Source organism: Archocentrus centrarchus, chromosome 18, assembly GCF_007364275.1.
Source record: "Archocentrus centrarchus isolate MPI-CPG fArcCen1 chromosome 18, fArcCen1, whole genome shotgun sequence".
In the NCBI taxonomy this organism is placed as follows: domain Eukaryota; kingdom Metazoa; phylum Chordata; class Actinopteri; order Cichliformes; family Cichlidae; genus Archocentrus; species Archocentrus centrarchus.
In genome coordinates this window covers 15,710,472-15,815,109 of record NC_044363.1, presented here as the reverse complement: position 1 = coordinate 15,815,109, position 104,638 = coordinate 15,710,472, and the positions used below count along the sequence as shown (strand labels likewise).

Genomic DNA, 104,638 nt, shown 5'->3' with positions numbered 1-104,638 from the left:
AGCAGTATATTCATTACAATTAATGCCATTTTGTTGTAGTTGTGTTTAATGTTTTGGTTGCTGAAAACAGGAGGTTCTCAACACTAGTGATTTTAAAATAAAATGCACACACAGGTCTCACTGTAGAACACTTATAACTCAAATTCTTTGCCCCCAGAGTTTAAGCTTTTGCCTCAAAAAGATGACAAAGCCAGATGTAGCCAAAACCGTGATCTAAGTAATATGACTTACACGCTGTGAAGCCACCAGCTTGTCTCATTAAAAACCGTTCTCACAGACTGACAGGATTCCTCTTTCTGTGTGCGACATTTTCCTTGTTACCTTTTTGGCCCAGTTTCCCATACAGGGATTATGTCTAATCCTGGAATAAATACTTTGTCCTATTTTGGTCTTCATTGACTTCTTCCTTTTAGTCTAGGACCATGCTTAATCCACGACTGGGAAATCGGCTGTTTAGGTTTAAGGTGCTAAAATGTTCATTTTTCCTGCAGCACGAGCTGTTAACGTGTCGCCACCAGCTTTTTTCTTTCAGAGACAAACACAGCTGTTAATTAATGTCCATTTTGTCATGAAAGTCTTACTGTGCAAATGCAAGAGAATGTGATGGAGGAAAGAACAACAGGAAAACTCATTTAACAGTTTCATTGTCAAGTATAAAACACACAAATGCAAGAATAAATTTATTTACAAAATAAACCTTTGGATTTACACAGTGCCCCCCCCCCCCCATCCCTAAAAAAGTCAGCACACAATCAAAGAAACTTTATAAATAACACATTTCAGACCTTTGAATAATAAAAACAACTTTAACAACATTTGAAGTAAAGAGTAACTAAAACTCTCTCTCACACACACACACACACACACACACACACACACACACACCCCCCTGAGAGAAACTGAAGCATCATTTAGTCACACTAAAGGTCTCATTTGGTTTACCACTGCTTGTGCAAATGGACACACAGCTAAAAACACAAACTGTGACACACACAGCGTGTGCGGTACAATCTTCTGTCATTATTTTGCTTCAATCTGTCCGTCCTCTCCGAACCCCTTCCACCCCCATAAAAGTAAAATTCACAGCGAGGTCCTCACTCAGACTTCTTGCTGGTGTTGTAAATGGATCCGTTGCTGCTGCGCAGGTTTCCGTTGTTGTTCACGGACTTCCCGCTGGACAGAGGGGTGACGGGCGCCTCCTCGGGCTTCAGGTACTCCTTGGTCACTTTCTGATAGGTCGGGTGGGTCGTCAGCACGCGCAGCAGAGCTTCTGTGGAAACAAAGCCAAAATAGGGTTGGTTTATAAGTGGTTTGTCACCTATAATCACCAGCACACAAGGGAATAAAAACAAGGAAAATGCAAAGATTGTGGCTTTAAAATAAATAAATAAAAGGCCACAGAAAAAAAAAATCCACCCCCCAGGCTGGACTTTAAATTCCCTTCACAGCACGCAAGGAACTGAACTCGCCTTGAGGCGACAGTTTGTTGTGATTTGGCGCTATATAAATAAAATTGAATTGAATTGAATTGAATTGAATTGAACTCGATCGGGGAAAATACATCAATAATTACAATACACAAATCACATTTCAATAAGCCAGCGTGTTCAGCTCTTAAATAAAGGTATCTCTGCTTGGATATTTATCTACAGAGACAAAAAAAAAAGGCAAATGAACTTCCACCATGTGTGGCAGTTCCATCATTTCTGCCACAGCTCCACGTGTTTGCTCTTTTTGATTTTTTTTCCCCAGTAACTGTCGTTGACTGTGCACGCAAGTGTGAGCTATCTTTTACTTTACCAAGCAGAACGTAAAATGCTCTGCACCTGCAGCACCTGAAGGGCATTCACTCCAATACACAACAGCAGCCGGTTAACCCTGTGGTGTAACGGGCATTCACGGACCACCCTGCTTTACATGATGTTACAGGAGCTTAGTGACTTATTTCTTTCACAGGTTATCTTGTTATCGTGTTTAGCAGCCTGTATGAGCCGAGTCTGGGAAGTGAATATTCAGAGTTGAGAACTTCTGTTGAGATCAGTGCGTCTCACCTTCAGTGAGTCGGCTCTGACTGGAGGAGGCGGCGTAGAGTTCAGCAGTGCTGTGCTGTGGAAGACCCAGCAGCGCCCCCATGAGGTCCGACAGTTCCCTTTCATTCAGGCTGCCTCCCCCCTCTCTGGCAAACATCTGGAAAACAAAAAGATTGAATTTTTAAAAAACAAGCAGCAGGTGTTCTTGGCAAGACAACAGCAGGTACAACAAGGCTGCTCCTGAAGATGTCAGCTGTGTTTTTTGCAAGCATTTATTTGCCTAACAAGCGAAAGATCCCAGGTTTGATTCCAGGACGACACAAATCCCACATGGGTTGTGACAGGAAGGGCATCTGCTGTAAAAAATCTGCCAAATTAAAACATGCGAAGCTACCTGTTGTGGCAACCCCTTGTGAATAAGAGAGCAGCCGAAAGCATCTTTATATTTCCCGGATTTCGAATGACATGTTTGGCATTCTGCTGGAGTAAATTTCTTATTACAAGGTTTGGATGCATTTGCATTATACTGAAAATACATCCTTAAGGTGCATCATGTTTCTAAATGCAGTCACTGGAACGTGGAGAAAGGCTATAAAGAGACAAAAATGTGGCTGTCAGACAAAAAAAAAAAAAGAAAGAAGAATGTGGATAAATCCACAGGACTTACAGGGAACGCAGAGTGCAGCAGCGACTTCAGGTCAACATATCCAGTGAGGGGTGCAACATTAAAATAGATGTATCTGAGGTCCACCGTGTCATCCTAAAACACAACACAGAGTCAGAGATTTCATCAGCCCCTTTTCCCTCCCCTGCTCTTTGTAATTGCTGCAAAACTTAAAATAAAAAAGGCACAGATTTGTTATTATACTGACTCATTTATGAATAACTAAAAAACTAATTCACTATACACTCCTTAGGGCGTATGATGAAGAGATCTGTTCGCTCTGAATGAAAAGCTGTTCAAGCATCTCGAGATCATATTGACGAACGATGGGAAAGTGAAGCGTGAGGCAGACCTGCAATGTGTAATGCGGGTGTTGTACTCGATTGTCACGGTGAAGAGTGAGTTGAGCCAGGGACCCAAGCTTTTGTGTTCCAACCCACACCTCTGCTCAGATCTATGCAGTGGCCCAAAGAATAAGATTGCAGGTGTCAGGGCTCAGCTTCAGTGATACGGTGAGAAACTCAGACATCTCAGAGTAGAGGTGCTGCTCTTTCACTTCAACTGGTGCATCTAATTAGGAATATGTTGGAGGAGACCCTGGGATACACTTAGAACTTGCTGGAGAGTTTACATGTGGCCCAGAAATGCCTCGTGCTACCCCTGCAAACGGGAAAAGCACACCTGTAATGCTCTGTTTAACCTGCTCCCACCACACCACTAGAAAGTATGAGATACAGATGGACGGCAGGGTCGTTTGCCCAAAGAACAGTGCATAACCCATAGATGTTCCTGCAAGCAAAGCAAGCAACAACTTGTTTTGAACTAGAAGAACATAAAGACAGCAACCTTCCACCAAAGCCAATGCCCTAACTACACCTGTCTGTTACAGTCTCCTCCTTTGCTAATGCCCTTGTCAGTAATGGGCTGCCTGAAAATCTGCTCGATAGTTTCTGCGTAATCAGCAACGGAGAAACATGCCGAAACCTTTGTTGCGCCTTCCCTTAAGAAACAGTTCATTTACAGCGGCTGAATTATTTATTTTGATACAGCAATTAATCAGCTTTCAAGATCTGACCGTAGTTTACTCAGCTGGAGCAAGCTCTTGTGAAAAACAAATATTTGGTGCACACAGAGGCACTCGGGCAGTCTTTCAAAGCCATGAAACCTCAGAGGACACAGTCAGGCCTCGGCTGCACCTGTTCTTGCCGGTGTTCTCTGACGTCAGTTTTACGATTACACCTGACTGTACCTTAGAGTAGAGGCCACAGATGTGGACAGCTGTCTGCTTGTCACTCAGCCCAAGGACGGAGGCGAGCTCCTCTGCGCTGACCTTCGTGCCCTGAGCTTCTGAGCGACACCTGTCAATCATTCTGTCCAGCGCTGCTTCTACTTCATGTGCTCCCAGACTGATGGAGAGGAGGACAAAGAAAAATGAGGTAAGCTGTTGTATGACATTGATTAAAGCCATTAAAGTTTAGTAAAAACACAACTGGGAGTCATTTCTCACCCGTTTTTGTGCAGCAGCGTCAGCGTTTCTCTGGCGGGAGACTCCAGCGGGAGAGAGAGACCACCCAGTTTACTGGCAGGAACCCCACCCTCCATCACATAGTCTGTAGCGGGGACTCCAAGGGCCCTAATGCACAGGAAAAACAACTACATTACAACACCTGACAGGCACACAAATCACTCACAAATGTAAAGTTTTTATTTTTTTCCTGTCTGCCTTTTAACATGGCAGTGCTTTTATTTGGATTAACGGATTTTATTGCTAGAAGTTCCATTTCTGTGGAGAAATATAGGTACATAAGATCCAACTTAAAACTAAATTAAATACAATTTCCTATGACAGCTCAAACTGACTTTCTTCATGTGGTTTAAAACAAGTAGTGAGTCATGTGCAGGAACTCGATTCAGAAAATCGCAGCTTGTTTCAGGCTCTAAACTGAACAGTTTCCTGACTGAAGTTGGACATTTTAAACAAGTGCAGCTCAGGAGAGCTGAAAGACTCCCATGTTTAAATGTCCATCTTTACAGCATTATAAAACATGTTTACAGGCTGGTCCAACAAACTGTTTTGGACTGTATGGATAGTTCCCAGTGAGGTAAGAAGGACACTATAAATGATGGACGCAGCTTCCTGGCTGTGTAAAGTGAAGCCAATGCAGAAGTGCTTTAAAGCTGCATTCTGTCTGGAGGCCACCAGATGGTAATAGCTGTTGCAAAATGAGTGAGGTTTTGCAGAGATGTGACCACTGACCACATGATGTTAACTTGTCTGCTATTTTGGACGTGTGACAGTGCAGGATCAAGTGAATAATGTGCCAGTCACACGGGCCTAGAAACTGGTCAGCAACCATCTGGCAACCACCTGTTGCTAGAGGAAAACGTGTATTTGCAACTGGTTGCTAGCATATTGCTGTGCCTGTAGTTTGAATGGAAATGAGGGACCTGTCTACAAACACTGTCCAGCTGCTCTCTGAGCTGAAGTGAAACCATGAAAAGTGTGACACAAACCGGAAATGGAGACAGCTTTCCTTCAAAGTAAAAGTCACACCTTTCGAAAAATGTTGGCAATGTGCACACAACGTCACACGAGAAATGTCTGTGTGAAAACCGCTTTCTGACTCAACCTCTGCTCAATCACTCGTTTCGGGTCGTGCTGAATTAAAAACCTTGGTCATACCATGTTTCATAAGGTTTATTGGACTATGAAACTTCCAATCACACGCCACATCCAGTTTCGAGATGAGGAAAACCCTCATCTTGAAGCTTCGAAACAGGACTTTAGAAACCAGCTGGCGATGTCACTGTAGCTACATCCACCTTTTATAGTGACTCCAGTCTTGACAGATGCAGCTGGAGCTACTCAGTGTCTGCCAGGCCTCATCCACTACTCAGAGTGATTAAAGTGCATGTGCTTATTAGATTATCTGACTAACATTTTAGCTTGCTGTGTGGTACAGATCATCCAGCAGGTTTGTGCTTCAGTTTTGTTGGTTACACTAATTAGTCGATAACTACATTTGTGTAGTTTGCAACGCCAGAAACCAGTCATTGACGTCACAGCGGCTCTGTTTATGACAGGGGTGGCCAACTCCAGGCCTTGAGAGCTCGTGTCCTGCAGGTTTTAGATGTGTCCCTGATCCACCATACCTGAATCAAATGGTTGAATTACCTCCTCAGTATGCAGTCAAGTTCTCCAGAGTCCTGCTAATGACTTCTATATGTGATTTAGGTGTGTTGCATCAGGAACACATCTAAAACCTGCAGGACACCGGCTCTCTAGGCCTGGAGTTGGCCACCCCGGGTTTATGATTTTTAACACACTCACTTTTGGAGCCAGCCTCAAGTGGCCATTAGAGGTACTGCAATTTTTGGCACTTCACTGTTGGCTTTCCTGTTCTTTGGTTTTGCTGCTTGGACACGGGAATTACAGGAATGTTCTTCCATTGTAAAGTATGTCTAGTGCAGCATGAAAAAAAACAGTTCCCCAAAACAGGGAGAACCAGTAACTGGAATCATTTAAATGCCAGAAAACACAAAACAAAAACAGTCTTGCTGACATGTCATAAAAAAAGTAAAAAATGCTCTTCTCACTTGGCCATGAGTCTCTGAACGTTGTCTGCGTACAGGTCAGGGTTCTTCTGCTCCTCTTCAGAAGGCTCGTAAACTGGCAGGAACTGCAGCACAACAAAAAAGATAAACACTGTTTTGTGCAGTCACAGCACAGCTCAATAGAGAGACCACACACACACACACACACACACACAGATATAGGATTTCTTCCACAGACAGACTGCAGATTTATTAAATCAAACTGACTGTCACACCTGCGCTCACGCCCTCTGTTACTGATCAACAGTCATGGCTTTAACTTGTCACTACAATGAACAATAATGCCAAACACACACCCAAGTCACACACCCACATCACTGAGGTGTGGGTGTTTAACAAAACAATAAGTGGTAAATTTACACTGTTTGATTTACAAGCAGAGTGACCAGCTCTTACCTCAACAGTCATGTTGGTGTACGGCTGGGAAACTGTGTGCCACAGCGCCTCGGTCCTAACAGACGGGGAGGGGAAAATTATATTTCATTTGGAAAACTCATTACAGTCACTGAGAATGTGAGGCAAATTTAGAAAATAAATAGATCAGTGAAGCTAAAAATTGGGGGATCTGCACATGATTTTTTTGTCTTGATGAGGTCCCAGTTTAGGAAGGATCACATGTGGAGGGGTGAAACACAGGGTTTTGCTAGTGTCAGTTAATGGGTCATACACTGCTTTTGTCTGAGGTTAAAACTGGTATTCTCATTGTCATCGCACCTGTTTTGGTCCTGTTTGGCCCTGAGTAATTTCTGGAGTGATATATGTGGCACGTTTTCCCAAACAGTGTGGTGCGGCTTTTCATCAGGACTGTAATTTGGCCATATTTGGCTGCTCTGATGAGACCAGATCACTCCAGCATCACCTCCCTGTTTTAAAAGTGGCCTAATGAGATGTTTTCTGCTAACCGTGAAAGCATTTGGTGTGCTAAAGGCAGCGCTTACATCAACTTTCAGGACACCTGGAACCCTTTCTTGAAATTGCTGGATGGATCATCGTCTCTGGGGCTGCTTTATGCTGCTGTGTGGTATTTGTTTATTTGCATAGGTCGTATTTTCCACTGGCTACCTTTGGTTTACCCCACACACACACACACACACACACACACCAATTGTTTGTTCTTTGTTTTCTTGTTTGTGTTTTGATAGAAAATGTTGCAAAAAAAGTTACATAAAATAATAACAATAAAAAAAACTGGCATACTCTATTTCAGTGTTGTATATTTGTGTAAAATCTATAAAAATGTAACATAACCACTTTTATTTATTTTTTTGTTCCCCTAAGGCACAACCTGTCGCAAAGTGTACAGGTGCAGTCATTATTATTATTATTATTATTATACAGCAACTTGAGGCGACTGTCTGCTGTGATCTGTTGCTATATAAATAAAATGGATCTGAACTGAATTATTGTTGCCTGCAAACAAACATGTTTCCTTAAAAAGTCCAAAGTCCGGGAAGCTCCAGGCTCACTTACCATCCTGTCAGCGTCATGCTTTACAAAGGCCTCCATGCAGCTCCGAATGTCATTAAACACTTCCTGGGAGGGGGGGTCTTTCTCCACTGATACCACATCAAAGGTCTCAATATGGATTTTCATTTGAAACCTGCTCCATTTTATTTTAAACTGCCAATCAGACTGAATTGCTTATTATCTGAAGGTACTCACTCTAACCGTGCTTCCATCACACTGGGTTTCAAAGAACAATATTACACTTCTTTCTTCACTACATTTAGTTTTTATTACTTTCTAAAATATTTTTGTTACTGTTGTGTTGATATTTAGAGATGTTGGGCTGTTGCTTGGACAAATCAGCACTAGGATGGAGTTACTTCGGCTGACATGGATCACTCCTGTGGTTTTCTATGACGGATTTTTTTTTCTGCTAAAGTCTTTTTCTCAACACGATCTACGTTCCTCTATACCGTCTACATTATTACATTTCATTAAATTTTATTTCATTTGATTTTTCATTATTGTTACCAATTTTCCCATTATCGAGATGTTGTGTTAAAAAAAAAGCCAAAAATATTTTTACACCAGCCCATTTAATCGTGCCGTACAAAGAGATCTGGTTTAGGATGGTGGACAGTATTTTCGGTAATGAATGGCTTTCATATTTTTCATAAATGGACAATTGCTAAACCTTTCCTTTCTTGAAATGAATCTCAACCATAACCCAGCCATCGTAAGCGGTGCACGTGCAGAATGGTGAACAGGTTTGTTGAACTGCATATGTCAAGAACGTGGACGTCTGGGATTTTATCTCGCTCGCTTTCTGTAGCAATCTTCCCTCAGCATCTCAGGTGAAATGTGTTGAGCTGACTCTCTTGACTACAATAGGCTGGCCATGTTTCACTCCCATATAACAAAACAGAGAGAACAGGGGCCTCATAGATCCTGACCTTTGTACTTAATAAAATAGATTTGAGATTTAACAACAAACATCCTAACCATACCTTCTGCACGTAAACCTGGGCAAACTATTAAAGAGAGCATGCTTGCTGTAGGTCGAGGACTCCTCTTTAGTCCTGTAGAATCGACGGTAGAGGCAAGGGGTGACCAAGATGTCCAGCAAGTACCACAGGATGTAGATTTTCTGTTAGGGTTTACTCCCTTAGCCTTACTCCTACAAGGCAGTGTGGGGACATGATGGCCCTCGCCTCGGATGAGCTCATCTGCCCTTTGTCAGGTCCTGTTTTTATTCCTGGTGGGTGTCATGTAACCCTACTCACCAGCAAAAAAGCTGGTGGGGGAGCGGTTTAGACACCAACCACCGAGGAAGGCAGGTAATACTGGGTTACATGTTACCAGTAGCAGGAAAGAAACCTGATCCGACTAGGGGCTTATCCAGGTAACCCCCCAGTGGAGGCGGTTCACTTCTAATTGGGGTACATCGCCATGGCAACCTGTGCTGGTCTGCAGCAGGTTACGTTTGAGATTAGAAATCGACAGGTATGAAATCGCTGCTTACTGACCAATCAATTCTCTGGAAAACAGCATCACCATTCCTGGAAGATCCCTCACACCTCTGTGTACAGAAAGGAGGAGGGCCTCGAGTTTTTGTCTTTCCCTGATCAGGGGTGGACAATTAATTTTCCCAAGCGGCCACATGAGAAACTGGGACTGCTGTGGAGGGCCACACCAATAAGATGAACTCAGTTCTGCTCAATATTAATGTTATCTCTTTATAAGCTTATTAGTCTTTTTGCCTGCTTTTCTTCCAGGCTTCAAAAAAAAAAAAAAAATAAAATAAATCAGTTGCTCTGCTGGCAGTACACATACACAATTTTGTGATTGGTCAGATACCGCCAGCGCCACCTTTTTCATGTGAACGTGCTCACAGTTAGATTTACTGAGTGGATAACCACATTCGTACGACTGCTTATCCTGACTGTAGATGTTAGGGTAAGTGAAGCCAGCAAAGATAGACATCCTAGGTATGCTGAACATGCTTCGTATTACTGGAACCTGCTGACCTTTTGGTCACAGGCGACAGCGATCTGCACTGATCAGAGCTTAAATTGCTCTAGGAAGGCAATTTATCGAACACCCCATGATACGATATTATTGCGATTTTTAATATTTTGCGATATGTTGAGTATTGCAATAACACACAGTTGTGCTCAAAAGTCTACAAACCCCGGCTATGTAAATGGTTTCACCCAATAAACGGGTGAAACCGTTTATTGATAAACACCCAACCACTAAGCACGAGTGGAAAAGATGTTTTTGTGTTATCATTGATAATCTCTGAAAAAAGGCCAAGAAAGCAAAAATTCTGCCGGGTTATGTAAACGTTTGAGCACAACTGTATATTGTGATTTATCACTTTTTAAACTGCAAATTATGCCCTCAAAGTTAAACTGTGTCAGTGCCAGACAAAGTTATCTCATCAAGATCATCAAGCATGCCAACACCGTCACTAAAACCTGCCATACAGTAAGTGCTGCTGTACGACTAGTCAGTCTGCCGTCAGTCTATGACTGAATGGGGTCAACACAAGTTGCAATTGGTCGCTGGATGATAAATATATATATATATATATATATATATATTTTTTTTTTTTTTTTTTTTTTTTTGATAAAAATCACCAGACAGTCACCAATTTGTTTTTGTAAATACAAGGAGGATGCTGTCCTATTTTTACTGGTGTGGATGAGCCATGAGCTCTGAATTAGGAGGCCACTTTGTGAGTGTTGGATGGTTTAAGTTTGCTTCACTAATGTCCTCTCAGGATGGTGGTGCATGAGATGAGCCCACTCGTTCAGGGTATTCCCAAAGTATTTTAATTTATTTAACAAAACATTGTGTCCATGTGTCGATACAATATCCTCCCAAAATCTGACAGTACTATGCTGTAGCGAATTTTTCACCCACCTCTAATAAATATTTTAAGTCTGAAATTATTACTTGAAGCCAAATACTGTGCAGACCTTAACCCTTAGTTGCAACATATTTTTTATTTATTTTGGGGGTGACGCCTAAAAAAAAAAAAAGAAAAAAAAAGTGCAGATTTGCCCCCTCCACCCTCTAAATAAAAGCCTGGCATTAAACAGGTTTGACAGATGTGCAGATAAAGAAATGAAGGAACTCACCAGGCTGTGCCTTTGTATGTCCAACGAACAGTATCCTGAGGAAGAGACAGAACAGATTTAAGTAAACAACACACACACACACACTAAAAATTTTCTCATGTTGCTTCTGCCTGTTATTAAAGTGGGAGGCTTTTACTTTTTTCTCTTTTTAAACAGCATATATGATTCCAGTCAGGCATAACACACCTTGACAGGACACAGTATGCAAACACTGTAATATTTGCTCAGAAACCCAACCCCAACTGATTAAAATACAGGACAGTGTGCGCAAACACACAAACACATATAGATCCACGGCCGAGGAAGTGACGGGGAACACGTGACCAAAATGACGGACAGTAAATACTGTCGCACAAAGTAAGTGTTAAACAAGCCGAGCTACGCTGCCTATACAGGCTATGCAACTTTGCGAAAACATCAAAAATATCAGAAATTTACTAGTGCAGCATTCACTTAAATGTGTTTTTTTTTTCTTATTTTCCTGATTAGATGAAGCTCTTTTAGAGCAACAGAAGGCATTATTTGTCTGATTTCATTAGGTGTTTCCATTAATTTGTTTCCATTTTCACTTGTAACACCCGTGTGAGCCTCCTGAACATTTGCAAGGACAAATCAGTAGACAAGTTGTGCAAAAACAGCCGGTGCAGCTCTCTGATATCTGCACTGGACACACTATCATGTAAATTAAATGTAAAACCACATCATGAATGATTAGCTCCCCTTTCAGTGTTTTCCTCCCTCCTCCTTCCTGAGACTGCTGCACTTTAATTGTCAACAATTGGAATGTCAGGTTTGGTTGTGAACAAACCTGCTGCTTTCACGGATATTTGGAATAATGTTTGAGGGCCATGTACCCAAATACCACCTCCCTGGCACTGATCTCTGTGTGGATGAACAGGTGCGTCAAGTGTGTCATAAAACTAAGGTGGAGCTGTGATCCCAGAATTCCTATTTGCATAAAAATGCCACATCATAGCCACACAGCAGCCTCTGGGCCTGAAAAGTGAAGCCACTGTAGAAGTACCTTAAACTTGTCTCCTCGGCTTGCTCGGCCTGTGACCTCAGCTTACTTTTTTTCTGAGGATTTCATTGGCTCAATAGCTACTTTCATGTCATAGCGATAGAAAGGAGACATATCCAGGGTATGCCCATCAGACAACAACTTGTCAATCACAACTCACACTGGCTACATCCAGCTTCTGTACTGCAGTGGTCATAGCAAGCAAAGCATCTCAGCTGGCAGGTTTTAAGAAGAGTGCCTACTATTTTTAGCAGACAAAAATGCTCTGATGGACAAAACACCTCCCCTAACAGTCAAACTTCTGCTTCTACTGGACCTATAATTGATAGAGTCTGGTCTCACATGTACGTGTGCCTGAATAAGCCCCAAGGAAACATAAATGTAACCGCCCCATGACTCTAAACCCATCCCTTTAAGAGCCAATACAGGCTGCTGACATATGAGGTAAGCCCTGTATTAAAGGCGTCTGCTGTCATCAACAACACATCTATGGTTTTACTCACCAGCTTGTTGGGGTAACGCAGCAACACAGGTTGTACAGGAACTCCTGCCAGGAATGCACCTGATGACAGAGATGGAGACAGAGTGGAGGAAGAGGGAGAAGTTAATCACTCAGCAGCAAAACAATGTGCAGCTACACCCTTCACACTCATGCTGTTCATTCCCAAGAGATTTGCTCAAACAGCTGGAAAAAAAAAAGCACTATGCTCTGTTCCAGACATTTGAGAAAAAAAAAATGGGCTAGAGTGACGCATTTGTTTCTATTTGTTTGTTCTATTTGTTTCTTACTCACCTGGTTTGAATTTGATGAGAGCACAGCCGTTAGTCGTGGTCCCCTCGGGAAACATCAGCATCTAGGCAGAAATTTAAGAGAAGCAGCGAGTTGAGGCTTGCAGAAAGTGAGCTTCAGCCTTCATGAAACTATTTAAAGGGCTGCTAAAACAACCTTAAAAGCACAATCTGCTTGCTGTAGGCCTTTAACACGCTCTGTACTTTTCCAGAGAAATCTGCACCATGTCTGTGCCGCCCCTCCTGCTGTTGTCTTGGAGACAGTTTTACTGGGTGACAATGGCAGTGTTGCCAGCTCACACCGATCAGACTGTGGTGAGGAACAGCTTAAGGCTGTTTTCCCTTTTCCCCTGCCATGAACTCTCTTTGGTGTTTGTGTTTTGTTAGTTCACTTTTAAATAAACCACCTTCTATTTAAGCACCTTGTGGACAATCTCCTTGAGCCCGTTTGCCACAAAGGTGTGGTCGTCCTGAGGTCTCTTGCCCTCCCGCTCTCCTCATTCCTAACACAAGACCTTTTTAGTTACACTTTTATTTAACTTTTCTGTTAATAATGCAGCATCCCTCCTTTTGTAGCAGCCATAACAACTGACCTGAGGTGACTTTTGCAGTGTTTAAACTGTCATTAAGGACGCAAATGTAAATAAATGTATTCCCGTGAGGCGGAAAAGTGAATCATTTCCCTCTTCTTCCATCAAGTCCACTTCTCACACGTTTGCTTGTGCCAAAATAGAGATTTTTTTAAAAACCACCTCAAACAGTCAAAACCAGATGGACCATTTACAATTAAAGATCATCTTTAATAGGTTTTGCATTCCTCTAATCTCTAATGTCTGACCGGACAATTTGGTAGCCTCACCTGAGGCCAGTAGCCATTGGAGGTCAGTCTCTCGTTGAGCTGAGCGACGGCCCTTTTCCTCGACTCCGGATCTTTCCTGCTCACCAGCACAGACTGGTTGAACTCCAGCAGAGCTGAAACACAATTTATAAAAAAAAAAAAAAAAAAAAAAAAAAAAAAAAAGAATGAGTGTCAGGACCAGAAAGCAAGACAGCCTGACAGGAAGCACCAGAGCAGATTAGGAGCCAGTGGTGTGGGCCACTTGTTTATCTTTGGACTTCCTTACATGCCTTTACTCCCCTCTAACTGCTCAATTTCAAATATTGCTCTGGATTGCTTGTATGATAGGTGGGGGAACCCTGAGAGAGAATGCCTGCCTTTATCAGCACGTTGCACTGTGAATACCTCCAAAGCACAGAAAAATATTATGCCATCCAGGCACGTGAGACGAACAAGTGGCTAAATCCTGCCTGGCTGCAGCCGTCAGTGCTAAGTTTTGTCAGAGGCATAAGAGTGAGAGACACAGCACTGCAAGTATCCTGAACTCAAATCTATGGGAGAAACAGCAACGTACAACATCCAGGGGAGAGAAAAGCTTTCTTAAAACCTTATTTTGGGTGCAAAGTCAGCAAACCTTTTACATGTTCATCAGATTTAATTGGTTGTTCTATATGTGCAGTTTTTTTAACCAGCAAAATTGAAGTGAATTTAGATAATGCTTCAAAATAAAGGCAAAATAAGAGCTAAGAGCTCCAAGAGGTTTCATGAAATCATGGTTTCAGGACTTTGGTTTTGTCAGGGGGAATGCTCCAGTGGTCATTTTTTCAAAGCATGTTTTGATTTTTTTCCTCCCAACTCTAGGAAATAATTCAGATATATGGAAAGTAGGACGAGACACTTAAAAAAAAAAAAAAAAAAAAAGAAAAGAAAAAGGATAAAGATGTAGCAATCTTTAGCTCTGATGCTCATGCAGGCTGTATGCAAACACTGTGGATTAACCAGCCAAAGATTTTACCTTTGATAAAATGCCATCTGGATAAACGGGTAACTGGATTTGTAAACAAGCAAGTTCACGCTTAAAGCCCTCATGTTTAATGATATCATCATGAGTCGGCAGAAAAGCTGGCATTGGCATCAATTCAATTTTGTTTATGTAGTGGAAATCACAACAGTCGCCTCAAGGCGTTTTTTAATGTAAGGTAGAGACCCTCAAATAATTACAGATAAAACCCAACAGTCAAAATGACCCCTATGAGCAGCACTTAGTGACAGTGGGAAGGAAAAACTCCCTTTTAACAGGAAGAAACCTCCAGCAGAACCAGGCTCAGGGAGGGGCAGTCATCAGCCACTCCTCTTTACCTCCTATGACTGGCAGGCTGGTGTTCTCAGACCTCGACACCACCGTCGCCAGCTGGGTTGGGCACAAAACCAGCATGTCCAGAAAGCCACTGTGGGGGGCCACCACCAGCACAGGTGCCTCCTTCAGGTCCGCCCTGCGACCTTTGACCTTAACCCAAAAGAAACCCAGGGAGAAGAACACAGCTCGGCTCAGCAGCCAGATGATCGGGTGGAAAAACCAGCGCCGCCAGCCTTCTACGGGTTTGGAGCGCTCCTCCTTGGACAGGCCGGCCAGCCGTAGCCGGGCAATAGGCCACATTATGAGGAAGCAAAGAACTGCCAAGGTGACGCGTATAGGGAAGAGGATGCTGCCAAGGATGATACCCTGTGGGATAGGAAGATAAACAAAATGCACAATCACACATTAAATCACACAATAAATCTCATACTGCTCTAAAACTGGACTTTGCGTGATTTTAATCATTAAATAACAAACTTTAGCTGATTTACAAATTTCCAGCACCCACCAAAGAGGTTTTAGACAACACAAAGGGAAAATCAACAGCACGGTGATAATTATAATTTAATTTGTGAATCCCAGTGAACATTTTTGCTTAAAAAAGTTACAAATGGAAGTAAAATGCACAGATTTCTGTCAAATGATGTCACAGACTAGGTGCCTCCTCTGTGCATGGACGAATCTTGTTTACATTCATAGTCAAACCACTAAAACACCCATTTTGTGCCAGGAAAACCCCTGATTTAGCAGACCCTGGGAATAAATCAGTACCACCTTTTCTTTGGTGGTTTTACAATTTTTGTCTGAAGTTACTAAATAAAACTAAGATTACAGCTCTTCACCTGTGAACACGTTTGTCCTGTGTATGAAGGGAACACTCAAATGCCTTCACCATTAGTAATGAGCAGATTAGCATGCAACTTTGCACACGTTTGGCATAACCGGATCCACTTACTAATAAAAATCATATTTCATGTTGCCCAACCCCATTGATAAGTCTGCCAGAGTTGAGCAACTCTATGGTATGTTGTTCCCATCATGAGCCTCGCCTGACTGTGCTGGAAGCATTTATGGCTCATTTGCTTACAGATCTCAGAGCAGCTGGGAACTGAGACAGACTAAACTGTTCTTTTATGGATGCTGGTGTCGGAAGTACGGGCCAATATGAGAAAAATGGAGGAAATTTTAGGAAAACTACAGGGAAAGGGAGATCAGAGGAGCCCCAGAAAGGAAGTGTTGTTACCAAACACTTTGTAAACACTGAAACCTTTTTGGTAACTCACTCCTCTGTTCAGCCTAGATAAGTCACCATATGCTGTAAGCAGTCAATGTTTTAACGAATGAGGTCCAGTAAAATAAAACCTTTTACATGCGTCTTTCTGCTTTATTTTTAATGTTAAATCGATATATTTGAACGTTACCCGGATCCTCTGCGCCCTGGTCAGCTTCACTTTGTGAACGAATGGATGTGGATACTCCTGCGTTGCCAAGTAACCGTCGTCAATCCTTTCCATGGCGACGAAGCAAACTGGAAAAGTTTATTTTTTAAGAAAAAAAAAAAACTACTTTTAAAACTTGAAAAGTAATTTATACTCCTCTGTCGCTGAGGGGTTAAAGATAAAAAAAAAAAAAAAAAAACAAAAAAAAAAAAAACAGAGCTACAGACAGCTGTCAGTTCCCCGGGTTTATTTTTCACTTTAAATAAAAAGTCCGTTAACGTGCCTCGCGCCTTTAAAGAATGGGGAGAAAGGACACGCTCGCGTGAGCTCTTTTGACGCAGCAAAAACAAAAATGCCAATCATCTGAAAACCAACTTCTCCGGTTGCTCTCCTCCACATGGCGAAACGCACACACACGCCACGCAGCCCCATTTGAAGCCTCTCCTCTTCTCACCCGTCCCGCCCCTCCGGACGCTCGCAGCCCGGCCCACCCAACGCGACTACAGCCGCAGGGTCAGACAGGACCAGCAGGTCCGAAAGTATGTGTGGAAGCCCGATTGTGCCCGGAGGGAGAGAGACAGAGGGAGAGAGAGAGAGACAGAGAGAGAGAAAATGTGACAAATGAAGCGTTAGCTTACAATGGTTTAAAAAAAGAGAAGAAAAAAGTCATCTAAGTCAGAATTGTGAGCTGCTGGTGATTTGTGTGCTTTCACTCAGCAGAGTCCTTGAGAAGTCTTTCCACTAGGCAGCCATCTTGGCACTTATGTCAAAAGTTATTTTGAAACATCTAAATTAACTTTAATAAACACAACCATAAAAACTGCACGTATATAACCACCACTCAGATCAGGATACTGTCTCTTCTTAGTATCTTATCATTTCCAATTTCCAGATTTTTACCAGTCTTTCTTTTTATCATTTGTTGTGTTTAACATGTAAACAAACAACATCAATTTGTTAACTTTTAACTAAAAGCAACAAACAGTCTATACCAGTGTGAAGGAGAGCCGGTTGCCTACCAATCTACTGACGCTTAATTTGGAGCGTGTAAATGTTAAAGTGGCCATTTAGACACAGAATAAGAGGATTGTGAGATCGGGTGAAAGAAGTTGGTAGTAAAAAATGCAAAGAGGAGTAGAAGTAGAAATGCTGTACAAGTATCAGTCCGTCTTGTAAATAACATTTACAATCACGCTGCCTGTTTCAAACCTCTAAAGACATCAGAAGTAAATTAGTTTCTCAGGAGGATGAGGCGAGCAGGAGTTCAGTCCTGATCTTATTCTACAGATGGGTGGTGGAGAGCATGCTGTGCTCCTGCATCCCTGTGTGGCACGGCAGCAGCTCCGTGGCAGAGTAGAAGGCTCTGCTGAGGGGGTGAGAGCTGCACAGGGGATTGTTGGCAGCAAAGGGCCTCCTGTGTCCTACCCACCCACACGCACTGTTTGCCCCCCTCAGCCAGGAGGCTGCGGAGCATCCACACCAGAACCACCAGCCCTGCTGAACTCCGGTGGTTCTCTGCTGTAAACAAACATGAGAAAGCACTCGTGTCTTTGCACTCTCCAGCGCACACTTTTTTTGAACATTTTATTTATACTGACACTATAAATATGTTTTTATGCTTGTGTATTCTCATTCCTGCTGGCTTTTAAACAGGATCTGAGTGCAAAATCTCACTTCACCTCATGTGATTACATGTGTTGGAATGTCAATAAAGGGTAAGGAAACCTATGATTAACTAAATGTTATATATTTCTTGTTTTTTGAACAAAGCTTTCATATTCATTTACCTAAGACTACCAGAAGCTGTCAGTCTTCCTCACGAGCTCTCGGGTTTCTGTCACACCTGACTGATATTGTTCTCTTCTGGGTGTTCCTGCTGATACTAACCTCCCGCTGTGGAATAAATCCACACCCACACGTAGAAACTCATGGAATGGAAAAGTTTGGAGAGAGGCAGAAGTTCAAATTCAGTTTCAGCTCACCTGAAGTGAAAGCTCTCAAACGAGCCAAGAAGATGCCAGTAAACGGGGCGTCACACGAGGAAAGCTGGACAGGGCTGCAGAACGACTTCAACCCAGCAGCGGGACCAGTATCTGCTCCCATCAGTGGTTTCATTTGCACCAAAGCAGGTGAAATGGATTTGCAGTGGTTTCTGCTTCCTAACCGGACACAGGCTGATATCCCTGAAGTTTAACTTTGTGTTATCCTGTTTGGTTTTTTTGATCAGTGCATACTAAAGGAATATCTTTGTTAGCTCTGTCCATTCAGTTCATTTGTTAGCAGGATGACTGAAAACATTAATAACAGATTTCTGTGAAAATTTGACCAAAGTGGCCCAACTTACAAGCCATTAACATTTGTAGTAGCTCCGGATATAAAACCAGGAAATTTTAGAGCTATTCTTTACATTTTGCATTGCGATAAGGAGACTTTTTGATTTCAGATATCACAAACTAAACCAGATTCACAGCTTTGGACTCGGATCAGATCACAGATGGCATGGAGTAAATTTCCAGCCTTTGATGGAGGTGTGCAGTCAACAGTCACATGAGCCACGCCTTCAAATGTGTATTATCCTCTTGCTCAACCCTACACACAGTGTGTAATCATATCACTTTGAGATAGTACACCTAACTCTTGTGGTTATGGCTGAAAACTGATAACTGACTAAACAAATTTCACCATGTTGCCCAAGAAGCTCTAGAGTGGCACGGTTTCCATTTCTTCACACCTAATTTAAGGTTTCTGTTTAACGCCACTGAACATCTTCATGAAACTCAGCTTACCAGCAAACCTCTGCAAAAATAATCACACACTGAAAATTCATCTGAACTCAACCAATAAGGCTTTATTTCATAGAACATTTACAAAGGGGAAAAAAAAAAAATCTGCATAAATTAAACAGACCTATAAATTAAAACAGGTCAGTAAATGCTGCTGTGTAGCAATGTTGAATTCATGCTGAGAAAATTAAGCGTGCACAACAAACTGAATGACAGATGGGGGGGGGGGGGGGGGGGGGGAGTATTCTACTGAACAGAAACTTCATCAGAAATGCTTCACAAGTTTCAGGAATTATAGATAATGTTCTGCTTTTAGTGATGATTACCCTGCAAAAAACAAACAAACAAAAAAAAAAACCTCACAAATAACCTTGTATTGTGAACACGTGAAGTTAATTTCATGTGGAAATATAATTACAGTAGTACAACAGTAGTAAATATGATGATCCGCTGGCTTTGAAGATGTTATGAAGAGACTTTAAGAAAAGAACAGCAGCAGAGGTGATGACAAACACAAGCAGAGCAGCTGGCGGAAGTAACATTTCTCTGATAAAAGGCAAATTATAAGTGTGTGTGTGTGTGTGTGTGTGTGTGTGCGTATGTGTGTGTAATAAAACCCTGGCGTAGCTGTTTTAACTGCTGCGGTGGAGTCTGGATCTGCTGAGGACAGGAAAAAGCCAGCTGGCTGGATTTTCTTCCATCTCAGCTGTGACGGGCGGCCTCGGTGGAGTATGTACAGTATCTAACCTCTGAAGGTCAACAGCTCAATCCTTTGCGTGCACACGTGGTCCTCTTCACAACACCATCCCTCCTCCCATGATCTCCATCCGCTGTTGAGGAGACAAACATGGGTACATTGAGCAGGAGTAACTGCGGCAGAGGAAACACACAGCAACGCTGCTCGCCTTGCTGGTCAGAACCAACTACTGCAGAAAAATACTATTCAGTTAAACTAATTACCCATGTTTACTTAATTTACAATGGCAGTTAACTGCTGCTTTTAAGCTCTTACGCAGCTGGCAGCGCATTGCTCTCTGTGACAGGAACCAAAACAAGCCTGCAGTATTCTGAGCTAGAAAATGAGTGGATACATGTAGGCTGACAGAGCTTTTTAAAATCAGTGGTGTATTGGTACCCACAATATTTCTGTGGGCAATATTTCGCCTTAGTTAAATTAGGACCAATTTTGACTGTTTTCTAACTTGTATACAAGTTAACTTGTCTGCCAAGGCCTCAGTTACACAAGCCTGGAGACTGGTTAGCAACCGTCTGGCATCCTCGGATTACTAATGATAAATGTGCATTCCCCAACTGGTTGGGGGGGTGGCTGCTGAAGGCTGCTCGCTGACCAGGTGAAACTGGTCACAGTAAGCTACTTTCAGCTGCTCCTTTATACATGGGTGGAGATTTCCAAAAGCTGCTTTGATATGGACCCCTGCTGGCAAGTAAAAGAGGGCGGACCTGAGACCACCGGGTGGAGGACAGTGATGTAGAGATGAATTTTCATGGGTTGTAGAAAGAGCTCAAGCCTAAGACTGCTTCAGGACAGCCATATGTCGCACCAGGGACAGTTACCCGCCAATGAGAGCAAAGGACGCTGCTGACTGACATACGACAGGGTGGGAAATATACGTGAGGTTTACCTGGGCAACCCGGAGTCTGTCATTCAGCAACAACCATCATCTACAACATGGTGTGCGGTGAACTTCCCCCTTTAATACACTTTCAGTGGCATTTAAAAAAAACCCGATTTATTAATGGATGTGATTGATGGTTTAAAATGGCTCGTAAATACACACACAGCATTTTTAATGTCTGTGTTTAAACTCATCAGTTGCACAGTGGTCAGTTTTGACAGTTTTCTTTTAAGAACAAAAAAAAGAAAAAGAAAAAAAAAGAAAATTGAGCTTAACTCCACTGCATGCAAACAGCTTTTATGTATAAAAGAACTTTTTTCTTTATCAAAACAGCAGAAAATGGGAAAATTGCTATAAGGTAAGAGACTCATTATTTTCTGTTCCTGCTATATGCAAGTTAAAAAGAGATAAACTCAACTGCAAATGCAAGGTTACTTCCATGACCAAGCTAAGCAAATCCTGCCCCCTACTGAGCTGGAAACAGTAGTTCAGCAGTCAAAAACATTTAAAGGATGCTAGAGAGAAGCCAAAAACCCAGAAAACACAAAAAGCTTCACTCACTTAATCACTCACCCATCAAGATGGACAGTGTAACATTAAATACACTCAGACACACCCTCACCTGTGATCTGTTAAAAGATTCACAGCAAATAAGATAAGATAAGATAAAACTTTAATGATCCCACGACGGGGAAATTTGTGCATTACAGCAGCCCAATACAGAGAAAAAATGAAAAGGATGAGTAAGAACAAGTAACTAAACTAAAAACTAAAATAGAATAGAATAAAATAAAATAGCAAAAATCTATACACATATACATAAGCACTATATACATAAATATATATATCAGTGTCAATGATATCACTGCTCTGCTTCACCTATAGACCTAATATAACCCCCTAAATTACTCACATTACACAGACAGCTTTTATAAACAGCGTTTGAAACAATGAAACCTGCCAAACTGGCAACTGACTGCTGATATTTAAAAAAAAAAAAAAAAAAAAAAAAAAAAAAAAAAGGAGATTTCAGCTGCTAGCAGCTGGTTAATGAGCTGCGGACTCTCCAGAGTTTGAGCTGCTCCGCGTGAATAATACATTTTTGATATCTAACATCTAAGGGAACCAGTGCACAGATAAAACTACTTCAACAGCAAGCAGCATCTGTTCATGTTTATCTGCTAAACGTGCAGGAGGAGGACAGCATAATCTTTGAACCTTTTGCTGCATTCTTGTCCTAATCAGGAAATAATAGTCAAACAATGAGGAGTTTTTACTGTTAGCATTCTATCAAAGAAGAGAAAATCCTGTTTTTTCCACCATAAACAAATCATTAAATTACAGCTTTCCTAATAAAAAGAATATTTTTCTGTGAATGAACAGAAATATTCTTTTTTTTTTTTTAATGATGGGACAAATTCTGGGTAATGAGCTGCAGAAACCTTCATGTAATTTAATGAGGTTCAAGTCCAAGGATCGGTCTTTGTGGACAAACTGAGACGTACTGTTCTGAAGACATCTCAGGCTACTCAGCATCAGTTTTATAAATGGGAATGTACTTAAATTTACACTAAAAGAAAGAGGAACAGTTATCATCATCATCATGCAACAGTTTTAACAGTCCAGCCCTCTCAGGATCAAACTGGGCTGTGTATGATCCAGGAAGTAAAATAAGGTCGACTCTCCAGTGTTGCTATGTCATGAAACAACTGAATTCCTTCTCCTGTGTGCCAGCATAGCCTCATTATCTTTTTGTTCATACACAGAAGATAATGAGGCTATGCTCCCATGAAGCTCCCAGCTCGCTGTTTATGTGTGAATGAGTTTTAAGTAGCCAAAATATGAAGAACCATTTGTGAATGCTGCACATTTATGACCTTACCTGCGGTGGATCTATGAATGCCAGCCAATCAGACGAGTGTGTTGGGAGCAGGCCCATCGACTGACACTTGTAGATGGCCAACGCCGAGCCCAGAAGGTTTCCGATCAGGTAGACGAGTCCCTGGAGCCACTGCTGGCTGGAGCTCTCCAGCAGCTTGAAGGCTGAGAAGGAGAGGACAAGAGGAAGAAAGAAGCAGTTGGCGTCCTGTCAGGAACATAAAGGTAAACATGTCGGAATGCTGGTACTTACTGGCAGACATGGACATGAGAGCCTGGATGGGCCTCCAGGCCATCATGCACACCATCATGATGGGGAAGATGGAGATGGTGTTGCCCGACATGTACATGATGAACAGGTTCATGGGGATCTGTTTCAAGGGCCCGAGCGCCACGTCCCAGCAGCGCTGCATGACAGGAAGGACAAAGGACGAGGCTGAGACCGAGCAGCACATCTGGGCACATTTTTTTTGTTTTTGCCAACTAGAAAGAATTCTGACAGCATATTTAAAATAGAATAGAATAGAATAGAATAAAAAATAAAACGTATGCTTTGATTTGGCTGGGAAATAAACTCCCCAGTGTCTCGTTTATCACCCCATGTGAGTGCAGAGATGCACCTAAACCCCACAACTGTCCACGCCCATGAGCATCACAGCTGAATGGAGGCTGAAATCACAGAGTGTTGTTTAAGTGCACTGTTTAATACAGAGACGTGTTTTCTCATATTTCAGATGAATGTGTTCTTGAAAAATGAAAAAAAACAAACAAACTGGTAACTGAATACATGACAGAATTAACTATGTCAGCTTTTTTGTTTTACTAATTTTCACTCAAATGTCTTTTAATGAGGCAACTTCTCTATAACATTCACAGCACATCCTTTTTTCTTTCTTTTGTTCAGTTGTGTGATTGATTCCATGCGGAAGTGGCTTAAAAATGCATTTTACAGTTTCTCCTTATGTGTCTACTGTATACAAAACAATTCAGCAAAAGTGGCTGAGTGTGGAAGCTTATTTCCTCCACTGGAAAACAACATTTACCAAAAATCAGTCAAAAATTCAGGTTATTATCTCAAAATTTCAACTTAACTAGCAGGTTCTCATCATTTTCTCACAAGTTTGAGTTAGTACGCCAAAATTTTGAGATAATAACCAAAAAGTTTGACTTGTTTTTGGCAAAATAACTCAGTTTTTCAGTGGTGGAAAGCGAGCCTCCAAAGAGGACTACTCCGCTGTAGGATGCAAGATGAATAGAAATCTTAACCAGTGCCATTTAAACATGGAGACATATGCATGTATCTGAAACTTTCCTCACCTTCTCCACCAGGTTCTTGTCCGTCTCCTGGATGCTGGTGTCGGGGACAGGTTTCTCAGAATAGCCGATGGGGTAAACCACGTCTCCCTGACCGCCCTGCCGGTCACTGCGACTCCTGCAGTGGGAAAAGTAACAAACAGATTAAAAAGCTGTGCCAATTAATGTATTTCAGTGTTACAAACCACTGAAGGCAAGAGTGTAAAGCCCACATACTCGTACTTTCCAGAATTCGAGATAACCAAAGTGAAACTGGATTTGCTCTGAGTTCTTCCTCACAAGCAGCACGCACTCAATCTCAATCCCAAAAATGATCTGTTTCATTTAACAAGAATGTGGGTGGCTCCAAATAAAAGGTTGATTGTTTGATTCCAGCCGCACACACAAATCCCCTTTGGAGTTATGCCAGGAAGAGGATCCAGAGCTACCTGCTGTGGTCACACCTATGCCTCTTTTCCACTAGCAACAGCTCGGCTCGACTTGGTTTTCGGGATTTTCCATTAGGCGGTCGTACCTGGTAACAGGCACTTTTAATGCCTACTTGGCCAGGACGCGAGCCTAAATCGATCCGAAAATGTGATGTCAGCAGAATGCATGCCACTGATTGGCCAGGGAGTGGCGTCACCAGAGTCATGAGAGCAACTCCTTCACAAAAACTCAAACCTGCTGTTTTTGAAACTTGGCAATGAGGGAAATGGCTACACACTAACCAACAGAGACGCTTTTATGCTTGGTGGCTGACGACAGAATCTAGACGGAGCGACCATTCTTGTTTGTGTAGCTTACAGACGATGTCACAGGACCTCTGGGCCACCTTTCTATAACGACTCCATTCACATTGAGGCAGTACTCAATTGTAATTGAAAATGACTGAAACCAAGTAGAGTAGACTAGAATTGAGCAAGTACTAGTGGAAGAGGCAAAATTATTTTGATCAATACTGATATCATGATTACATAACACTTATATAGTAAATTGAATGGATCTCCTTCAACTTTAATTATAGTTCAACTATATACAGCAGTCACGTTAGTGATGGAGGCAAAAATATAGGAAAAGATTGTGGTAAGAAGTGAAACATGGGGAAAAGAACTGGTAGAAGCCAAAATTGTACCTGAAATGTAAATTTACTTAATGGCACAGACCCGTTACCTGCACTATTCTGGACTGGACACCACTGAGTTTTTCACAGCTCCTCCAGGTGATGGGTGCAAATGTTCAGGGCACCTGTGTGAACACTAAGTTTCCTTTTACCTGGTGTTGCCCAAGTTCAGCTCCAGAGCCCACTTCATCCTCCTGGCGCTGCTTCCGCCTCTCATTGACAGAGCTCCTCCTCCTTGTCCCCCTGGAGACGCCATGGCAACCAACTGCACTGCTGGACCTCAGAGACAGAAAGCACCAAAGCACCTGTACAGATAGGAAACACAAATAACTGCAGATCAGCGTCTGTGCAAAGACTTGTGTGATTTTGGCCCATATTCACATCATAGCATCACACAGCTGCTGCAGGTGTGTTAGATGTGAATCTCCTGTTCCACCACATCCCAAAGGCGCTCTACTGGATAGACATCTGATGACTGTGGAGGCCGCTGGAGTACAGTAAACACATTGTCATGTTCAAGAAATCAGTGTGAGATTATTTGAGCTTTTTGACATGTTGTGTTAGAGGATGGGTACACTGTGGTCATAAAAGAATGGACATCATGGTCAGCAACAATACTCAGGTAGGCTGTGGTGCTCAGTTGGTACTAAGGGGCCAAAGAGTGCCAAGAAAATACCCCCCATACCATTACACGACCAGCAGCACCAGCCTGAACCACTGATACAAGACAGGATGGATCCATGCTTTCATGCTGTTTACTCTAAATTTTGAGACTTCATGTGAATGCTGCAGCACAAATCAAGACTCAGCAGATCAGACAACATTTTTCCAACCTTCTGTTGTCCAGTTTTGAATTGTATGCTCTTCTGCATACTTTGGTTATAATGAGTGATTATCTGACTTCCTATCAGCTTGAAGCAGTCTGGCCATTCTCCTCTGACATCAACAAGGTATTTTCACCCAGAGAACTGCTGCTCACTAGATATTCTCTCCTCTTCAGACCACACTCTGTAAACCCTACAGATGTTTGTGTAGGAAAATCCCAGCAGATCTGAAATACTCAGACCAGCCCATCTGGCAACAACAACCATGCCACCTTCAAAGTCACTTAAATCACATTTCTACATGGCTACATACACCGAGCTGATATCATGTGAATGTGTTAATGTGCAACTAAAGAGGTGTACCTAATAAAGTAGCCGGTGTGTAAGTGGAACTGACACGATCGTTCATGTTGGGTTTTTTTGTTTGTTTGTTGTTTTTTTAAGCTGTCGAACTAGCAGCAATGCAGAGAACACATTATTCTGCAAACTCAGACCTCTGCAAATGCTGGGAGAGAAATCGTCCTAAAACAACATAAAGTCCTAATTTTTCCAGTTTCTGTGACAGATCAGTCTCATATCCTGGTCCTGAGATAGCTGCCAGTTCTCTCTTCTTTTTTTCTGTGGCTGAAATGACAAAATAAAATCACCCAGGTAAAATGTCGGAACCGCTTGGCTGTCTCTGCACCTGCAGTCAGGGATCGCAGCAGCGGTTCCCTCCGTTATTACTGCCGCCAAAACCTTTAGCACCGTCTCCTGCTGTGTGGCCGACAGCTCACACTAACGGTTTAGGCGATTCTCGTCCAGATAACGTGCTAGCTGTACGTCTGCAAACACAAACGAGCCAACAGGAAGACCAGGAGGACCTCACCGCCGCCTCACAACGCCGTCGCTAAGCAGCTCGGATAGCATGTTATATGTGAATGAGCGGAAATGCCGTTATTTTAAAATATCTTACCTTATAGAAACATCCAAAACCCCGCTGAGTTTCTTTAATCGGTATCTGTTTAACGAGCCAAGCCAAAATTAGCCTACAATCCACCTCCTTGACACTTTCCCGCAGGTTCCAGGGCCCCAAATGATGACGCAGTTCGCCGATGCGGATATTGCGTCATGCATCCGCTAAAATAAAATAAAATAAAATAAAATAAAATAAAATAAAATAAAATAAAATAAAATAAAATAAAATAAACACATTATTTATGCTGAAAGGGAAAATATAATTAATTATATTCAATTTAAAGAAACCAATCAATGTGCAAATTTTGACAATGAAAATGCCCTAAACATTAAACTAAACTTGTCCAGTCCCAGATTTTTTTGTTTCTAATTTAATTAGATTTTGAATATTTAAAAATTAGAAAAATAGAATAAAATTCCTATCTCCTTTTGTTGCGTCTTTATGGTTATCATCCTCCTAAAATAATGGCCTAAGTCATTTTTTTTTTAATGTAAATTTTATTTTTGCCTAAATCATGGGTGGGCAAAATACGGTCCGCAGGCCACACCCGCCCTGTAATGCCTGGCGTTCCACCAGGTGGCGCATTAGGCGCACTTGCAAGCATACTCCAAACTACCTTGGAGTATGCTTGCCAACGTTACCGTGTTTTCTGAAAACCTGAAAAAAAAATGTCATGTAATTTACACACATTTTCTGATGCAGATATTATTTTGCAATGCGCTGGTAATATATAGTTTAAACATTGTAATAAAAACGGTTCTAAAAGTTAATATTTTAGTTTAAATAAGACATTAAAAAAAAGGTTTCTGGCATTGTTTATTTAGTCCCTAAATAATTTAACAAAAAATAAATTCATGTCAGTGGCTAAAATTTACTCTCAACTGTTTTTAATGGATCGTTTGTGTACTTATATGTTAGATGCACATCCTTTGAACCAGACATTATTTTTTATGTGGCTGCCAAATGAGCTGGTATATCTTATTCTCTATGTATTTACGTTATTTAAAATAAAATGTTTCAGTTTATTTGGAAAACTCAATATTCTGTCTTTTAAACTGTTGATTTTTTCTAAATAACAAATAAGAAATTCATGCCAGCAGCAAAATTCTACTGAGAAATGTTTATTTTTATGTATGTTTAAGTCTTTTTTTTTTTTTCATTTATAGTGTATAGAGCACATGCGCATTGTTTAATTAATTTTGTTGTCAAGGGATGTGGTGCAGCTGAATGCTTGTAAACTGTTAAAAATAAAATTATATTTAATATTTCTTGCTGTAGTAAAGATAAAAAGACAACAAAAGGGTATCAAATTTTTTAATCTCATTGCTTGTAGCTGGATTATATTAAAGAACCCATAAGCAATCCAAAAGTTTAAACATCAATGTGCAATCTGTGCTGTCAGTTACAGAAAATGCTGTTATATACACATAAACTGACATGTAAATAAAGCAGCGCAAACTGAGCTGTGTACACGTGTTGCATGTTACAGGCACAGTGGTTTTATTCAGTGTGAGAGCATCACTAAGGCACAGGTGAGCTTACCAGCAAGTTGGTAAGTGTACAAAGCTCTTAATCTAAAAATAAGGCTCTTTGTTCAACAGGCACAGTACAGGTGTGCAGGTATGGCTGTGAATTCAGCTGATTGTTGTGTCTGATTTTTGTCTGGACGGACTGTGGCTTATACTCAGACTCTGGTAACATGTTTTCCTTTACTGAACACCATTTTATAAATGCGTTTAAAGTGCATTGTTTTTGCAGACAAACTAACTCCTGCTACACAGAAAATGTGAACATTGAGTCTGGGCCATGAATCTGTAATTGTCTGCTATTTAAGCTGTTTTAAACAGCAGTAATTAAAAAACTCCAATAACAGAATGACCCTTACCCAGCTTAAATTTGGCTGTTCCACATTAAATAAAATGAACCTCAGGGCTGTTATTAGCACAGCTGCTATTTTAGACCTGCCAGTAGATGATGCTGCGGGGAGCCAAGACTGGAGAGTGATCCCAGTGATGAGCAAAGTTTGTGTTTGCGTTACAAAAAAAACCCTCCTGGGTTTTTATTTTTTTATTCGAGGCCAGTCTTTATGTCTAACAGCATTCAGAGACATAGAAATTCAGCACAGAGAAAAGAAACTGCATTACAAACCACATTCCTGCCTCACTGGGAACCAAACTCTCAGGGTTCTGACTCCACGTCACAGGATGGAGTAATAAAAAAAAAAAAAATACCAGTCAAGGTAAAAATAAGGCAGAGTTCATCTAATTCCTGATATTCTGGAGTGCAATATTTTATGCTGGCAGATATACGAGACAGAGAACCTGAGGACAAGGCATTTCAGTTCATGTGTTTGTGCTGAGTCTCCAGTTCACTTGTACAGGCTGAGCTCAGGGCTGTGATACAGGCACATGTATGAGTCGCAGAGCAGGCGGCGAGTTGCCTCCCGCAAGGAGGCGGGGTCCACTCTGCTCAGCTCCTCCTCCGACAAGCTGAGGTAGCGGCCCACCTCGGGACACGCCTTCACTTGGGGGATATTGAAGCCATTCTCTCCACCTGTATGAAAGCGCACGGAGAAACATGAGTGCGTGACCCTTGTTGGCTGAATTTATGATTCAGTTATTGTGATTAATTTTCACCTTCCCGGTCCGCCATACTGTCGAAAAACAGCCAATCGGTGTTGAGGGGCCCGTGCTTCACGAAGCTCACGTAATGGCTGGTCTCGATACACGTCACGGCGAAGAGAGACATTCGCTGGCGGGTGCAGTGCAGAGGGCCTGTCCACTGTCCCCCAGGGACACCTATCTGCACTGGGCTGTGGGACGCCCGTTTCCTGTGACTGTGAACCTGATGATCAAAATCAGTGTGTAAAAACCACAGACTGTATATAAAAGATGGAAGCGGCCACCATGAGGTGAATCATTTGATCGCCCTTGATGAAAGGGCGGTGTGCAGTTGGCAAGCTGCAGCCATCAACAATGAGTACGTCACACCAATACAGATATCTGCTATTCAGTGCAAAAAAAAAAAAGACACTCAAAATACTAGTGGCTTAGTGGGCACCCAACTTTCACCACAAGGTACAATATTAATTATGTAGAACGTTAAGCCTGAACACAATTTACGTAGGCATGTATTGCTGGGTAATACTGGAATGCTGCTCCTCCAGGAGTGCAGAAGAGTGCACTGAGAGGGGACCTAAATTAGCTGTGCACGCGTCTTACTCATGGTTCTCATCATATGACTACATTAATACAAGACAATCACTAATAATCCATAACACACTCTCTCAGGGCCCGGTCATGCAGGCCTGGAGACCACTCAGGCCTCTTTCCCATCAACAGAGTTCCGGTGCCTTAATTTGAACCGTTAGGTGGGTTTTCCACCGCGGAAGCACTCGGTGCTCGGCCTAAAAACGGGTTCAACTCTGGCCACGCAAACTAGCTGGTCTCAAACCAAGAACACGTGACGAAAGTGGCAGAAGGGCGTGACTCTGCCGTCTCAACATCAAGTTTTCTACCATATTACATGTGTATTACATGAGAAAAGCGAAGCGATTTTCACGGCTGTGAATTAGGTTGGGCTCTAATCAGTTCATATCACAGATAAAAGGACACAAAGTGCGTACTTGTCGTCTTGCTCTAATCGCTGTCTGTGTTTACCTCTGTGCTGCACGCAGATGCTGCAGTAGTTTGGTTTGGACCGTAAAATGTATTTGCAGCACAAGCAAGGAGAGCGTGTTCACCCACGTTTGTGCGCTTCGGCTTCCGTGTCCAGACGAGGACCCGCCCACACTCATACGTAAAGGAGCAGTTCTCAGAAACGCGGTGGGAATGCGGGCCCGTTCTTAAGCGTTTCGCCGGTTCATTGGGAACAGCATGAGCACGGGCACGCGAACCGGCTCCTCGGCGGTGGGAAAGTAGCATCAGTGACCCCGTAGCAACTGCAGGTCATTAGGGAAGCGTGTACACTGGTCATAGGGTGAGTTGTTGGTGGGAAGTTGCTGGCAGTATCTAGGTGATTTGGTCAAAGAGCTAAAAGGTGCAGCAACAAAAAAAACCCCAAAAAACCCTCTTTCTGATTGCCATGATCGTCCGTAGTTTGCATGGAAGACGCCGAGTTGTCTGCAAACACTTGCTAACCAACAACTGAGTTGTAGTGAAACTGTGAAAAGTGTGACACAGACCGGAAATGGAGAATGTTCGCCTTCAAAGTAAAAGCTGCACCTTCTGAAACGTGTTTGTTTCACCGGTAAGGCAAAACTTTTACATCTCGATAATTAATGTTAGCAAGTGTTTGCAGACAAGTTGCCATTTCCATGACAAGTGAATGAGCACGGCAACCTGCTAGAGACCAAAGCAATTATAAAGAGGAGTTTGGGGCAGCACCCTCTTTGTGACCAATTTTGCCCAGCGACAAGCAACCACTTGCCAGCTGGCATTGAATGAGCTGAATTTAGCTCATCTTTAAACTTGTCTCTAAAAATGATAAACTGGCACCTAAATGACTAAATACCTGAATGTTGCAGGTCTGGCAGTACTGTTTCAGATGTCCAGGAGTGATGTCTGGGTCATCGTAACACTGTAGACACTCCCACTCGGCTACAGCCTGACAGATGCTGCACTGTCTCAGAGCTACAAAGAGACATGGATGGAGAGGCAACAAAAACTGAAATTCCATCTCATACTAAATGAACAGGAACAAACTAAATTACTGCTAGAATCTCAATGGCTCCCTATGATTTTCCTCACTGTCGTCCAGCAGGTCTGTGATGTCCAGGCTGAGTGTGGGCAAGATAGCGTCGAACATTTTGAAGTCTTTCCCGAACCTCGGCATGAGCAGCAAGAGGCAGGAGGGAGCCTGGTGGGGAAATTGATCCACACACAACAAATGTAGTGACTCCTTTTTACCTTTATTGATGTGAAATCTCAGGCTTATTTCTGTCACCTCGACAAACTTGAGGCCGGAGTGGAGGAACGAGGACTCCAGCAGGGTCTGGACGCTGGCGACCCTCATGGATGATGCTGAGGAGAGGGGGATCGGGGAGTTGACCGGGGAGAGAGACTGAGGTGAGGTGGGAGAGGTGGGAAGGGGAGGCGGGAAGAGCTGATAGAGGTGACACTCCTGCGGCTGCTGAGACATTGATCTGAAAGAGAGGAGAGGGAGGAGGAGCTCCACATTTCAGACAGAAAAAAGGTGCAGATGAATAACATCAACATACTGGAGTTAAGTGCTGACCAGTTGCTACACCTCATCTCCACTAACTGGAGCTCTCCACTTTGTTTCTGCCTTTCATAAAAACATTTTAAGGACACCAGGGTGGCTCAGAGGTTGAGCAGGCCGTATCTCTCCTCCCAATTTCCTGTCACTCTCCACTGTTAATAAAGCCGCTGTGGCCAAAAAAACAAAACAAAACAAAACATTTTAATACATTATTAGCCAATTTATAAAAAACATTATATAACTCCAGTGTGTTATTAGTCTGTTACTGGGTGTACACGTGTTGCATGTGTAGAGCTTATGAATGCAGCTTGCTAACCAACCTTGCAACCATTAGCAGTCCACGTTTTCCTTTAATTCAAGTGGTTTAATGCGAGCATTGCACTAACTGTTTAGGAACTGCAGCTGTTTTTATGTCTATCCCTCTATTTGGAGATTAAGTCAGTAAAGAAACTAACTTAATTTTTAATATAATGATTGTTTTTAACCCTTGAAATCACCAAATGCTGCACTGCCTCCTTTGAGATGCTCTGCCAGGCCAACACCTGGGTGGCTACCATTCGTGATGAGGTGTTGCCATTCGTATGAATGCACTAAATGTATGATAGTGGACTCTTTAGCCATCAGGCTGCCCTTTGAGCGCCTTTGAGTCACTGAAATACACATAAGGCAGGTGAAATATGTCACGGAGTTTCTGACAGTGCCCTCAGCAAATAACAAAATGGAAAAGCATGAAAACATTGCGCCCAGTCTTCAAAGGGATACTACAGACATGACAGAGAAGTCAAATACAGTCATCCAGTCTGCACATCCAGCTCATCGTCATCACCTTCATCGCCATCAGTACTGCACAGCTACATAGTTCATCATCTTCATCATTCAAGTTGTAGTAAGAGTGGGAAAGGTTTATGGGAGTGTGGGAAGGGTTTATAAACCTATCCTGGGGGTTTCTGGAATGTAACCCCCGGGATAGGTGTGGGATCTCTGTAGTTTTACAAGGAACCACATGACTTTCCTTCTGCTGCCCAGTCTATAAACTGCCTGACCTCCAGGCTGAAAATTACTTGTCCTTTGATTAGATTTAGGCGGTGTGAACTTAAACAACAAAACAACCAGATAAAACTTTCCGTGACCTTTGAACCAAAGCGAACCGGTTGCATTCTTACAGAGGAATGCATGAAATGGAGGAGAGCAGCTGTGATGACAAGACGTCATCCAAATTCAACTTCCAATCACTGCAACAGCAGAACAAATTGGTGACACAGCTAACCCAGGGGTGCGTGCGTGTGTGTGTGTGTGTGTGTGTGTGTGTGTGTGTGTGTGTGTGTGTGTGTGTGACTGTGCACATGTAAAAAAAATAAATAAATAAATTTGTGAGCCAAGGTCCCAGGAGAAGCTGTCCTCCCTTATGGTTAAAAAAAAAAAAGACAGATAGAGAAACTGACAGCAAGACTACCTGATCTTGAGAAGCGGTTCAACTCGGAGAAGCTGGAAAAGCTTGTTGAGGAACTCTTCGGGATCTGACAGAAACAACAAGAGCAGCATGACTGCATTCCTCAGAGTCTTTAACGCTGTTTGCTGCAATGCACCAGGTGGAGGAAGACACTTCTGCTTACATACCTTTCTCCTGGTTGGTGAAGCCAGTGTCGCTGTTTGCTGCTTCCAGAAGTCGTCTCAATGCCATGGTCTTACTGGCACACACGTAGCCATATCTTTAAAAACAGACATACACACACAACCACACACACACACACACACACACGCTTCAGAAGCATCTCACAGATTTACAACATGCCAACATGTTGCACAAAAACTAGGACTGACTGGCTGGACCACGTTTGTTGTGGCTTCAGCCGGGTTTTAGTCGACAGATGAAGCAGAGGTGCGTCGATAACTACCAAAAGGTCTCCACACACAGCACATTTGATGGGACCACTGAAAAATTTGAACATGGGAGTCCATGGCTACGTTCACACTCCAGTCTGAAGTGACCCAATTCAGATTTTTTTGTGACATCCGATTTTTTTTTTTTTTGCGTGTTCACATTTTCAAATATATGCAACTCGTATGTGATCTGTGTGTGAACTGCAAACAAACCTAAAACTGTCCCACATGCACAGTAGAGGACGTGATAACGTCACACGTAGTGAGCGAGCTCAGTGTTTGAGGACGTAAGTTTGTTTTTCTTCCTGCGTAGCGGGACGCAGAATAGTGACGTTTGTCGAGTACTAATGACGTGCAGGTCGGATGAATGCGACCTGGCTGTACAGACACAGGTCACATTTGAAAAGATCGGATACGTATCGGATTTATGACCACATATTCATGTGGCCTGGGTCGCATTTGGAAAAAAAAAAGAGAAAAAAAAAAAAAAAAAAAAAAAAAAAAAATCAGATCTGGGTCACTTCAGGCCACAGTGTGAACGTAGCCTATGAGGATTGACTCTATTTTTAAAGCCAGTCTCAAGTGGCCACTCGAGGAATTGCAGTTTCTGGCATGGGTTTTTTTTTGGTGTTTTTCAGACACTGAAAACAGCTGGGTTAAACATAGACATTGATATAGTTAAGCCACGAAATGGGTGCTAAAATGTTTTCCATCAGACCTCACAATTCATTTAAACCAACAATCAACATAACACTGACAGCAGCACAGACCTTCGCAGTGGGTTGACGATATCGCACCGCAGAAGATCCTGAGCCTGACTGGAGCTCTGGTCAGTTTCAGGGTCAGTGGGCCAGAACAACACACAGTCTGCTGAGCTGCAGCAGGAGAACAGACTGGAGAGAGCGAAACAGACAGACGGCTCATAAAATAAACAGATTGATTTGTTGTGGGTCCATTCTGCTTATTATAAATTAAAGGGAGTCTATTGTGCTCACATTCAGCTCCCTGTTTTCATGATTTGCATGATTCATATTCATATGATATGAAGACAAAATAAGCAAAAGCCTAAACCCCCATAACCATATTCACTATCAGCCTTTTTTTTTAAATATAAATTAGAATCAGAATCAGAATCAGAAGGTTTTTATTGCCATATGGGTGAACAGGTTCACAGCATTAGGAAATTGCTGCGGTACTTCGTGCTTACAGAAAAAAAAAACAAATAAGTATAAAAACTATAAGACAATATACAAGTATACAAATTGCAAATATACAGAGATATTAGAGCTATAACTATAGCACTAGCTGAAAGATTTGGCATGCATCCTTTAAAAACCAGCTCTGCTAAAACAGAATGCCCAGATATTTACACCAGCAGTCTTCTTTCTTGGTGCAGATTTCACACTCTTTCTCAAACATTTTACCTGAACAGCGTAGCATCCAGGTAACAGGAGTTGAGGTGTCCCTGGATGCCTTTTTTCCAGCCCCGGTAGAGCTCCCGGGCTTCGTCACCCTCGACAGGAGGAGTGTGGTCCTCCACACGCTCGCTGCCCCACTCTGCAAAGGCTGCCAGCCACAGACACACAGAATGGTGTTAGAAATAAATAATAAATTCTGCTTTAACAGCATACATCAGCAATGTCTGCAAAAATGAAACAGAGGGGTGGAGGAGCCTTGACTGCAGGAGGCGTGGCCTCCAGTGTTAATTTTCTTGACAAAATATTGTCGTCATAGTTTTCGTCAACAACCCTTTTTTTCCATGATGAAAACGAGACGATAACTAAAAAAAAAACTACCAAAAAGGATAAAAACGATGACAAAATTGACACTTTCATCAACGAATGAAAATGAGACGAAAATGCTTGGCAGGGACATCATCCAATCAGAACTGATTTAATTTTGTGACAGGGCGGAACAAGTTAGGGAAACATCCAATCAAACGCACAGTTGCACAAATTTGCGCTAAACCCGGGAAGACCAAACTAGCCTGTGATTTGTCTTTAGTTCTGATAGAACTAAGTTATGTAAACAATGTCAGCAGGGAGAAAGAGAAGAGCCGACGTGAGGACACATTTGTCCTTTGACGTTGTGACAAACAGAATGATGTGTAAAACATGTGGGGCGACTCTCTCGGGTAAAAACACAACAAATCTTAAATAACATCTGCAAACCAGTCACCCAGATCTCCATGCAAAGGTAAGCATTTTAATGTCATGCAGGGTAAAGTGTTTTTCCCAGTTTAGCGTTTGTGTTTAGAGAAAATCTCCACACCGTGGTGGATCAGCCTTTCCTAATCTTAGTCCTGAACACTGCCCTGTACCTTTCAGAGCGTGTCCTGCTGTAAAACACTCGTATTATCTCAATAAGGTGGTGTTAATGATCAGGTGTGTGGGAAGCAGGTGAAACGCTAATGTTAATATTATTCATAATATTCCATAAGTTTTAATAAATGTTTAATTTTGTGTGTGAATAATGACTAATTCAAGGGAACTGAAGAAAAAGCATTTACATTTTACACCCTTTATATTTTAGTCACTAAATCGACTGTAGATTTAGTCGACTATATTCTTACAATAATTTCATCAACCAAAACTAGACTAAAACTAAAACTATTCAGGTGACTAAATTATGACTAAAACTAAATCAAAATTTGCTGTCAAAATTAACACTGGTGGTCTCATGGTTTTCTGGAATAATCCAAGCTTCACCCTACAGTTGGTGTCAGACTACAACCACGTTTCTCTACCTATAGAGTTGCATCGTTCCACTTGATTGACAGGCATCTCAGGGGCGGGGAATCTGGAGTCACGTCTACAGTTGCGAAGCTTTACGAAGAGACCCTTGTTGGCGGGGCAACGAAAGTGACGCTCGCCAAGGTAACTGCCGTCTGTTCCAGCAGACAGCTCCTGGTCCTGAGAAACACACACACACACACACACACACACACACACACACACACACACACACACACACACACACACACACACAGATCTGGCTTTATTACCGTAATGTTCAGTGTGACAAAATGCATTTATAATGCAAAGAGCCTGAGAAAAGGTCATTAAATTAATGAAGCGAAGCCTGCGAGCTATTTCGGGCAGGCAACCCAAGCTGCACTGTGTCCTGCGCACTAACCTGCCTCATTCTCCTAAGCTCATATCTCAAACACACCCTCTCTATCTGCGGGTCAAACTATGCTGCAGAATCTCATGTCAGTGCTGCAGCTGCTTTGCATCACTGCTGTTTCAAACCCTCCACCACCCCAGCATCCACCAAGCTACATATCGCTCCCCAATCTTATATGTATAATATCTGCGGGGAGTGACGAGCACATACACCACACTAACTTTACTCTGCTGCTGTAAAATCATTTCATACCCAAGTTATCATATCGAACTGCTGGTGGTAAAAATGAATCCACTAACACAGTAAACTGAAAGAAATCTATTTATGTTACTGATGCTCAGAATAATCTACATGTTGCTATAGATTATTTTTTCAGTTTTCAACTGTAATATAAATCCATAGTAGCTCACTCACAAACCAACTAATGCACACCATGGCAGCACAATGTCAGCTAAACAGACTGTAAAAAAATAAATTAATAGAAAAGCAGCCAAGCAGCAGCCTCTGGAGCTGAAAAGTGAAGCCAAGGCAGAAGTGCCAAAAACTCAAGTTTCTCTAATGCCCACCTGGGGTTGGCTCACAGAGTGAGTCAGTCTCTCTACAGGTTCCTACATCAACATATCTAACTCCAGAGCATTAAACTACATCCACACTAGGAGCGATTTGCAGTGATGTGGTGACCAGAGACCACAGAAGGTGGTCTGCAACTACAGGTGAAATAAGCGACGGGAAGTGGGCACGTCCCAAGGTAAACTTTCCTCTACTGCCAGGAGAGCGACTTAAGCAACCACCAGAGTGAAGAATAACATTTATTGACAAACGACCTGTTAGTAAATACATTAGAAGGTTAACTAGGCAACCAGAACCTATAATGTACGCGCCTCTGTGGATAGTTTCCTCCTTCATAACAACTCTACTGCATATAACTCATCCACCTGTATACTGGAGTTAGAGGCGTGGCCTCTTTGACAGGTGTTCCAGCACAAGGAGCTATAACCAATCGTTGCCTGCTAGGACTCACCTCCACTAATTTGATTCACTGACAAAAAAAACAAAAAAAAAATGATGGCTTGCTATGCAGTACAGACTTGAATGAAGGTCTAGTGTTTTATTCGTCCATTGATTAGCAGTAATTAGCTGATATGTGCATCTATGCACTGCACCTGTTTATGGATGCAGGAGACTAACTAAGCAAGCTATCATTAGCTGACAACTTAGTACTCCACCCTTTCATCCAAATAAGGTAACTACTGTCTTTAAAATATATGGATAACAACAACAACAACAACTACTACTAAGCAGTAGTTACAGCTACTGAGGTGCCATACGTTTGTTTGACAAGTCCTGTTTTGAAATCTAGAGTTCAGCATCGCTTCAATGGAGTCTTGCCTTTTTTACTCCCAATGGGGGGATAATTTACAAAATGATGATCATGTTGTATTAAGGGGGCAGCCCGGTGGCATGGTGGTTAGCACTGTTGCCTCACAGTGCTAACAACGTCTGGGTTTGACATTTGGGTTCGACTCCACCTTGGCCCGGGCCTTTCTGTGTGGAGTTTGCATGTTCTCCCCGTGTTTGTGTGGCTCTTCTCCAGATACTCTGGTCTCCTCCCACAGTCCAAAGACATGTGGGTTAGGTTAATTGGTGATTCTAAATTGCCCATAGGTGTGAATGTAAGTGTGAATGGTTGTTTCACTCTCTGTTAGCCCTGCAACAGACTAGCGACCTGTACAGGGTGTACCCTGCCTCTCGCCCTATGACAGCTGGGATAGGCTCCAGCCCCTGTGTGACCCTGAACAGGATATGCGGAAGAAGATGGATGGATGTTATATTAATGAGGCCATAAACATGTTGGGAAAACGGTCACTGAAGTCATGACTCAAGTGAGAAGTAGAATCATTTTCCTACAGAACTCAGTACAATGTGTTTATGCAACGAGGAGCCGCCCTGTCCCCGGAGTGCAATTTTCTCTCATGCTGGACACAAGAAAAAAACAAGTTAACAAAACAAACAAAAATGCAGCGTTAAAGCTCTTCTGCAGAAGCTTCACTTTTCAGACCGCCTGCAGCCACCATACTGCTGCAACACTTTATAAGGATTAAATCCACAAGAACCAATTAAAAGCTAACATTTTTAATAATAATGTAAACAAGACTTTAACAGCATAAGAAAACACTGATTTTGTTATAACTAGTACTTGTTTTCAATTGATCAGTGAAATAAAAGAATAATTTGAGTTTGTCCCACTGCAATTTAAACTGAGACCATCAGACTAGTAGAAAACTCTATAATCTGTTTTTATACCCAAAGTTGTAAAAAAAAGGGGCAGAAAGTGCCCTTACCAGTTCAATTCCTGCCACTGGCTCTGAAATCCCTTTTATCCATCCAATCCACCGGATAACCCCAAACAATGGCGGGTCGTTCACTTCAACCATCGACCCCACCTCGAGGTTGCTGCCCGGTCCTGCCTCTCCGTTCTCAGCTGCGTTATCACCGTGATCTGTAACCCTCAGCGGTGAGGCAGGTCCGTGTGTGCCGTTGGTGTGCTGCGGCTGGGTGGCCACTGTCGGTGTCGTTTGTGGTTTGGGAGGTGGTAGCGGGGCAGGAAGAACAGATTTCTGGGTGGGTTTTGGTGGAGGCAGAGGGGGAGATTTAAGTGCTGGTTTGATAGGAGGCATCAGGGCGATCTTGGGAGCAGAGGCAGGTGGTGAGATGGGGACCGATTTAGTGACCGGGGGCAGCGCTGGTTTCAGCACGGCTTTGGAAATTTTGTGAGTGAGGTTCTGATGATGGGACTTTGGTTCTGAGGATGCAGAAGGGAAGAAGTTAGATGTTTCTCCGCATGTTTACCACTATAGTTATGCTGCTGTGATTTTGCTGTTTGCTATGCTGTTTTTATCCCCCCCCCCATCTTCTTTTTCCATCTAGAAGGCAATTTCTTTTAAGGTGACTGTTTAAAATCTAAACTGCAGATGTTACAGTTGTTGAAAGAGTCATTAAAAAGAGGCTTAAACTATTTAACTAAGGCCTGAACTGAGTATAAACAGTTGCTTTACCTAAGGAAACCTTGTTGGCTGAAAGCAGGGCTCCATAGAGGTTTGAAGGAACATGGCAGAGCTTCTCTCCGTTGTAATTCCCGTCCCAGTTACCATCAGGAGTGTCCTAATGTACATACCACAGAGTCAAACACAAAACTGCAGACAGAACAACTTCATCAAGAGGACAAATTATATTACACAAGTTCTTCAGAGGGTTGGCAAATATTTTTTGCTAACAGTTAAAAAAAAGTCTTACTTTGTATGTCAAACAATTAAAAGAAAAACTTCTCTCTCTCGTGGGTCGTACTGACCAGAATGACTCCGACATACATTCCTGATGGGCCCCGGCCCGGCAGGGGCCCAAAGTAGGCCACCTCCCCTGTGGAGACTCTGTCGTTCTGGTGGCAACACACACGCTGGCCTAAACGGAATGGCGGGGGTGACGCGGGGCCTTGGACCTGGTTGTGAGCCGTGATGGGTGCTGACTCTGCAGTTCGTGAGAGGACACTAAACGGGGATAGCTGAGAAGAACTGTTGGGATGATTCTGGCGGAAACTAATGTGACGGCTGTGCTGCTGTTGATGTTGTTGTTGTTGTTGTTGCTGCAGTGGTGGCTGAAAATGATGATTCAGGCGGCCATTGCTGCTGTGGTGGCCATTGCTGGTGCGATGGTGCTCTCGTTCGCGAGCTCGCTCATGTCCGTCTGAGTTGCTGGACCACTGGCGGGGCCTGATGTGACTGGCTGGGACGAAGAGGGCGCAGGCGTCGGGGCAGGTGAACAACCTCTGGCCTTTGTAAGTGCCATTGCTTTGTCCTTTACCCACCGCTGAGCCCTGGAAGACAATCGGAGAGGGAGAAAGGTTTTTAAACGAGCAGTTACAGGTGTCTGCATCTAGCACAGTGTGATCACACACACATAGTTGTCGCTGACAGCTGCAGCTGATATAACAACTCAGTTACAAAGTCTATATTTTGTATATAAAACTATGATTTGATTTTCAGGGATAGTTTGGGGGCGTTGAACTATTAGCCAAAACACTGATCATTTTATGTTGGGAAACCTTGGGTTCAAGTATTCATGCTGACTGTGCCACCCACTAAATGTTGTTGGCAATGGCACTCCCTGATGGCAGCAGCCTCCCCATCAAGATAATAACAGCAGACAAAACTTAATAAGTGTATGTGTGAAAGCCTCCTCGTGCAGGCTGAAACAATTAGTCAAACTGATTAAGGCCAAATTGGGAGACCTTTCCTGCACATTGTTTTATTTCAGTGAGTCTAAGTCTAGTTTTCATTTTTAATTTGGCTAACTATAAAACTAAATATGACAAAAACATTAGTTAACTACAAGTCAAAAGTCAGAAGGTTAGACATATGCAAACTTCTGTACTGATCAATATTAAACAAAAGTTATGTAAACACTGAACTGCTGCACACATCAGCAGCAGTTAAAAAGGAAGCAATTTGGAGGATATGTGTGTTAACTGTTTGTGTACACAAACAGTTGTGGGAGTGTGTGTCTGTAGTGCATGACTGTGTGTATTTAAGGAGAGTGCACAATCTTGACTGCTTGTGGGAAGAAGCTCTTGTAGAACTCGACAGTCTTACACTGCATGCTGCAAAAGCATTTGCCAGATGACTGAGCTCCAGATTCCCCAGATCCCACTCTGATCGAGCATCCACCCGAAGCAGCCCTTTCCACGGAGGTCTCACCCAACAACATATAGGTTGCTAAGCATCAGCTGCCAATGGCATGCTACCAGAAGGTATTGGTCAGCCTATAGGTCTTTGTCCCAATGGTTCACAGGTACAAGGCAGCACTAGGGCAAATCTAGCAACAAAGTCGCTAAGTTGGCAATACTGAATTCCTGGGAATTTTTAATAGGAACCCCAAATTTGTCATTTGTGCTCCTCTTTTCCACTTCTTCCCCCTCACTTTCAAGCTGTTGCCATTTTGCTCTCTGTAATCATGCGAAATCAAGCGTGAACAGGACTGTTGCGAGATCATGTGTGCACATGTCTGTGAATGAAACTGGCTGCCCCCCCGGTGGTAGATTGCAAGTTGCGGTAAAATAATACTACAAAGCAGCGATCTAGCGTCAGAACAGAAATCTGTCTGGTATCAGCGATGGGGTGGGGTGCGTGCCCGATTGCTAATTGCAGTGATAGCGAAGAGTTCCAAGAGTGAACTGGTGAAATTCTCAGCCCGGGAAAGACGACCTCAGCATGGTGCAGCTCCGGGTGATCAACCGCTGGCTAGAACCCTGCTATCAAGCATGGTGGTGGCAACATCATGCTCTGGAGCTGTTTTGCTGACAGTGGTCCTGGTAGATTACACAAAGTGACTAGAATAATGAAGGAGGACTACCTTTAAATTCACCTCAAATCAACAGCTAGATGGTTGGAACTTGGACACAGTTGGGTGTTCAAACAGGACAACACATCAGAACTGGTTTTGGAATGGATAAAGCGGCTAACATTAAGCATCTGGAGTAGTCTTCCCAAAGCCCTGATCTCAACCCTCTTGAAAATTTGTAGACTATGTCTAAAAGTCAGGTCAATGCCAGGAAGACATCCAATTTAAATGAACTCTACCAATTCTGCCAAAAAAGAGCAGTCACATATCCAGACAGAATTATGCCAAAAACTTGTTAACGGCTACCAAAAGCATCTGGTTGAGGTGCAGCTTGCTAAGGGATTTTAACCAAACATTAGTGGGGACATGTGTATACATTTGACCCTGTATGTGTACTTTTGACCCTGTGTGGATTAGAGAAAATCCTAAATAAATTAGAACTTGTGCACCCAACTCCTGTTTTTTTAAGTCATTAAAAATGTAATCTGTACACTCATTCCACCCTGGAAAAAGAACAATTCAAAGAAATCATTAAAAGCCCAAAATTACTGTGACATTCATGCCTGTGATGAGTGGGTACAAACTTCTGACCACAACTGTAACTGTTTGCTGTGGAGGGTGGTTTTAATGCAGTAGCTGACTAGTGCACAGCTAGCACCCACAGAGCAACATCAGTATTGATCTAGTGATATTTCTGGGTACTGTGTCAATGTAAGAACTCAGGAAGTCTTTTAGTCATTTTATTGTCTGCTCATGTGTTTGATGCTGAACAGGTAAATATAGAGGGGGCTTTATCCTTTAAGCTACAACTACCTGCAACAAGCAGAAAGTCACTGTAAAGCTCCACAGAGCAGGCTCAACACGATCAACTACCCCATGTAACACACACAAGTAGTTCAAACTGCTGATTAAAGCTACTTTAAACATTTGAAAATGCAAATAATCCAATTTTAAAAGCCAACCTTGAGTTGCACCCCAAAATACACGGCACTGCTCCCTCTGGTCAGCGGTCCGATGTACTTGAGCTCTGCCTCTGCCAGATCATCCTGCTGACCTATTTTGACCCACAGCGGGGAGTCAGATGGCAGAGAAGCCAACTGCTGCAACTTCCCAGGCTGGTCTAGAAAACACAGAACAATAAAACACACAAACAGCAGAGGATTGCTAATTACATTTGATTTACAACCTCTGGGCCAGTCCTTGGTCACATTTCAGGCCATAAATGTACTTATAATAGAGAAAAACTTCAGTGTGCTCTACAATTACTGTGATAAAACAGCCATTACAGTGTCCTTGGCTGCTTGGGAGTAAAGACAGGGCAGCTTATGAGTAACTGGTGAAGTAATGTGGCAGTACTTAAACAACACAAATCTGCTCAGAAACATTTAGCTTCATAAAGATCAGATTTTTCACACTAGAACAAGCTTCAGGCGCATTTTTAAACAAGCAACTGTAAAAATTTCCAGCATTTGCTTCTTACTTAGAAGTTTCAGTCGAGCCTCTGGATCTGATACAGCCTCCAGCAAGCCAGTGAGGTCAGATGGGACATCAACTAACAATCTCCTGTCTATTTTTCCCATGAAGTCATTGTCCAACACCTGCAGGAGAACAGCAGAAGCACATGTGGGAGAAAGAGATGTGGAACGAAGGGATTGAAGCAAAACTAAGCACAAAAGAGGAAAGTTTATTGTAAATATTTCCACCGTTTCAAAAGAGGCACTGGGCAGCAATACTGGATGCTCCCATCCCAATACAGTGCCTAGGACAGGAGGAACATTTTAGGAGGACTACTCAAGCAATGCCTGTTACGTATAATTAAGGGAGATTACACAAAAACATCACTTTTCAAGTCTTCTCTAAATCCTATGGTAAATACGCCCCTAATGTTAATCGATGGTAATAATTATACATCTATAAAACTTAAAAAACGTAATTTTAATTAGTAAAGCTGATGAATGGTAGCATCTTTCATATCGACTATACAGCTCCTTGCTCCACGCGTCAAACCACTTGTCAATCTGTGACTGTAAAGCTCTGTTAATACCTTAACCCAAGGGTTGTCCCCTCTTCTACCCGGATCCTGTTCCTGGCAGATGAACCCCCGATAGAGCGGAATGGTACCTTCCAGCTGGTCCCGGAGGTTTACGTCGGTAGAGATCAAGAACGTTTTGGGGGGGCGGCGCTTCCTGATCTGCTCATGGGCCCCTGACATCTTAGAAATGTGAGTGTGGCTGGTTCACAGTGGAATCAACTCCTTCATTTTTCTATGAAAAGAAAAAAAAAAGAGAAAAAAAAAAGAGATAATTAAAGGGCGCATTAAAGGGGTTAAAAAAGAAGAAGAAGAAGAAGAAAAAAAATGCCTGCCTGTACATGCCAAATAGCATAGCAGCGTCAGGTAAAGTTTAAACTTTCCTCACGGGCGTTCTAATTGGACGTTTGTCAAAACATCGTTAAAACAGTAAAAAACTAAGTTCCCGCCATTTTCAGACCGACAGAAACACAGTTAGTTTTGTTAATGATCGCAAGCGCCTATCTGAAACTCACCAAATTCACGAAGCTCCACCGTCAACATTTCCCCTCACATTTAAAGGAGCTCCGCTTCAATAACAAACTGCACCGTGAAGCAGGAAGCGGGTTGACTGACAGCAGCGGGGCCAATAGAAAGTTAAAAGTCATAAACGAGGGAGGAGTCTAGACCAATCGGAGGGTTTCTGGGCGTTACCGTGTTGGGCAAAGGGGGAAATTCCAGAGTTACTAATAATGCGCGTAGGAAGCTGACACACACACACACACACACAAGGCAGAGACACATCAGTATTTTTTCTTAGTTTATAAATACAGTAAATTCCTCCATTCACACAGTAATATACATCCAAATAATAATAAAAAAGAAATAACCTGTGCACAATCAACATAGGATTGCAATAAAGAACTCCATTCAAAACATACAATAAATCACTTTAAAGTGCAAAATTTCCAAATGTGCATCTTGTGACTCTCTGGCACCACTGCACTGATATACAGATGTTTTTACATAGCTAATGACAGTTATCAGCCACAGTGGATAAATAAATCATGTTTCAGATGTACTGTTGCATCAAATCCCTCTGGTTCCAGCAGTGAGGACATTTTTAGGATTTTGCAATAAAAGCTCAGGTTAGAAAATAATAAAAATCACAAAAATAAATAAATTTTACACAAATATATTCTTTCCCGTCACATGCAACATCTTGTGACCCCATCAGGTTGAAGCGAAGTATCAAACCTGTTTCCCGCTGCACATAAATAACCCCTTCACAGACACAGCTAAAGTTATGAGCGATGCCAGTGTTTTTACTTCAATAACAAGCCAACATATGTGCAGTCATTACCTTAAAAAAGACTGAAGGCAGCAATATAGTTAAACAAATGTGAAAAACAAAGAAATCGTCTCTAAAACCTAAACATATGTAGTGAAACACAAATAATCTAAAATAAAATCCTGTAAATGTAAAGTCTAAGTGATCCTTCATATAACAGTAGTAATCTTTGGTACCTTATAACTATATACATGCATATTGTGTGAGTCATCCATGATAAATGTACACACACACACACACACACACACAAAAACATGCTTCATTTAATGTTTTCATAATAAAGTGTAAAGTGTCTGCAGCAGTTTCACATGGTAACACAGATACAGTACAGAAACAGTAAACACACACAGGTGGAAAGCTGTCGGCTCTCAGCTGCAAGCTGAGGTCCCACGTCGTCCTTTGACCAGTCTCATCCAGAAAAACAAAGGCGGCTCTTTGGTGGATGTGAATGACAGCCAGGTGTTGACCTGTGCTGTTATATCACACAGAGTCCGTGCAGGTGTTTGTAATGACTGCGAGCCTGGCTGAACATACAGTGGCGTTCTATTTTAAGTCCTTCCCGCTGATGTTTTTTTTTTTTTTTCCCCCCACGTGGAGAAACAAAGAATGAGTCATGCAAGTGCAAGTTTAGCTGCTACGGACAAACAGCGAGCACCTGTAGCTCCCGTCTGGGCCCTGGCCTGCGGCATAAGGTTGATCAGAACTGAGAAAACGACTGATCTGTGTTAACAAAGTAGGTGGTGAGCTCCCCTTTCCCCTTCACGTTCACTTTTCCTCTGAGAGTGACGCTGTATCCCAAGGCCTGGACTATCTGGGACGTCTCCTCAGTCACCTGGGAGCCAAAGGATGACAGTAGAAAAGAGTTAATCTGCTGTGCCAAAAAGCCCTGAAAAGCTACTGAAAACAAAGTGATGGGGAATAAGCTGCCAAGAGATGGTGCAGTGCTGGAGTCACAATCAGATGAGCCCTGAAACCAATTACTTTGAATATATGAATCATACTGTGGCCTGTCTGAGCATCATATCGACACTGAGCATGTCCAACCTCAGAGGAGGGGTGGAGACATCAATACCTTACTGTAACGAGAACCTAAAGGTCATTCTTTTGTTTAATACAACTGACTGATGGTTTATGGACTTTTTACATGAACTAACCTTAGAATGAGCTGATGGTAGAACACTAATGAGGATTCTTCAAGACAGCTTTTACATATATGTTGTATAATACTAAAAAACGTAATGTATGAGATATATTGTACACATGCACACTACGTTTTGTATTTTGCCCGACTTGCAGTAGATGCTTTCTATTTGATAGCATCATGTTCTCCCCAGCTTTTAAAATGTATTTAACTAACTTAAAAAATGTGCATAAGTCTTGAGCCAACTCTCATTTCTTTATATTTTGCTTGAAAGCAGCCAGACTTGAGCAATAGTTCTTTCAGAGTTTTTCTTTGAACATTGGCTGCTTTTTCACTCATTTTCAGTCCTTGTACCTGATCATTTTCAGGGGAAGGTTATTTGTTTGTTCAGCCACTTGACTCTGACCTATGAATCATTCAAGCAGTTGAATCTATGAAAATACCAACAACACAGCTTGACAGACATAAAATAGTACTTTTGTACCACAAAGGAGATTCCAAAAGAACTGATAAACATGGCATATCTCAGCAGTGTGTCCTTTAAAAAATGTGAGGAAACTGGACAGATGGAGGACAAAAGAAGAGGTGGCAGCCTTAAAAAAATACTGTTGGCCTCCAGCGCTACCCTTCAGCCTCTTGGCAGTAGACTCTTTAGTTGGCACAAATCCTCTGGAAGCACAAGTTCTAGAGCACATAATTACCAGGTCTCAGTAGATCTTAATGGGGTGCATATGAGCGTCAATAACTTTATTCACCATATCAATTCAAAAACACATGGCTAAGTAAGAACCAGGAATAGGAAATGCTAAAATCACAATAAATATAAACCACTGAGCAAACTGTCACTTTCTGTGATTGGCAACATTATGGTAAGAACAAAGTCGTCTGGAATTTTTAGTAGATATGATCCTGGGGTTTGACCCAGGCTTTTGTGTTTTTGACTTTCTTCAATTTTTTTTTTTTTTTTGTTGTTTTTCTCCATGTATTATATTTCTATGTCCCCATAAGTCTGTCTAAGTGTCTGTGTTTGTATTCCTTCTGTGTTCCTCATGCTTTCCTGTGTCTGGTGTCAAGTCTGTGTTTCTGTTTCCTCGTCTTCACACTTCCTGTTTTATTTTGCCAGTCTCCTGTTCTGTGTGTGTTGTGTTTAGCTTTGCTTCCTTTGTCTCATTAGTGTAATTCTGTCCACCTGTTCTCCCCAGATGTTCCACTTCCTGTGTGTATATTGTCTGTGTTTTGTTCAGTTCTTTGCAGTTTAAACACATTTAAACCACTTCAACTCAGAATTACTTTCTAAAAATACTGTTTCCTATTTTCTTTATTTATTATTAAATCATATTAATCATATCAAGCTTATAAGGGTGTAGCAATTCTCCAAAACCTTGGTGTAGTAGGTTTATAACTCAGTTTGTGTGTGTGTGTGTGTGTGTGTGTACTTGCATGCGTTCTTTTTACATGTTTGGTTGCTTGATCACGAACAAAACTAATCTTATTAATTATATTAATTATTCTGATGTGTTTCCAGTTCATTGTAATGTATTGAACTTTTAGTTAATTAAAATTATTTTTTACAATTTTGTAATTTTTGTAATTTTATTACATAATAATTGTTAAATATCACAACTTTCACCAGCCTAGCATCATGTCATGGTGTTAATGCCTTTACAAACATCAATGAAGTGCCATATGATATTGTATTATCACATTATAGGCTTCTTAAAGCCCTTCCAGCAAATATTGGTCACAAAAACATGTTCTTTATGAGATTACTGCTTTGAGCTGTTGAAGGATTTTTAAAATGTATGAGGCCCTTCTTCCCATCATTTCTGACCTGGATCTTGCCCAGCACTCCTGTGCTGTCCATCCTGCTGGCCACGTTAACAGAGTTCCCCCAGATATCATACTGAGGTTTATGGGCTCCGATAACTCCTGCAATCACCGGGCCTTGGTTGATCCCTGAAGGTGAGCAGCAGACAGGAATTATTTCACGTTTACACAGACAGACCACAAAAGTCTGGGGAGGTCAGATCACAGCCCTCCACACACCCATTTCATCTCCAACTACCTTTAAGTTGTTTATAAAAAACATAAACTTGCAACATGCACCTGCAACTGAGGATTAGACTCTATAAATAAGATCTGAGTGCTTTGGCAAATAAAATAATAATGAGAAAGAAACTCCTAGTAGAACATTTCCATATTTCTATTTTCTCATATTTCCATTTGATTTAGTGGCAGCAGGTATCAAAGGCTTATTTAAAGGTTCATTATTCTTCTGCAGAGACTCACCAATCCTGAGTTTGAAGCTGTTAAAAGAGTGTGTGTTGATAACCTCCAGTTTGTTCATCAAAGCGATGGCAAAATCCACCATGGAGCGCACGTTGGTGTAGGACATCTCCTGGTTCTGTAGGGGGAGCCAGAGGTCACACTATTCAGAGGACGCATTTGACATTTATTATGCCAGTCAACCTGGGTGAAACCTGAGGATAATGACCGACTCAATAGGATGATAACCTATTGTGTGAAAAATTACTACTACTACTAATAAAAACTTTTTGTTTGAATCAGCTTTAAGGTCACAAACCTTTCTTTCATTACATTCACGTGAGACTGTCAGCCCTGCAGCGGCCATGTAGGTGCTGCCGATGGTCTTAATCTTCACCACCGAGGAGAACTTGGGCTTTGAAAGAAGCTGTGTGAAAGAGACACAAAGATGAAGAGAGAGCAAGAAAAGACAAAGTGTTGCAGCACTCTGGCGCTGACATTAACAGTACTTCACAGGGTCGTCTTCCTCATACCTCGTCAAAGTCTGATATGATTTCGTTGAGGAAGCGCAAACACTCCAGGCCGTCTTTGTTGGCGCTGCTCTCATGGTAAAACTCTTTGAACTCAGGCATCGATGCAAACATCACGCCCACGCAGTCGAACGACTCACTGTACAGATCCTGAGAAAGAGGAAAAATAAAATAACAATTAAAAAACTACAACAGAAATTCCAGGATAACATACTTTATATCTTATTTGCATCCAGAAGCCAACAAAAGTCAAATAGCTTTATTATTTATTTTATTTTTTTTATGACTGTTCACAAATATGGTTGGCTGATGACTGAAATTCTATATGTTTAAATACAGCACCTAAGATGTATGTTGTGCAATCATTCCACCCTGGAAAAATAACAGTTCAAATTATCCTGACATTCATGCTTATGAGGAGTGTCTGTAAACCTCTGACCATAACTGTAAATCAGTATTTCCTGCCACATATGTGCTGTTAAAGTAGTGGATTTTCATATTAAACATGACCTTCTATTTGGAAAGAGGAAAACTGGCTTGAAGGCAGAGCAGGTAAAGCAGCTTGTTTCCGGTAGGACGAACTGAGGGGCTGCACTAAAGCCTGGCAAAAGATAAATTCACGGGTGTGCAACTAGCTACATTTCAATTTTAATTTTGACTTCCAATGACGAGGAAAAAACAAGATAACTGAGATAAAACCATCAGTGTGTTGCATTTTGATTTGCTCCAGGATTCTTGTTTTGTCCAAAACCAGCCACAGCCCCAGGAATATCAGGCTCATTGGGAAAATCAAACTGATGTGCATTTTACTTACCTGGTTATTAATGGTTTTACCGATGAAGAAAGAGGCGACATGAAGCGGCATGAGGTTCTGCAGGAGGAGCCTGTTGACGTTCTCCATGGTTTCCATCTCTTCTTTTTCCGTCTGGAAACAACGATCCAGCAGGAAATCTACACGGCAGCTCAGCTCATCCTGAGAAAGAAACAAAGAAATGTTTAAATCTGGATGTGAACATGCTCATTTTTGCACATCACATCATTTGACACACATTCCCCTTTGCTTCATTAAAGGAACTTTTGTACACACACACGCACCTGTCTGGCAAGTATGATGCATACAATGTAAAAAATGGTCAGCCAAATCCCAGCCATGATTTGAGGATCCTTCAGCACTCCAGGTCTGTGGAAAAGCACATGCATGTTATTATATTTGGCGCTGTGCTGACGCCGTGCAGACTTCTAACTTATTTCTATTACATATCTGCTCAAAGAAGAGTGCCTTGTATCACGCGCAGTCAATGGGGCCCGTACCCCTGGGCCTAACACTATAGAAAGCTGATGAATAAGTGATGCTGATGTGAAACTCCAAACAAGGATTCACAATCTGGGCTCTCAGAAGCAGACAAAAGATAGGAAATCTAATACTTTAGCTGGCCAAAACACACTATGGCCCAGTTCCAACCTGTCTCCTACATCCTCTCCCTGCACACTTTTACACTGTTGGTGTCTTCCTGTAGAGGTTCATCCACATTCAGTGCTATTCTAAACCAGGTAGCTTAAAGTGGAAGTGGATAATTAAGCCCTCCATTAATAAATAACAGCACCTGTTTTGTGTCTGATCAGTAATAAACAAAAGTCAAAGGCTTATTGTGGTGACTCTTTTTTTCTTTTCAAAGGCCATAGCACTCAGCTGGAAAAGGGTGGAGTGCCCACTCTGGGTCGTCGCCCCAAGTGGAGGATAAATATCTTGAGGTCTTGTTCATGAGTAAGGGGAGAATGAAATGGGAGATTAAGAGACGGTGCAGCATCAGCAGTGAAGCGGACACTGTACTGGTCTGTTGTGGCGATGAGAGCACTGAGTGTGAGAGTGAAGCTGTCAATTTAACAGTCAGCCTGTGCTCCTATTCTCACCTATGGTCACGAGCTCCGGGTAGTGACCGAAAGAACGAGATTACGGACATAAGTGGTGGTAATGAGCTTCCTCTGAAGGTTGGCTGAGCTCAGGCTTAGAGATAGAGCGTTGAGCTTGGTTATTCCAGTGGGGCTCAGAGTAGAGCCACTACTACACATCGAAAAGACCTAGCTGAAGTGGTTCAGGCATCTGGGTAGGACACCTCCTGTGTGCCTTGTGGGTGAGATGCTATGATTATGTGCAATCAGGAGGCAGCACTGGGGTAAATCCAAGAAATGGTGGAGAAATTAGATCTCTCAGCCAGCTCGGGAACACCTTGGTGTCACCCCAGAAGGACCGAAGAAGGTGGCTGGGGAGAGGGAGGTCTAAGTTTCTCTGCTTAGACAGTTTCCATTAAAAGTGATTCTATTTTTCTTTATGTTTTTGTAAATGTTCATAATAAAGAGCAAGAAAGAAGAAAAGAGATACGTGGGAGAGTTTCAGAAATAATGTAAATATAACTGAAACCCAGACTTCCCTTTCCCCCAGCCACCTCCTCCAGGTCATCCAGGGGGCCAGCGAGGCGTTCCCAGGGTCACCCCCCAGTAGGGCTTGCCATGAACACCTCACACAGGAGGTTAGTTAGATACCCAACAGAGGACAGTAACTCATTAATCAATCATTTAAGCAGAAATGTTGAACGTGCAGGTTCTTGAATTTAAATTGCAGCTTTAGGTTCGGTTATCATAGAAAGTTTAACACAAAATGAAAAACACCATAAAATCAGGTTTACAACTTAAACTTAGTTTCCAACATTTAAAAAGGTTTGGGGATCCTCACTGAAACATATGCAAAGTTAACCAGAGTTGAACCTGGGCTTTTTTTTTTTTAACAGTTTTTTTATAAGTTGGGTGGCATGGTGGTGTAGTGGTTAGCACTGTTGCCTCACAGCTAGAAGATCTGGGATCAAATCCACCTTGGCCCGGGCCTTTCTGTGTGGAGTTTGCATGTTCTCACCGTATCTGCGTGGGTTTCCTCCAAACACATGCAGTTACTGGGGTTAGGTTAACTTTTGATTCTAAATTAAACCTAAATTAATAGGTGTGAATGTGAGTGTGAGTGGTTGTCTGTCTCTCTGTGTTGGCCCTGTGACAGGCTGGCGACCTGTACAGGTGTACCCTGCCTCTTGCCCTACGACAGCTGGGATAGGCTCCAGCCCCCCTGCGACCCTGAACAGGATAAGCGGTAGAGAATGGATGGATGGATTTTATAAGTTGATGAAAAGCTCTTTGTTGTGATGTGAATCTGGGCATTTTGTTTGCTGGGATGTGGGTTGTTGTGTGGGGGATGAGAAGAGGAGTTTGTTTTGACTGTCTTCATTAGTATTTTGGTGTTGGCTTGTTTATGTTTGAGAAACGTGTTGAAGGTGTTACTCACTGAGTTCCATTATAAAGTAGTTTGATGAGGCAGGAGGATCTCGGAGCGTAAACATAGAGGAAGAGGGCGAGGTAAACCACGACAGCCAGCGTGAGCAGCAGTGTTTTCACAGACATGCATGTCCTGGTGAACACAATCACTCCCAGCATGGCCAGAAGGCAGCAGTACAGGTAGTACTGCATGTTTGAACAGAGGCGGGTGAGAGGAGAAGTATGTGAGTACAACAGGTTAGGTGTGATGTGCAAAGCGTCAAGTCAAATGTTCTAATAATTTTACGCAGCTATGTTGCTCTGTTGGCCAAACCCATAAATAATGCTGTTATGCAGACATCCAAAGACATTATACTGCCCCCCCCCCCCAAATGGTAAAAATACATGATTTAACATGTGAAAAAAAAAGCACAGTAAACTGTTTATTAACTCACAGGCACAGTGTAGAGTCTGAGACCCTCTAACTCTGTTTTGTTGATCATGGTGCAATTTTTTTCAGGGAGAAAGACCTGCAAGAAACATTAAAAACAGTAAAAAAACATTAGGTAAAACTAAGTAAAGAGTATTGACAAAAAGATCAATAATCATTTATTATTATTATTATTATTATTATTATTATTATTATTATTATTAATAATAATAATAATAATAATAATAATAATGATGATAAATGTATTTGTAAGCAGCTTTCAAGACACCCAAGGACACTTTACAGAGACAACAATAGATAAAAAATAAAACTAATCAAATCACAGGTAATACACAAAAGCACAGAATAAGAAACTCAATGGCCAAGGAACTAAAGTGAGTCTGCTTTCTTGATCAGATAAGTTTTGAGTCATGATTTGAAGACAGAAAGAGAGTCAATATTGTGAATGTCTGGTGAATGACCAGCACAGAGGGTGCAGCAGGAGGAGAAGAAGAAGAAGAAGAAGAAACAGCCTTTATTGTCCCACAGAGGGGAAATTTGGGTGTAACAGCAGCCGCAGTTATTATAAATATAAATAAAAATATAATAATTTACACTATTAAGAAAAGAATATATATATATATATAAAATCAACAAACAATATTAACCTTAATACTACTAATAATAACACTATATACAATGTACATGATGTGCCTGTGTGTTGAACCTTAACAGGCCGGACTATTTACAGTATATTATATATTATCCTACATTGTGTAGGCTATTGGAGGAAGAGGAGGGAAGAGGTTTGGCTAGGTAAAGAGGGGCAAGGTTGTGGATGGCCTTGAATGTGTACAGGAGGATTTTTAAATGAATTCTGAATTTAACTGGAAGCCAGTGGAGGTGCTGTAGCACTTGAGTAATGTGGTGAAATGAAGGGGCTTTGGTAATAGTGTGAGCAGTTCAGTTTTGAACTATTTGAAGCTTCTGGAGGGATTTGTGAAGGAGGCCAAATAGAAGAGAATTATAGTAATCAATATGGGAGGTAACAAGACTGTGAACAAGAATGGAGGTGATATGCAGGGGGCAGAGATTAGGGTTGGGCAATATGGACCAAAAATAACATCTTGATATTTTTTAGCTGAATGGCAATATACGATATATATATCTCAATATTATTTCTTCCCAAGGATATAAACAAAAAGGCTCATCTGAGTCAAAGCTACATGTCCCAAATGTCACACAGGCACTTTTATTAACATTCAGCTATAGATGTACATGAGAAACTGCTCAAAAATAAACTATTGGCATATTTAAATAATAATGCTCCTCACATAAATTAATGCTTTTTTCTTCCATAACAAATGACTCACAGCTGTGCTATTAAAATGTAAACAGAAAGGATCCAGAGCATAAACAACAAAAGGCTGACTTATTCTTTAAAAAGCTAGTCTCCAGTGAAGTAGTCTTCACCAACATGCTTCCTCCTGTGTGTACTCCTGTACATCTAGTAATCTGTGCAAATAACAAAACATGTGAACAGACTGAATGAACAAAATTAAATCCTTCAGTCAACAGGGTTCTAGCCATCTCAGTAAATCCATAGACATATGGGCTGACGTATCACAGCAACGGGCCCACCCACTCAATGCGGCGTCTACGTATCTGCCGGCTGCATCACGAGGACACGAAAAAGACCCACTTCCGCTATTAAGGTCCCGTGACTTATGGTACAACCCAACTTCTGCTATAGAATTGCAGTATGGTGGCACCCTCTTGCCTGCAGCCAGGTTATTCTTGGGGGTCCAGGCAATGCCAAAGCGTACGAATGGACGCAGTATGAAGGCTGTATGTAGACAAAACATCGCGTTAGAGGAAGATTTCAGGTTTCCAAAACTCTCCAAAAGTCACAGAAAAAAGTGGCTAAATTTGTGGCTAGTCGCTTTATGGGGAAAAAAAAAAAGTCACTGGGGGGTCTGAAAAGCTGCTAAATCTAGTGACAAAGTTGCTAAGTTGGCAACACTGCCATGCTTCCTGCATGATTTATGGGTGAAGCGGTGAGGGAGAGAGGCGGGGCACTGTGAAGTTGTGCAGAGACAAATTGGGAGAAGAGAAAAGTGAGGAGGCGATTTATGTTTCATACATGAAAATATGCAGACCGGGTAATATTATTGATATGGGAGTGAAAAGATGACACCCAGACTCTTAACCTGAGGGAAGGGGAAAACTGAGGTGCTGTCAATTATGAGGGTGAACTTGTCAACTTTGGATAGGGTGGTTTTTTGTTCTAAAAAAGGGGAACTCAGTTTTGTCGCTGTTTAATTTAAGAAAACCTGAGGCGAACCAAGATTTGATTTCAGATAAGCAGGTGGTGAGGGAGGAGGGTGGGAGGGAAGAGTTAGGTTTGGTGGATATGTAGTGGGTGTCATCCACAAAGCAATGGACATGGATGCTGAATTTGCAGAAGATATTGCCAAGGGGAAGGAGGTAAGTAGTGAAGAGGAGGGGCCCCAGGACAGAGCCTTGAGGCACACCTGAAGTGACAGGAGAGCGGTGGGATTTGAAAAACTTAAGCTGGATGAACTGAGTGTGGCCTGTGAGAGAAGAGCGAAAGCAGTCAAGAGGGGTGTGGGTGATGCCAATAGAAGATAATCTATTAAGGAGGATATTGTCAAAGGCCACACTCAGATCAAGGAGGATAGAGTTGGAAATTACATGCATTCATCAATCCATCCATGATAATACAGCAATTAACTGTGATAAATCAGCAAAAATCACATAGCTGACATCTATACACAGAAATTTACATTAACTACTTACATTCATAGTCCAACCAGAATCTCATAGATAAGAAACAGAAATTCCTCCACAAATAGTGATGTAGTTGCTGCAGGACAGCAATTTAACCACAGAATAACATAGGTGCTAAAAAAAAAACCTTGCTTTTATATAGTAATATAACCAGAATACAACCAGTTGAGTCAAGTCACCTATTGCAAAGAAATGCATTGAAGACTGAAATAGACTGCAACATGTTGGCAATCTGTCAGTGTTTATAAATTAGACAGCAATTATTTGCTGATTGCCCAGAGGTTGAGGGTGTTGGATGCTCAATCAGCTGGTCACCACAACTATGTGCAATTGGTTAATGAGTGAAAAAAATATTCAGTTCAATTTCCTAGGTGCAAGGAAGTTGCCATCCTGTTTTGACTCTCATGTGACTGAGCCATTAATGGCAAAATGACTGATAAAGGAACTTACAAAGTTCAGAATGGCCATCAGCAAAGTGATGAGCACACAGATAGTGACCACAAACAGCCTCAGCACTGCCCTGGTGGAGACGCCGCGGGACAACCCAGATATCCACCGGACACTCAGCGGCATCTTGGGCCCCCATTTCTGTGAAAAAACAAAACACACTGAATATCAGCATCTGACAATATCAGCATGACAGTGCCAACAGTAACTCATTACCTCACCTATTTTATTAAATTCATTTAATTCTTTTTTGCTCAGTTCAGAATTAGGGGGAAGATGATAAACACATTAATACTTGATAACACTCTGTAAAACTGAAGCGATAACCCCAGTGCAAAAATGGACTGAGGACATGGCAAGAGGTGCCGCATTTGTCCTACAAACGATGTGGAAAACTAAATAATAGTATCAGACTATGGGTCTCGTGGAGGGCTCCGTACATAGACTGCAAACTCTGTTAACTGTTCTTAGGGATGGACACAAAGTGCTTTTATTATAAAGAAATATTTTCACAACCAGATATTCTGGGGATGTTGCACCTTGGTGTAAGGTAGGGGGTGTGCATGGTTTGTTATTTATTGCCTTCTTTATTTTGTTCTCCTGTATTAAAAATAACAAAATCTAATTATAGCTGGCTGGAGGTAGGAAAAAATGTGTAACTTTTCAAAACATGTGACTAAATGTGCAAAATGTGTTATCCTGGAGTCATCAATCAACCCTTAACCTAGACTATTCATACTATAGCTGCATGTATGCTTGTTTTCTCTTCATTTGGTGAACCACTGATACTGAACCCCGGACTGTCAATAACAGCTGGATCACCAGTTGATATATATATATAAAATACAGCCCGCCTGGGTCTGTTTACCTCCACGTAGCCAGTGAAAACAATGAACCAGAACACCACCATCACTGGAAAGGCCACACCGTAGGACACCGCCATTGGAAAGTTCCTGTGGAGGAGTGAAAATTCTTAGTTCACATTACTTTACTACTAATAAAGGAAACAGAAGCAAGCTTGTCAAGCTGTTAAGCTTGTAACATTCAAATAAAATTTCTCATGACTGACGTGTTACTCACTTGTCAGAGACCAGCATCTGGACAGTGAAAAGAGTGATGAAAACTAGAGCTAAGCAGCTCATTGAGTGGTGCAAACCATTCATCTCTGAAAAGCGGAACTGGAAAAAAAAAGGTTTATATAGGTTGAGAATAATACAGAATATAAAACCTTAACTATGTTCTTGCTCATTTGTGTAATTATAAGCTTGATGATCTCATCTGAGACCTGAGAATGAATCTACCTGTTTCTCTAAGTTGATGTCGTTAAACAGCAGAGTTAAACAGTTGAGTTTCTTTCCCCTCTTCCTGAATGAAAGGAGGAGAAATCACAGAAGTCAGGAAAATTCAATAAATCTAATTTACAAATGAGTTTTAACAGATTATAGCCATGGAGTCCTGTGAAAAAAACTAAGCACATTCTTACTGCTTCCATAAGAATTACGAGGGTAAATAGCAACCAGGTACTGCTAATCAAATGCAGCTGATTAACTGATCATCAGGAAGTGTGAGCACCTCTATAAAAGTAGGAGTTTTGGTAGTTTGCTGGTCTGGAGCATTCAGGTTTGTGTTAATGCAATAACGCATTCTCATAGCAAAGTCACCCCAAGGTCAGACCGTGCACTGATCAGAGAAACCCCAAAAACCCCAAAAGCTACATCTCAGACTATACGGGTCTCAGTTAGCATGTTAAATGTTTAAGTTCATGACAGTACAATTAGAAAAAGACTTTAAGAGGGACGTGCATAAATGAATGCCTGCAAACCTCAATGAACTGAAGCACCATTGTAAAGAAGAGTGGGCCAAAATCCCACCACAAAGATGCGAGAGACTGATAAAGTCACACAGAAAATTATTATTTCAAGTTATTACAACTAAAGGTGGTTCTACTAGCTGCTCAATCATGGTTTTTTTTTTAAACAGTTTTTTTTTTTTTACCAGACTGTAAATGTTTTAACACTGAAGGAGCACAATAACAATAAATCTTACCTCTTAATGTCCAGCGTGTCCAGTGATCCCCTCACACTGTTATCAACAACCAAACTGGGACAAAAACAAGAACACATTGAACACATACATGGACTGAAGGACAGGTTTGTCCCAGTTATTTCTATTATACTTGGATAAATAACAATCGTTAATTTTGCATGTTTTCCCTCATGTTGGTTGGTGGATTTTTGGTACTAACCAGTCGTCTTGAGAAGGCGGTCGTTCCTGAATCAAACAAACATACACAGTAAGAAACAGGCTGGGTGAACTAAAGTCACTTTGCCTAAATACAAAACAGAGTTAATGATGAAACGCTGGTTAAAGACAAAGCAAAGACCCAGAGTTGGTGTGAAACTGCATTTCTGAGGGAGAAACTAAGCTACAACAGCACAACAGCACAGATACGTACAGTGGGTAACTTCCTGGTGTGTCTGGCCTCAGGGTTGCTTAGGCCTTCGAAGGGGTTGACACTCTTCCAGGACTGGAGGTACTGAGACATCCGGAGTGACGCACGCTGCCTGTTCTCCCCTGGTGTGAGATGGCTTGGCTGAAATTAAGGCAGAAAATTATAATGTAATCCTCCCCCATTAAACTTTTCAAATTTAACCACCTTTGCTGCTACACTTCTTTCATATGGTTTGATTTTTGGAAAAAATACCTGACCTGTTTCTCGCAGACAGGCAGACACCTACCTTTACAGCCCTCCTAGGAACACGGTCTGGCTTCTTGGGGTCAATCACCAGGTATGTTTTTCTGCCTGTCAGAAAAGAGTCACGAGTCTCCCCGTTCCCTTCCTCCACTTTGTACGCTCCATTCAAGTGTTGCAGTGTCTCCTCTGTGATGTGGACCCGCCTATTGATGAAAACAGTAATAATAAAATACCCACCAGCTCAGATTTTCATTACATTTAAACAGATTTTAAGACTCTCACCCGGGGAGACCTCCGGACTCCATGTGGTTGGCTAAAGTGACATCATCTGACCACACGTCGTACTGCCACTTCTGCAAGCCAATCACACCGCAGAGCACGTTGCCCGTGTGAACGCCTACCCGCATGTTGACGTTCACCCCCGTCGCCTCTCGCAGGTCACTACAGGGAGACAAACGTGTGAATTAAATCAGAAAAGTTCAGCCCTGATCATTTCTGCCACTCCTTGTTGTTTCATCTGTAGCACTAAAAAGATAAGAACGAGTAATGAAAGAAGAATATACAACTGTGACAGAAGTTACAATTTGCCTTTTTAATTTGGTGCAACTGTCACATTATTACTTCAGTTCATTTCAAATTTATTGTTACAGCGCCAAATCACAACAAAGAGTTGCCTCAAGGCCCTTTATATTGTAAGGTAACGACCCTACAATAATTACAAAGAAAACCCAACAGTCAAAATGACCCCCTATGAGCAGCACTTGGTGACAGTGGGAAGGAAAAACTCCCTTTTAACAGGAAGAAACCTCTGGCAGAACCAGGCTCAGGGAGGGGCAGTCATCTGCCGCGACCGGTTGGGGGTTGGGGGAGAGAGACAGACCAAAAGACATGTGGAAGAGAGCCAGAGATTAATAATAACTAATGATTAAATGCAAAGTGGGGTATAAACAGAGTGAAAAGAGGTGAATGAAAAGAAACACTCAGTTCATCATAGGAACCCCCAGCAGCCTAGGCCTATTGCAGCATAACTAAGGGGTGGTTCAGGGTTACCTCATCCAGACCTAACTATAAGCTTGATCAAAAAGGAACTTTTTAAGCCTGTTCTTATAAATAGAGAGGGTGTCTGTGTCCTGAATCCAAGCTGGGAGCTGGTTCCACAGAAGAGGGGCCTGAAAGCTGAAGGCTTTGCCTCCCATTCTACTCTTAAGTATCCTAGGAACCACAAGTAAGCCAGCAGTCTGAGAGCGAAGTGTTCTATTGGGGTGATATGGGACTATAAGGTCTTTAAGATAAGATGGGGCCTGATTAAATTCTATTCTAGATTTAACAGGGAGCCAATGAAGAGAAGTCAATATGGGAGAAATATGCTCTCTAGTCCCTGTCAGTACTCTAGCTGCAGCATTTTGGATCAGCTGAAGGCTTTTCAGTGCTGAAAGCAGCTGAACATGAAGATATGCGCATCATCACATGAGCCAAGGTGTGAAAAATGGCGTGGGTCATTACCATCAGGGGTTTCAGGTGAAACAACTATGTGACCTTGCTCCACCCTATCAAGTGACCTACTGAGGTCACCTGAAGTAAGGTGTGAGTGGGGGATTGAGGCATCTGGGAAGGGATCTCAAGACTGCACTGTAGGTGGCTGACAGCTGGTGTTGTAAGCCACCACATCTGTCTAGATGGATGGACAGACGGTATGACAACAGTATCCTCCTGCCTGATATAAAATGGGAGGATTAAAAAAAAAAAAAACACACAGAAGGAACTATGAAACTATGAAAGAAGTTCAACACAGCCACGCTTTATTGGCATTAGCTGGTTCGACAAAACCTAAAACCCCAATTAGAGATAACGGGTATCACAACTTTTTCTGTTAAGCCAGGTGTTCTGCTTTGGGCTCTGAACGCTGATGTAAAAAGGACAAGAGATGAATAGTGCGAAAAATTGCAAATGGTGATAACTAACTGGTGATTTGGAACTCAGAGCAGTAAAATAAATATTTTAATTCAAGTTACTTCTTTTACAGTTGAGTGCGCTCTCAGTGCTGCTGTTTATTTCTAAGGCAACAGCTGCATATTAGAGTTCTGAAACTTTAAACTGGATCCATTTGATTGAAGAGGTTAATTCATGGTGTGTGTTCTGTCATCTAGCAGCTGCAATTCCAGCAGAGTAAAAGAGACTTAGCAGCAAGTATTAATGCATCACCAAATGAATACAAGCATTCCTGTGAGAATTTTACATACAGTCTGAGCTTCACTCATGAACACAGCAAGGTACAGCTTAACAACTTGTCCCAGCTGAGAATCTATACTGTGCTTAAAACATGCCGCAATTAAAAGAATTTGCGAAAATGCGGTGCTTCCAGATGCTTTTAAAATCAAAACTCTGAACATAACCTGCTCCCAGCCAGGTTATGTGTTCAGCATCAGTTATCCAGGTAAAAAGACAGAAAAGTCTGACTTTAAGCTCAACACAGCTCACTAACCCATTAATCTCGCTTTGTAGTACACCACTCAGGAGATTACAGAAGCATAAGAGGCACCTCAAGAAAGGACAGAGAAGCCAACGTTTACCCAGAGGAGCACAGGTGAGTGCAGGGAAACCAGAAGCAGGCCACTTTAGTTCACTTGCAGGTAAAATAGCAAGTAAACAAAAGACAAATAACACTGAGTCAAGAAGCATAACACCCAAAAGATGACCACAACAGAGAAACCCGGAGACAGAAGAAAAGAAAACACAAGAAATTCCAAACTGTAACAAGAACTCAACAAAAATAAAAAAAACTTGCATATTAAAACCCAGGGCCATGACAGAAAAAAATACATTTTTAAATGCAATTTTTAATTTTTTTTTTTGATAAAATGAGATTCAAATTTCCATTGTTGTCATTCAAACACCAATAACTGCAACACCTGTGCTTGTGTCGCTCAACAGAAAGACTGAGGAACTTTCCAAAGAAGACGAAATAATACCAAAACAGGTCCAGTAGTCCTGCTACCTCAGTGAAACAAGTGGTTTGGTTTTGTGAGGTTTGATGTGGGCTGCATGATGACACAGGGTGCAGGAGCATTTAAAAAAAAAAAAATCCACATTGATGGTAAAAGCTGCTTTTGTAAAAAAATGTGTTTTTTTTTTTAAACCGTGCCTTAGAGGGGAGCTCAAAAATGTAAGACAAACATTAACGTCAATCATAAGCTTCACATGCCACTGTGACATAAGAGTTATACACTTTCATCCACATGTGAGCAATCTGTGCAAATATTTCTATACTTCATCCACATTGTGCTACAAAATAACACAAGACCTCACTGAAGTGAGCAGTTTGAGAGTATTATGGACTATTAATATATTTTGGTGCTTCCACATTTTGCACCTGTGTATACAGCAGTGGTATACAGTGGGCTCTCAGGTGTAGATTTCAAACAGAGTGTCACAAGCATGAAGAGGAAGTTAAACAGGGTACATCACATGCAAATTCAGAGAACTGACGTGGGTTTTTTTCTTCCTGATAACCTGTCCTGTTCGACAGCTTTTGCAGTCAGAATCATGATTTGAATGCTGTGCCAAACACATTTGCTTTTCCAAGATGGGCTCTATAAACTCTCTATAGGCTCCTCTTGTTAGTGTTTTTCTTTTATTTATTTATTCATGTTTATTATTATTCACATGTATACATGTGCAACATAGCAACACCCGAGCTGACAGGTAGGGGGGGGGGGGGGGGGGGGGGGGGGGGGGGGGGGGGGGACAGAAAGAGACAAAGAGGAAAAAAAAAGGGGGGAGAAAATACTAGAAAAGACAAGTCCATATGATCAACTGCAGCACTTACAAGAAAACATACAAAAAACAAACAGAACCTGATAAAAACAAAACAAAAACAAAAACAAAGAGGACACAAAAACCAACAATCTTGTTACTGTGTTAGTGTGTGTGTGTGTGTCTGTGTGTGTGTGTGAGCAAGTGAGAGACTGTGAATGTCTGTGTCTCTGTCACAAAACATACTTGATTATATGAGCGAGAAGCTGCAAAAATGCACCCTGGGAGGCAGAGGCAGACAGAGAAAGACCCAGGAGACCTGGGCTGTCTGCAGCCCAACAGGACCACTGAAGACCCGAGGCCACACATCGTGATGCCAACCGTGTGCGCATCCCATAAGAGGGAGGCTCTAGATCGCGACCCCACGACCAAACGGGCAAGAGCCCCAGAGAACCAGAGGCAATGGGCAGCCCACCCCACCAGAGGCCAGCCATCCTGGCACGAGCTGAGAAAAGTGCCGTAGGGCTCCAGGCAACCAAGAACCTCCTGACACCCAGACCGCACTTCTGAACAGCCATACGAGACCATATAGCATGCATACATGTCTCAGCAAAGTTGCCTGTGCAGTGGGTGCATATGTTTGAGTGTGTAAGGCCCATTTGGAACATATTTTGTCCTGTATAGTGCATTCTGTGGAGAGTTTTGTATTGTATAAGTTTAAGTTGTGGCTTTCAGTCATTCTGAAGGTCTTCATATCTTCATATCTGTGTCCAGCAGTTTTGATCTGGGTTGATGGAAAGATCTCACTCCCATTTTGTGGTTGTGAGCGAAATCGAATCATCAATAATTTTTTTTTTTCTTCCTTCAGGCTTCATATGTGCATAACAAAATCTTAAATAACTTAAGATAAACTGACCTGATGGCAGTGCACATGTCCAGCCCCATCTGAACACAGTTCTTGGCATGGGTGGGAATGGGGTCAGGCAGACCAGACACACAATAGTAGCAGTCCCCCAGGATCTTAATGCGAAGACACCCATTCTTCTACATATAGAAAGAAAGGGAGAGAGAGAGAGTCAGGGAGGTCAGCACTGACGGCACTGAAAACGAGTCTTTGGGTTATTTTGGGATGGACGTGCTGGGATTTTCACCTTGGCAATCTCGTCGAATCTGCCGAAGAGCTTGTTGAGCGTAACGACCAGCTCTTCGGGCGTGCAGGTGCTCGCTAGCTTTGTGAAGCCCACGATGTCAGCATACAGGATGCTACATGAACCCACACAGACAAACCCACATATTAGATATATTCAAGTAGCTTACAGTGACTGAATAAACATAGGAAATATAATACTGTACACATACAGTGCTTTACAAAGTAATCAGACCAACCAATCATAAAAACAAGAAAAGACAAATATTTTAGAAATCTGATCAATCAACCAAATCAAGCAAAACATTCAAACACCAAAACTAATGTTTCTGTTCAGTAATGCAAAATAAATAAATAACTGTAATTTGGCTGTCATGGTCTCTTGGTCTAGGACCCAGAGTTTGAGTTTTATGTCCTATTATAGCTTTTCCTGGTTTGTTTCATTATATTATTTTTGTTCACAGGTTTTAATTCTGTTCACAGGTTCGATTTATATCATAGCTCCTGAGTCGCTTATGTTTCTGTGTCTGCTTTAGGCCCTCTTAGTTTTAGTTATCTGGGTTCTGTTCTTGGTTATAGGTTGTTGTATTCTATCCCTCGCTTAGATATCATGTTCCCGTGCCTTGTCAAGTTAGTGACTGTGAGTTTAGTTACTCCCTGTTTTATTTTGTTAATCTTTTGTCTTGCGTGCACTGTTTAGTTTTGCTCCCTTTGCCTTGTTTTTCCCAGTGGGTTCAGATGTGTTCCTGGTGTCCCAGCCTCATCTGCATTTTGTCCTTTACCTTTCCATGTTCTCCTGCCAAGTTCTTCTGTTCTCCCCTATGTCACGTTAACCTTTGTTTCCCATTCAGTTGTGTCTTCCTGTTTAATTGTGATAACTGTTGTTTTCTGTGGCTTGTGTTATGTTTATTTTCCCCGCCTCATTATGTCTATAGTTTCTAGCTGTGCGTCCCACCTGTTACCTGCCCTCCTGTTATCCCGTGAGTGTTTATATTGTCTCTGTCTCCTGCTGTTCTTTGTCTCGTCGTCCCTCATCCCTCATGCTGTGTGCTCCCTTGTTCCGTAGTCTTCCCTTTGACTTAGAGTTTTGTATTCCCGACTCCGGTCCTGCCTAGGTTTTGTATTTTGTAAGTTTCAGAAGAAACTTCAGCATTAAAGCTGCTTTTTGAGTTTCATAATCAGTTGCAGTTTAAGTAATTATTCTGTCATTCAAATGTATTTTACAACACAGCTCACTAACCCATTAATCTTGGTGGGTATTAAAAAATTACATCACATATACCAAACTAAAGTGTATACAAGGATTACATTGGAACACTGAAATAGAAAAGATTACACTCATTTGAATACACATGTATTCAAAATAAACAGCAAGGTAAAATGAAAGTTGCTGAGTTTAAACCTCAAATGTGAGAATTTCCTCTGAGATGCAGCTCAGTGTTTCACTCATTCATTCATACTCATCCATTCATATAGCATCTTATACTGTGCCTTTAAGGCCTTCTAACCATCACATGCCACCCTCACATGGATGCACTGGGCTCAGTTTGGGGTCCACTATCTCCCTCAAAAACACTTCTGTTTTCCAATTGGCTGGACAACCTGCTCTCCCTCCTGCTTTGAAGTAGTTCCAGGTACTAGATCAGGAGTAATTTTTATTCCTAAACCAATTGTTGTTAAACTAATTCCTGGTGCCTAATGAGCAAGCCTTCTACATCATCACCTGGAGGGTTTCCACAAGTTTACTGCAAGGCTGTGATGCCCAGCAACCAAAATCAGGATTTTTAGATGTTTTATAAGGCATTAGATACAACTGCCAACATATCTTACCAACTGTTCTTACACACCTAAAAATAGCCTGGAAGCCTTAAAGGTGCAGCCTAACTGTGTGATCTAAATATGCAAACACCACAAACACATTAAAAACAAAGGTCATAATTTATTAATTTTGCAACATTACCAACCTAGCAGTAATGTGAAAGAAAATATGGATATGATGGAATATCAAAGTTGGGATTATGCTGTTACATTATAAATGTAATGTTTTTATAACATAAATGTAACATATTCACAGCATTGTGCCGTAATGTTTTTAGGAACGGGCCCTGGTGTGTTTTCTTAGGTCAGCATTATGTAATTTGAGCAGACATAAGACCAGAGGTGGCAAAAGTACTGACATTCTCTACTTAAGTAGAAGTACAAGTACTTATGTTAAAAAATACTTTAGTAAAAGTCGAAGTACTGGTTCAACTTCTCTACTTAAGTAAAAGTAAAAAAGTACAGGCTCTGAAATGTACTCAAAGTAAGAAAGTAAAAGTAGTTCTTTGGAGGATGTTTCTACAAGCTATTTTTGTGTAAAGCTAACTGAACCTCATTATATATTATTGTAATAATATAAAATAATATTACATGAGAATACAAACGTTATTCCAATCTAAATTTTAATTCTAATGAATGCACTCAGCTTGAATCTGTTCTGTAGGACACAAACTGTGAAAGGGAATTTAAACACAGCTCTAGTCTCTGTGTCCTCCATAGTAGAGGGTGACTGTGCCTCCACCTAAACACCAACATGAGGATAATCAGGGGTTACAGTGGGATTCAGAAGGTGGAGGAACGCTAAGATCAGCTGTAGTGGCTCTGCATGGGGAGAAGAATCACAGCTTTCTATTGTGAGCTGCAGTAAATGATGTTGGTGTGCAGGCTGTGATCAGCTGACCTGCTGCTGCTGCTCTGAGGTTTACTGCTCTGTGTGGATGAAGTGAACTCACAAAGATGTAACCCAGTATTTCACAGCTATCTGTGCTGATCTCCATCCCCTACACTGACAGCATACAGGCTGCATAAATGTTGGACTCAGTGAATGAATCTCAGCATCAGCAGCTTTGATTCAAACTCATCTCTGCTGCACTGATGTAACCTGTAACTCTGACCATGAACACAAACACTGTGCTCCAGTCCAACACAGAGCTTTACTGTAAATACAGTACAACAAGCTAACCTAAACTGCAGTATTTTCATAGAATCTTTGAATTACACAACGTCAGCATACTTCAGTTTATTTTCCAGTCCTTACCTTTAATTCTAACCTCTCTTCTTCCTCTCCTGTCCTCTTTCTCCATCTCTGAGTGAACTTCTCTCTCTTTGCTCTCCCTGAAATACAGCAGCTCTTCTTTTAGCTAGCTGTGTAACAAACTGCACACACTTTGTGTGTTTGCTGATATTTGTTGAGCATTTAGAAACGCTGCATTTACCTGCCACACGTTACTCCCTTCATGCTCGCTCCTCTTCAGTGTTGCTCTTCTGGAGCAACACTGAAGAAGCACTAGCTAAGCTGTTTATGTGCCGCAGCGCAACTTACGGACTCGGTCCGGCCCGCTGTAACCCCTGATTATAGCGCTATAAATGATACATTAATTATATGGGTTTGCGTATTTAATCCCTTTGTACGAGATAAGCCCCGATGATGGAGGATACGCAGTACGATTGTCTCTTATGTGTTATTATTCCTCCGTTTAGGCTCAGATCGTTTGATGTTTGACGGCGCACTGACCGGAAATGCAAACTTCTCTCTGACGTGTTAAAAAGTAACGAGTCTGTTTGAAAATGTAAGAAGTAGAAAGTACAGATACTTGTATAAAAATGTAGGGAGTAAAAGTAAAAAGTAGTCAGAAAAATAAATACTTAAGTAAAGTACAGATACCTGAAAAATCTACTTAAGTACAGTAACGAAGTATTTGTACTTCGTTACTTCCCACCTCTGCATAAGACACAAATAGATGATGTTACTGCTACATTTGTTTGTGGAGGAGGGGAGTGTAAATAGCAGGACTGTATGCTGGAACTTTTTATTGTGACGTGACTAAAAGTATTCAACACCCATCCACAAATATATTTGACACAAATTAATGCTTTTGAAGTCCTTATTTGGTGCCTTATTGTGTATTCAGCAGGTGAGTTCACCCCCAATAACTTGCTTGAAGATGCTATCTGCTATCTCTTACTCTGACGTCGCTTACTATCTGTTTTGACACTGAGGGACATTTGAAGACTTTTGACGGACATTTAGAAACCCTTGGGGAGAAGAAGTGTTTGTTTTTGGTGGTCTGTTTGACCCTTTGTGTACTTCTTGAGGTAGTCAAGAAAACCGAACAAGAAAACTATTAACCACATCAAAAATCCACAGAAGACCACAAAAATGTAGAAGACAGTGAGGTGAAGTTACAGTAAGGACAGGCAGCAGCTTCTCCCTGCGCTCCTCACCTGACATTGCTGTGCTTGCGCACATATAGGCTGTGAAAGTTGTGGGGATTTGATTGATTCTCGTCATTGCTCTTGTGCTTCGAGAGTTTGTTTATCACCTCCGTCTTCAGCTCCATAGCGATGTACCGTGGCAACACGGACAGCAGGAGCTGCTCCTGTTGCCAAGGAAACAGACAGGATGGGGGTTACATGTATGCGTGTGTGTGTGTGTGTGTGTGTTTGTGGAGAAGGTGGGTGATGAGTTCACAAAGGCTGTAAGAGAAAGAGGAGGCCATCAAAAGCCTCCTTGAAGCGCTGCCATGTTTACTCACTGGATCAAGTTTCATCTATTTGTTTACTTGCTGCAAATGGTTTCCATTCAGGTTTGCCTATTATATACGCTCCTGGACTTCAGACAAGTGAATGATTAATCTATTGGCCTAATAGCAAGAAAAGCATACAGTATCCATGTAAAGAGGCCTTTAATGAGAGTGATTACACATAATGATTTTAAATTCAGAGTCAATGAGACAAGCTGCCCACAAGAGAAACGGAAAAGAGAGTAATTAATCGCACTCTCTTATAAAGTTGGGAATTTATTTTAATACTGTAGCTGCAGGATTATATTTGGATTAAAACACACCCTTGTATCTTTATTTCTGAAATCTGCAGCTAGAAAGAAGAAAATTAACTTCCTGAATTGTCCATTTGGCAGAGAATAAAATACCCCGAGTCAAAATCAATAAAGGGTGGGGTAATATACTTTTAGATTTATGTCATTCATGTGAGCAAATAACTGCAATGCACTAAACAAAGGTAAGGAGAGTAAATGAATACTCCATCCACACAATAACTCAGGTCTGGAATTTTTCAGGGCTGATGTGAGTCACTTCTGTTTGATAAGCTGACCTGCTGATATTTCCTTATTTTCTTCTTGGAGCGTATGCTGCTGTACTCTTCTCTCTTGTGATTGGATAGCCGTAGGTCTTTCTCAGTCATCCACAGGTGAAAAATCCCCACGCCATTCACGCATGCAAACAGCACAGCGTTCGCGACCAGCTGAGAAAAAACAGTCAGAGAGAAGGAGTTGATTTATACATTGTTAACCATCCTCTCATATACACTGTTATATGCCAATTAGTGACACAGAGCTACCTGAAAACTACACAGCTGTTTACAAAGACAAATATAGTTGTGGACATAAGTTTACATCCACATCCACTCATGGGCAATAATGTCATAGTAATTTTGGGCTTTTAATGATTTCCTTGAACTGTTCCTTTTCCAGGATGGAATGATTGTGCAGCATACATCTTTAACGACTTTAGAAAACAAGAATTGAGTGCACAAATTTGAATTTATTTTGGTTTTTCTGTAATCCACACAGAGTCAAAACTGTATGTACAGACTCAAACACACACACACACACACACACACACACACACACACACACACACACACACACACACACACACACACACACACACACACTTAAATCATTTAATAAGTGAGACTGAAGGTTCTACAATGTCTTTTACTGACAAAGTTAAGGCCTATTAACTTCTCATTAGTGAACATGACTGACTTCAGCTGGTAGTTTCTCCTTGACAGCATAAAAAAGGATTTATTGATAGCACTCATTGGATTGACCAGTACTCAGAACAACGGGAAAGTCCGAGGAACTTATAGATTTATAAAATTGTGACGGTCTCTTGGAGACATTTCTAAACAACTGCAGAGTCCAAGATCATCAGTTCAAACAAGTTATTATTTTGAAGTGTCGCCGTTTTGCCATGGTCTGGCAGAAGACACAAACTGTCACCTTGAGATGGCAGGAAATTGGTTAGGATGTTCAGGAACGACCCAGGAACACCAAGACTCAAGACAGCCATGAACTAGAAACTACTGGAACGCCAGCATTACTGTCCACAGTGAAGTGAGTTTTACATCACTGTGGACTGAGAGGATGCCCACCAAGAAAGAAGCCCCTGCTTAAAAACTGACACCTTCAAGTTCAACTGAATTTTGTAGTTGCCCACACGGACAAGCCAAATGGAGAAAAGTTTTATGGTCAGCTGAGACAAAGACTGAGCTATGAGGCCAATGACAAAAGGTTTGTTTGGAGGAGTAAAGGTGAGGCTTTCAAAAGTAAGAACACTGTACCAGCTGTCAAGCATGGTGGTGTTAACATCATGCTCTGGGGCTGTTTTACTGCCAGTGGTACTGGTACACTGCACAAAGTGGATGGAATAATGAAGAAGGAGGACTACCTCCAAATTCTTGATCTTCATCTCAAATCAACATCTAGTAAACCAACCAATTTAAATGAACTCTACCAATTCTGCCAAGGAAAGCAGTCAAATATCCATCCAGAATTATGGCAGAAGCTTGTTGATGGCTACCAAAAGCATCTGGTTGAGGTACAACTGGCTAATGGACATTTATATACATATATTATTATTTACATGCATTTATTTGAGCCTGTATGTATTTTTTTGACCCTGTGTGGATTCAAGAAAATCCAAAATAAATTCAAAGCCTAAAATTACCATGGCATTCATACCCTTGATGAGTGGATGTAAACTGATCACAACTGTAACTGCATGTGTTTATGACGAGGTTTATGACTTCTCTAAAGATAACAACAGGTGATTTACATTTTTCCAAATGCAACTGAATCCAGCTGATGGAAAACTACAGCATTCCACTGTATCACATGCCACCAGCTTTGTGTAACATTTGAATTTGAGTTGGTTTTTTTTTTTTTTTTTTGGCTCATGCACAAAACTGACACATCTCTCTCGACGTGAATATTATTTGCAAACATTTGCCAACATTTACACCTGAGCTTCCGTAACAGATACCAATAATAAATTCTGCACAACCAAACCCTTGTTAATAGAAAGAAAGAGGGATAAATAGTCAAAGTCAAAACTGCAACAGTACCATGACACTTGTGCAGTAACAAACTGGTTTAAACATATTCAAATATAATGAGTGTGTGAACCTGCACAGCCAGGTCTGATGTCTTTTGGCTGGTGACAGAAACGTAGACGCTGATGATGATGATGTGTGAAACACTGGTCCCTATCCCGACCATGAGGGCCCAGGCCCAGGAAAGAGGCAGCACTGTGTACACGCTGAGAGAGAGGAAGAGAAAGAACGCGACCTAAGAAGAAAGAAACATGCCAGCAAGTTAGACGAGCACTCTTTTACTACAGCCATCCATTTTCTTCCATGTAGCTTCTTCAGGGTTGCTGAAGCCCGACCCCAGCTGCCATGGTGGTCTTCTACTTTCTCAAAGAGCTGCCACAGTGGATGGCTCTGTATGCTGATTTGGCACAGATTTTATACCGGTTGCCTTTCCAACCCAACCCTCCCATTTATCTAGGCTTGGGACCATCACAGGGAGGGTGACCCCCCCCCCGCCCCGAAGCTTGGTTTATGTCTTCTCCCAGCCTCAAACCACATGTAGCATGTTAACCACATTGTGTTTGCCTTGTTCCTTTTGAAGCTCATTTATTTGCTTCCCTCTCACCTGTTCCCATGCAGTGACAGGTCCGCCTGTGAAGACAAAGACCATGGCGGTGATGTATAGGATCGCCCAAACGAAGAGGGCCAGCGCTCCTTGACATCGCCTCACTGTGGCCAACCAGGGCAGGCAGACGAGCAGGGTCGTGGTCAGGCAAAGAACAATACTAACAATGGCCAGAGCGGCCACATGGAATTTAACATCCTGTGAAGAGACAGAAACAGGAAATCAGTCCTTTAATGACAGGAACATTTCAGCTGGTTGAAAGCTTTAAAAAAATGTTGTAAAAGGAGACAAATTTCTCTACTCCTGCACAGATGCTTTATCTAAAGATAAACGGCATTAAGAGACACTGGCAGGAAAAGGAGCACTTCCTATTAATATGGATTTGGAAGAGCTTACTTTGCTGTTTACTATATCCAAAAAAACACCTGTCCACTCAACACAAAGGAGCAAAATTAAAATGCTTTTATTCATCAGACATGAAAGCCGGGCTCAGCTTCAAACAGGTGGTGGCATGTTTTTAATCTGCTTCAGCCATGGGATGTAAAAGTATTTTAATTTTCACAATGAGATGGAGGATCAGGGTTATTTTTAAAATGGAAATATTAGTTCTGACTAAATGTTAGCCTCATCTATCTACTTTAAAAGTGGCGGTCTATTTATGAATTAAATGGGAGGGAGCTTAGCACGATAGTTTGGTAATGAATATCCAGCAAATGTTAGGACTAAATACTGCCATGCAAACACAAGACTTTATTCTGACTCAAATGTAGGTGTATGTATGTTAGACAATATGATGAGGACTGAAACTCACAAGTACAAGTAAAAAAAAAGTGTTTTCTGATTCTTGTGTTAAAGGAACTACATTGCTTAGCTGGGCCATAAATAAGAAGTTAAATTTAATTTAATGTCTCTTTTTAAACATCTTTTTGACCTCCAAAAAGGAAATTGGTGTGTGGAAAATGTGAACTGTTGAATAACTGAAATTAGGTTGAGCCTAAAGCCTTTGTTCCAGCTTCAAAATTGTTAAAAAAGATATTTTGCCATTTTTATGTTGTATTTTTTGATACAATACACACATTTTTCCCCAGCTCACTTAAGTCCATTTTTAACATCGTAAATAAGTAATTTAAACAATGACTTGCAAGAGTAAGAAGTCATGTGGTCTAACTGAAGCTCAACAGGAATGTTGCAGCGCTTTTGAAGAACAGGTTTAATCCTCCATTTTCATGGCGCCACTGGCCGTGAGATTTCTCTAGCAAGGTGCTCGTGCTGATAATCTTAAATGTGGTGCAACAGAGAGAGAGACAGAGGGTGACCAAAGCAATCACAAGGAGGTTTTTAGTGCAGCACCCTTTTTGTGATGGATTTCACCCAGGAACCTCTAGTAACCAATTGCCAACTGGTTGGGGAATGCACATTTTTCCAGAGCAACCGGAGTTTGCCTGGGGTTGCCAACTGATCTCTAGGTCTGGGTGACTGACCCTTATGGATCTGGATCTGCAACCAATTATCATTAAACTTCCCAGAAAAAGTTGTTAATGTTTATGCTGGAGTAAAGCAGCAAATTCTCAGCTTAGAGCAAGCTGGAATTTGTACATTTTAGGGAATTTAACCTAATAGTTTACTTAGCCAACACTGCACCATGCAAAAACTTGTCAAAAAAAAACTTGAAAAGGTGATTTTTAAAAAGTGAAAGCTGAAAAGATGTAATTTCAGGTCCATTAAAAAAAAAAAAAAAAAAAAAAAAAAAAGACAAAAAAAGACAACACCGTTTACAAACAAACAAGTTTTCTGATAAGTGAAAAACTGCCATCTGTATGGTGTTTTTCTGCTTTTGCCGAACAGTATAAGTTATATTGAACAATTTGCACACATACACACACAGTCATAGAGCACTTTAGTTTACACTTCAAGCACTTTTTATCTGTCACACACTCATGCTCCGATGGATGCATCAGGAGCAATTTGGGGTTCAGTATCTTGACCAGGGCAATGAGGACTAAAGGAGCCAGCTATCAAGCAGCTCAGCATTTTAGTCTGTGTGGCTATCTGATCAAAAATTTCTGTTAAATTTTGTACTGAAAAAACAAAACTACAGACATATGCTTTTATTTTGGAAACAGCAACTATGTGTGATTTGCAGATTAACCTGCATCAAAATCAGACATAAAGGGACCAGATTTTGCCCAGAAAAATGGACCTTGGTAGGATTTACTTCTCAAACTGAAGCACGGCAGGTTAGTGCAGCTTGCACACATGAAGCTGCACCTCCTCTTTCTCTCAAACAGACTTTGTGTCTCACCCTTGTTACTGCAAGAACGATGATGATGACCAAACTGAAGACCAACGCCAGCACCAGTCCCGACACCATATACGGAGTCTCCTCCACACACCGCATACAAGCCCTGTGGGTGGCCTGATAGCAGCAGCACAACCCCTCTTTCACAGTCTGCCTAGACAAGATGCTCCGTCTGTCGCTGTCTCTGTCGTCTTCTTCATTGGCCAGCCGGATGTCGATGCTGTCCCTGGATTGGTTGATGCTGGAGGAAACGTCAGGAAATTCGGGCAAACCTCCGCCTAGTGAGTTCTCTGCTTTTGCTCTAGCAGTCAGGCTTGCTTCGAAATTGCTGTTCTCATGTTGACTGTTTTTAGAGTTTTTGTCAGTCTGAGCAGTGTCCAAGCTGGACTCAGATAGATTGACGGGAGAGATGCAGCTTGTCTTTTCAAACAGGTTTCTGTCACAGGAATCGGCACTTAAATTAGCACAGCCATCCAAGTCATTGCAGCTGTTCTTTTGCATTGAAGCCCTGCTGTCATTTTGCAGTTTATCAGGGTCTGCACCTGCTCGCCTCACCAAAGAGGTGGTTTTCTTTGGTTTGGGGGCCTGTGCTGTCTTGACCACCCCCAACTCTACAGAAACCTGGGATTCACCGTGTCTTGACTTACCTCCGACGATGAGACTACGTGTTCTGCCATTTCTGTTTTTAACAGAATGCTTTAAGTTGTCTGTGAAGTCCTCCAGCTCAATGATGTTACGCCCACTAACTATGTCCTCCCTAACACTGGAGACAACAACATTTGGCACCAAGGACACCTGCGATGTTTCTGCTCCGGGCTTCCCCTCATCCTGAATAGCTCGGGACTCGTCTGGCATGGTGACCTCGTGTGAGTGCGAGGGCTTTCGCAGTCTGCCAACCTGTCACTTTGCTTTCTCTGTGTGTCTGTCAGCTTGTCTGCATGGCAAAAACACACTAGAACAGTGTTTGTTTGTCTTTATTTTTCCTTGTCAGGTGCTGATGACGTCAGAGAAAGACCAGCTCCTCTGTTTTCGGCGTTCTGCAGATCAGATGATGATGCTGAAGCTGTTCCCTCTGAACTCTTGGGGATCTGTTAAGGTCCTAAAGACTGTCGATAAGGAACCTTAAATTGCAGGATAATTGCCTTAGATGAGCGCTGATCCATACTGGGAGGAAGAAGGATCTCCCTGTCAAAAAAAATAAAAGAGAAAGGAAGAAAACCACACAATCAGCACAGATTAAACAAAGCTAAACCTTCACACTCAGCATCAGATATTTAGCCCCCGAGTCAACTTACTGTCCCGCTTACAAAGCTCGAAAAAAAGTGCATGCAGCTTTTACCTCCCCTTGGTTTTAATGCTATTTTAATGACCGACTTCTTCTAGTCATTTCCCCATTATGCAAAAAAACTTGTTAGTCTGGCTGCAGCCTCTTCCCCAGTAGCACAATTATGTGTGCACCCTGTTCAGGTGTGTACTGGAATGACACGTAGCTGACGCACCTGCTGAGCATTAAAAACATTTTTTCCAGCCACCACCTACATGTAGTGGTTTGCTCTGATCTACCTCTTCCCTTTTCCTGTGGTCTGAAAAGAAAAAAAAAAAAAAAAGCACACACACACACACACACACACACACACACACACACACACACACACACACACACACACACACACACACACACACACACACCTCTGTATCTGATCAGCGTGCAAAATGCCACAATTGCTGCTTCAAACTCCCCATTGACTCACAGATTAAAATATCCTTTTAATACATATCAGATTTAATAGCAGAGTCATGGAGGGATTATCCAGTAATTCATCTGATTCAAACCTTTCACCTTGACTGACCTGCCCTGCCGTAGGAGGTCAGCTTTAAGCCACACACTTTGAGGCTGAGTGACAACAGACTGGTTTCTTTTATACACGTTTACACAGGGGCACTGTGTCTGCTCATGTGGCAGAGACAGCACAGTTATTGTTCTTACTTTGTGTCCCTTTTCCCATGCCTGCTGGTTTCACTACTCTATTCTGCTTGTCCGTGAGGCACTTTACAGAGAGAAGGGGCTTTCCAAGAGTACCTCTGGCTCAAAATCAGTGCAGGAACAGATAACCGGTACAGGTTCTCAAAAATGTTAGGCAGGTAAAGGAGTACTTTCAATTAAAATTTTAAATAAAAAGTACAAAACAACATCTCCTGTTGGACTAAAACCACCATAAAAAATGATTAATTTGGAAACTCAACAAATGTTTTCTCATTAAAGTGTCACATATTAAGTGAGAAAAGTCTATTATAGCTCCTCCAAACCCAAAGGCCAACTGTTTTTTTTTTAGGTTATATAACACAAAAAGTAGCAAATCTTTATAAATGATAGCTAAAAGAGGCATATATTTGACATTTGTCATTTAAAAAAACATTTTAAATTTAATTCTGTGTGTTGGAGACCACAAACTTCATCCAGTGTCTTAATTTTAGGGATTAAAATTCGTTGTTCATGCCAAAAATAATAATAATAATAAAAGAGTCCTCCAATTTAAGGATTTCCTCCACAAGTTCAAGGGCAGGTGGTGAAGTTTAGAAGGAGCCTGCTACTGAGAAACTTCCAAGGAAAACCTGGAAACTCTGACTTTGTATAGAGCTTAAAAAGCGAGTTCAGTCAAAAAGACAGCAAACAGGGAAAAGTAACAAACCTACCTGTTATTGAAACAGCTGTCTCTGGGGTAACGGATGATGGCAGCAAGTTTGTTAAAGTTTAATAAACCGCTAACTGGCTACACATACAACCATGAAATAATAATTAAAAAAAATACTTTATTAGGATTAAGAACGGTTTAAAATACTTTTGTCCTCTTGAGGTGAAGTACTGATTTACTTTTGTTTGGTGGTTATTAAGGCTTTAAACCCATTTAACTGTAAAAACTTAAATGGGCGATATAAACTGTGCGTCAGGGCAAAAAAAAAAAAAAAAGCCGGTTGCGGATGAATAAAGCACCAAAGGTAAATCGATTTAAAGGACGTCAACGTGTTAGAAAGACGGGGAGATTCTTACCTCATTATTTACTGATGTTAGCGTCTCACTCACTGCCACTTTCAGCGTTAGATGCCTCATAAACGATAAGCTTCATTTCCCACTTTACGCGTAACTTCCTCCCTCGCTCACACGCACGCTGAACATTCACATAAGGACAAAATAAAAAATAAATAATGATAAAATGTCAAAAATAGTAGTCCAGAAAGTTCTCGTGTGGCTGCGCGCGAGCGACTGTTGGAACCGAGGTTCGGGCGCGAGGGAGGCAGGTGAGTGTGGGCGGGGTCGTGTGTGCGCACGCGAGGACGAGCGCTCCGGTCCTGCAGCAGCTATGTAAATATGATGAAGATAAACAAACAGGTAGAGACGGCCGGAGAGGACGGGTCAAAGGTCAGGTACAGGTGTGACGTGTTTTCCTCATGCCGTCAGCCCGCGCCTGACTAAAGATCTGTTTCAGGGTTTTAGCTCGTGAGGTGCAGAGTTTAATGTTGGCTAATGAACGAGTCCCGTAGGAAACCAAAAACACAAATTTACTATATTATAAATCAGCCCAAACTTTGCCCTGCGTGAAGGATCCAGACTTCATACACAAACTCAGGGGTTCTGGGGTTCTCTTGAGTTTCTTTGTCCATCGTTCATGACTGTACACTATACATTTGTTACACTGTGATGCTACATCAAACAATAAAACTGTTTGTAACTTGAAGTGCAAAAAAAATGTGTAGAAGGCAAGGCAAAAACAGGGCAAAGCAAATGCTGAAAAGAAAGAAAAGTCAAGATAAACACAATGCAACTAGAAGGGGGAAACAGCGCAAACAAGGCAACAAAACTCCAGCAAAGAAACTGCTAAAAAAATCAGAAAGGTGAGATGGAAACAGTGCAAAAAAAAAAAAGAAAAAGAAAAAGAAAAGCCAAGAAGAGTACACCCTGTGGCAAAACTGGTGCCGACATATGGGTTATTAAAACAGACCAAAGGCAAGGCTGCCTTTGTGTACAAATGCACCAACTTGCAGGTATACATACACAGCATATATGGTACATATTCAGTACACATTTAAATCTAATCTCATAAAAATCGAAGCAGAAAGAAATGCAGCAAAGTTAAAAAGCCTGAATTTCTAATAGTTAAATTGTTTATTTCTGTTTTTCTGTTTCTTGCTCTCTCTCGCTCTCTCTCTTTTTTCTTTTTCTTTTTTTTTTTTTACTAATTACACCGCTTTATTGGCCTACTAATATTTTGCTTATATTGGCAAACCAGTCATTTTATGACATCAGCAAACACACACGCTCATACTGCAGCATAGATGATGCAGCTGCTGGGTTTATAACCATGCATAGTGTGCATGATGAAACCAGGTGATAAGATCACGTATGCACGATAATAGTCAACATCAAATTATAAATGCTCAGCAGTGGATGCTGTAATTTGTCTTTCAAACTTATGTGCTAGCTTAACACTGTTGCCTCACAGCACTTAGGCTCCTGGTTCTTGCTTGAGGTTCCTCCATCCAAAGATATCTTAAAGGTTAGATTGGGGTGTACCCTGCCTCTCAGGCTGGATGGGACTTTTTGAGAAGGTCTATCCATAGAATTTAAGTGATTTTAAAGAGGACCATTCTCCACAAACACAGAATTTGTTTTTGGTGAAGATGTCGAGGTAATGCAAATGTGAATATAAAGTGCCTTGACACACATTTTATGGCCAGGCTAGTAGAGGGATGTCATCTTGGAGGATAGAGTTCGGTCCCAGACTGTGGAGATGTGGGATTCCCACTGGTTGCAGAATATCATCTCGATTTCTCTCTGTATTGAGAGAAAGGATGACAATCCTGACTGTCCTCACAAATGTGGCACCATTTAAGGGGAAATAAACAAGTTTTCCAACTGTATAAAATGTATTGCCAAGAAGCATTGTTTGAGCAAAGACATAATAAACCAAACACAAATTTCCTTACTTTTTGTGCTAAGTTTATAAATCAGCTTAAGATGACTGTTGTTGTGATCTGCTATGATAGAAATAAAATTGAATGGAGTGAAGAGAAAATTAGCATTGCTTTCCACTCCACTTACTATTGTCAATGAGGACGTTGTTACTTTATTGTCCGACTTAGATACGATTTTTAGGAATTGGTGTTAATTGGCTGCTGTGTGCATCATCATGTGACAGACTTTCAAAAGCCAGCGAGAACTGAAAAGTTCCTCCAAAGAGGCTAATTTCCCCGTCCCAGTGCATGACATTTATAAATGCCAATAAACAGAGGGAAGTGCCTGGATACAACCCGACATACAACACAATGCCAGCCAGTCAGAGAGAGGAGGATTTCACTGCAACAAATACAGAGCAACAGGAAAACAAGCTGCTTTCAGGAGAACTTTGTGGTGTGTGATTCACTGACCAGCGTCTGTCTGAAATAGATAAAGTGCCACTGATTCAAGTAAATAAAAGCTCACATTTATTTTAAGGCATGAGTGGAAGACATAACTGACGTAAGCTGATGAAATGAAACTGCAGAAGTTAAATCACAGAGACAGTCAGACAGTGGAAAATTACAGCCTATCATATGCGTTTATGTTTTGCTGTCTCTTTTTTGGTACTGGGTATTAGGGCAGCAGTGAATTGCTTGACTTTTTATGCATTATAAACAAACTTTCTTTTATTTTCTCTTGATTTTTAAAGCACTGCCTGTACTTGTCAATCACTGGGCTACATGGAGATGCGTGAAACTGGTTTTACAAAGGCTGAAAAGACCTACAGTCCTGCAGGAGTGACTAAGACACCACTGAATAATTTATGACGAGCAAGCTAATTAAGTGACCTTTAGTTTCTCACTTATGCCTGAGGCCTGTGTGAAAACGCTCCCCGCGTTGCTCAGGCTGATCCAAAAATAGACGCGCTGCCTATTTTCTCTATTGTTCCAAACTCACCTGACCAGTTTAATTTGCATCTATTCTCAGCAGCAGACGGCTTAGTCCGCTTCTGACATGTCCAAAAAAAGAAGCAAGCAATCCTGCAATATCTCTACCTTTTCCTGTTTATTTGCAGTGGATAAAAAACAAACAAACTAACAATAGCAAAAAGGAAGCATCGGAAGGAAAGAAACCAGAGAAGCAACACAACGAACAGGATAAGATTCTCAGACAAAAAAAGACTAGACTGGAGAAAACATCTCCAAACTCCATCCCAAAGTCAACCTACTTTTGGGATAGAGGATGAGTGAAGTCTTCATTTGTAACTCTGCAGTCCCACATAGGGGAGGAACCTCAAAAGGAGCTTTTACTTGTCCTAACTTAGGCTGATTAAACAGATAAAAGCTCAACGTCTATGAAAAAATCACTGCAGAGAGCAATGAGCAAAAGCTGTTACAAAACAAGAAGCTGCTCCTGTACACTAAAACAAGGAGCTCCGCTCTTTATTTTATTTCACAAAATAATTAATATAATCATTTCACCAATCTGTGATGCTAGAAAAAAGAGTGGAAAATACGCTTAATTTATTCTTCTGTGTTTTATGTAGCAATATGAGATCAGTGGCATAAATAGAGTTCAATGCAGCACTCTGCACTCTTTCCTCATTAAAAGGTGACAGAGTGTGACCCCTGGTGGAAACTATCATAAACTGCTAGTTTATTTCAAAGCCAAACTCATGGATGGTGAATCAACAGTTTGAGGAAAACCTGAACATCAGTTTTTAAAAGTAATTTTTTTGGGTCTCATGTTAAATATTTAATTTAACCTCTTGACATCCTCCAGGCATTAAGACATTAAAGAAGTAAACCTGTTTAGGTGTTCCAGGGTAGACGTTAACCGAACCCAAACCCAAATGGGCCCCCAGTGATGAGGTGGATGTTAAGAGAATCAAATCAAAGTGGCCTCATAATAATATAAAGCACTGTGCAAAAGTCTTCAGCCACCCCTCGTGTCTTTAATTTTGCTATGAAAATGGGAAATAGCTGCAGCAATTTATTGAAACATGTACAGTATATGAGGCAAAAATCCAAGTCTGTCCAATTCTAACAAGCTCAGAATTTGGTATGAGGCAGCTTTCTTCTAATTTCTTTAAGCAGTCTTCAGGAATACTTCTTGAGGCTTCTTGAAAGACATTCAAATCTCTTCTTTGGATGTTTCTTCCTTTTGTTCTGTTCTCTGTCAAGATGATCACAAAGCACCTTGAGGTGGCTGTTTGTTACGATTTGGTGCAATATAAATAAAACTGAATTGAACTGAATCGAATCGAATCGAATAATGTTGAAGTCCGGGCTCTGGGGAGGCCAATCCATGATTATTAGGCTCCACTGTGTGCTTTTCTATCCCGGTATGCTTTCACTGCATTGGCAGTGTGTTTGGGATCATTGTCATTCTGATAAATGAAGCTATTGCCAATTGCATACTTTCCAGGTGGTATTGCATGGTGGATCCAAATCTGATGGTACTTTTCTGTGTCTAATTCCATCAATCTTGACAAGATCTCCAACACCACTTGCTGAAATGCAGCCCCAAACCATGACAGAGCCTTCACTGTGTTTTACAGATGGCTGTAGACGCTCGCTGTTGTTCCTCTCTCCTCATCTCTGTACATACCAACGACAATTTAATCCAAAAATGTCAAATTTGGATTCATCACTCCATGAGACCTGTTGCCACTGATTTTCAGTCCAATTCTTTGACTGTAATTTGGCATATTGTTTTCCTTCCTTAAGAATGGCTTCTTGACAGCCACCCTTCCTCTGAGAGATGCATTTGGACCTTCAGCTGATCTATCTGCTGTTCACTGAAGCCTCATCAGAAATGGTCTCAGAGGAAGGGTGGCTTCTTGATAGCCACCCTTCCTAGATCAGCTGAAGGTCCAAATGCATCTCTCAGGTCCTGTGTCAGGTGTTTGCTGGATTTTTTCCCCGTTTCTTAAGGACACGACTTTCAGATACAGTTCACCTGCAGTAGATAGTTTTTTTTAGGCCTGAGACTTCTTCTTGTGTCCTCCACTCAAAATCTTTATAGACACACTGCACACCATTCTGAGATATGCCGAGTTTTCAGTTAATAGCTCTTTGGGAATCGCCTTGCTGGTGGAAAAATAAACTTACATGCCTGCCAAACTGTGTTATCTTGGGCATTTTTCATTGACTCACCTAAAAAAAAAATGGGAACACATGATGTGTAGACACAACACTGATTTGTCCCTTGAGTTAGGTTAGTATGCCTGAATAATTTTAAATTTACATTTGGCCTTTTATTTGCTTTTTTTTATGCTTGGGCTGATTCATTCAGAATAATCCTTACTTGTTTTGTACTGGATGTTAGTATGGATACATACTGACTGATCCTCACAAACAGAAGGTTTCAATAGCAGGTCTTGGTGGTTATGTGCAGACATACAAGTCCAAGAGCATTTAGAGCCGTTTGAACCCTGAGCTTGTAGTTCACAGGGATTACCTCTACATACACTGAGAAGTTAACAGAGGACAATGGAAACACAATTTTTTTAAAAATAATTTTAATCAAGAATAAGATCTTAAAATGTATAAATATTAACAATTCAAATAAGATTACTGCTATTTATTTCACACTGAAGTACATTAACATTGACATCTGGATGAAAAGTGAACTTTGAATCTTTTGGCTTGCTCTTAATTTCATCATCCTTATAGATAAGATTATAGACCCATAACCAAAGTTATGACAAACATCACACCTAATTAAAATAAGTTAAAATATATAGTTAAGTGTGCAGAATGTTGCAAAGATTGGTTTATTACCTTTATAGCCAGACAAGCTCTCTTACACCAGTTATATCCATATCTATTCTACCAGAACCACCCATGTCCCTCTGATTTAAATGTATTTATACCTGGTAGATGGCAGTATTTTTAAATCAACTGGTAGCTTTAAAATTAAAGGAAAAGCAACAGAATAACGCTCAAAGTATGTATTTTAATTTTACTCTTCTCATTCTGCAAATCCTCCTCTAAACCCAATGCACTATTAAAATGGCTCCATAGTAAAATACATTAAAGCCATATGGGCTCCACGCTAGTTTTCCCAGAGTCAAAATGACCCACAAAAAGATAGATAATAGGTGTCATTATGGACTGACTTTATTATTAGACTTATAAAAATACAAGAAAATAAGAATCTACAGCTGAGCTGGTATCGCTGAAGATGGCAACATGTATTTAAGCTAAATGCTAATATTAGCATTCTAACTAATATATTTAGCATATAGTCACGTTAGTTTGCTGTGTTAGCATGCTAACTAATATATTCAACATATGTTAACATGGTAAGTTGGTGAGTTAGCACACTAACTAATATGTTAATCATATGTTCACATCTTAGTTTGGTGTGTTAGCATGCTAATGTTTAACAATAAAGCTACAGACTGGAATGTCTTGGGTTTTGTTGGTGCTTTGACATAAATCAAACTAAGCTAAAATACACTCTTAAACGCTGATAGTGCTATAGGAATAATTTTACAGGTTTGCTGACAGGTTTAAACCAGTGAGAACAAAGACCATCTACACAAAATTGTGTTGTCCTTTGGTAATAGATGAGATGTGTCAAATTGGACCACAGTGTTGGACTAATGTGGTCAAAAACATGTAGGGCCATCTGTATAGTCTTGTAAAAAAAAAAAAAAAAAACTGAAAATTTATAAGAAATAATAAATTTCTATCATTGGGGGCTGATGCTGGCCCATTTGACAGAGGTGGTCCAGTTTTAGCTTTAATTAAGGGTATTTTTTCTTATAGGTTTCATGTTTGGCATAGTATGTGTACAGTGTATAAGCAGATGAGTATCGGTAGTTATTTTGGTGCCACCCACCCACCCAGCCTCCCACACACACACACACACACACACACAGATGGCATTTAAAAGATGGATGTGGCCTTTGAATTTAAAAACTGAAGCATTCTTTTTAACGATCAGCTGCAGCTCTGGTTATTTCCCATCACTCCTCATTTGATTTGAGAGCTAAATAATTTTTGGTCAAGATATGATATTAATTATTAGTTTAAACACAGCATGATGTTAATTTTGTGTGCATTTAAAGTAATAGATGATGCAACGGTACATGATTTAGTGTGTGGCCAGCCTTTTCTTGAAAAGTCATTACTATATGAGTGTATATCGTCATTTTTCTCTTCAAAAAGCTAAATCCACTTCACTGTCATGGTGTCAGATTAAAGTAAAAACCATAAACCAATGTGTGATGTCACAGTTCCTAAATCCATCTTTTACATACAGTCTATTGTCACACAAGTAAAATAATTAAATCAGCAAAATTCAGCAAGAAAATTAAAGATTACACCACTAAAACTAAAAGATTCCTAGTCTTTTTGCTGCTCCAAGATCAGGTCAGACAGCACGTTGATGTCCGTCTCTGCTGAGTGGCACTGCAGCACCAGCGTCACCATGTTGTCCTGATTAGGGAAAATCTGACAGAGCTGCTCTCTCAGGATGGCTGTTTCTTTGGGACTCCTCTCGGCCCTGACCCCAAGGCCATGACCTGCAGCCTCGTACTGCCTGTCCTTCTGTCCCGTGTCCAATCCCTTTCCGTGCCCTCTCCCTCTACCCCGACCGCCTCTGCCCAAAGCATCCAGTGTGCCCCCTAGCGTCCGGTCACGGAAGTTGAAGACCTCTGTTTGGGAGCGCGGCTGTTTGGAGGAAGGGAAAGAGGAGGCCGAACCGGCAAAAGAGTGGTTTCCTGGATTGGGACTCCTGAAAGATGTTGAGGGAAAAAATGAAGCATCACACAGAATTATTCTCAAAGGGTAGGATAGGATTAGATACCTCTGGTTTGTTACCTGTGCTCTGAACGCAGGAAGTCATCCAGGTGAGGTCCTCCTCTTCCAAGAGGGTCGTCAGGGACCATGAAGTGATCCCCGACAAATGTATACTGAAGAAGTCTGGGGAAGCAACAACAGATCACACAAGAAAAAATATATTTACTGAAAAAAGTTGCATATGGTATTGACAGCATTTTCTGCCCATTAAAGACCAACTTTTTAAAACAGGACAAAAGCAGGCAGAGATTGTTACTTAGACTAGTGGTTGAAGATTGAGTAGCAGTTCTTTTATTACATTTGATAACTGTGAGTAAAAACGTTTCAGTGCAGTTCAGTGCAAAAAGACATCTTTTTCTACCAGTCAGGAAGTCTCAGTCTCCTCCTCACTGCAGTATATGAGCACAGCACTGCCCTACCTCTTTTTGATGATGTCCCTCCATACAGGAGACTCATCCGAGAGGTCTCTCAGGTTGTCGTTGGTCACGATCACACCATCTGTCTTCTGTGCATGCTTCAGTATTAGTCTGCAGAAACACAGAGAAGTGGTTTAAGAGATCGAATTAACCTGGAAAAGAAGACTAATGTATCCCACGGTGGCATAACAGAGCTGCTCCAGTTCAATCTAGAACAGTTTTCAAGCATTTCCACTGAAAAATACTCCTTCTGTATGAAAGCAGGCAAATGTAACCCCCCCCCCCCAAAAAAAAAAAAAACAAAACAAAAACAAAACAAAAAACAAAAAAATAAAAAAAACAACAACAACAGAGATCTCACCTGACCCTGTCAGAATCAGGTGATTTTTTTTTAAATGTATAACAACTATGGTTTATTTAATGATTTAATTTTGGGTTATAGGCACTTTAGCAGTTGCTGATGACCCAAAAGTAAACACCGAGCTCCACCGAGCATTGCTGGAGCACTCATTAGCTGCACTCAGTATGACAGGAAGAGCAAATGGTGGGTGGAAATTACTGTTGTGTTTACACGGTGGAAAAGCAAGACTTTGAGCAGCTGGTTAAAAACCTCTACGCAAGATACAAGTAAAAAATATTTTTCAGTTTTATTATTTTATATTGTGCAGCTCCTGAAGAATTAACCCTCAACAATTGAGGGCCTGGTTTTTGTACCCACACAGAGAATTAAGATTACAGTGCACCAACTGCGCGTGCAGCCTAGCCTAGCAGACTTGTGTCACTGCTATTGCACTATAATGCTGCTGGCACCTTGTTTCAGCAGGTCCACACTTCTAATGATGTAGCGCGTCATCAATGACAATAACTCACTGGAAAAGAATGATGGAAAATATACTTAATTTACTTATAAACTGCTTGCAAACTGCAAGCATCAAAAAAACATTGTTTTTTTTACTATATCGTCACAAATATCGCTACTGCAGATTTTCTTGAAATCTAATAGAGTTTTGAGGCTGTATCGTCCACCCCGAAATGAGAATGTGTGCTCTGCCAATAGAAAGCAAAGCAAAAGCAAATTATGCACTCCCTAAATCAAAGCCTGATAATGTGGCTGCATCAATGTTTCCACTGATGTTGAATGCAATCTGGAGGAGTAACAGTGTGATAAAAGCCAGATATACGACAGATAACCGACCATCGTAATCAAAATCAAATGTGTGGCACAGACAGAGCTTGGCACTCATAGTGGAGCATCATCCGCTGTTTGGAAATGCTTTGAATTTAGTGCAAATGATGAAGAAATTCTATGCAAAGAGGAGTCGTGGGAATCCATCCAGCTCACAAAGATGCACTGAAATCACCAGCACAATCACATTTAATTTGGCCAGGAAAGGAAAGGGTTATATCACCATATGGCATAAGTGGTTGGTAAAAATTTTGCATGACTTTGTTGAATATGCTAGGGTTATTGTAAAACCAGCTGATGAGGCTGAGGGGGGTCAGGTGAGAGGAACTCTGTGATTTTATGTGGAAAGCTTTCAGGTGGCTCGGCACCACCAAACTTCTTGGCCCACTGACTTCGGCCGGAAACACTGAAGTCAGCTGTGACAGCCAGATGATTTACAGATGCAAAAATTGGTCCCCAATGACTTACTTCCATCTTTAGTATTCAAATGCTATGTAGATTCTCAAAAGGACATTAGTTATTAATAGAGTGGTTTTCACCTAAGGCCTTGTTTAGACTGCCAGGTCAAATCAGTTTTTGGTTATATCTGAACTGTATCCCGATGGACTTCATACAGTCTGGACAGCAACAAAACCACAGGAAATGGGTTGGGATCCCAACTGTGGTTGTAGGTTGTGTAAAAAAAACACAATGTCTCAGAGTCTTGTATAAGATAGCCCATCTACCTGTCATCATACGAGGTGATCCTCTTGCCTTGGAACTCTCTGGAGGGGGTGTAGGAGAGCAGGCCCAGGTTCTGCAGCTCTGTCAGATAGTGCTTCTCTGAGAGACAGGAACAAACAACACTCTGTTTATGGTTTAGTCTGCTGTAATGAGAAACACCCACACGTATGCTGAAAGCTCATAATGAATATTCATTCACTCAGCATGACTTGTTTTCTCTTTTGAAGTCACGCAGAATCCAGGGTTAGCAGGAATGTGGCGCAAACACAGACAACGGGGTGGAGCCAAGGCGAGGTCATGGCCTGACCTCACTGAAGTGCTAACTACATACTCATAGCGTGCAACTTATATGCCTTAACTAGAATTTTTGGAGCAAAAATCTCTCTGAGTCTGTTGTTCAGATCATTCATTTAAAACTGAAATGAGCTTTATCAACAGTAAGAAGAATCAGTCAAAGTCACTCCAGACTGATGAAGTCAGGCCTTCATCACTAAATGACAACAGGTGGAAAAAACTGCTGAACAACCTGCCACACAGACTCAAACAGTTTCTGTGCCGCTCCAGTTTATAGCCTCAGCCTGGCCAGGGATTACTGGCCCTGTGACAGTGCATGACTGTTATTGTGAGGTACTGTCCTATTTTATATAAATTCCCTCTTTGCCCTACAAGTACATAATGATATTACAAATATAAAGTACACCGGGACATGCAGGCAACACAAATGCTACTCTATTATGTTAATAAGCATTATTATAATAAATATGTCTAAATAAACATAAAAAAACATAGACATATAAACATAAACATAGACATATAAATAAATATGTCTCTATGTAAGTTAATCAAACACTTCTTTAAGCAAATGCTTAAATTTAACATTGCTTTTGAAATGTGAGACTTGATTATTTTCAGCATCTTATGGAACAAATTTATCACCTGTTACAGACCAAACTAAGTTTCTTACTTCAACAAAAAATTAGCAGTGAGAATAATACTTAGCTGCAGCCCTAAAGTGTATACAGCTCACTTAACTCTTCCAGTACTTTACATTAAACAAACTTTAACCTGCCTGCCCTCTTGTGCGATCAATGTGAGAATAGAGAATTGTCTGGTACTGCCGAGCAAACTCACAGCCAATGAGTAGGGTATTTTGTCTCCTGCATGCAGGTTTTTGCCACTGTGGGTTTCCCAACACACATGCACGCGGACACAGTTCTTAATTTTGCCTGTGTTCTTAATTGCACTGTTGACTTTCACTATCTACAGGTGTCTTTTCAGGCGATGCCCAGTCTGCTCAATCCTTCTGGCCGGCAGCTTCTCCAGCTGCCGTCCGTGCTGCTCTCTCTCGGCCCCAGCACGCCGCTGTGTAAATGGGAGGGGTACAAAAAAAATGCTTGACAGCTGACACCCAGCCTCTCGTGGCACCACCCCCCTGAACCCTCTGCTCTACAGCTGAACCAAAACCTCACCACACTGTCACACACAGGAATTAAGAGGGTGAGTAGCAGCTGATAATCTGATGCACTTGACTAACTGACCGTCCGGAAGTGTGAGCACCTCTATAAAAGCAGGAGATTAGCAATTTGCTGGTCGGGTGCATTCAGGTGTGCGTTAACACAATGCTGCAATCTTCCCAGCAGTGAAGGTCCCAGCAAATTCACCCAGCCTGTGGTGAGAAACTGCAAAAAACCCAAGAGCTCCATCTCAGACTCTACTGGCCTCAGTTAGCATGTTAAATGTTAAAGTTCATGACAGTAGAGTCAGAAAAGTAGGCCATAAAAAAAAGACTTAACAATGTCATGATCCAGGGCTGTTTTTACAGCATTTTGTGTTTTTTTGTTCTTTGCTTTTCCATTATGTGTATTATGTTGTGTTTCCTAGTTTGGTTCTTAGTTTGGATTCCTGGTTGTGGATATTTGTGTGTCTCAGGTTGAGCAGGTGGTGTGTGTTATTGTTCATCCTCTGCCCTTCGGTCAAGTTCATGTATCTTAGTCTTGGTCTGTGTTTCCACTTCCTGTTTTATTTTGGCATGTCTTGGTCCTGTGGGTGTTGGACTCCGTCAGGGCTGCCCTTTGTCACCGATTCTGTTCATAATTTTTATGGACAGAATTTCTAGGCGTAGCCAGGTGGCGGAAGGCTTCTTCCTTGGTGGCCTCAGAGTCTCATCTCTACTTTTTGGAGATGATGCGGTTCTGTTGGCTTCATCGGGGGGGGCCTCCAGCTCGCAGTGGAACGGTTCGCAGCCGAGTGTGAAGCGGCTGGCATGAGAATCAGCACCTCTACGTCTGAGGCCATGGTCCTCAGCCGGAACAGGGTGGAGTGCCCTCTCCGGCTCAGGAACGAGTTCTTGCCTCAAGTGGAGGAGTTTAAGGATCTCGGGGTCTTGTTCACGAGTGATGGGAGAAGGGAACGGGAGATCGACAGGCGGATCGGGGCTGCTTCTGCAGTGATGCAGACGCTGCACCGGTCCGTCGTGGTGAAGAGGGAGCTTAGCGTAAAAGCGAAGCTCTCGATTTACCGGTCGATCTACGTTCCTACCCTCACCTATGGTCACGAGCTTTGGGTAGTGACCGAAAGAATAAGATCGCGAATACAAGCGGCAGAAATGAGTTTCCTTCGAAGGGTGGCTGGCCTCTCCCTTAGAGATAAGGTGAGGAGTGCGGCCATCCGGTAGGGGCTCAGAGTAGAGCCGCTGCTCCTCCACATCGAAAGGAGCCAGTTGAGGTGGCTCGGGCATCTGATTAGGATGCCTCCTGGCCGCCTCCTGGGTGAGGTGTTCCGGGCATGTCCCACCGGGAAGAGGCCCCGTGGTAGACCCAGGACACGCTGGAGAGATTATGTATCTCGGCTGGCCTGGGAACGCCTTGGGGTCCCTCCGGATGAGCTGAAGGAGGTGGCTGGGGAGAGGGAAGCCTGGGCTTCTCTGCTTAGGCTTCTGCCCCCGCGACCCGGCCCCGGATAAGCGGAAGAAAATGGATGGATGGATGTCTTGGTCCTTGTGCTTTGGGTTTAGTTTTGCTTCCTGTGTTTCGCAGTAGCCCATTATCAGGTGTGTATATATTGTCTGTGTTCTCATCAGTTCATTATCAGGTTGTTGTTGTCTGTTCTCTGTGTGGTGGTGGGGTGATGATTTGGACTTGTTTTGCAGCCACAGGAAATGGACACCTTGCAGTCAATGAGTTATTCATGAGTTAAATGTGAGGCCAACTGACTGACAGCAAACGCTTGACTGAAACTGGGTCATGTAACAGGAAAATGATCCCAAGCACAGCAGCAAATCTACAACAGAGTGGCTGAAGAAAAGAAAAGAATCAAGGTGCTGCAATGGCCCACTCAATGTCCAAATTTCCACTTGATTGAAATCCTGTGGTGGGAACTTAAGAGAACTGTGCATATATGAATGCCTGTAAACCTCAATGAACTGAAGCAACACTGTACAAGAAGAGTGTGCCACAATTCTTCCACAATGATGTCAGAGACTGATAACATCAAATGAGTACTTCAAGTTATAAAGGTGGTTCTACAAGCTGCTGAATCATGGGGTGTGTTTAGTTTTTCACAGGACTGCAGAGAGTCATGTGAAACTTTCTTTTTCACATGACTGTAAATCAAAACCTAAACCAAGTATTTCCAGTAATTAAAACCTGCTCACATCACCTGCTGTGTGCTACATGGGTTGACACTGACAAGAGTTCAGTTTCTGCAGCAGAGACATTAGGTTTTAAGGGGAAAGTGTTACCTTTGATCCTGGGGTCACTTTTTTGCCTCCACTGTGGGATTAGGGTGCTAATCTGACGATGGCCTCTGTCCCAAAAGTGCTGGACAGCCAGAGCAATTCCTCTACATGAGAAGAAATGGCCGAGCCCGTGACTGTGGAAAAATGCAGAGTCTGACATTAAAATCAAGACGTAACCTAAAGTAGAAATCACTGTTACAAATGATGATTCATTTGATCAGAGTTCACTGGATTTTCTCTCTTTTACTACTCTCTCTGTCTCTGACACATTTTAACATGCCAGGCGGTGATGAAGAATATAGAGTGTCTTGATTCTCTGAACCTCTGACCTTACCATTTCCTGTTGTCCAGTCAAAAAGGCCCTGAAAGTAACTTTTAAATACACATCTAAAAGGAACTAAACAAGTCGCTTTGCTAATTAGGAGGTAGGTCCTAACCCCCTGGAGTATTTGACCTTGTCACCCTATCACCCTTCAAGTCTGATTTCCTACTCAGAAAGTCAGTGAATCCAGATTTTCTGATCTAGGATAGCAAAACAGTAGTGAAACTGTAAAACTAGCACCCAGTACTACCACTGATGTGCATTTGAGGCTAGCTGAATAAGCCATACACAAAGCATGAGGCTCAATCTGTGAATGTGCTGCAGTAGTGTTTTAAAGCACAAAGAAACAGGCATTTCACTGTATTGCTAGTTATAGATGAATGCACTACCTTGCTAAGGAGGAAGCCAAAATCCTTTCTTTTTTTTTTTTTAAATTAATTTATTTTCTATTATTAAAAAAAAATCCTTTTTTTTTAAATTACTGCTGTCGGAACACACTCAAATCGGGACTGGTGTCATTTCTAGCTCTGAGATACAAAGAGCGCAGCATACGTCTGATTCTGGCATCTACTGTTACCAGCCAGACCCCGTTTGTTTTTTTTTTCTTTCTTTTTTTACGTGCATTGATCTCTAGCCCCTCCATTCTCTTTGTGTTTGTGTGTAAGTGTCATGCTTTAGCAATAGTTCTGCATTTGGGTTCTCTGGGTTGGTAAGCCCATCAGAGACTAGAACAAATAATTAACACACTGCCACAACAAACTTTGGAAAACGGGACTTTAACTGATTCATTCAACAGCACAGAACTGATGCTCACTCTATAAACCTTTATATTTGCTCTTTTAAACAGACTCTGTCCAGCAGCCACAGGTGTGCGTTCACAGGCGCTCTTATAATACAGACCACGCTGCCAGCGCTGGCTCTTTGTGCGGTGATGAGCGACCATGAAGTAGAGAAACGCTTAACTACGGTTGCTTAGTAGTAGATGTGTTGCAAACAAAACTGAATAAAACAATAAAGGTAATAAACAAATCAAATTCAAACTAGTTAGCAGATTTTTTAATTGAATACTATCTAGTGAGATGATATGCATTATTGTTTATCAGCTCTGTTACTATAAAATGATAATATACACAGAGTAAAAAATGTAAAATACTTTATGTGTGGGTTTGTAAAGGGGTTGCACACACAGCTGACAACACATTATTCTGCTTCATTGACAACAGTGAGAAGCATAGTGCAAAGTGGTTTTCTGTACTGTGAAGGTGGTTTATTCTCACTGGGTCTAACCTGCCATCGTTACTTGACCTGTGCTGGAGCAGATATTAAAATTAAGATATTAAACAGACTTTATACTTTTATATATAGCAGTAGAGGATGTTCCTGGTGACTACACTGAAATGGGGTGTAATAAATCTATATTTCATGAAGGACATGAAGGGTAGATCCTTCCTAGTGTAAATATTTTTTTCAAATGCTCAGTCCTTTATATTTGGGATGACAGGACCATCCACAACCCATATTTCCTTCTCATAAACACCCCAATTAAATCATTCTGCTACTCTATCCTGCACTGTACAGCATTTTCCCCACACGACCTTCCCATTCTTTGCAGTAATTCGCACCTCATAGCCACGTTACTCCCGTCAATAATGATCGCCCTCAGTGTCGGGTCTCCAGGCTTGTCTGTCAGCTTGAGTTCAAAGGGGATCTGCAGGCTCTCCAGGAATCGCTGCTCTCCTGTCACCACCACTGAAGGAGGAGACACGAAACTTCGTTTGTCACTCCCTCTGGTGGGAGACGAGTCCTTTGTGCCAGAGACAGAAGGCTGAGGACCTTGAAGTGTTTGTTTAAAAGAGTGCTTTGAAGGGTTGTTGTGAGCGTGATGATTTTGTTTTGAAGGAGATGAATTAGGCTTGATGTGGGCTTGTTGCTTATTAGATTGGAAATTGGTGAGTTGGAGATCCATGGATGAGGCATAAGTAGGCATGGGTGGCCCTTTGACCTCAGGTAGGATGATATGAGGAGTTTGTGACTTTGACTGTTTGTGTTGCTTTTGTTTTGAGGTGTACTGGGTCACAGGCTGCTGCTGGGGTATATTAATCCAAGGGTCTAGTTCCTCATTAGGTGCAATAAGGTTTGGCATCATTACCTTACCCTTCTCATCTGATTCTCTCTTTTCTGCAGGTTTAAAAGACTCAATTTCTCTTCTCATTTCAATGTCTGCTGGTCCAACTTTTGGTCTGCCTGCCTCCAGTACCACATCATCCATCTCCCTCGGTCCTTCCCTGAAGGCTTCGGCCTCTCTGACTCCCTCTTTCTGCAGCTCCAGGAGCAGCTGGTGAGTGGATCCCTCAGGCAGCAAGTTGTAGAGTTTGGTTACATTCTGCTCGGTGTACCCACAGCTGGCTGCCGCTTTTTTCAACACTCCCAGGACAAAGTCTTCCTCATTTTCTGTCTCCATTAAGTTGGTGCTGCCTTTTTCCCGAACATGCCTTGTACCTCCAGTCGCTTCTTCTCCCTCTCGTGCTTCTTCCATTTCTCCATTGTTACTTATGGCTGCACCTCCTCCTGTTGTTTCTGACCCATCTTCTCGGTGCTCTGTCTCACACGGCCGGTTCCTCTCCCACTGATTCAGATTGACATCATCTTGGCTCTTTTGGTTTGGAAGAATCTGACCTTTCTGCTCTTTGTCACTGCGATCCTGCTCCTGTTGAACCAAATCCAGAATCTGTGATGCCTCTTTAGGTCCTGTTCTGGCAAGGACTCGGTTCACGACTTCCTCTGTGTACCCCATGGCGGTAAAGAACTTCAAAAGAAGCCAAAACTCCTTGTTTCCCATCGACAGCTGCATCTCCTGTTCTTTTTCCTCCCCCAGTGCTGCCACTTGCCCCAGCTGTTCCTCTCCTACCTCCTGTGGCAAATGTGTGGCTCCTTCCTCGGCGCCCTCTGCCCTCCCTCTGGTGCCTGCAGACGTGGAAAAAGCCTGGAGGAAGGAGTCTTTGATTGCAAAGTCATTTCCTGCACCTGCAGCCATCCCTTCAGCCCATCGCTCAGTAGTGCTAGAAGGATCAGGGACTGTTTGCTTTATGGCAGTGGGTATTTTCCACCTATCCTCTGAATCCCCGTGTGATCTTACTCCTGTATTTACATCTGTCAGTGATGGACTATGGTTTGATCCAAGCCCTGATTCTTTCACCAAATCCAACAGGATTTCCTTCACTGATCCTGGCAGCACAAGTAGATCCAAGATGTGTCTGTCTTCCCATTTCTCCACCAGAGCTTTGAAGGCCCGGCGTGAATCCAGGGACTCACCGGAGCCTCCATCTCCAGGGCGCTTGGACTGCGTACCCTTGTACCTCTCCACCAGGTCTGTAATAAGAGAGTAGGCTCGGACCACCGGCTCCGCCAGACCTGATATAAGCAGGAATCCTGTAGCGCCAACCTGGTTTGGAATTAAAAAAACGTGATGACATTAATCAGAGTGCTACTAATGACAGCAAAATAAAAATATAACAGGCCATTTAGACCAAAGAAGCCTCTAAAAAAATTGCCTTTACTGTTGTCTTTAATGGATAGTTGGGCAACATCTAGTTTTCAGGTCTTGCATCTGCTGAGCAATAATAAATTATGCAGGTAAATTAAATAAGAACTTAATAGAAAGGTAAATCATTGTCAAATGATAACCAATGAGTATTGGATGCATTTTGACATAAGCCTCCCCTATTTTGCTGTCCATGTGGATATTCACCTGCATGCAATCAAAACCTGACAACAAGTGGACTCCAAACAGAGACCAGAAAGATTCTGGTACCATAAATCCTGCCACTTGCCTGCTGATTCTTCACATTTATATAAAGAATCTGTTTAAAAAGACTGAGAGAATCAAATAAGTTGAGTTATGGAAATATGAACCCATGGGAGAGGCCAATGGGATGTGGCACAGTTGCGATGTCCATCATTTACTTACAGTCTATGCCTTTGCCAGCTGTGGAACCTGGACTGCTTCAAGCTGATAGGAAAGCAAAAGTGCACCATATGCACCCCCCCCGCCCTTTCCCATGCATAAAATGTGCTCTCACTACAGAGGTTTTTCCAACCTCATATTGAGCCCTGCATAGTATGAGATGTTTTTTTTCTCCTCACCTATCCACCTGTGCTCGCTATTGTTTCCATCTTTTTAAATGGCAGCGCCTCTCTGCGATGGCAGCAAGGCCGCACTTATCTCCCATGTTTGCTTGATTTCTTTGTTTTCTTGGATGGGTGTTCTGGAGCGCAATTTCGTTATATGTTTGACATATAATGACAATAAAGCTGTTCTGATTCTGATTCAGAAATGTACTGGGCCACATCTCCTAATCCTTCAGGTAGCTCCTACCTGCAAATCAGGCAGCTCCCCTGCTCCCTTAACTTAAACCTTTGCAAACATTAAAACAAGAACCTTAAAATAGTCTCAGTGGAATTTCCCACCTTTAATAAATAAGCACAAGAAAGTTTAGGAAGCATATATCGAAATATTCAAAGGAAGAAGTCTTAAAATCCTTTACTAATTTTCTAGTTATTTCAAACTAGGCGATGAAGTAAGATTAAAAAGGTATTTCCAAGTATTTTATGATTAACAGATAATATTGAAAAAGAAAGTTCTTAGAAAGCAGTCAAACTTTCCTGAGTTGTATTTTTATGTTCTACAAATGGCGTTAAGTATAGATCAGAAATTCCCAATAAGGACTTCACGGTCTTAAAGACAGTTTATAACTTCTTGAAGGCGTGTGACACATTTTTAGCTGATAGCGTAATACTGATATTGACTAATAATGTAATTTCTTATTGAAGTAACAGTACTGTAATCTGTTGGTACCACATCATTAGTCAATATCTTTGTTGTGTCACCAGTGAATGATGGCACACTAAGCTTGTTGGGGATTTGTGCAATGAGTGGGGTGAGTCAAGGTTTCAGTTTGAACTACGTCAGTTAATGCAATGCTCCCCTTAAAACTTTTTTCTCTTTTCATTTAGTGTAATGTGTGTGTTTTTAAATAAGTCTCTAAGACTTAAAACTGAACTTCTGTACTCTCCCGGTGGGTGACAACAATGGAAAAAAATTTGTAAGGTTTAAGTTCTCTTTACCAGATAGTGTGAATTAGACTTGAGATGATTAACCAGTTAGTCAGATGTACACCATACATCTTTAATGACTTAACAAAAAAAACAAGTATTGGGTGCACAAGTTTGAATTTATTTTGGATTTTCTCTAACCTCCTGAAGCCCGAGCTTGTGTTTGCAATGAATTTTCAATTTCTTCTAGATATTTGTGATTAGATGGACCTGGAATGTATATATACCAAGCTTCCTCTTTGAACAGGAAAAACAACAAAAACAACATGACTTAACAAAGTGACTTAACAAACTGAGCACCTTGAAGTATAAGGTGCAGCAAAGCCAAAATGTAATGTCCCCATATGTGGACGCAGGGTCTCAGGAGGCTAATCCACACAGGCTCAAATATATACATACACCCCGACTAATATTTGGTTAGTTGTCCCTTAGCAAGTTGCACCTCAACTGGATCCACAGCTATCAACAAGATTCTGGCAAAATCCTTAAAATCTGTGGGGTGTGAACTTTTTTCATCATGAAAGAAAAAGTCTGAGAACCACTGTAGTAGGGAAACAAAGATGTTACTAATATAACACCGGTTCTGCTCCTAAATACTGCAAAAACTCACATTAGTGCGATTAGTAACTATAACTGCAAAATCAGCCGATTGGTGTGCTCTTACCACTATATGCGCTGAGGTGCTTCTTATCAGGCTGTCCATGAACAGGCCTTTGGCTCCACAGAAGACGCAGTGAAGGACATCAGGATACGTAACCTCCTGTTGCTCCTCCTGGTTCACAACTCCTTTCACAAATAACTAAAAGACAGAGAGATCCTGTGTTATTAAACTTTAGCAATCAGGGAAAAGAAACTCTCCACAGAAAGAGCCAGAACTAGCTCTGTTTAATGTTCTTTCAATATACCATATTGTGGATGTTTTTTGTTTTTTTGTCAAGTCCTTTCCTCCACGAATAACATGTCAAAGATGGGGAATTTTAAAGCAGAGACATTGTTTGCTTATTCTGGCCTTAATCAGTTGATGAGCTCGTAAACTTGTAGCATTTTCTCGTGGTTTGGTTTCTTTTCACAGAGAGAAACTCCAAATAATGAGAACAGTCAGTCTGCCTCTGGGGCAGAAGAAGGGTGCAGGAAGAAAGGTGCTGGGTTCTGGTCTAGCAGATGACATGGAGAATTTTTCTCCTAAATTTGTGTTTATCTGGGCAATACTTTATATGTTTTTAAAGCATTCCTGGCTACGGGAAGGGGTTTAGCTCAAACATGCAGCGTACTCCCAATAATTGGGTCAGCTTGAGGTCAGATCACATTCTCACAATAAGCGCGCTCTGTAGTTTCTTCAAAACTGGGCCGACACCACCCCCCTACAACGGGTCCCTGTGCAGAAGTTTTAGTGTGACTACCATGTTCACATCTGCACAAATAAGCCATGACACTGAGGAAAACAAACCAGAGTTTGATTTAAACAGACTACACACTGCAGGCGTGAAAACACCCTAATGCTTTACGCTCGCTGTTCTCACCCTACCAGTGCCGTACCACAAAAGTGCCGTCACACCTGCCAGTGCCTTGTGCCTTTTGCCGCTGCTGCAAAAGCTGTGTTAGGTGAGCACAAATGGACGTGGCTGTATGTGATGGTGTCAGGGTGGGCTGTAACGGGGCCCTAAGAATGACTCCACTGAGGTCTTTACACAGCAGATCCTTCCTTTCATTTGTGCTAAAGTTTTAAAGGTTGCAACTTTTACACTTTAATCTAGCTGTAGGAATTAAGAAAAGTAGGACATGTAATAATTATTTTATGATCACTTATGTTTATAAAATTATCTAGCTGACCACCACCTAGCAGATCCACCGATTCTCTCATATTTCACAGCTTTCTGTTGAATCTCAGCCTCCATCAGTGGAATGAGTTTGCTCAGATGTTTAGTATGTGGTGCAACTACTATACTAGTTTTAGCATCCACAGCTGCTCTCTGCACATGAAGGCCAAGTGAGGTCAACGTTCTTATTTCAGATGCAGTTTTAAAATAAACCAAAATAAAATATATTCAAATCTCACTCTGCCAAGCTGACATTTGTGTCTGCCAAAAAAGGCCTTTAGCAAAGAGGAAGTACACCTACGTATGGTTTGCATGTCTTCTCAAACTGCTTATATGCATGACAATCATGTAATTACAGTTAATTACTGTTATACTACAGGGACTCACTTCGGAGTGCACCAGCCTGGTTCTCTTTTTATGAGTGAACAAATCTTTCTGACTGCATGTGTCAACAGGTTGCTTGCATATTTGGACCGAAACTTAACGGGTGAATCAACATTTAAAAAACGCTGATGAATCATTACCTGGGAAGGATCCCTTTACACTCAGTACACTGTAGATAAAAAAAAAAAAAAAACCCAAACAAATAAATAAACCACGAGATTCACGATGAAGCTGGATTAGCCACCACGTGTGTGTCAGAGAACTCTTGCACGGAGATACAAAAATACGGTTTACAGTGGAGAAAGTGGGGAAATCGAAGATACTTAACTGATACAGACAGTGGAAATTTTCTTGCTGACGCTTCAGTTGCTCAGTTAGCAACAACAAGGTGCACTTTGCGGACCTCTTGAGGGAGTTCATTTAATTATTTTTTTACAAAAGCCTGAATGAAAAATCTTTTGACAGCATCCTTCTTCTTCACAACAACACTTTGCTTTCCTGGGGCGGGCGCAGCGCTCTCTCTCTCTGTGTTCCTGCTGCTTCCAACATTCTCTCTAAGCAATATTTTTACATGCATATGTTGGCAAAGTCACACCACAGACGTTGTCTTTAATTCATTTGTACAGTGAGTTTGTTGTGGTTATAAAATCAGATACAGGTCATTGTGGAAGAAAATGGATGGGTGGATGGAAAACAAGCACAGTGTCTCACCTTGGCGGCTTTCACGTTGGAGCTCGGCCCTCGCAGTTTCAGCCATATCTGGCCGTTGTTGCCCTGAGGCAAATCGTCCGCCCCGATGCTGAACGTCACCGTGAATATCCGCTCCACCGTGCTGTGCAGGGACGTCAGAGATCCCCGCAGCATCCCGGCGCACGCAAACTCATCCTCCACCTCCGGCTCGCCTCCGTCACTTCTCTCGTCGTCCATCCTTTCTTCTTAAACCGGTGGCTGATGGTCAAACATACTGCGAAAAACACGTTCCAGTATCTATCAGGCTAAGTTAAAGCACTATGGGAGAAAACCGATGAACTGTAAGGTGCTGTCAGCATTACCCTCACCTAGTTTTAGGGTTTGAGTTTTTAAAATGTTTTTTTTTTTAATAACAACAGCCAACATTTACTAAAATGGGTGAAATGTTGTACATTCAAATGTCAGGGGACCAAGCTGCCACATGGATTACAGTGTTATGAAGGTAAGCTGAAAAAAAGCACGATAAATTATAAAAATCATAGATAATCAGCTCCAGCTAAAAACCGGTCACAGATCTTCCAGTCTACTGGAAGTTTGTCATTTTCTGTCATGCATTCTGCCTGATGTCTGCACCTTGTAAAAGCAATGACTGATGTCAATGCAACTTTTGTACACCTGAGTAATAGTCACATGCTCGCCTCCTTCCAACTCTGGTTCCACCCTGTGCTCAGACTCTATTAATGCTGAAAACCTGCACAGACCCGTGCTTGCCACACAGAAAACAAATGTGGAATCAATAACGTAATCAATAATGAGTTAAAGATCATTAAAGGCACAGGTACCAGTCAAATCTTGGGTAATTATTTAGCCGAGTCAACCATACCAGTTATTTTGTCTGTAAAGAAAATTGGCATAAATGTCCCAACAGTTCAAAATCTGAACATAATTTACAGTCAAAACAGTTGCTGAAACTAGGAAATAGCTGCGTCTATTTGAACTGAGTCAACTTTCTGACATTGCTGATATGTTATCAGATCAAAGTGCTGATTATTGAACATGGATAAGGTTTCTAATAACAAGGTCAGCACACATACAAGTAATCCCTGTGAGCCCAAAGCTTCAGGCTGCTCTAAAGGCTCCACATTTGTTTTTTGTTTTGTTTTTTTCCAGTCTTGGGTCTGTTTGATGTCATATAAATGGGATATCCCCAGAACCAATTATGGCGGTGATCCCCCAAAACTACTTTCTGTTTGACAGGCATAGCCAATCAGCTCTGGTGCAGTCCGAAAATAAAAGTATGGAAATAAACAAAAATAAGTACCCTTTGATACTGATGCAGCGTTTGAGTCTGGGCTAGAGGGGAACTTCGCCTCTTCTCTTTTTGGTTAATCTACTCACACTCGCAGCCATTTGCAACAAGCCAGGATGTTTGGGGATCAACCGGTTTAATGCAGGCTTTTCCACATTTTTTTAAGCAAAATATGGAGCGGGAAAAGTTGGGAGCACAAAATGACAGTATTACAAGTACCTCTGTGCCACCTTTGCACCTGAAAAGTCCGGGGTTACCTTCACGTAAACAAGGCTCCAGCGCCCGATTCTGACATTTTATTACCAACTGCATACAAAACACCTACTTTAACAAGCAGACTGTGTCTGCAGCTCCCTCACAGCTAAAGAAACCTGGCCTATAAAGCCCTTTACAGACAGAAAACGTAGTCTGCTACCAGCCTGTAAGATGTGGCCCGCTGATCAGGCTCTATCTAATAAGAGAGCTGAGTGCTGGGAAACAGTTTCCTCAAATGATCCGAATACCAGGAAACGGACTGTTCCGCTTACTGGAGCGTAATATGTTCAGTATAAACACATAAACGCGTAACAATAAAAATCAAATCATTTTTAGTGTCGTTTTCTTACGTGAGGTCGATCTGCGCCTTCAAAGTTTCGTTTCCAGCAACAGCGGCGGCGGCGGCGGCGGCGCAACTTCCTTCACTCTTCCGCAATAAAACAACAACAACTACGTATAAGGTCCAAAGTTTACCACATGCTGCACGATGATCGCTCCTCGGAAGCAGCGCTCAGAGTCACGTCCCTGCAGCGGCCGGGCGGATGAGGAAGCCAGCCAGCGGCGGACAGGGACATCATAACAACCGGTGAAAACCCCGAACGCAAAACCGAAACTAAACCTGCACCAAGCTAGGCCCGGGTGGTTACCTCCTGCTGGGCACCGCGGTCAGGATATCGCTGTAGTAGTACCCTGATAATAATAATAATCTTGTTGCAGTCATGCACGGCTGCAAAAACGTCTGCGCCGCAAAAGGGGGAAAATGGCACAAAAGTTTACAGTGTGTTCCTCCGTTAAAGGAGTCGTGGGTTTATGTTTATTAAAATCAAACTCAAATCAAATATCTTACAGTGTTATTGAAGCACATTCGCACACTGAAATATATTTTTAAATTGCTTGTAGGTGTTTATTTTTGTTAGAGTCACAATGGAGATAAAGGGGATTTCCACTGACGTCAGAAACGGGGTTTTTCTGCCTCTCTTTTTCTGTTTTCTTTCCGGTTGACTGTTTCCTGATTTCGCTCAATGGCAGTCTTTATAGTGGAAAACTGGGACTGTTTGTAACACTTTTTGTAACACTTTACATTTCTTTACATTTCTCTTGATTTATGATCCAGTTTAATTAAAAAAAAAAAATCCACAAAATCTGTTTATAAAAGGTTTCAAAAATCTCCATCCATGGTGCGGGGTGAAAAGGGGGGACTTTGTCTCAAAGACAGGAAGAGAGCTGCGACCTCCTACACGGCATCCTGTGTTAACAAATCCAAAATGAATGACAATGAACTGATTACCTTTAAGTCTGTGTAGCTAAAGTCGGATTTAGTTCGATTTAGTTCATTAGACTATTCAAATGATTTTATTTAAAAAACTACAACAGCTGTTGGAGGAGCTGCTTTTTAAAAGACATGTCACTTCATTAGGTACACATCACCTGTTCAATTGCTTGTTGACACAAATATCTAATCAGCCAATCACGTGGCAGAAACTCAGTGCATATAGCCACACAGACATGGTAAAGAAGAGCTGGTGAAATTCAAAAGGAGCATCAGAATGGGGGAAGAAAAGCAATTTAAGGGACTTTGAATGGTTGTGATTGCGGGCTGGTCTGACTGTTTCAGAAACTTCTGATCTACTGGGATTTTCTCACGCTACCATCTCCGAGGTGTACGGAGAATGTTCTGAAAAAGAAAAAATATCCAGTGAGTGGCAGTTCTCTGGGAGAAAATGCTTTGTTGATGTCAGAGGTCAGAGGAAAATGACAACAGTAACTCAAGTAACCACTCATTACAACCAAGGTATACAAAAGAGCAACATGCCGAACCTTGACGCTGATGGGCTACAGCAGCAGAAGGCCACACCAGGTGTCACCCTTGTCGGCTAAAAACAGGAAACCGAAGCTACAATTCACACAGATTCACCGGAACTGGACAAGAATGCTACCTGGTCCGATGAGCCTCGATTTCTGCTGCTACATTCAAATGGCAGGTTCAGAATTCGGCATAAACAACATGATCCCGCCCTGTACAAACAGATCAGGGTGTTGATAATAGTGTGGGGGATATTTTCCTTGCACACTTCAGGCCGCTGAGTACCAACTGAGCATCATTTAAAAACAACAACAGCCTGCCTGAGTATTGTTGCTGACCATGTCCATCCCAACAATGTGTTCTGATGGCTGCTTCCAGCAGGATAAAGCGCCATGTGACAAATCTCAGATCATCTCAAACTGATTTCTTGAGCATGACAATGAATTCTCTGCACTCAGACGGCCTCCACAGTCACCAGGTCTTAGTTCATTAGAGCACCTTTGGGATGTGGTGGAATGGGAGATTCTCATCATGGATGTGAAATGTTAAAACTTTGTCCTAGAGATCTTAACATGTGATGTATTTGTCATTGTTACAGTATGTAGATTTGTTGGCCAGATCAGAGTTTAAATGGAAATAAAATGCTCTATTACACTTATTCTGCTCTGATATTTATAGTATGACATGAACAACAGATCACTGAAATGTACAGCAGGGTAAATCTTCATTGGCATGCCTGCGGGCCTGCTTCAAATGTTACACAGGGCCACCACTGGCCTGTGGGCCGCAATCTGAGAAGCCTGTGTCCTTGATAAGGACGCCTGTTGCCAACACTGACAAAAAACATTTTTTTGCAATCCCGAGTCAAAGTTTCAGGCCATAATCTAAGGATTTTACTCACTAACTTCTGAGAAAATAACTCAAAATTGAGAAAATAACTTGGATGATGTGTGGAGTTAAGTTAAAAAAAAAAAAATGACACCAACTGGTTTTGACAATACAGCAGCACAAGTAACACTTGCCTCATCCTTCAGAGCAGTTTTTATTTGTCAAAGCTGCTCTGAAGCTGCTCTAAAGGACCCTAACATACGTGGGTTTTAAACCCTCACTTCACTTTTATTCCTACACAGTGCAAATCTGCTGTTATCAGTGGTGGTGTTCAGAGATCAGTCTGCCTCTTTCCAGAGCTTTAGTGTTACGCTACAACACCTCATGTTGCCCTCCAATGATTGTTTGGTCTATTTAGTTGCAGCTGTTCCCACACCTGCGAGCTTACAACCCAGCTAACACAGAAAGGCTTGATAAATGAAAGTTGACAAAAAGAAGGCAGTCCCTTTTTTTCAAGAATAAAGCCTGTTTGAAAATATGTATGTGCACCTAGTTCCACACTAGCAGGCTAGACCTGCATGTAGCATGACAAGGCGTACTACTTTGTGGAAAATGGTGCAGCGTTATATTGAATCTCATTTGAGTGTCACAAGAAACATGTTTGAAAAAGAAACCCACCCTCAGTCTTTTTTTTTTTTTATCTTCACTTTTGTTGACCGGTTCATGGATTCATGTGGATCACACTACAGATGAGATGGCTTTGTGAGCCATAAATACATAAATCGTGTGACTAAATTATATATTTATGTCTCTGGATCCTAGTGTGGCCCT

At 41.7% G+C, this 104,638-nt stretch overlaps 5 protein-coding genes across 8 annotated transcripts; all 5 read right to left on the bottom strand.

Annotated features, from left to right (window-relative positions):
• Positions 1–738: 738 nt before the first annotated feature.
• Positions 739–16,751, bottom strand: lpcat4 (lysophosphatidylcholine acyltransferase 4). The gene is made up of 13 exons (XM_030753775.1): positions 16,328–16,751; positions 14,909–15,272; positions 13,571–13,683; positions 12,716–12,776; positions 12,426–12,484; positions 10,902–10,936; positions 6,706–6,760; positions 6,292–6,374; positions 4,202–4,327; positions 3,944–4,100; positions 2,698–2,790; positions 2,052–2,187; positions 739–1,270 (listed from the first exon to the last, which is right to left on the bottom strand). Exons 1-13 carry the CDS (start codon positions 16,418–16,420, stop codon positions 1,095–1,097), a joined length of 1,551 nt encoding a protein of 516 aa, XP_030609635.1. The 5' UTR covers positions 16,421–16,751; the 3' UTR covers positions 739–1,094.
• Positions 16,752–19,173: 2,422 nt separating this feature from the next.
• emc4 (ER membrane protein complex subunit 4) lies at positions 19,174–26,977 on the bottom strand. Its single transcript, XM_030753678.1, has 6 exons — positions 26,839–26,977; positions 25,212–25,364; positions 23,961–24,075; positions 22,897–23,050; positions 22,648–22,808; positions 19,174–19,958 (listed from the first exon to the last, which is right to left on the bottom strand). The coding sequence occupies exons 2-6, from the start codon at positions 25,313–25,315 to the stop codon at positions 19,923–19,925; spliced, it is 570 nt and encodes a 189-aa protein (XP_030609538.1). The 5' UTR covers positions 25,316–25,364; positions 26,839–26,977; the 3' UTR covers positions 19,174–19,922.
• A 1,170-nt stretch (positions 26,978–28,147) lies between these two features.
• cyld3 (cylindromatosis (turban tumor syndrome) 3) lies at positions 28,148–45,126 on the bottom strand. Of its 2 annotated transcripts, XM_030754166.1 has the most exons (17): positions 45,007–45,126; positions 44,507–44,726; positions 43,943–44,060; positions 43,425–43,582; positions 40,418–40,939; positions 40,125–40,230; positions 39,411–39,871; positions 36,689–36,854; positions 35,367–35,508; positions 34,713–34,835; positions 33,679–33,770; positions 33,515–33,578; positions 31,786–31,984; positions 31,590–31,698; positions 31,354–31,472; positions 29,478–29,685; positions 29,210–29,394 (listed from the first exon to the last, which is right to left on the bottom strand). In XM_030754166.1, exons 2-17 carry the CDS (start codon positions 44,672–44,674, stop codon positions 29,210–29,212), a joined length of 2,940 nt encoding a protein of 979 aa, XP_030610026.1. In that variant the 5' UTR covers positions 44,675–44,726; positions 45,007–45,126. The 2 variants fall into 2 exon arrangements, with proteins under 2 accessions (XP_030610025.1, XP_030610026.1); XM_030754165.1 differs by lacking the exon at positions 45,007–45,126 and having other exon boundaries at positions 28,148–29,394; positions 44,507–44,674.
• A 190-nt stretch (positions 45,127–45,316) lies between these two features.
• Positions 45,317–77,687, bottom strand: LOC115797134 (adenylate cyclase type 2). 3 transcript variants are annotated; one of them, XM_030753616.1, is made up of 26 exons: positions 77,466–77,687; positions 74,420–75,601; positions 72,118–72,315; positions 71,587–71,748; positions 69,489–69,638; positions 68,601–68,755; positions 64,342–64,453; positions 64,107–64,234; positions 59,720–59,878; positions 59,481–59,640; positions 59,198–59,335; positions 58,988–59,013; positions 58,789–58,842; positions 58,044–58,107; positions 57,823–57,920; positions 57,611–57,695; positions 56,746–56,883; positions 53,510–53,584; positions 53,086–53,261; positions 50,853–50,937; positions 50,572–50,730; positions 49,761–49,907; positions 49,547–49,654; positions 49,252–49,366; positions 48,794–48,918; positions 46,519–46,653 (listed from the first exon to the last, which is right to left on the bottom strand). In XM_030753616.1, the coding sequence occupies exons 2-26, from the start codon at positions 75,269–75,271 to the stop codon at positions 46,519–46,521; spliced, it is 3,804 nt and encodes a 1,267-aa protein (XP_030609476.1). In that variant the 5' UTR covers positions 75,272–75,601; positions 77,466–77,687. The 3 variants fall into 3 exon arrangements, with proteins under 3 accessions (XP_030609478.1, XP_030609476.1, XP_030609477.1); XM_030753617.1 differs by lacking the exon at positions 77,466–77,687 and adding an exon at positions 77,111–77,165; XM_030753618.1 differs by lacking the exon at positions 77,466–77,687 and having other exon boundaries at positions 45,317–46,653; positions 74,420–75,271.
• On the bottom strand, positions 76,077–101,774 carry khnyn (KH and NYN domain containing). The gene is made up of 10 exons (XM_030753619.1): positions 101,526–101,774; positions 99,633–99,885; positions 97,385–97,519; positions 93,231–95,050; positions 91,290–91,420; positions 87,553–87,649; positions 85,645–85,752; positions 85,247–85,348; positions 84,280–85,160; positions 76,077–76,105 (listed from the first exon to the last, which is right to left on the bottom strand). Exons 2-9 carry the CDS (start codon positions 99,846–99,848, stop codon positions 84,770–84,772), a joined length of 3,000 nt encoding a protein of 999 aa, XP_030609479.1. The 5' UTR covers positions 99,849–99,885; positions 101,526–101,774; the 3' UTR covers positions 76,077–76,105; positions 84,280–84,769.
• Positions 101,775–104,638: the final 2,864 nt, after the last annotated feature.

What these genes read in the sequence shown, in the direction of transcription:
- cyld3 (XM_030754166.1), bottom strand. Translation starts at nt 44,674, where the DNA reads ATGTCAGGGGCCCATGAGCAGATCAGGAAGCGCCGCCCCCCCAAAACG. An exon ending in ATTTTGGGGTGCAACTCAAG is followed by an intron (nt 40,940 to 43,424) that starts GTTGGCTTTTAA and finishes ATTGTCTTCCAG; the next exon opens with GGCTCAGCGGTGGGTAAAGG. An exon ending in CACAGACCTGCTGGACGACA is followed by an intron (nt 31,473 to 31,589) that starts GTGAGGAAAATC and finishes GTCTCTTTGTAG; the next exon opens with CTCTGAGACAGTGCAGCATC.
- emc4 (XM_030753678.1), bottom strand. Translation starts at nt 25,315, where the DNA reads ATGGCGTCTCCAGGGGGACAAGGAGGAGGAGCTCTGTCAATGAGAGGC. An exon ending in ACAAGAACCTGGTGGAGAAG is followed by an intron (nt 23,051 to 23,960) that starts GTGAGGAAAGTT and finishes CCTGTCATGCAG; the next exon opens with CGCTGCTGGGACGTGGCGCT. An exon ending in TCTCATGTCCATGTCTGCCA is followed by an intron (nt 22,809 to 22,896) that starts GTAAGTACCAGC and finishes TCTCCTTCTCAG; the next exon opens with CCTTCAAGCTGCTGGAGAGC.
- lpcat4 (XM_030753775.1), bottom strand. Translation starts at nt 16,420, where the DNA reads ATGGAAAGGATTGACGACGGTTACTTGGCAACGCAGGAGTATCCACAT. An exon ending in CCAGGGCGCAGAGGATCCGG is followed by an intron (nt 15,273 to 16,327) that starts GTAACGTTCAAA and finishes CCTATCCCACAG; the next exon opens with GGTATCATCCTTGGCAGCAT. An exon ending in ACGCTGCTGCACAAAAACGG is followed by an intron (nt 4,101 to 4,201) that starts GTGAGAAATGAC and finishes CCTCTCCATCAG; the next exon opens with TCTGGGAGCACATGAAGTAG.
- khnyn (XM_030753619.1), bottom strand. Translation starts at nt 99,848, where the DNA reads ATGGACGACGAGAGAAGTGACGGAGGCGAGCCGGAGGTGGAGGATGAG. An exon ending in ATCACCTCGTATGATGACAG is followed by an intron (nt 85,753 to 87,552) that starts GTAGATGGGCTA and finishes GTGTTTCTGCAG; the next exon opens with ACTAATACTGAAGCATGCAC. An exon ending in TTCCTGCGTTCAGAGCACAG is followed by an intron (nt 85,161 to 85,246) that starts GTAACAAACCAG and finishes AACATCTTTCAG; the next exon opens with GAGTCCCAATCCAGGAAACC.
- LOC115797134 (XM_030753616.1), bottom strand. Translation starts at nt 75,271, where the DNA reads ATGCCAGACGAGTCCCGAGCTATTCAGGATGAGGGGAAGCCCGGAGCA. An exon ending in TCAGACTCTACACTGTGCCT is followed by an intron (nt 53,262 to 53,509) that starts GTGAGTTAATAA and finishes TCAAACATGCAG; the next exon opens with TACTACCTGTACTGCTGCCT. An exon ending in GAGTGCTGGGCAAGATCCAG is followed by an intron (nt 46,654 to 48,793) that starts GTCAGAAATGAT and finishes TTTGGCTCCCAG; the next exon opens with GTGACTGAGGAGACGTCCCA.